The 133878-nt window shown below is 38.5% G+C and overlaps 7 protein-coding genes, 1 long non-coding RNA gene and 1 other non-coding gene across 13 annotated transcripts; 4 read left to right on the top strand and 5 right to left on the bottom strand.

Moving 5' to 3' along the window:
- Positions 1-917: 917 nt before the first annotated feature.
- ddx39b (DEAD (Asp-Glu-Ala-Asp) box polypeptide 39B) lies at positions 918-12330 on the top strand. The gene is given in 8 exon segments (XM_040122020.1): positions 918-1246; positions 1330-1384; positions 1387-1497; positions 5526-5644; positions 9196-9327; positions 10436-10545; positions 11727-11842; positions 11927-12330. Coding segments are annotated over 8 exon segments (738 nt in total). The 5' UTR covers positions 918-1168; the 3' UTR covers positions 11944-12330.
- Positions 12331-18993: 6663 nt separating this feature from the next.
- On the bottom strand, positions 18994-35346 carry mgat1b (alpha-1,3-mannosyl-glycoprotein 2-beta-N-acetylglucosaminyltransferase b). 2 transcript variants are annotated; one of them, XM_040120859.1, is made up of 4 exons: positions 34489-35346; positions 33784-33865; positions 26229-27513; positions 18994-20220 (listed from the first exon to the last, which is right to left on the bottom strand). In XM_040120859.1, the coding sequence occupies exons 3-4, from the start codon at positions 27096-27098 to the stop codon at positions 19519-19521; spliced, it is 1572 nt and encodes a 523-aa protein (XP_039976793.1). In that variant the 5' UTR covers positions 27099-27513; positions 33784-33865; positions 34489-35346; the 3' UTR covers positions 18994-19518. The 2 variants fall into 2 exon arrangements, with proteins under 2 accessions (XP_039976793.1, XP_039976794.1); XM_040120860.1 differs by lacking the exon at positions 33784-33865.
- Positions 35347-35703: 357 nt separating this feature from the next.
- Positions 35704-72155, bottom strand: vars2 (valyl-tRNA synthetase 2, mitochondrial). The gene is made up of 30 exons (XM_040120858.1): positions 71894-72155; positions 71546-71747; positions 67422-67503; positions 67229-67329; positions 65577-65698; positions 65381-65447; positions 64308-64405; positions 64129-64210; positions 63791-63910; positions 62185-62293; positions 61999-62087; positions 59962-60052; positions 59638-59765; positions 59316-59419; positions 58315-58396; positions 58028-58104; positions 57708-57795; positions 57142-57235; positions 55334-55404; positions 55124-55249; positions 54900-55004; positions 51089-51157; positions 50914-50992; positions 49090-49220; positions 42464-42616; positions 41900-42151; positions 39991-40102; positions 39606-39799; positions 38061-38210; positions 35704-36217 (listed from the first exon to the last, which is right to left on the bottom strand). The coding sequence occupies exons 2-30, from the start codon at positions 71732-71734 to the stop codon at positions 36140-36142; spliced, it is 3243 nt and encodes a 1080-aa protein (XP_039976792.1). The 5' UTR covers positions 71735-71747; positions 71894-72155; the 3' UTR covers positions 35704-36139.
- On the top strand, positions 72156-79132 carry ppp1r11 (protein phosphatase 1, regulatory (inhibitor) subunit 11). Its single transcript, XM_040120861.1, has 4 exons — positions 72156-72400; positions 72591-72704; positions 74235-74343; positions 77849-79132. The coding sequence occupies exons 2-4, from the start codon at positions 72627-72629 to the stop codon at positions 78031-78033; spliced, it is 372 nt and encodes a 123-aa protein (XP_039976795.1). The 5' UTR covers positions 72156-72400; positions 72591-72626; the 3' UTR covers positions 78034-79132.
- Positions 79133-89577: 10445 nt separating this feature from the next.
- On the bottom strand, positions 89578-93335 carry c24h6orf47 (chromosome 24 C6orf47 homolog). Its single transcript, XM_040122215.1, has 3 exons — positions 92973-93335; positions 91271-92723; positions 89578-90155 (listed from the first exon to the last, which is right to left on the bottom strand). The coding sequence occupies exons 2-3, from the start codon at positions 92287-92289 to the stop codon at positions 90149-90151; spliced, it is 1026 nt and encodes a 341-aa protein (XP_039978149.1). The 5' UTR covers positions 92290-92723; positions 92973-93335; the 3' UTR covers positions 89578-90148.
- Positions 93336-94152: 817 nt separating this feature from the next.
- LOC120785984 lies at positions 94153-97762 on the bottom strand. The gene is made up of 7 exons (XR_005706652.1): positions 97641-97762; positions 97380-97456; positions 96304-96427; positions 96069-96109; positions 94948-94989; positions 94573-94624; positions 94153-94436 (listed from the first exon to the last, which is right to left on the bottom strand). It is a non-coding gene; the product is annotated as an uncharacterized LOC120785984 (long non-coding RNA).
- Positions 95956-96024, bottom strand: LOC120786988. Its single transcript, XR_005706821.1, has one exon. It is a non-coding gene; the product is annotated as a small nucleolar RNA SNORD52 (small nucleolar RNA).
- A 724-nt stretch (positions 97763-98486) lies between the features above and the next one.
- On the top strand, positions 98487-120625 carry sacm1la (SAC1 like phosphatidylinositide phosphatase a). The gene is made up of 20 exons (XM_040121772.1): positions 98487-98636; positions 104264-104361; positions 106168-106242; positions 106333-106460; positions 110885-111034; positions 113065-113124; positions 113233-113266; positions 113422-113523; positions 113799-113884; positions 114061-114147; positions 114230-114298; positions 114399-114478; positions 115311-115409; positions 115488-115626; positions 116348-116417; positions 116519-116591; positions 116711-116804; positions 118137-118229; positions 118317-118374; positions 120419-120625. The coding sequence occupies exons 1-20, from the start codon at positions 98608-98610 to the stop codon at positions 120553-120555; spliced, it is 1761 nt and encodes a 586-aa protein (XP_039977706.1). The 5' UTR covers positions 98487-98607; the 3' UTR covers positions 120556-120625.
- A 5495-nt stretch (positions 120626-126120) lies between these two features.
- Positions 126121-129711, top strand: LOC120785974 (tRNA selenocysteine 1-associated protein 1-like). Of its 4 annotated transcripts, none has more exons than XM_040121013.1 (9): positions 126121-126318; positions 127298-127395; positions 127458-127572; positions 127673-127722; positions 127976-128107; positions 128446-128562; positions 128684-128873; positions 128965-128998; positions 129340-129711. In XM_040121013.1, exons 1-9 carry the CDS (start codon positions 126295-126297, stop codon positions 129498-129500), a joined length of 921 nt encoding a protein of 306 aa, XP_039976947.1. In that variant the 5' UTR covers positions 126121-126294; the 3' UTR covers positions 129501-129711. The 4 variants fall into 4 exon arrangements, with proteins under 4 accessions (XP_039976947.1, XP_039976946.1, XP_039976948.1 ...); XM_040121012.1 differs by having other exon boundaries at positions 126122-126318; positions 128678-128873; XM_040121014.1 differs by having other exon boundaries at positions 126123-126318; positions 127473-127572; positions 128678-128873.
- Positions 129712-133878: the final 4167 nt, after the last annotated feature.

A 133878-nucleotide genomic window follows, 5' to 3' on the forward strand; every position in this document is an offset into this window, starting at 1 on the left:
ATCTGGTGTCTTACTTGTAAATCCATTGTGATGGTGTACAGAGGCAAAATTACAAAAATTGTGTTACTGTCCAAAAACTTATGGACCTGACTGCACATACAGTGCATGAAATGGGTGTCCAGTTTACATGTCTGGCGCAGTGCGGACAGTCCATGCTGACTCAAATTTTGGGCTGCACCAGGAGGTCTGCACTGGGTCTGCGCAGACCCTTGCAGGCCTCCAGACTAACTTTTTCCGGTAGTAGCACTATTGCTCCGTACTGAAAATTTTAGGAGCAGCAGCACAAAATTTAGGAGCACCACTTAAATCGACATGCAATACAACACATTCAGATTTTTTCCATCTTAACTGTATTACTGATAAATGCTTCATGCTGTTGTGCTTTAGGAGTGTTTCATGTTTAAAGTTTGTGGTCTAGTTGGCAAACTTAATTTTCCTTGCAAATGTTGGGCCACACTGAACACAGTAGATACAATACATGGTGTTTCTTTCTCACCTGCTGATTCCTCGTCTGAATTGTCCTCATCAGAAATTTGGGACTGTAGTAGCCAGAGAGGGTCTAAATTATCTCTTCTTTTGAAAAATAATCGATAGTTCATTCTCAGCAAAGGGCAAAGTGAGTGACACAGGTAGATGACATCCGAGGCAGAATTGTCCCCATCCTGTGTTGTTGTGATTACGAGAGCCACTCTAACCACTGTCTCACTTTCCAGCACGCAGATGCACACACACACACACACACACACACACACACACACACACACACACACACACACACACACACACACACCTATTCACACTCCCTTCTGGTTTTTCACACGATACTCACTGATGATTTTAAAGAACAAAACAAACCAACTAAAAAAAAAATGGGGGACATATTTGCAAGTAGCACTGCTGCATGTGGACACGCAGACTTGTAGAGAGTAAATGATGGAGAAGACAGAGTGAGTAGGCCACCTCACCTATTTTGACCACAAACAATGCCAAACCCTGTAATTTTTATACATTCTGACTTGCTTCTACAAGGAGCTCAGTAGTTGTGTAGAAATTATCATTAAAATCCATTAATTTGTTGTGCTGTCGAAGTAACCCATTTTGAATTGAAAGTCATGAGAAGAACTTGATCGTAACTGTTGTTGTTTTGCTCCAGGTGTCTGTCTTGGCGATGTGCCATACCAGAGAGCTGGCCTTTCAAATCAGCAAGGAATATGAGAGATTTTCAAAGTACATGCCCACTGTCACGGTAAAACACTTTCCTGATTCTTCCCTAAAGCCCAAATCTTGACTGTCTCACAGCATGGAGGATATGTGTGTGTCCCACTGCAGGTGGCAGTGTTCTTTGGAGGGCTTTCTATGAAGAAAGATGAAGAAGTGCTGAAGAAGGACTGGGAACACCGGGCAGGATCCTGGCATTGACACGCAACAAGACACTCAACCTGCGTCACATCAAACATTTCATCCTGGATGAGTGTGACAAGATGCTCGAGCAGCTTGGTAGGTAACTATGCCCTCCCATAGCCCTTGATACATTTAAAGGGAAAATCCATCTAAAATACTTGACAGCATTATTACAAAACCAAGGAACTGATGATGTTCCCTGCATTTCTCTGTCCATTTTTTTCTTTTTCTAATTGACAGTTACCCGGAATTACTATACATTTGATATTACACCAGGTCAAGATATTTTTAGTGCTGATGCAAATTTTGATTTGGCAGCAGAATACATTTTTTTAGCCATCCAACAAACAAGTGATAAACATAAAATGTCGTCATCAGAATAACATTAAACAGAGAGAAGTCCACTGTAGAGCAGGCACTTTGAGAGACAGTTTGACCACTTTCCTGCTAGGTAGCGGGGCCGACCACGGCCAATCTGTGATGGTCTCCTCCCTGTCTGTACAGCTGTGCCAGTGAATAAACACAACATTTTGTCTTTATGTCCAACCCCCATGGTACATGGTATGCAGGAAACATACCAACAACAAGAACTCAAGGACGATACATGGTAGAAACTTTATACTTACACAACTGGTACTCGATATGGTATAGATGATCTGTGTAGATGTTGCAAAACCTTTCTGCCTAAATTAATACATTAATAAGGGAACACTGATTTCCCATAAATTGTTGTAACTACAGATTGGTCAATTTCTGGTTTTGCCGGTCAAGTCTGGTGTAGGAGCTTAAACCAGTTTGATTTTTATGCTAACTGGCTGAACTGACATTTGTCATAATTACAGGCTATGGCAAATAAAACAGTAACCTGTGTCAATGGGATCACAGTACTAAATCCAACTTGTATTGCATTAATAATAAGCAATATAACAATGTGATTAACATAATATTATATTTGTTTATAAACAGACTAACAGAGACACTAGTGTCGGATGAGCTGTGCGCAATATACTGCCAAGCCAAGGCTGGCAACATGAAAGAGATCAAATTACAGTAGAGGGAGGGGGGAAGATACACACAGCGCACGTTGTGTCTGTTTACTAGAAAGTTCATGTGTTTTTCGGGGTGATGACAAGGAGACATCGCAGCCTTAGTCTCAAAGAAAACTAAAACTTAACAACTTGAAGGTGACGAAAGAAGTGAGCCAACAATCGTAGACGAGGCAACATGAAAACACCGCAGGAAGAAAATCATGGCAAAAACTGGAAATTCATCTAATTTGCATGGTCATCTGCAAAAATAGCATGCATCCGTTGCTGCACAGATGGGCCACACAGCGAAAGGGGGACAAGCTGTAAGCCTAAAGCATTCCTTGAGTTGAGCTTTGCTGTAGCCGGACATTCAGTTTTGACCGATACTTGATGTTTACAGTTTCGAGTCTGATTGCACCCTTTGAGTAGCCTACCCATTCATGCCATTTGCTCTTTATAAACAGTTTCTCAAGTTGCACTAGGACAAAGTCTTATTTTATTTATTATTTTGGTTTTTAGAAGAAGAAAAGTTAAGTTGATGTTGAGGATTAAAACACAATATGTCACTCAGTTGTCCTGCTGCTTGTGGTGCCGCTTCACTCACCTCTTCAGCGTTTAATTTAGTGTTTATTGGTGGCTGCCAAACCAGCTTAGCTTACCACCAAGAGGACTAGAGTTGCTACTCTCTCATTCATTGGCGCGCTCAGTCTAATTACGTTCCACTCAAGATCGTCTGCTGAGTCAAGTGTGAACCTAGTGGTAAAATTCATTAGACCGGCCCCGTCTGGTTTGAAAATTTTTACATTTAAACTAAGAAGTTCAAATTAATACCGGGTACTTCGCATGCACGGAAACATGTTGGTATAAAATTATCTTTGCTTATTAACTAACTAAATAGCACAATTAGAAGGAAACTGATTTTTCGTATGAACATGAAAAAAAATTTCATAGTAGAAATTTCAAACTTACACTACAGGTACCCCATATGAAGTAAATGATCTGATTAAATTTTTGGAACACTTTTCTGCAAACATTTGCATATTAATGAGGCAAAACAGTTTTTTTTTTTTTTTTTTTTTAAACTTCTGTTAGCATTCTTGATGGCAAACTACTAACACTGTGAGCATATATGTTCTTTTGTCATGAAGATCATGGCAGGATATAAGGCAATCTCAGATCTCATTACTTTAGCTGTGCTCTTTAGCTAACTGGAGCTTCTGCCTTAATCTCTGTGGTTTGGAGTTTAGTTTCAATCCTGTCTGTACTTTCAGATATCACCCTTATTTTACTGTTTACTGATCGCTTTCAGCCGTATTGGAGCTGTGTTAAGGGACTGCTGATGCTCCTTCACATTACACTCTCACACATTAAGCTTCACATTAAGGGGTTTGGCTGTCATACTGCATGCAGGCCTGGGTATGGGTTCCAATAGCCAATTCCATTTTGGATGTGGTTCCAATTTGGTAAGATACCTGGATTCATTATGCTCCACTGCCAGATCAGAAATCTTTCATTTCCAATCTGTCTTTGATCATCTCTTTTCTGAAATTACAATCATCTGCAAAGAAAAGTACACTGTTGACATACAAACACATGCTAACTCAATGACACAGTTGTTAACAAGAGTGACTGACTGAACATGGTGGGTCACTAAAATGTTTCAAAGTTTGGATACACTTGAATAAAGTCAACAAAACAACTGAAAAATGAAATATTTGCTGGAAGGTATTCACAACAAAAAGGAGAACAAGTCCTCTGCTTAAATATTAATCTGCTGTCCAACATGCTTAAGTAAGAACGTGTTTTTGATAACTTGAGAAGGACGAGTGATCCGTCTCAGTCTGTCTGCAGTGTTGCACCGTATTCTTTGACCTGCAGCAGTGCAACAACAATTTCGCATTCAGGTAACGGTAAGTGCATCATTCATGCAGAAAAATTATTTATTTAGCTGATACAGTAAAATAATATTATCACCTCCACCAAGGAGGTTACTTTTTCACCCGTGTCTGTTAGTTGGTTTGTTTATATGTCAGCAGGATTACGTAAATTTCTGAACTGATTTGCACCAAACTTGGTGGAAGGATAGGGCATGAGCCTGGGAAGAACCTATTAATTTCCAGTTAAAGGGGCAGATCCAGGAATTTTTTTTATCCCTTTCCTTAATATTGCAAGATGAGGTCAATCTAGTTTTCCACTGTGTTGTTTTTACTTAAGCTTCTACAGCTTTTACAGCTGTAGTACAGCCCCTAATTGACGAGCAAACGCTGTTTTCCCTTGCAGCAAAAGGAAAAAGTAGCTAGGAAAGGGTTAATGAGTGTCAGAGCAGTGAAAAATATGTTGTGGAATCCCTAGACCCAGACAGTAGAATCTCTGTGGTTTAGGTATGATACTGAGTGAAATAAAAACAGTATTTTATATAAATAAGGTGAGTTCAATCCCAACCGAACAAACTACCCGAAAAGATATGATTTAGAATTGATAAATTGCTATTGATCCCCATCCTTGTACAGGCTGCCCCTCAGTTTGATTGATGAAGGCTGTAGTGGCTGTGTGAAGCCTAAAATCTAACTCTGCAGACACTACTCAGGGTAGAGTTGGACAATATGACAATATATAATGAGATTTAGCAAATTATTATAATTATTATTAATATAATTGCTTTGGAAATAAAGCAATCAAGCATATTTTCCAAAATACTTAACCATTTTCATTAAAGCCAGAAGTCCGCGCCTTTTTTGTTTGTTTATTTTTTAGAGGCATTCTGGGAAATGTAGTAAGTCATAAACCAAATTAGAAGAAGCAAGACAGGTTAAAGGAGAGACGATACACCATCAAATTAGCTACTGTTGTAGTATATTTTATATATTATATTTTTTATATATTATAACATAAAATATGGGTCTCAGACTTTTGGACTCCACAGTAGTTATTTTGTTATAGCTATGTAAATAGCTATAACTAACTGATGTCTGAAAACGTAAAGTTAACCAAGGATGGAGCTTTCCTTTAATTCATAATCTTTTATTCCTTATTCACTGCCAGATCAGTTTGTATGACTGTGTTAAGACTGATCTGAGTCACCGCTCTCTTTTTTAGACATGCGCAGAGACGTCCAGGAGATTTTCCGTATGACTCCCCATGAGAAGCAGGTCATGATGTTCAGCGCCACGCTGAGTAAAGAGATCCGTCCAGTCTGCAGAAAGTTCATGCAAGATGTAAATAGGACTTCCCACTTGCATCTACCATGCCTGCTCTTGCTCCTCTACTACTCCTCCCCCTGTTGTGCCATGCCTGCTGTAACAACAGAGTACATGTTGCCCTGACATCCATGAATCCAAGTTATGAGAAAGAAATAAGTTTTATTCCAAGCAGCCCCTTCAGTGCGTGTGGAATGAGTGGAAACTGTCATGTCATAGTCCTTTACTGATATGACTGGCCAGTCCCTTTCCTCTGACACAGCCTGCAACATGCAACTTGACTTTAGTTCACCCTGACTTAAAGCTATATTATGCAACATCTGGTCTTATTGTGAAGTTCCCAACCCAGCAAACATTTAGTCAGAATCAGTGATATCAAAGAAGCAATAGAGAAAACATGTAACCTGCAGTTGAAAATCCTTACCTTTTTCAACATGTATCTACACTCTTGTTCTTACTGCCTCCATTGCTGAGGCAGTGAGTTCACTGCTTTGTAACCACCTGCCTGGTCTTGAGCTAGCCACACAGCCATACATCTATAGCAAATAGTTTACAAACCATAAAAGCTCCAAATTATTGAAAAGGTAGTGTCAGGCCTTCTGCTAATCAATCACAGACACAGTCTGTTAGTGTGGTATGAATGCCATGTATTTGTTGGAGTTGTGTTTTAGTGTTGACAGTTTACATACTGCAGCTTTGAGACCAGATTTCAGAAATTGGCATCACTGCACTTCCTTGGCTTCAAGATCAGGAACTATTGTGGGCTGTAGGTTTACCTCTTTGGTACTTACATGGCAAGATTCAACTATGAGCCTATATCTAAGACCAGGGCCCTTACGTATCAGACTTTTACTCAATTAGGAATGCACTAAAGAGCCAACTTAGAGTTGATAAAATTTCTTCTCCAAAAGTACTTCTAGAAAAACACATTTATCAAGTGACTCTCCTACTTAAAATGGAGTTTAGGAGGAACCTTTGAGAGTAGCTCTCAAGTCATCACATGATAACTCAGATTTAAGGATTTAATTTACATCCCATTGTTCAATCAAATTAATCCTTACATTCCTTACATTTTCTCAGTGATGCATTACTCAGCAATAGCCAATATAATTTTATTTTTAAAAGAAACTTCCAGTTTCTTTTATTCTTGTTTTGAAATGATAGAAATATGTAGTGTAGTGAAGTGTAGCAGAGATACAGAGGATTCTACAATTACAATTATGAACACACATAAAAATTTATAAATAAAGAATTTATTTTTGTTTTTTATACCTCATAGAAATGCAAATCAAAAGTATGTTTACATCTTACTTTTAAGCTAAAACTTCACTATTTAGAAATGTTTTATACATGCATTGGGCAACTGGATGTTCAAAATGACACTTATTCCAAACATTCCTCAGATTGCTTGTGCTCGCCTCTATACTGCAGCAATCTAGGACTAGGGCTGGATAAACCCACGAGGCAAAAATGAGCTCTCAACCCCTGCTGTCCGCCCTTCTACTTTCTCAAGTCTCTGTTCACGGTGTATGTATTTGATAAATATGTAGACAATACACAGGGTGCTCTCTGAGCTTTAATTTGAAACACACTAATCCCTCAGTGGAGGAAAAATCAAATTAAGAAAATATAAAGACAAATAGCCCCAAACGAACAGAGTTAAGCTTGTAGGATGACAGACAGAAGCTGGAAGCTGCCCCTGGGGCTTCTAAAGTATATTATTCATCACATAGTATCCAGGTAATGGAAAAATGCGAGGCTTGTGTTGGAAGTTAATACATGTGTTAAAATGTGAAGAAACAAGAAATTACCATTTCAAACTACAGTGTTATGCATTAATACTGTAGGTCGGAAAAGGAAAAGTTGGAAAAGCAGTGTTTTGATTCACTGGCAACTGTGTCACATAGATAAAAACACATTGTACTTCTACTTCATGGTTTTAACGAGCCTTTTTAGCACTGCTTGCTTGGGTAGACAGAAATCAGCCAATTGAATGGAGTGCATAAATTATGCTCTGAGAGTTATCATACAGGCTTTGCTTACTGGTAGACTCTAGAGCCAGTGTGTGAAAATGTACTGTTGTGGTTCAGTCATCCTCATTTCCAGCAATTTCAGGTAGCTCAGAAAAAGCTTTGATAAACCCACTGTACTGCCTGCCGAGCTCCAAACAGCAGAAAGACAAAATTAGAGACTAGCTGGTGAACCTAGTGGAGCATTTAGCAGTTAAAGAGCCAGATATTCTTCTCAGGAGTTGGTGAAGACAAAACCAAGAGAATCGATATTGGACTTACATTCACTGGGTGGACACAAACACCACTCCAAATGAATGATCATATTGCTCTGTGTCTGCTGGATTTGTCAGTAGGCAACTGTTTGCTAACATATTAGCCAGGTAATAATATGTAGCTTTGTGTTGAGTGGCATTGAGTGCTTGCACCCCTGTCTATGTGCTTGTTGGTTTAATCAGACATATTACTAGTCATACCATGTGGGGTACACAAAGGTGTAAAGTGTTTGAAATCTAATTCAAAGCTGCTGCGATTAATTCAGCTAATGAAACTTGATTAAATGCCAAAAATTCTCTGGTTCCAGATTCTCCAGTATGCGAATTTGTTTCTTTTCTTTGTCACATCTGACAGGACATATATATATTTGGGTTTTGGACTATTGGCTAAATAAAACAAGCAACTTTTTATATTTCACCTTGGGCTTTAGTAAGCTGTAATTGGCATTTTTCACTACTTTCTGACATTTAATAGACCCGACAGTTATTTGATTAATCGAGATAGTAATCAGAAGATTAATCGATAATGAAAATAATATTCTGTAATCATTGTAATATTGGTGTCATTTAATGCCATTTGACAATTGTACATTCTTAGAAGATAGCAGCTTTAGATTTATTTGTTGTATTTATTTGATGACTTATTTTGTTCCTAAATTAGAAATACCTCTTGAAAAGAGGCAGATAGCGATTAGCGCATTGGCTCATGAATCTGCATTGGTACCTGTGTAGAACCTGAACTGATGGAATCTTAGAGCAGCCAAAGTGATAACAGTGATCAGGATATCTGATTTTGTCTGGAAGAGAAAAAGCTTTGGAATCAATTTTTTGGTGTAGTGATTTTAATCTTCTCAGTAGCACTTGAACAGATTTAGTCAGTTTGGTGACTTTTGGATGTTAAAGTGTGTGTGCGCAGTTGTTCCATGAGTGTTTTGGGGCCTAACTACCCCACAACCTTCCTTCTCTCTGTCTCCTCTCCGTTACCTGTCCTCCACTCCATCTTCTGAATTTTTTCTTAATGATTTTCTGTCTTACCTCTGATTTTGCCCACTGTCACTTGATGCCATACTTATTGATACATTTTTTTCCCACATCCCCTTCCCGCAAATTTTTATACTGTCATATATATCTTTCAGTCTGTCCTGTAAAACTCTTGCCTCCCACTGCCATATTCTGCCTGACCTGCTTTAATGAACTCCAATTCCACATTCTCTTATTCCCACACCCATGTCCTTCCTTCAATCTCCTCAACCCCCCTAACCCGTTACAACTCCTGCCTGTTCAGCCGATGGAAATCTTTGTGGACGATGAGACCAAGCTGACTCTGCATGGGCTGCAGCAGTACTATGTCAAGCTGAAGGACAATGAGAAAAACAGAAAGCTCTTTGACCTCCTGGACGTACTAGAGTTTAATCAGGTACTGTGTTCTATATCAGCCAGGTGAGAAAGAAACCCACCCAGAAAAGTCTTTATTATGTCGCTATTATGTTCTCTATTGATGGGAATTCAGCATCGGGTTTAGATTGCTGTGTGTGTTCATTCATTACAAGGATGTTAATATGAACCCTTAAAGCTTCAAATGAAGCATACAACGTACAACGTGTCATTTGACCATGAATAAAGGAGAAAGTGTTGTTTTACGCCTATTCCAGTACAGCTGCTCCTCACTGATTCCCCTTCAGCCCCTTCCTTTCAGCCTTGGTGAATAGATTGCAACACTCAATTGGCAGTTTATTAGGTACACCTAGCTACAACTAATGCAGCCACAAACTACATCCTCCAAAAATTACAACCTTCATAAAGGAGGATTTATTGCAGGACTGTTGTTTTCATTAGTTTTAGCTAGGTGTTCCTAATCAACTGTCAGCTGAGTGTAGTTGCAATTTCCTCTTGACTACATCCTCATCTCTTCCCATTACATCACCTTTTGCGTGTATGTGTAGTCTTGATGTAGTGCCTGAGCTTCTCCTGCCACTCATATGCCGATGACACCCAACTGTACTTCTCATTCCCTACATCTGACACCTAAGTAGAGACATGAATTTCGGCTTGCCTGGCAAATATTTTGATGTTAGGGCATTACCTAAAGCTTAACCTGGACAAGACTGAGCTTGTGTTCTCTCAGGAGAAAGGATGCCTGTTCCAATGCCTGTCTATCACCATTGACAGTATTGTGGTGGTATCAGCTCTAACATTGGGAAATCTGGCTGTGACCCTGGACCATGAACTGCCATTGCTCAGCAAACATAGCAGCAGTAGCCTGATCCTGTAAATTTTGTACAACATCAGGACAATTCAGCCCTCCCAATTCAGAATTGTGGGTTGTTGCCTAGGAAAGTTACAAAATCAGATGGAGGCAACCACCAACCCAATTCTGCTATCAGAAAGGAGGTTTCGGACACTGTTAGATGATCTAACAAGAATTTTTTTGAAGCATACTGGGGCCTCAATTCTTAAGAAGGGTGTACAAATTGAGTATAGAGATGCCAACAGTAGCTGAATGGCTGTATTGCTGTGTTGTTCAGGTGGTGATCTTTGTGAAGTCTGTCCAGCGGTGTGTAGCTCTGGCCCAGCTTCTCGTGGAGCAGAACTTCCCAGCGATTGCCATCCATCGAGGGATGCCTCAGGAGGAACGGTAACTGAGCTGTGAAAATTAAACACTAAGAAACATGAAACTCCACACAAATGCATGACTTAAAATTTTAAACTACCTAAAAGTAAGAGGAAGGCTGACAGTGGCTTCTCTCATACACTTTCCGGAGAATTCCAGAAAATCACAACCTACCACAGAAGTGAACGGTCAAATCATGGATAATCCATTAGTTCCAGGTAAAAACCCCATTGCTGATCAAATGACTGGACAAGTTGTACAGGCATTTAGAAGCTGGAATTCACATTTTGGTATGAGTATGTGTGTGTGGGGTTTCTGAAAAGGGGTGAAATAAAGCAGATGTAAGGACAAAATAATACAAACAATTAAACCCAGTAACCATACCAGTTAATGTGAAAAAGGTTGTCTGGATACCAGTAAGCAACACTCATTTATAAATGCAGACATTAACGATAAAAAAAAAAAATTTAACTTGATAATGAGCAAAACTGATAGTGCTACTGATATGTTTATGATCAGAAGTGACTGTGAATACAACTAATATTGATATACAGGCCTGTTTGCGGTTTGTAACAACTAATACACTGACAGAAGTATAATGAATGCAACAATGCAACATGCTGTCAAAGGAAACAATGGAAAAGCGCATCATCATCTATTTGGTATTGATTGACATATCTGTATGTCATTTTTAGTTGATATAGAAGCTCTGGTAGAGATTACAGGGAGCAGTTTACGTTTCCCATGAAAATTGAAGGATTATGTTGATTTAATAGTTGTTACTTCGTTGTCTTGCAGCAGCATATACAGCTGCAAACTTATTCATTCTTGTGGCCATTTTTATATTCAGTAGCTAGCTGGCTATGAAGTGGGATAATGTCCCCATTCTTGATCCTGCCTAATAAGCTCTGATTGGTCAGCGTTTTCTGGTGATAACAGCTGTCAGTAGCTTATTCGGCAGACATGTTTAAATGGACTGCATGGAAAATGGAATGCACTTACATAGTACTTCAATAGTCTTATCAACAACTCAAAGCACTTTACACTACATGCCACATTCACTCATTCCAACACCACTCTTTTTTATTCATACTGCGCTTTCTACACACACACACACACACACACGCACACACACACCGATGATACATCAGGGGGAGGTTGGGGTTCAGTATCTTGCCCGCTGACACTTCACTATGGACATACAGACTGGAGGAGCCGGGGATTGAACCACCGACTGTAAGTGGACGAGCTGCTCTACCTCCTGAGCCACAGCCGCCCCAGGAGGTAGTTCAGTCAGAGGCGATCGACATCTCCTGTTACAGTAGGTTCTCATTCATTCTTCGGATTTATTTAAAATATATCCAAAGTTCCCCCTCACCAACCTTCCCTGTGTGTGTCCCTGCAGTTGAACCAGCACGATAGATGAGCCAGATACTCCCCTGCGGCTCCCAGACACTTTGTATTTGCAACTTCACTCTGATGGTAGATGCAGACTGTCTTTAGCTAAATCCTGACATGTCAGAGAGCAGATATTTTCCTAATACTGTGACATTTGCTTGAATAAAAGCAGTGGTGGTGGTACAGCTCCGTCTGCAGGGAGAAATCAGGACAGACTTTGTTTCATAATATTTGTTTATTTAAGTTTCTAATGTCAGTATTTGTAAAAGAAATATTTAATTTTGATATTGAGTTGTTTTATGAGGGATAGCTGGTTTTCTAGCTGTGATGAGTTCTTACAGGAAGTATTTCAAGGACTAAAATAGAGACATGGACATTACTAAACACTTTCACTGCTGTGTGGATTAATAAATATGGTATTTGCTTGGTAAAGTCTCTCTCATTCTTCATTTATGTGTGTATTCAATACTTTTCTTATATCAACAAATCCCACTAATATACCGAACCAGCTGTGTTGTTTCTCAATATTTTATAACTTCATTAGCCTATCTCTGGCTCCCCACGCCAAATCCAATGGTCCCCACTGAAAGTATAAAGCTTAAAAAAAAAAAAAAAAAAAGATTTAAAGGCTAAAAAAAAAACTGCTGCTGGATTCTGCAGGTATTTTCAAATGCTGCTCAAATGGGGAAATCGTGCCTTTACTGGGGACTATTTTCAGCAGTGGATTAATACACATTTGGTGCTCTTTCAATTCAATTCAGTTCGTTTGAAAATATTTTATTTGTCCCTCAAAGGGCAAGTAACATAGAACACAGACATTCATTTACACACATAAAAACAATTTAAAAATACAAATATTAGGAAGAGTTGAAATACACAAAGACATAACAGTGGTCGGACCATAGATGGTTGATGTCCAACACCACCAAAGGCACATACGTTAAAAAGCACAAGTCAGCAGTTCAAGTGTATTTATCAGTTTATACACAAGGTAAACTGACCATTTCCTGTACTGTGGCTGTTGACGAGTGTAATTGCTTCTGGAATAAAACCAAACTTCCTTCTGTTTGTTTTACATGCGGGTGATCTAAAAAGCATTCCTGATTGCATTAGCTCAAAGTATTTAAAGGTGTGGGATTGGTGATCATTTTATATGCCATAGACATGGCTATCAGTTCTTGTCCTAAAGGGTAGTAAAACAGCAAATAAATGAAAAAGTTAAAATGAGTTTAGGTTACATAGGCAGTACAGACGCTGCTGAGCCTTTTTCATAATCAAATCTGTGTTTTCTCAAGTGTTTGTGGGTCTGGCTGATTTCAACATTCATGCCATGAATGACTGTTGGACGACTGTCTCTGTGTGTTGGTAAGATTATCATTTCTTTAGTTTTGGATACCTTTAAATCTAAAATTAAAAAAAAAAAAACCAACTCATCTCATCAGTCCATAAAGATTTGTATTATGGGTCCATGTGATTGATCTAACTGACTGAAAAGAGACATAACTCTCATTAGCAAATTTTACAATATAATTTTCCTGAATACCATGATGCCCTCTGTATACAAGAAAAACCCCTGCAGTTAGCCAGTGGAAGTACAAATTGATTCAGATAATAACCATATACAACTACTGTCTGAGCTCCGTCAGTGAGAGAACCCATAATCCATCTGATGAGTAGATAAACCTAAAGGGAAGTAGGATATGAGTATTTCCAGCTGTACAACATATTATGTGGATGATTCCCCACCATTTGTGGGGACCAACACAGCTACCTTTAACATGCTTATGAAATAGGAAGTAGAGCAGAAATTCACCAGGATGACCAGAAAGGAAGCAGGGAGAAAACTGCTGATGAATGTTCACTTTGCAGGACACACAATTGTGTTTTTTTTTTTACATCTATTTGACATGTCACTGCTTAGAGGACGCTTGCCCCCTCTTGGCTGACCTACATGCGTGAGAATTTTGCTTTAAGTACTTAGGGCTGGCTGGTGGAAATACTACTTATAGTAGTACCTCAGGGGCTTTAGGGCTTTCATTTCTTCTTTGAAATTCAAACCACCATTTAAATGCGGGGAAAAAATTAATACTTGAACTGTAATGATCAGTTTGAATTCAAGATTCACAGTGTGTAATTGCAACAGGCCATGTCTTCATCTTGTGTTTGCAAAATTTCTAGTTTCCAGAAAGAATCAAGCAAACCATCTGAGAAGGCATTTGAGTAAGCATTTTTTTAAATTTGACACCATGGATGGAAAAATTGTGGATAAAGATGAAGCTGTTTTCTGCCACATAAAAAGCAACTTCCACAGCAGGCTCAACACCAGTGTTTCAGTGATCTCTGGCTGGAACATGCAAGCCTGTTTTAACTCTAGCCAGCATCGCTTATGGATGTGATTGGTTGTGGTCAGAAGTGTGATCTGTTGCACCTGTAACCACACCCAACAGTGATTTCACAGTATCCTGGAGTACATCACTGCAGGAGGGTGAGAAGTTAACAGTCACCTGTTAATCAGACTAGAAATTTCGATTAACGCAGTGATACAGATGTCTGAAATCACACTAACCTGTTAGCTTGGTACTTAGTGAGATGGCAGAGGAAATGTAAATATTGTGAAAAGTCAAATCTACAACATAGTTTTTTAGTAGCTACACAACATATGAATCACCAAGCACTGTATTAGGAACACCTGTACACCTGCTTATTTATGCAATTATCTAATCAGCCAATCATATGGCAGAAGTGCAATGCATAATATGCAGAAACAGGTCAGGAGCTTCAGTTAATGTTCACATCAAACATCAGAATTGGAAAAAATGTGATCTCAGTGACTTCGACCGTGACATGGTTGTTGGTGCCAGACGGGCTGGTTTTAGAATGTTTCTGAAACTGCTGATCTCCTGGGATTTTCACACACACAACAGTCTCTAGAGTAACATCCAGTAACAAGCAGCTCTGTGGACATAAACACCTTGTTGTGGACAGAGGTCAGAGGAGAATGGTCAGACCAGTGGCAGCTGACAGAAAGGCTACGGTAACTCAGATAAATACTTTTTACAACTGTGGTGAGTAGAAAAGCATCTCAGAATGAACAGCACGTCAAACCTTGAGGAGGATGGACTACAACAGCAAAAGACCACATCAGATTCCTCTCCTGTGAGCCAAGAACAGAAATCTGAGGCTGCACCACAACTGGACGGTTGAAGACTGGAAAAACGTAGCCTGGTCTGAGGAATTCTGGCTAACTGCTGAGGCACGCAGATGGTAGAATAAGAATGTTTTTTCCTTGACACACTTTGGCCCTTTTAATACCAATCAATCATGGTTTGAATGCTGCAGCCTATCAGAGTATTGTTGCTGACCATGTGAATCCCTTTATGGCAACAGTTTACCATCTTCTAAAGGCTACTTCCAGCATGATAACGCTCCATGTCACAAAGCAAAAGTTGTCTCAAACTGGTGTCATGAACATGACAATGAGTTCACTGGACTTCAGGGGCCTCCCCAGTCACCTGATCTGAGTCCAGTAGAGCACGTTTGGGCAATGTGGTAGAACAGGAGATTGGCAGCATGAATGTTCAGTTGACAAATCTGCAAAAATGGTGTGATGCAATCATGTCAACATGGACCAGAATCTCAAAGGAATGTGCTAAAATAAGCCTCATTCATCACCTACAAACTCACCATTAACCAAGCAAGATGCCTTGATGATCCATTGCTCACAATGGACAAACATGAACATGACATGAACCACTGCTCAGTATTGAAGATTTAACAGTTGATTTACCGCTGTCGATGAAAGAGTAACTCCTTCAGCATGTGGACAAATATCAAAATAGCTGATTTTATTTATACTGTGTTACAGTTATAAACACATCAGGCAGTGGTTTTACATATCACCATACAGACATTGGAATCGATCAATCTTGTGGGTAACTTCCCAAAGCTAATTACAGTACAGTGATTCATTCTCTAGCCATTTCTCAGCATTTTTGTTGCAGAAACAAATCAAACTATCAAACAATCATTGGTTTTTCAACAAACCTAAGCTGGCCAAACCATGGTTTGGAGGTCATGTAATTACAACTTGCCCTGTATCAGTTCTTCAGGTTGATCAACAGCAAAATGTCTGACTCAGTGATGTCTGAATCTCATTTTCAGCCCAGAAAACTTATTAGAACTTCAAGTTCTAGACAGTTAAATAATTTCAAAATAGCCTTAACATTATAGTTTCATCCTACATATTAATAATTTGCTTCAGCAAGTTTAGACACTGGTTTCATTCACCCAAACAGAGAGGTGTGGTGGAAATGCCGAGTTCCATAACCCTCTGAAAGCAAAAGGGAGCTGGATAATTAATATGATATTTCCTTCAGCAAAGCAATTCTCTTCAGCCATCAGAGTGATGGAATTTAAACTCGGCTACTCAGAAACATTAAAGAAATGACATTTCCAAAAAAATATAGAACTCTAAGGACCTGCTAGAGCAGGAGATAAACAAAAAATAAAAGCCTCAGTATGCTTCATACAAAGTGTTTGTGTCTACAGGTATCTGAAAACCTTTGACAGCCTAATTGAAGGAGCTGTGTCTAACAATTTCTGCAACTTTCTGAAACAGACGAGCCGTCAATCCCATCCATTTTACACAGTGATTGGGCAGGTGTTTGGATGTGGTGAAAGTGGGTGGGCTTGTCCAAAGCTGTCTTTTTTCTTTCTTCACACAACTACTTTCACTTTTCGTACGAACCGAGTGCAACGGAATGAATGCCTTTGAGGAGAGACTGTCTGTCTGTGTGTGCTATCCCCGTTTGTAATTATTGTGTCAAGACATAGCTTTTTTTTTTTTGCCCTTCTTCGAGTGTGGTCCTTTGGAACAGGTAGTAACACTTTTGCCTTCAAATGCAGCCTGACCAGCGGGGTGTACCGCAGGACAAGCGGGGCAAGCAGTGCTTGACCGGTTAAAGCTAAAAATAGACATCAATTAGAGTGATACTGAAGTGGAAGCGACATCTCTCCTTACATCTTGGAACAGAGTTCTGTCCCACAAAGGATCGGATATTGCCTGTTTGCATTCATTTCATAATTTACTGAAGCTAGGTTGACTACCAAACTTTGCATCTATCGTTTCTGTCATTTTAATTATACACATGCGCAAATGTGTGTGGAAAATTTACTTGCGCATTCGAAAATTACTTCAACAATCTTTTCTTCCTAAGCGTTACGAGGTAGCAGTAGCAAGTAAACGAGCATATTACAGTGATTAATTATCTCAAATCGGTATAAATGGACAGCAAATGGTGAACGGACTGCACTTATGTAGGGCTTTTTCTAGTCTTACTGACCACTCAAAGCGCTTTACACTACATGCCACATTCACCCATTCTCAAACACAATCATACAGCGCTTTTCTATACATAAAGCGCTTTGTATGCACACACACTCACACACGATACATCAGGGCAATTTTGGGGTTCAGTATCTTGCCCAAGGACACTTCGACATGTGGACTGGGGGAGCCAGGGATCGAACCACCGACCTTCCGGTTAGTTGACCACCCGCTCTACCTGCTGATACTTACTAATCACCTTGGTCAACCTGTGTGACAACAAGGAGTTAGTGTGCTTTGTGGAGCACTTTTTAATAACTTCCTTTTGCAAGGAAAGCTTTTTACAGACATACTGTATTTGTGTTGGTTGGTTCATCGGCTCTGCTTTCCTATCTGTAAAAGTCACTGCACCCCACTGAGTCTTACCCACTTCATTTGAAGCATACCGAGGCCTTAAATACTGTGAGATCATCTCTGCTTTGATTTAGTGCTGTGCACCATCATCACTGTGCTTTCAAGGCCATGTTCATAACCTGATCTAAGAACAGGAGGGCTGATCGTTCAGGAAAAACTCCACCCTTGATCCTCCCGCACTGTTATACATCTGCTACTTGTCCTGTACAAAACATTCTCAGGACTATTTTATCATGAAGTGTCATTCAGTTTTTGATGTTCTTGCTTTCTGGCATCTTCACCTTCATCTAATTCAACAAAAAGTTTCCCACAAAAGCTTAGTCCCCTGTGAAAATACAACAGCTCTCCCTAAAGTTCCGGTATAGTGAAGCTACTGCAGGTGTAACCCTGATTCAGGACCATATTCACATATCACAGTCCTGCTGTTATCTCCTAGAACTCAGACACCTCAGTCACTGAGCAGCTCATAAAATTTGTTAAATAGTTTTATTAATACAGTACATACTCACCTGGAGGGGTAATCTTCTGAGCAATCTGTAAGGTAGGAAAAAAACGACAACAGACGGGTGTAAAGTAACAAAAAACACCATTTACTTAAACCAAGAAAGATCTTTTCTATTACACTCAATCCCAATCATGTACAGTAAAAGATGGCGCAGAATGTCTTCCTCGCACATCTCTCAGCAGCAGTGCACTCAGTGCTGCCACTGGTAGACAGAAGATATACATATTACAGCAAAAGTACAGAATAAAACTTTCTGTAGTTTTCAGCCCTCTGGTTGGTGAGCAAAAAGAAAAAAAAAGTGGATTGTACTGAAATCAATAAAAGAGCTCATTCTTGGTCAGACCAAAGCATCTTGCTGATTATTTTGCATCCATTCAACATTCTTCCCATACCAGATTTAATGAGCTGCTCAATGACTGAAATATCCCGTTCTATGAGAAGCTTTGCGATCTCCTGGAAATTGGACAGTGATACAGTTTGTTGGTCCTGGATCAGAGCTACCGTAGTTTGGGAATTTAGTGTCTCTGCTTCTACTGCAATTCCTTTTCTCTGTATCATTAATGAAGAAACTTTTCATCTTTAATGAACTTAGGGCTATGATTTTAATATTATGACTTTGTTCAGCACTGGATAGGGCCTTTGTTTACCACCTAAAACCTTGTAGAAGCTTTTCATCTTCCTTTGCACACAACTCTGCTTGTGGTTAGTTTTATAGACTTAAACAGTAACATGATCTGAAGAGTTGGGTCAATTTCAGCACTTTCTTTCAAAAACTTTGCTAAATGTAAATAAAATTGAAAAAAAAAAAAAAAAAAAAGATGTCCCAAGATTTTACACGTGTTTTTTTTCTCCCAAGTTCCAGCTAGGATCACTGCCTGTGTGTGACCTCCACATGCTCTTCCTGTTGACAATTCAAATTATTTTCTGCTACCAACCTCCATTTACAGCTGCTGCAAACAGCGAAAATGTGATGTTAAGTTTACATTTGGCCAATATTCACAGGAATAAAAAAAATACATCACGCGAAATGGGCCCAGAAAGCAAGGCACATTGCCAATAGCTGTTTTTAAACAGTGTTTACGGGTGGAGTTTTCCTTTCTTCAAGTCTGAACTCTATATGAAGTCTGTGTGGCCCTGAACTTGCTGATCCTGAATGAGCACCCTATTTTTGAAGCTTCCCTAACAAACAGGCCAGGGTCAATGCTCCACTGATATGCAGCCCCATCTGTGCTGCTTTAATTCTTTCATGAACCACTGCATCCGCTTATATTCTTTGGTCTGAGAGGATGTTCCTCTGAGTAAGGCTCTCTCCCCTCTTCAACCCCATTCACATTGTACCTTCTGGATCAGTCTCTCAGCTCCAGCTGATGTCATACTGCATCCATCCCTCTGGTGGAGCCAAGAACACCCTTCGGCCTCGGTACAGGAAACTGACTATGCCCCTGTAACCTGTACGAGGAACTCCAGATTTCAAGTCGTCCATCACCCCCAGATTTCGAGCAAAGACTTTAAAACTGTCCCTGCTGGAGTACTGCACCCTGTATGGTCCAGGGCCTCTTAAGTTACCCCCTTGTTGGAGTTCCTCAATTTTCACCAGGGGTACGCTGTAAACCTCTTTAATAAACTTTTCATCATACTTCTCTTTTAGCAAATAAGACAAATTCTGTTTGGTAAAAGGCACAAATTGAGTGTTTAGCTTAATATAACGAAGGTACTGGTCAAAGAATTGACCTAAACTCACGCCCTTTCGGCCAAAGGTGATAGTCCGTGAGATTTCAGGCCGGATGCAGGAGCGATCCTTGCGTTGCTCTGGTTGACGCATCCAGTCATCCCAGAAGGCCAAGGGCCATTTGGGTTCCAGTTCATCCCACATTTCCTTCAGCAGCATCCAGCCAAGACCCGGGAAGAAGTCTGTTCTGTAGAGGAGTTCAGCCTTGGATGGATCCACCAGGGCGTCTCTGCCATTATCGTTCCAGGCAGAAACACACCACAGGGTGGGGTCAGAACGCAAGATTGGGTACAGAGCTCGGAAATACTCAAAGAAGTCTGGTGCCACCTAAATGAGAGGAGAGATGCACAGTGGTGAGATGCTGCTAATTCAGAATTACAGTGTAAAAAAATTGGAGTAAACCATTCTTGACAAGTTCAACTTTTAATTGACAGTTTGGGCTGATTATCATCATTTTAAAATCTTTAACTTATTTATCTCTCGTTACCACAGAGCCTGTAAGGCCTTAAAAGAATACCTTCATGTTATTACAATATTGGTCTTATTTTCATAGTTTTGGTCATCGTTTCTACTAGTAACAACAACAATAATACTGTTCGCACCAGGTTAATAGCTGAGATTGGGAACACAGCAACATGCACAACTACAATCCTGGAGCTTGGTTTCCAACCTGTTAGACTGTATAACTTCTCATGTTTCTTCACCTATCAGACTTCTTTTTCACTGTTTTCATCATCACTTAAAAAAAAATGAGTACCATGTTATTATTAATGATAGAAATGATGGGTAAAAAACAAAACCAGAGTTGTGATACAGATTATCCTTTTAAATTAGTGATTATTTTTGCTCAAAGCACTGAAAAATTACTTTTGGAGAAGTAAACCGCAGCATCCATCTGCTTAATCAGTTTTTATTATGACTTTCTTGAACAAATATTTTTCCAAAGGAAAACTAGAGTTACCACATCGCGGTTGTAGGCCTCCGTCAACCAGTCAAGTTGCAGTTTACATCCATGTCTATCCAGATTCATATACTGTTGTATACGGTATGCAGTGAAGACTTTGAGGCAATTCAATAAAAAGTATTGTGTATTTTGTCATTAAATAAAATAAAGTTGTATATAAATGGCATATAAAAACTTTTTGTGGGGTCAATGTGACATTGTCCTTTGAACACCAAGATCTTGGGGTCGTGACATGATTAATGGCGGGACAGAAGAAAAACACTTTGCTAAAAAAAATTATGCAAGATAAATTTGTATGTATTTTTTTTTTTAGACTGTTCTGTCATTTTTGTGACATATTAGATAATTTTAACTCTCTGGGCTTTGAACAATCATTGAAATGAAACCCAGTGAGAGCTTTAGAGGGGAATTGGACACTTTCCATCTTCAGACCCTCAGTTCAGACAAAGAAAAACTTCCCTAAACAAGTCTTTTCAAAATACATGGGTGTTCTAGTGGAATACAGGTTTGAAAGAAAATGTCTTTGCAACGTCCCTGGTTCAAGTCCGGTCAGGGACATTTGTTGCATGTCCCATCTCCTTCTTGCTTTATTTCTTGTCATTTGTACTGTCAGCGATCAAAAAAGGCAAAAATAAAGAAATTTGTGCATTTAGTTGGCTGCAAATAATAAGTCTGTATGATGGAGGACTGAAGAGGTTAAAGGAATTTTAAATTTCAATTTAAGGAGAGATTAGCCAAACAAACAGAGAGAATTAATTCCAGAGTTGTCAGTGTTAAAAAAGAGGAAACCAGTGGAGAACAGTTATATAAGTACACCCAAATTTTCCCCACTCACTGGCAAAATAATTGCTGATTTAGAGGGCACAGTTTCTCCCTCAAGCTCGTGGTTGAAGTCAAAATTACTTTGAATTTCCTGTAACTTATTTCCTGTTGCTTAAACACTTTTTACCAGACAAATGTTCATTTTGATGTTTTTATCTACTTCTAGCAGCTGGAGTGAGGAGATTCACTGACAAATCTTCTGTTCAGTGCCAGCACATGTAATCCAATCATCAATTAAATGTGCTGGGATTACAGCTGTTCAGATGATCAAAATCTGACATGTGTTCTCTTGCCCAAGTAACAGTTATTGTTTCTGTTGTGATTCAAAACACACACAACCCTCTGAAGGTAAATATGGTATACATGTATAAATATGCTGTACAATGGTTCTGATTGGCAACTAGTCTGGGCTTTGAGAAAAACTAAAATGGGTAGAGGGTACACATAGTCTGGTGAAGCTGCAGCTGCACATTTTGAGGAAACTGTCTTCAGTGAATTCTTGAGACAAATGTGGAACCTGTGGAACCAGTTCCAGTCATTATTAACCCACATTTGTGCGTAAGCCACATGTAATTACACTTGTAATTACAATTATGATAAGGCTATCTAACCTCTTCAAACCTTCCAGACCTACCAGTCAGCATAATCATAAACTCATGCTGTGTCTACAGGCACTGTTTAAACTATCATATTTTTTACTTTATTGTTTCAGTTCTGCTGGAGATCCAAAAGTACCAAATACAGCTAGTAGTGGAAATTTGCACAAATTAATGCATGTGAAATTAGCAGTATTTCCATTTGAATGGTGCAGGCATAAAAACACAGGGTCTTGTTTGACTCTTTCATTCAGTGTAAAACATCATACAGCTGCAATGAACAATGGAAGGGAACAAACAATGAATAAATATTATACAGTAGTGTTAATTTTGTTAACGAAATCTATGACTAAATATGAACAACCTTTTTTTCCACGAATAAGACAAGAAAATGACGAGACATCATTAAACACTAACTGTGACTATATCTACATGCAATATTGTTGGCGACAAAAAGACAAGACTAAAATGTAGTTTAATTTATAACAACTTTGTCAAAATCTCAATATTTTCGTTGACAAAAAAGGAGACATAATTACATAGAGCGTTTTTAAATAGAATGACCTAATCTAAATGTCCTTTGGATGGCTGCTCTGCACATTTCTCTTCCTGTACGCTCAAGTCATCTTTCTGGTGATTCTGCACACCAGCAGCGCACGAGCACACCCATGAACACACTGCCAACAGTGCTAGACTGGACCTAGCTATGATCGGATAACATACAGTGAAGGGAAGGGAAAATGACAACAACAAAACAGGTTGATGTTTCCATGATAGCTAAATGTAGTCTATTTGCAACATCTACTGGTTATTAAAATGCACAGCATATTATGTAAGATTGTTTTGGGCTTGAATAAAGTCTGTTAGGCAGTAGTTAGCTTGCTTTGGGTGCAGAGAGGTTCCAAATATTTTCTTAACAAATGTATTTAAATGGTAGAGTACAACCTATTATATAAACTTACTGTATAACACAATGTCGTACAACACTACCAATAAGGCCTACAAAATTACAGAGTTAAATCAAAACCTTTCTGGCACAGTCCTGCCAAAACTGAACATAATGATTGTGGGATTTATTGCAGTGCTGATGTTGATGTTGATTTGATTGTGAGGGGTTTTCTTTTTTTCTGGTTACTTTCTTATTGACTCATATTGCACGTTTTAGATTGCCTTGGACTTGCTAATGTCAGACTTAATTTGAAAATCAGTTCTATATGACATCAGTTATCTTATATGACAACAGTTTGCTGAAGTTTGACTAAAATGTTCATTCTTGGTATAGACTAAAATGTTTATGTTTTTCTTTGACTAAGATGAGACTAAAATTTCCAGAGATTTAGTTGGGTAAAAGTTGACTAAAAATAAAGAGTGAGGTTGAGTAAATATGACTAAAACTAACATGGACTTTTCATTTCAGGACTTAAGACTAAACCTAAAAATAGCCGACAATATTAACACTATTTTAAAGTCAGTATATGGACACAAACCATTGAGTTTCTCTCTATAATATTGTAAGGTCTTGATCATACTCTGTAAAGTGACTTGAGATAATGTATGTTGTAATTTGGCGCTATATAAATAAATTCAATTGAAATTTTTTTTTACTAGTTTTAAAAAAAAGGTACTTGAGCTGGAATTTAAGTCAAGAGCTAGTTTCATAGAGATCTGTTTAACTAATCTGTAGCATTAGGTCAGTTTTAGTTGTACAGTTAGACCAATCTAAGTAATTTAGTGTGTGACTAGATTAAAGGAATAGTAAACTTTGAGGGATTTACTGTTAGCGGCTTTCTTTCTGAAAGTTAGGGGAGAAGATGGATATCAATCTAATATCTCTGTGTTAAGCTCACTGACTAACTTGTATCTCATTTGTTTAGTCTTTACATAAACAGAAACATAAAAACATCAACTTGTCTTTTACAGAGTTACATGCTGAACTTTTTCTTGATGAACAACAGTATATCCATCAGCCTAGTTCTTCTGTGCAGTGTCTCCAGCTATAGTGGGAATTGCTTGATACAGCCAATGGAAACAGTTTTTGGTTTGGGTCTCTGTACACACACTTGTTACCAAACCTTGCAACAACACTGTGATGACAAGATTTTGGCAGAGCTGCACACAGCCAGTGCACCCAAAAGTTGATCGTCAACAAATATTTCCAGTATGTAACTCTTCCTATAATCACAAAGTTTCATAAAATTCTGCTCGTGTACAGATTAAACATTCTTTATACATGTGGTTAATCAGTGAACCTAGAGGTGATGGTAGGTCTATTTTTGAACTTTGGACTAAGCCATGCTAGCTGTTTCACCCTGCTTCCAGTCTTTATGCTAAGATAGGTTTTCAAAGCATCCTGATTCCAGCTCTGTACTTAACCCACAGACGTGAGATTAATATCCATCCGAACATCTCACTCACTGAAAGAAAGTGAATAAGCTCATTTCCAAGAATGCTGAACTATTCCTTTAAAGACAGGCCAATTTTGAATCTATGCTACCCTGCTGGCTATGGTACATCCAGGCTATCTATTATGCAGAGGACATAATATCTCCATGAAATAGAGAGGTCTAAGAGGAGAATGAAGCCCCAGAAAAACACTGATGAGTGTTGTTGTGGATTGTTAAAACAATTTTGAGGTGCAGTGGTTTAAGATGCTGTTAATAAGTCTAGACTAAGCCTATGTCGGTGCATCAATATTACCACCAGGGAGGCTCTCAAAGTACCATTACAACAATCTCTTTAAGCTAACATGAATGGAAAGTGTGAATGTGGGTGCAACAACACTGCCAACATTGTTAGCAGTGTGCTTTCCCCAAGACTCAAATATAAAAGGCCTGATGCCCAGGATCTGATTGAGTGATCAGCTCCTGTAGCCAGCAGTGTCCATTGCAGTCCTTGCCCCATCTACTTTGAACTCAAGTGCCCTGCTGTCTCACCATTGTAGACAATTTGATATTTTTTCCAGATGTAATCAGCTTCTCATTCCTCTTGGGATAATGGTGTCTGTCAACGCCAAATCAATTTAGTATGCATACTCACATCTTTGATTACATTCAGCAGGATGAAAAATGTGACAGTTCCAAAACTCATCCTGATAGAAACTGATAGTGGCTGCTCCAATCATTTCTTTGCGTTCTGACATGAGCTAAGATTTCAAATGCTTGTTGTCACTGCTTAGTCATCTACTTCCTTCTTAACACTGTCTCTATCTTAACCTGTCTACGTCTTTCAGCTACACTTGAAGATGGCAGGCAGTGACACTCCGCTGAAGACACTGCATGCTTGTAACAACCACTGGACACAGCACACAGTAGTACTAGAAGTAGTAGTAGTCAGGTAGTCAGGATACAGTAGACAAGAGTCTTTAGGTCAAATGCAAGAGTCGTGTGCAGGAGTATGGTGTGGGGCGGCTGGTCCGAAGCGAAGCGGAACTGACATTACATGTCCAGTGGAGTGAATGATATATTTCTTTTATTTAAATATAACGTATCATGAAGAGAAGAGATCAGTAATAATGTTGAGTGTATATAAAAAAAAAAAATGTACACAGGAAAAAGTATGAACCAACAAACTACAAGCACCTAACCACTTAAAATACCAAAGATGACAACAAAATAAAAGTTTGTCAGAGCTATCAATATCAAGGCCAAATACAATAGATTTACTGGTTATTGAAGACTCAACATCCCAACACAGAAACCCAGTCAAACCAGAGTGCCCTATCTGGGTATCCTGGTGGTCTAAGATACTAACATTGCACTGCTGCACTGAGTCTGGTTCAAGTTCATCCAAGGACCCATGTCATATTTAAGTCCTTCTTTCTCTCCTCTCGTATGTGTTTCTACTGGAAAACTATCCAGTAAAAGCAAAATGCGACAAAAAAAAACAAGCTATCAGGGATGATAATGCCCACTGTAGTTATGTTAAGACAATCAGGCTGAAGTCAGAGCACTTACCTCTAGGTCATCCTCCACTATGACTACAGTAGACTGGGAGAAGGTGTTGAACACTTGGTTGAGTGCCCAGCGGTAATGTCGGGCAATTTTGTAGTAGCCCTGGAACTTCCTGTGCTCTGGCCGGACTCTGATGTCCGACAGGTCCGGTTGACTTATGTGCGTGACTTGATCTCCATATGAGCCAATCACACGAGCAGTATCAGCATGGCCACAGTCCTGGCTGACAATGATTGGATATAGTTGTGAAGAAGGGCGGTACTGTATCAGTCTGTCAAGGCTCCGTTTTACCGTCACTCTGTCACAAGCAATAACTAGAATGGGAATGATGACCTCTGGGCTGGCAACAGAAGTTGCCAATTTATTATTCTCAACAACCTCTTCCTTTATTTCAATGAACTTGTGCTGTAACTGAGAGTCTGGAGCTACTGCGGGAATAGGCTTCTTTGTATGTTGTACTTCAGTTTGGGCCCTGTCATCCAAACTGTCTTTGAGAAGAAGCGGAGGCTTCGATGGCCAGTGGACAACCTCTTCTTTGACTTCTTTTGTATCATCTGTATCATCTCTTTTCCCAACGTCTTTCTGCCGAGCCCACACTGCTCTGTGACTTTCAATCTGCTTCAGTAGCTTTTTCTGGGTCTCAAGTTGAATTTCAACCTCCTCTGCCAGCCGGATCACTTCCCCAGCCAAGTTGATCTGGCCTTCTTTCCCTTTGCTCATGCCCCACTCCTCCTTTCCTCCTGGTTCGGCTCCACCACCTTCTCCAAGGCGGCCGATAGGAGGGCGACCCCAAAGATAAAGTAGAAGCAAAGCATTCCAGGCAACAAACAGGAAAGCACCACATAGTATAACAGAACCTTTCTTACGAACCATGGCCCAATGACACTAGAAAAGGGATGGGGTTGTGAAAAAGGCTGCAGGTAGGGAACAAGTGATGGAACCAGAGTTGAAAATCCTACAGACTGAGGTGGCAATCTCAGATGGGCAAGAAGTTGATATCCAGTCACAATGTAATTATTTCCGATTGGAGAGTCATTCTGTCTTTTGGCTAGGAGGTTGTCAGGCAGAGGATTGTCCAATTTAAAATGAATTTACATGATCTTACTGTGCAATTCATGCATTCCATGAAATCCCAAAGAGACAGGGCAATGAGCTGAAACAGGACTTTAAGAAGTTCAGCAAGGGGAAGTTGCAAAAGTGCAGATGAAAGTTAAAAAAGGGGGGGAAAATGGGGTCACTTCGGGTTGAGGGAATGTGACTCCTTGGATGTTATCCTTCAGCCATCGTCCTGAAAACAGAATAGGAAAACAAATAATAAGCAGAATGAATGCAGCTCATTTTTAATTTAAATAATGAAGCAGAAACAAAGGCCTCTTTCAGAAATGCACTGTAAGTTTCTGTAAACTTCTGTATAAGTGTGCTATTCGTAGCATCATGTATCAAAACTGTTCAGTATTAAAGGCTATTTTTATTTTACTATCAATTTGGATCGATTTTCGCAATTTTGCTTCTGTACATCACCAGGATGGATATGAAATGAAGCCATCAAGATGTGACTTGAAGTGTAGACATTCAGCTTTAATTCAAGGGGTTAAACAAACAAATGTTGCATTAACCGTTTAGAAATTAGACATTTTTATGCATAGTCCCTCAATTTTAGATGCTCAAAAGTAATTGGTCAAAACAACATAATTGCATATATATATATATATATATATGGATTATTTTTATTTCTTGGATGAAAATCCTTTGCAGTCAATGACTTTCTGAATTCTGGAACCCATGGACATCACCAAATACATGAGTTTCCTCCTTTGAGATGCTTTGCTTTATTACAGCCGCCCTCAGTTGTTGTTTGTGGGTCTTTCTGCCTTCACTTTTGTCTTCAGTAAGTAAAAAGCATTCCAGGTGGGTTGAGCTCAGGTGACTGACTTGGCCAATGAAAAATATTCCATTTCTTTGCCTTGAGGAGGTCTTGAGTTGCTTGGGCAGTGCGTTTTGGGTCATTATCCATCATCCATCAGTTTTGCAGCATTTGGCTGTATCTGATGCAGATATTATAGCCCTAGACACTTCAAAATTCCTCCTGCTACTTTTATTAGCAGTCACATCATCACTAAACACCAGTGACCCAGTTCCACTGGCAGCCATACATGCCCATGCCATAACACTGCTCCACCATGTTTGACAGATGATGTGGTATGCTTTGGATCAGGAACCGTTCCTTTCCTTCGCCTTACTTTTCTCTTCCCATCATTCTGGTACAAGGTCATCTTGGTTTCGTCTGTTTTTAGATGTTTTCTGGCAAAGTCTAATCTGGCCTTTCTGTTCTTGAGTGTTAACAGTGGTTTGCACCTTGTGGTAAACCCTCTGTTTTTACATTCATGTAGGCGTCTCTTGACTGTAGACTTTGAAAATGATACACCTACCTCCTCGAGAGTGTTTTTGACCTAGCTAAATGTTTTGAAGGTGTTTTTCTTCACCAAATAAAAGAATTCTGTGATCATCCACTTTAAATGTCTTCTGTGGTCTTCCAAGCTTTCTGTTGCAGAGCTCACCAGTGCATTCCTTCTTTTTAAGAATGTACCAAACTGTTGATTTGGCCACTCCTAAAGTTTCTGCCATCTGTCTGATAAGTTTGTTTTGTTTTTTTTTCCAGCATAATGAAGGCCTCCTTCATTTGAATTGACATCTCTTTGGACCGTGTACTGAGAGCTACCAAATACAAATCCAACACTTGGACCCAACTCCAGACCTTTTATGCGCTTAATTTTTCATGACACAGTGAGAGAACAGGCCACACCTGGCCATGAAACTGATCAATTGTCCATTGTCCAATTATTTTTGAGCCTCTGGAAAGGAGGGATTATGTATAAAAATTGCATTAATTCCTAAACGGTTAATGCGATATTTTTGTTAAACCCCTTGAATTAAAGCTGTCTATGGAGGTAAAAATACAATGGGGGACTTACCCTAACCATTTTGAGGATGTTTAATATCAAGTGGTCATTTCAGCTCTTTATGTTAATGATCCTATCAGGTTTGCACAGAATCAATATGGAATTTTTCTATTGCATAGACCAAATCCCAAAAACCCATCACTTTATCAGACAGACAGACCCAGCAGTTTTTAATTTCTCTTCAGAAATGGAGATAAATGTGGAGTGACAAGATATTTCTGGAGGCTCACTTCCCTAAACAGTCACTTTATATTAGACGCCCAGAGGGGCTGACAGGACATCCTGTTCATCTCAATGTGATGTTCACTCTTACTACGCAAATTGTGAAGATGTCAAACTTTCAAGAGAGCCTTCATTCATCCTCACTGATCATGAGGATCCTCATTAGAGGGGAATACCATTTTCATTTTTTTTACTTAGAACATTACAACAGTTCAGACTGCCTTGCAATATGGCGCAAACATGCAGAAAAGGGAAAAGAAACTTGGGAAAAATGAGATGGTGGATAGCGAAATAAAAGCTGGACTATCAACTTTTTAGAGAGCTGGTTAAGTGCGAACATCAGAGTGAGGTGGACTTCAGGTGATCCGTGGTTCTGCACTACAACCAATTTTAAAATGGATTATAAAATATTAGCTACTCTCTCACTCTTAACACATTGCACTATTTTGCCAGTTTCGCACAGTGCTTTGACTAAAAAAATCTAACGAGAACAACTGACAGGACTTGATCAGAGGGCAGACAATGAGTGTCCTTCAACAGTACACACTGTGTGCTAACATCTCCCAACTCACAACACCTACTGTCCCAGACTGGAACAATTCATATTTGTCATTGGCACAACAATTCAAATGTGTGTCCACACTGTAGCTGAAACTTGTGATGGGAGCCTCATAAACAGCCATTCTAAAACATATTAATTCTACAAGACTGTAAACAAGACTACGTCAAAACATAGTATATGGCTGGTCCATGTACGGTCAATGAGTAAAACTGAGGATGTAGTTGAAAACTGTTGTAGAAACTGCTGTAAACAACTACTTTCAATGGAAAGAAGCTAAAGCCTGCTTGAATAGTCAGTAAATATTGGTAGATGACGTAATATGTTAATTGGCATAAGCTTGAGGTCATCACGTCATATTTGCATTCTGCCTAGTGTGAGTCGGTTTCAGCCCTTTATCTGTTTGCTTCTCTCCGACTCTCTGTGCTCACATATACAGTATCTTAATACCACTGAATTCCCTATAAATCAATCAAAAGGCTACTGTGATCTATGTGAATCCCAACTTACTGTAATGATTGAACACCTACAGATTCTATAGTTAACACTAACTCTGGTTTCGTCACAAATCCGTAAGTGAGCATTCTATTACATACTCATGTTTAGATTTAGTATCATCTGTACATCTTAATGACATCCGATTTGTCCCAGCTAGAGATACTAGGACTGTACTAAACCCATAAGAACATTCACAGCTGAATAACTGTATTGGGGAAGATACAGAAATCCCAGAGACAGAGATCTAAAAATATAAGCTACCTTAGATGCTAGATCCCATTAGAAGGAAGTCAGAAACCTTTTTTGGTTTGGCTAAACCAACCCTTTAAATTAACCCTCTATTTAAATGTCTGTCAATACTGAAGATTTTGCTGTGCAGTCAAAGTCCAACCTCCCATGAACAAACAGATTACAGTACAAAAGTTCCAGTCAAATAAAACTACTGAATGTCAACAGTCTATATGTGACAGAAAAGGTTTACTTTGTTGTAAACTGATGGAGGGACGAAAGAAGTGAGTGAGTGGAGAATGAAGAAGGTCACACTGACTCCTCCACTAGAGCTCCTCAGAATTAGAGAAACCTAAACCAATTAGTGCTGATAAATATAGGCCCACAATAATCTTATAAGGATGGATGTTAGTAATGGATTTCTGGCTGTGCTTCACTGCTCTGGGATAGGACAAACTCTGCTCTGCAGGGCATTAACATATCTGACTTGTTTATCTTGGTATTACCACCACCTCAGAAAGTTTATAGAGCAGTCATGTTTGAAGTAGGGGTTGACCGATTTGTTTTTTTTAAGGGCCAATACCGATACAAATTATTAGTTATCAAGGAGACCAATAACCAATATTTGGAACAGATATATATTTGCAGTAAAAATTAAATTCTTCTTGACAAAATTTAGAATAACACAAACTCCAACTCAAAACTTTTTTGAAATGCTATTAAGCATAGGAGAACTTTTCAACATTATCTGAAAAGAAAACTGTAGGGAGCTCCCAGCAGCAGTTCTTATAAATTGAACTCAAAATGAATAAATAAATAAATGAAGAAAATAACCATATGTACTGCAGGTGTCGGTTGACTATAATACTCCCATACTGCACTTTTAGACCTTTTCTTAAGTGCATCCATTTATAATGAGGGTTTAGAAAGAATTTAAAGTGGAGCCGCAGGCTGCCATATGCTTAATGTACAATTATGCCTCATTTATTACTACAAAACAGGTTTGAAAAGCCTTTAGTTGGTTTCAGTTATTAAAATGGTATATATTAACATGTGATATCAGGGAACCTGTATTTCAAAACTAGGCTATATCATTACTAATGATTAATATAGCTGAATATATACGATAGCACTAGAAGTGACTATTCAATTCTGACATCTTTACATCATGTATGCAGTCCATGTATGGATTAACACAGGCCTTAGATGCAGTTTGGTTATGTCTAAAGTCTCTAACAGCAATATCTTGCACTTCCTACAAGAAACAGAGTCAGAGACACTTCAGTAACGTTGCTACTAGTCGTGGGTTAAGACAGAGTATGACTGGCCCTGGTAAGTGATGTGCAAGAAATAATGTTATAGTTGATCCACTTTTTTTGAAAGTCAACTGGCTAAAATATGGCTCACCAAATGAATTTGTTGATGTTCGCCAAAGCATTCAAGCTAGCTCTATCAGACTCGACATTAGGTTACGTTATCATGACCATCGGTTACCTACAACATGTAAAAACACCAACTCATACGGGTGAGTAATGTTACCTTTACAATACAGTAGCAAAAATAAGTTCCAGTTGCACTGGCACCAGGCAGTTAATCGGTTGACCCCTACTTTGAAGAGTGGCAAATGGTTGTGGTTAGGGTCGGGGTTAGGGTTGTGTACAATTACAAATAGAATCTAGGTCTAACACTCTACAGCATACAACAGGACTGACACTTTCAGCAGTTTTATACTTGAACTCCTTTTTATGTCAGTGACACATGTACAGGGTTCTCAGTAATGTCATATTTGTGTCTTGTGGTGTAATTGATTACTCTGCATGACATTTAAAAAATAAAGCCAAATTTACAGGCATTATGAGAGAAATAAACATTATATTCTCAACTGGCCGTAAACTCAAGTCTTCAAACAAATTTTTCAAAGTAAACTTTTGTTTTTAAGGGGCTGCAATTAGTGATTATTTGCATTATCAATTAAGCCATTTTTTTTCCAATCAATTGTTTAATCTATAAAACACAAGAAAATTGTGAATATGTCAATCACTAGTTCTCAGAGCCTAAAGTTACTTATTCAGATTGATTGTTTTGTTCTATCAACAGTCCAAAACCCAAAGATATTCAGGTTACAGTAATTTAAAACTGGGAAAAACAGTAAATCCTCCCATTTAAGCAATTGGAATTAGATCATATTTGGTGTGATAAATGACTAACAATTAATTATCAAAATTGTTGCTAGGGCTGACCCCAATGCCTCAAAGCTTCTCCTGTTGCCATGGTAATTGACATCCAAATCAGTATTTGAATGTTACAGTTTTGATCATCATTATTATTACTATTATTATAATTTTAGATGCATTATCACAAAAATCCGAAATAGCCCATGAAATAAGAAATAATAATTTTTAATAGTAATAGTTTTGTGTCACAGCTCTCATCTAACGTTACCAGTACTGACACCTGCACTGTGACACTTAAGGTTATAATGTTAAGCTTTTGTAATGTTAAAGAAGTTACGCTAAATAACAGGAACACCTCTATGCATAATCCAATTAAGTTCCACAAACAGCACCACAAACTACATCCTCCAATTTGACCATACGGTCGAATTAGCACTTCTCTCAAACAATTTCAACAAAAACTTAACATTCCAACCTTCATGTAGGTAGAATTTACTGCAGGACTGTTGGATTAAACTGCATTAGCTAGGTGTACTTAATAAACTGGCAACTCAGTATATATTTTACCAATCTTTTTGAAGAAGTGAACAGACTCAGAAATGACTCAAATGATCATCTTGACAAAGAAAGGGGTAACATGAACACTTTGTAGCAGACTGGCAATCTAAGGTGTGTTTTACCTTGAAACACAAAAACTCCATGCAGACACACAGTGATGTTGGGCAACAATGGATCAATTGATGTAGAAAAGTTAAAATATGAGGGAAAGGGAAAGAGAGACAGTCTGAATACTTTAAGTCATTTAAGTGAGCAAGGGGGTGTCAGGGACAGAAGAAAATCAGACACTTAAAGAGATTATGGCCCAACAAGAAGTGAACTAAAGAGCTAAGGAATATAAAGGGTAAAACTAACCGTACCTGAACTCGGATCAGCCTACAGGTCTGTCATGTTTCCCCTTCATACTGTAGTAAGTTAAGCTTTGTAGACAAGAGGAGCGGACTGTGAACAGAAAGAGATGGTGGGCAGAGGGAGGGAACTGTTGCTCTTCTCACAAACTGTACCAGCTGAAACTCTGTTCTTTAACCCCCTCCTTCCTCAGTCAGACAACGTGGAGCTGGCTAAAAGGATCATACAGTATGCCGCAGGCATGAATCTACTGAGGCAGTGTACCACCAAGCTAATGGTTCACATGACTACACTGTGGAAATGTAATGACAACTAAGAGGCAACGCCTCTGAGTTTGCTTACACTAAATACTATTTACTTTTAACTGATGCAAGTGTTCACATTAAAAACACCAGGTGTCTAGTTTGTTGAGATGAACCCCAGCTGTGACGCTTCACATACTTTCATTGAAGGTATTAAGCTAGCTGAAATCCAACTATCGGTTTGCTAAGTTAAAACACAAGACCCAGTGGATTTTAAAGGCAGCGTGGTCATAGCCAGTGTTTTGTCATCTCTACAATCATTTCTGAGCATCAGGGACTTGAAGAATGCCGTAATTGCAAGTTAAGTCGTAATGCTAACGTGCTGTTAGCTGGCTAACGCCAAGCCGCAGCAGTGACAGTTTTTTCATTCTGAACGAAGACGTGAATGTAGCAACTGGAGCCAGTCTCACTCACCTTTCACATGCCGTTCTGAACGAGTCGGTGCGACTTGCATCTTTAAAGGACACGAGACTCGCATCAAGCTGCAGCACTGACCGGCTAGCTGGCTAGCTAGCTACCGTTAGCTAGTGGAGCCACCCATACATTTTGTTTCGGTGCCACATTCACAGCACATCTGTGTTGGTACACAGCCGCTCCACTATCGCTTGCACCTCATCCTCTGGGTCACATTATTCCCCCAACTCTGCTCTTTTATCCAACACCAGTGCTGGCTAATGTTAGCAGGCTATAGTGTGTGCTCCGCCACAAACGTTACACTGCCACCGGCATGTGTAACTACAGTGACGTTTTGCAGTGAGAAGTCCCTTCCGATGCCCTGGTTACCCTGCTTCAGTTTCTCATAGTCCAGCTGGGTCCACCACAGTCTACCTCTTCTGATGACGGCATTTTTCATTTGACTACACTGAATTACACTTCCGGATTATTGACTCGTGTAGGACCCAGTTGACCCGACCGGAGCCGGAGTCTTATTCCTTATAACTTCACTATAAAACTGCTAACTGCTATCACTTAATAGTAACAATAGTGTACGGTAACAATACATTCCATTTAAATCTCCCTAATCTACGATCTCTGTAACAGCGATATCCAAAGTATTGCACTTCCATAAAGTTTGGGAATTTGAATGGTCAACATTAAAGCAGTAGAGGTCGTTATCCTTACTTTTATTCCCTATTATGGTCAAGCTCCAAAAACACTGGTTCCTACACTTACTATAATGCAAATTAATAGCATCTTTCATTTGAGTAAAGTTAATTGTATTCTAATATTATTATAAGTCTACAGTATTATATAACAGACCTCTAACTGTTAGTATAAATACATTAAAAGAACAGCTAATTCTATTTTAATATGCAAATACAATCCCGTACCTTCTTCTACAGTTGAATATTATCTTCTTAAAATGTACTAATTTAAAAGTTACAGTAATTAAACACTACTTGCTGCCAGTCCATTGTACATTGTGCCATTTACAATGTCTGACTTTTAGTCTCTTTTCTTAGCTTTATGTATTCATATATTTATTATGTACTTTGATTTTTTTTATTTATTATATTTTGGTTCTTAAACCTATTTCATTTCATTTACAGCAAATTCAACCTGAAATGTTGGAACCTGATTCCTCTTGGTATCAAAATTCTGAGATCTCCAATAAGGAAACACCCCTTGTCAAGTTTAGGGAAAAGACACATTCATTTTAAAAACAATGACAACTATGAGGGATTGTTAACAGAAAAGCCATTTGTGATCACCGTTCTTGAAAGGCCATGACAGGACACAAATACCTGCTGTTAAGGAGCAACCAATGAGCTGATGAAGACTTCCATTATGGCCTCTGTGCATTAACAAAACACATTTATGTTCCTTTCCGTGGATACCTGCAGCCTCCCATAAGTCCTGCTGCAGGCGAATTGTTAATTATACAGTGCAGTACTGCAGTGTCTGTTTGACAGTGAGATTATGATCATTATGTGAACAACATATTAATTATACAATGCAATGTCTCATTCATTCAAGCAGTGTAGAGATGTCAAGTTCAGAAAATATAAATAATTCATCAAGTTCATCAGTTCTGATGTCCAGCAGTACTGCCTTTCGGCTATAGTTATTCTGTTGTTTGAGTCTCTTGCAGCACCTTCAGCTGGTCCTCAATAGTTTTCAGTTCCTGCTGCAAGGCTGACACCTGAACACAAGGAAGGGTTAAAAATATGAATCACATGAAAAATTTTCAGAAACTGAATATGCTTGCTAATATTAGATGACCATGTAGTACTGAACTATTGTAAAATGGATACTATTAAATAAATAATTAAATAATTATATGATAATAATTAGAATTATAATATAAAAATTAAAGCTGCAAGCAGTGTTGAATGGGCCCTTGCACTTTGATCCCATTGGGGGAGTGCTATACCCACTGTTTATGCAGGTAGTATGACATCGTTTTCAATTTGCATGATTGTCGGATACAGAACAAATGAGTTAATTACTTAATTTGTGTACCCACTTGCATATTTGTATCATGCATTAAGGCAGGTACATGCAAAGATAGACCCCAAAAGGAGCTTGAGCCTATGTCTTTTGACCTTAGATTTGATAATCTTCACAATATAGCATAATTAAGGCTTTTCTGATCTAATGTGAAATGGATCTGGTCAATCTGCTAGGAGGAGTACATGAAAGTATAACACGTCATTTAAGGTTGCCAGTAGGTGGCGCTATGACTATGGCTGAATATTGGCATGTAGATTTCTTCAGGCCGGGGACTCTTATCAAACGTGTGAGGTTTCAGGCAGATAGGAAAATGTATATTTGAGTTACAGCAACTTCCTCTTTCAATGCGAAGCATCGAAATCTGCCCTGCCGCCACGGACACACTGTTCAACAAAGACTCAATAGCTTTGCCGTTTTTCCACAGCCACATGTAAAGTTTCATCATGTCTGACACATGTCCATGGTTTTGGGTGTTTTCGAGCACCTTTAGCTCCTCAAAAATGTGATTCATTTGAATGGATAATAATAATAATTATTATTATTATTATAACAACAACAACAACAATAATAATGATAGCAATTCCAATAGGGTCCTCGCACTGGTCGGTTCTCAGGCCCTAATAAATATGTTACTAAATACAGTAAAACAAAGAAATGAATCAATAAGCTGTAATTTAATAACATATTAAAAATAATGTAATAATTTAATAATTTAATAATTAAAAAGCTGTACTGGTCAAATGTTATTTCATCATTCTTAATTTCATAGTATCATATTTTTATTGGATTTCATTTCATGGACTTTTGAAAAAGCTGTGGTTAAGCAGGTATAATGTTTACTATGTTTGCCATCTTGGTTTAGCCTGTTAGCATGCTAACATTTTACCAATACTTTGGCCATAAACCAAAGTAATGAACAAATTAAAAAATGTAACCTGATCAATGTGGTTTGCATACTACTACATTTGTACATTGCATTGGACAAAAGTGACTGCCAAATAAATGTAAATGATTACAATTCACCCTGAGGCAAAAATGTCTGTAACAAATTCTATGGCAATCCATCCAATAGTGGTAGAAACCACAAAAGCAAACATCATGATGGCACGAGAGGAAAAGTAAGGCGATCACTAATGTCATTAGGATTCACCCTCTGTGGAATCTCTGTATTTAATTTCATGGCAATCCATCCAATAGTTGTTGAGGTATTTCAGTCTGGACCAAAGTGGTGGACAGCCAGAACAACACTGCCATCCCAAGAGCCATCCTGCTAGTGTGGCAAAAATGTAGCTAAACTAAAGTAGAATAGTACATACCAGAAATATTTGTTTGGATCAAAGCAGGTTGTGGTAGGTTAGAAAGTTTACAAAAATTTTATTTTGTTTTCTGGTTTTCTTGTAGTGGGGCATTATGGACAAAAAACTAATTCAAAAATATAAACTTTTCCACTGTTCAGACCAATTACCAATTATAAATAACCAATTATAAATAACCCATAGCAGCTTCCCAGCACCTGACTGCCCAGTGCTCACCTTATTGTCCATCTGCTGCCTGACATGAGCAGGAACCTTGGTCCGGTAGTTTGGAGATCGGACTCTGCAGAGGATTTCCTCCAGCTTCGGAACAAGCTTGTCCCTGCGCTGGGAGAGCTGCAGGATCTGTTTGTCAACATTCATTCCACTCTGAGAAAGGAAATCATATGATAACCTTAAAAGCTGGAACACACCAGCACACTGATGTGCACAAATGTGGATGCGGATGATAAGGCTACACCCCTTAGGCCTTCATTCCAGGTCATGTCCTTCCAGTTTTCATTTTGATTTTGAAGTTAGGTAGCACATTACAAAGTCCATTTCACATTAAATTTTTTGTTTAGGGTTATACTTAGGAGCACTTTAATAGTACTTGTGTCATACACACACAAATACGTTTTCAATTTGGTCAAATAAATAGCTGCAAATTTGCTGTCTTTCAGTGAAGTTTGCCGTTTTGAATGAGAAATATGGCACCCTCGTGATTCATGTACAGCAAGAGTTTTAGTTTGTGGTGGTGGTGGTGGTGGGGGCTGGGCGTTCGCGCTCCCCCTGGGAAAATCACAGACACACCTGCACATGATGCAGGATACTGCTTGACCAGGCACTCAGTTGCCAGTTTATTAGGAATTCCTAGCTACAACTAATGCAGTCTAACACAACAGACCGGCAATAAATCTTCCTTCATTAAAGGTTATTATGTTCAGTTTTTATTGAAACCATTTTGGAGACCACAGTTTGTGGTGCTGTTACTGTACTGGGTTATACTAACAGGCATTTTTATTATTTTGTCCACCCTTTTTATATGTAATGTTAAGCTTGTGTGATATCAATGAGGGTAGGCTAAATAACAGAAACACTTCTCTGTGCAATGCAATACAGTTCAACAGCACCACAAACTACATGCTCCAAAATGAGCATAAAGTTGTATCAGAACATCTGTAAAGCAGTTTCAACACAAACTGAACATTATAAGCTTAATTAAGGAGGATTTACACAAAGCAAAGTTTGACCTTACTTACAGGACAGGAGTGATTTTCTTGTCAAGGCATTGTAGCCAACACTGCCATAGATGTCAAAACACCCAAACCTTTGAAAACACCTTATCTTGCAATGTTAAGGAAAGTGATAAAAAAATTCTGGATTTGCACCAAAACCTTAATGGGTTATTCCCCGGCCCATGCAATCGGTTCAGTAGTTTTCTGCATAATTGTGCTGACAAATAAACAAACCATCAAACAAACCAACAAACAGTCACCGTTTAAAACATAACCTCCTTGGCAGAACAAATCTTCACATTTAAGATGCTGGAACCAGAAAAATTCTGACTTTATTTTAAGAAAAGATACATAGATTATCAATTTTTTGATACATTTTTTGTCATCTTCTAATCAGTTAGTTGGAGGGCCTGATATTACAATCTGCCCTGAAAATCCCACTTGAATTTGAAAACTGAATTCGAAACATGCCTGATTATAATAGTGGCAGCTATAGAGTTCCATATAATTGTGCTTATGAAGTAAGTAGAAGGAAGTTGATACATACCTGAACGTGAAGGTGTAGCTGACATGTGTGGTCCACCACACCTATGAGGCTTCCTTTAGGTGGAGGAGTGGAGTGGAGGTTGTCTGCTCTATGAGGACAGTAAATATGGAGGCTGGAGATCCGGCCTAAAGTCCAAACAGCTGACCCAAAGTGAAGGAGGTCCTGGGCCTGGTTGGGTGAACACACTGCCCACACTGAAACACACAACATACAAGCAACATGAAAATAAATTATCTAATCTATGTATCTACTAATTTATCAATAAGGCTCATTATTTTTGTTACTTTTATCAAAACATTACTGGGTTAATATCTAGCAGTCTTTGAGCATTCATCAACAAAGTGTTATTTTTGAAATGGTTGTTTTCAACTGTTATATTACTTACTGGCAGGTTTTTCTTTGGTCATGCCACACTGGGCTCTTAGTGAGCGGGCCATTCGGATCACTTCCTGGACAAGCAGGAAAGCTCTTTCCTCTTCAGGGAAATGCCAGTGTGCCTGGTAGGATGGAGAGGTTAAAAAAATAACACATCAGCTAAAACAGAAGGAAAGTTCAAAATCCAGCCAGAGGACATTTGGGGGTAAAAACCAGGAAGGTAGTGTATACAAGAGCAAACTAGCAGAGTAATAACTTCAAATTCACCGTCTGTTTTACCCATGAAGCAGGCTAGTATATAACTCACACAGAACACTTTTTTATGTTTGTTAGACTGCAGACTCTCCAGAAGCTGTACATCCTACTACAGGCAAAGAAAGTTACAGCTGCTACACGTTTAATAATTGCACCACCTATAGCCAATAAGTGGATAACTTCAATTGCCTTCTTTTTATAGCTATGGTTTTAATAGTATATGTGTAATTTTGAGGTGTTACATTTTGAGGTGTTACATTTTCATTTCCATGACCTGTTTGCTAAATAAAATAATAATAATAAAACAGAACACCACTGTGTCATTATGTCAACTGGCAGTGTTTACTGGTTTGAAGCCAGTGAGGGTGGGAAGCCAATCATGTTCCTGTTGCAGCACCAGTGACCCCTACTAGTTGGTCTGTCTACACTGTTGCTTTTGTTTATATTCTCCCCAGGTCAATAGGAGCAAGAGGGGAATTGGGGGAGCTGGCCATAATTTAAAAAAAAAAAGGAGCACATAGATTTCTCAATATTGCCTCACAGATAATCTCCAACCAGCTTCTCATGTCTCACTGTAACAGTATTGGTTTATAGTGGCACCTTAAGTGGGGGCGCAATTTTGCCCTTAAAACCGCAGCAAAATCAAAATTCTTTCTCCCTAACGGTGGATTCCACATGTGTAAAGAGATACTGTTACCCTGCAGGAAGAACAAAGGACAACAAGGCAAGCAGTTTGTACTGGAACTCTGGCCAGGGTTTAATGTACTTTCCCTTGCGCAGCTAAAACTTTTACTCCAAACTGGTTAATTATACTTGCAGCCCATGCAGTTTCACAGAAAGAGAAGGTGACCGGACCCCATTTGATTTCTTAAACATAGATTAGCTGTAAGCTAGACTCCTTCAACATCGTCAGACCACAGAAGATCTTAAGCTGACGAGCTGTGGAGGAAAAGAACTGTTTTCACTAGACCTACGCTCCACGCTGTTCACCTAACAACAGAAGAGGCACCATTGGTTTCATCCAGCATGAGGTATGCAGCATCCAGGGGAGACGTGGGTGTGAGCACAAACTTCCACCCCCATGAGCAGAAAAATCCCTCTGTGGGATTGAGGAATGGACAGAAACGTGGAAGAAATGTGATACCATCCTGGGATGGGCTGTAAACCACTCCTTGACACCACATCGTCCCATACATAACAAAATGTTCTGAATTTAGTATCACCTGCCCCCTTTCTTCAGCTGGCCTAAGTCTTTCATAGAGGTCATCATGGAATAAAAACAGGCGCTTAGTACTGTATGCCCTAGTTAGGAGTTCATGCAATTTTCAAAAATTTCTCTTTACCTACAGATTTACCAGAATGTAGCAAACCACAATATAATTTACTGTCATTTTTATTATGTTTTAGGTTTTGAATGCAAGTTTACCAGTTTTTGCAGCAGTATGTAAAAATGCTAAATGAAGTCTGTATTGAGAGACATGTTAATACTGTAAGAAACTTTTATAAGTTAAAGATATCAAATAGGAGCAAAATGTAATAGAATATCTGGTTTATGTTTGTTTTTAAACGTGGTTGGACCCCAGGATACATATTTCCAATATGTTAATCTGGTGAGGGCAAACCCTTGTTGTGGTTGTGAGGAGGTTTGATGGTTGTAGTCTTACCATCTGAGAGGAGCAGGGGTATGGCTGTAAACACAGGCTGGTCTGCGCAGCAGCTCCAGGTTGGAATGGCTGGAGTCTCTGCCACAGCTCCTCAGTGATGAAGGGCATGAAAGGTGAGAGCAAGGCCAGAGATGTAGACACACAGTGATAGAGGACACCTCTGGACACCTGCTTTCCTCTGTCACTGTGCCCTTTGTCCGGGTGGACCACTGCCTCCTCATCCTGCTGGACCAGCACTGGCTTCACATACTCCTACAGGAAACACGCACAGCAAAGGGAATGAAAAAACGCTAGATACATTTCCACACTGGGATAACTACTGTCAGTTTAACTCAAACTCCAGCTTTATATCAATAATCTGTTTACATAAATCTTTGATACCCTGAGACTGAGCCTCCCTGTTGCCATGAATAAATCAGGTAAATATATTATTCCTTTTTTTTTTAGACAGTAAGTAGATATCTGCTTATACAAAGGAAACAAGCAAGGATCTAATTTCTAACCTGTCCTGTTTCAATGACATCAAAGTGTACCCATAATCCCATATGAACGTTATGGCCTCACCATGTAGACATCACACAGGCTGTGGACCCAGAAGGAGTACAGGGCAGATGTGATAGTGTGTAGCTCATAAGTTTCAAAAGCCTGCTCACACTGTAATACTGTGCTGTAGAGTCTGGAGCAGATCCACCGGTCCATGCTGCTCAGAGGAGTTGTCTGAAAATTGGAAAAATGAAAAACTTTAAAACACAAGACACATTTATACAGTATATTCAATACAGCTTTGCTAACACGTTTAGCTTAAGGCTACATTGCAGATTCTTGATCTAAAAGCGGGGCTTCAGCTGGGCCTCATTCATTGTTAGCGTAGATTTGTCTGATTCAAATCAGATTAATTTTGATTGAATCAGACTTCTTTTATGAGGCCACAGATTCTCTCTGCTCTATTTTGAGCTCATGTCTGGATACACCATGTCCTCTATCCACCAAACCTGCTTGTTCTAAATTGCCTCACCCATGACAGCTGCATATTGACCTCAGAGCTGCTAAGAGAAATTGCCATAAATGCAGCGACGCCACTGATCTCAATGGTTATCAGTTTGCTCCAATCTTACTTCTCATCCAGCATCAGTGCTGCAAAAACTGTTTATTTACAATGAGATCAGCAGTACCACAAACACTCAGACATTCAAAATATTACTAAATCCTCCACCACCTCCACCAGACACAAACCTCTCAGATGATATTTATGCTTCTTTCTTTACTGAAAAGGTGGTGAGCATCAGAAGCCAATTTTTTTATCCTCTCAGAGACAACTCGTCTCCCCCATTTAAGGGCACATCACTCCCCATGGTCAGCCCTCTCACTGGGGGCAGGGCACATGCAAGCCAGAAATGTAGCAGTCCTAGTACATGCCTTTTTCTGCCTCCTCTGGTCAGTGGTACACCACCTCCCTCACAAAAGCCTGCTCACACTGTAATACTGCACCAAAAACCGTAACATGCAGCAGTCCTACTATATGTCCTTCTCTGTCTCCCCCAGCCAATGGTGCATCACGTACTTTATTCACCAGTACTCACCAGCCACCCACCATCACACCACATGTCCACTGGACCCCATTTCTACCAACCTCCTCCAAGCCACATCTCCCACCATTGTGCCAGCAATCAAATGCGATAAATGCTTAACTGGCTACTGGATCTTTCCAACCGCATTCAAAATCCTTACCCCCCACACACACACACACACACACACACACACACACACAGGGATGCTCCACATCTCAGTGCTAGGCCCGTTCTCTTTGCAAAATACACCATCTCCTTGGGTCTGATTATCCGCTCGAATTGATTCTCATGCCACTGCTCATTGATTCTCATGCCACCGTCATTCCCACCAGATGACCCCAGGGTCTTGGCGCTGATCTCGGCTTGTCTTGTCAGACACATCCATATGGATGAAGGAACGCCACCTCCAACTAAACCTCTCTGAGACTAAATTCTCTGACCTTGTTGCATATGTCTCCTGGTCATGCTGCTTTGCACTATACATTATGTAACCCATATGAAAAAGAAGGCTACTCAAACCATGTCATTTAGAGGTGTAGTTGCATGTTGTCCCCAAGGGGAGTGCAATAAACTATATGCATGCTTAAAGTGCAGAGAGACTATGTGCAGTCTTTATGACACTTTCTGCAATGTAACTAAACAATTCTTGGTATGAACGCAACAGAATAGTCTTAAAAGTTTGATAATTTCCATATATCAACACTAATAAGCTTTTCTTTTATCAGAATCCCAACTATAATTTTGAGGTGAGTCAGCTTCTGTCAAGTTATTAGAGTCTGAAACTCTCTTTTTGCTAATTCTTGCTAGTCTGTTGCTGAGGAGAGAATACATCATATTTGATGTTCAAGTTCAGATACTTTTCATAAAAAAACAATCAGGGTTATGAGAATGTTTTCTAATGTTTCTAAGATACTTTGATGCATATTGTTTCATTGTGTTGATGTTCTAACAAGAACGTAACACTTACTGCTAAACTAGCTGCTAGCTTTGGTTAGCGTTCTATCATTGTATTAATGTAACGGCAATTACTAGTTCGGTTAGCGTGGGGAAGTATTAAAGGTGCATTGCACATTTTTTTCTGTTGACTTTAAAACCATTTAGTTTTGGTAGAGTTGTAGTACAACTACATTGTGATTGAACTGATTTTGGTTGTTAAAATATACACGTTAATGAAATTGGTAGTGATAATTCAATTCAAATTCATGTTTATGGGGAAACATTGAAATTATGTATAAAAAGGGTTAAAAAGGGATAGGTAAAAGGTGGTTTAAAAAAGATTAATAATCCATTTGTTATTGCTAAAATGCCAATTTTTGTTATGATTTATGGTAATTCATCTCATTGCCATCTAAGTATATCCTTAGTTGTTGGTTATACTGTACATCATAACATTTTCTAAATTAAGAAAAGAAGTTAGTGAGGTCTCATGATAGAAAAGGGAAGAAAACAAAATAACTTACTATTCTACACTATTTGTGTAGATTGGTTTTTGGACTACCAGATAGAATCAGGAGGATTCAGTGATGGTGAGCCCATGGACAGCCATGAAAGTGGTGTCGCGTACCGTAGTATCTGTCCATTCATTTGGACACTAGATAAGAACACGTACACAATATTAGCTTTACCCACGTAGTAGCAGTGCATTTAATACTCACACTCATGAGGACCAGGAACTCAACTCTCTAAATCTCAAACTCCTATTCGAATTGAAATTGAGTTGAAGGTTTAATCTCGTAAGGGACATATTCTTTGTTTTGTTTTTTTCTTATTTCCTATTCTTTATATACAAATTGCAGCACTGTGTCTGTTGTGTTATTGTGTAAGACAATACAACTGTCAGCTATTCTACTCCACACCAACTCCTCTCGGAAGTCATTCAAGGCATACCACTCCCGAAACCTAGGTAGATGTTAGTGTCTCTGTTACCTCCATTGGTTAAAACTAGACGTGCTACACAACATACGAAAAATCAGACTTTACACGACTCAGTATGCCACCAAACTCTTGGTACAGGCCATGATTATCTCTCGCTTCAAGTACTGCAATCCATCTAATGGGTCTCCTAGCATGCATAGTGAAACCCTTACACCTGGTCTAGAATGCGGTGGCACATCTGGTTTCCGATCAGCCTAAAAAGGCAAATTTGACTCTGGAATGAGCTACTAAATGCTATCAGAGAGGGAGCGTCCCTCTCTATCTTAAAAAATCTCTTGAAGACTCACCTTTTCCAAAAGCACCTCCTCTCCTTAAACCTCTAACACCCTAACAAGCATAACTCGCACTCACTGTGCACTTCTTAACCTGATCTCCTTATACTTTGTCTTATTGAACAGATTTAGTACTTAGTGCTTATTGCTAGGTCTCCTACTTTACTGAAGCTCTAGTGTTACCCCTCACTTGTAAGTCGCTTTGGATAAAAGCGTCTGCCAAATGAGTAGAGTGTTTCCCCTATATGCACCTAACAGTGGGTTTAAGCTGCTGCTGATATCTGTTAAATTTTTTTTTTTTTTTTTCAAAAGACAAGGTGATAGGGGAGCTGAGGAGAAGAGGAGAGGAGAGGAGAGGGATCTGTCTTATTTCTTTAGAAATTAACATTATATTATTTTATTAGGGACGCTTCATATTCAGGTCATTTCATACACCTGTGAGTAAAGCATATAAAGAGAAAGAGAAACTTTGCGCTAACCTGATAATGACAGCACAGTGATTATAATTAGCACCAGGTATATTCAACAATGAAACAAGTAATGCTGATCGCAGATTCAGGATTATCATTCCCCCCTGTCCTGTAACTTCACGTGAATATTGCACACTAACGTTACAGCAAACGCACTCATTTGATAGGAATACGCAAAGAAACACAGATCTGTGACTTAAACAACATTTGGAAGATCCATCGTGATACAAAGATAGTAGCTATTCCACATTCACTGATTGTTTTCTTCTTCCAGGTGGCAGGCCTTACTATGCATGAGGTCCGCTGTGACGTGCGAAAGCTTTCAGTCTCACGGTCAATTGACATATTCCCTCATGGAGATATTAACATTACATATTATTTTGATAGGATTCCCTTAAATAAACATTGTAAATGTAAATTATTTTATCATAGAAAATATCATTTGTAAATTAACACTGTTTAATAATACAACAGTGTGGTGAAGCAAGTTAATTATGGAAAAAAAGGAGAGCTAAGATTGAATAATTGGAAGAATGAATGAATGACAAGCTAGGTAGATGGATGTATATGGTCACCCAGTGGGTGATATGGGTCACACATAAGCCAGACATTTCCTCTGCTCATTCAATTTATGGTCTTCGACCATAAAATGAAAGGAGCTCACAACTGGAAATTCAAGGAGCTATTCCTACAATTCAAAGCTACCCAAAAAGGGGTAATCTCTATTTCCTCTGCTGCTGGAATTGTTAGAGTACGCACTGTACCTGGCACATTACACTACGTGCTCTATGCTTATGGTTGCAATCTTTCTTAAAGGAATAGTTCAACATTTGGGAAATCCAGTAATTTGGTTGAGTGTGAGATTTGGTTGAGTGATTTGTGTTAAGCATGAAGCAGGAAGTAGTTAGCTTAGCTTAGTATAAAGAGGCAGGGGGAACAGAACTAGCCTGGCTCTGTCCAAAGATCAAAAATACACCTACGAACACCTCTAGCTCACTTAATTAATGCATTCTATCTCGTTTGTTTAATCTGTTCAAAAACATTAACGCAAAAACAAGTTTGTGATTTTAGGGGCAGTTCTGTGCTGAAACTATTTCTTGAGAAACAACAGTTTATCAAATCGCCCAGCACTTTTGTACAGTGTCTCCAGCAGTAGTGCTGGCAACCTCACTGTGATAACAAGACTCCCTGCAACAGACTGTTTTTCATGTTGATAAGGTGAGCTTTAGAGGTGTTGGTAGGTGTATTTTGGACTTTCAACAGAACCAGGCTAGCTGTATCCCCCTGCGCCTTTATGCCAAGCTAGGCTAACCACTTCCTGACTACAGCTCTGGACTTCTGCTACATTCTGGTCATATGGGTTTGTGAGGATTTATGTTGCTTAAGACCTCAAGATAGTTGTATGACTGCAGAGTTGGTTGCCTGAGGGTTAAAAATAATGTATACTGAAAACATATCGATATATGTATTAAATCTGGGATAAATTACCTGAAACCACAAACTTTGTCTGACGTAAGGCTTTCATATTTGTTTGTCTTTTCTGTATTAATTAGCAGCTTAATTGGGAGCTTTTAAAAAAACATTCAGGTTTACCAGCTGTAATTATAACTTGGATGTTGACACTGGCAGTTGCAGACAAATAGGACCATGTACAATACCAATGGTAGCCTTTATGCCATACCACTCTTTTTGGCTGGACCACAACAGCGAGGCCAGCCCTAGCAATGCGAATGTCAGTGACTTACTGACTGACTGAGTGATAGTCCATGACTGTGACTGAGTGACTGGATGATGTTACACCTTTGGTCAGCTGGCCAAGTGTTGGAGTTCCCCTATTGGCTGTTGCTCTTTTAAAATGAATTGGTGCATACAGTTCTAATACGTCATCAGGGGGGTGTTTTTAGAGGCAGTGTTGCCAAATAAGTGCCTTTGTAACTAGACATACAGACTTTTCAGGCACCTTCAGTGACTTTTTTTTGGCTTTTTTTGAAAAAAAGCACCTAGCGACAAATCTAGCGAGTTTCTGGCCCCCTGAGTGCGAGGTTCGGCTTTCCCTCCACAGACACACTACCCTATGCGTCTCATTCAACGGACCGCATAGCAGCTGAAATACTGTAGACGTGAATGAGCTTCTAACTTTCTCTCTCAGTTATCATTTTCAGTAAGTATAGCCAAAATCACAGCACAGCCATTGTCTTTAATTTACGTGTGTGGTGATTTTGTCAGATTATAAAATCAGCATTTTATCAGTGCAGAACAGCAGCTTGGAAATGGCTTGTAAGTGACTGCTGCTTAACTTATAATCTTAATGGGTTGCGTTTCAGTCACTATTTCATACTTCTTCCATTGTCTGACAACAGAAACAGAAAAACATCTAGATGAGAACAGCTTCATTGAGAATTCGACTGCATTAAATTACTTTATATGTGAGTAGTCATAAACTAAGTTTTGGCCTAGTCTTGTTTTTTATGCCAGTGTCAAATTCAACTGTACTGAAAACAATAAGACCTTTCACATTTTTCATGTCTTAATGCCTATGTCAGTGCGTCTTTTAGAAAACTGCTAAGGGAAAAATGTTGTTCATTCCAGTGCCAATTAAAGATCCTTCATTATATACTGTTGTTTGTTGTGTGTCAAATGTGTTGTTACAGGCACAAACTTTTTTGGAAAGTTTTGGACTTTATTGGACTGATTTTTTACATTCAAGCCAATCCTTCCCTGTTGCTGTGATTAACAGCTGTTTTCCTGTTTTGCACCATGTAATGATGTGTTGTGTGGTGAGGCAATTCACCAGATTTTCAGCCAAATCTACCTCAGAAGCACACAAAGACTTACTGTTGAGAGTGGCAGGGTGGTTCTTGTTTTGTGGAAGACAAGCAACTGTGTATACATAAAATTAAGAATAAAAACACAGTCCAACAGGCTCTATGGATTCTTTGCCGTACCTCTACCAGTGTTTGCACTGGTGCTGTGTTATCACCCAACACTCCCAGTGTGAATCTCAGAGTCTGCCACATTTTATTGCAAAAGTGTCTGCATCTCAGGACCTGAGAGATGGACAAACTGATGTCTTCTCCTGACAAAAAGGCAGAAAAAAAACAATCAATCACAAAGTGTAAAGTTAAATGGACTTTTAAGATAAATAGTTTTGTCCTACTAGTGGAAAGGTGTAGGGTACCAGTGTCTGTCACTTCACTGGTTAGTCTTTAAGTTCATTCAGTAATTTGGTTCACAGTACAAATGTGGACCAAATGAAGTTTGAGGACTAATACAAAAACAATATTTATTTTGTTTATACATTACTAAGTGAAATATAAACATCTTTTTAACAAAACCCTTTTTTATTTTAATTGTTAAAGTTTATAGTTAAATGTCAAAATACTAGAAGTTGTACAAGCTAACCTTAACACTTTAACCCTAACCTTGTTGAAATAAAACGTCTATAACTGGAAAAACAGGGACTTTTAAATCAATAAATATCTATCCATAGAATAAGTATGATTACCAATCTGACCAGAGATCCAATGCCAACTTTAAAAGGACACTCCAATGATTTTTTTTACATCAGTTTCAGTGTACTTGCTTAGTTCTGTAAGGGTGTGTTCAGACCAACTTTAGCCCTGCATTAAAAAAAACAAAAAACAAAAAACACAGCCCTCTCATTCCTTTCAATGGAGCCACTCCACTGGTGCAGCAGGGGTGCTAATGAAGGCTCAAAAAAAAAAAAAAAAAAGCAGTACCGTCTGGCAAAAAAGTTTAACCTAGCTCAATTTTAGCCAATCACAAACTTGCAAGTGCACATTCCTGGTGGATTACTCTGTAATGTTAATGCTGAATTTCTACTGCCTACCTTGCAATAGTCGCAATGAAAGATAATGTAGTTGCTGCCGTGATAACTTTACAGAGTTGTAGTCCTTTCTCTGAGTATTATAAACTGTTGTGCAGTGTTTTGGCATTAGATAAGCCTTAAAATGGATAATCTCTTACTCCAACTGGTCTTCCTGGATTCGATTTCATTGTCTCACTGGTACTTGATATAACACAGCCCCGTGTTGTTTTAACGCAGGGTTGTTTATTGTCTGAATGCCTGCTAATACTCAGTCTGTGTAAACAGGTGAATAATGTCTTCACACTCTTGAGAGTTTGCGTCCAAAAATGGAGTGGAGTGCCCCTGTAAGTACTTACGTAACTTAAATACTTAAGTAAAAGTTTTCAATACTTCAGTACTTTCACTTGGTACCAAAAAAATATTGAGGTTTCATACCCAGGCCTAGTCTACAATTACTCTACATCAAACTTGCTGAACACATTCATTATCCCATTGTTATAAGTAATCCTTCCAGACACGAGCATAGGAAAGTAGACTAACCAGAGAGACATTTCACTTCTGAATTCCAAGTATTTAATGGTAAAATTAGAAACTTTAGCATTATTGCTGTGCAGTGACATAGCTGCATGTCTTTGTCTCAGAGTGCAAAATGAAAAAAACTGAAAATAGTTAAACTTTTAAGAAAACGCAGTACAAATCACCTGCAAAACTGGAATGGACAACCAGTAAGTGAGAAAAGATCTGGGAAAACCAATCTGTAGTCATATCAGTTCTTCACTGCAGTCCCTCACAACTTATCTCTTTCTCAGTCTAGTTAAAGTTGCTCCCCATTTTCTTTTCCTGCAACAATGTTTCACATTCACACAGCTCCACACATACATTCACTCTGACAAATGGTCTTTCTCATCAGATAAAGTGAGTAGTAATGAGAGTCACTCACCCTGCATCTTGTGAGAGCAAAGGGCGAATCTCATAGCATCAGTCCCACACTGAGGGATCCCTTTGGGGAAGTCTTTCTTCTGTGAAGAAACAGATGGAGCAGACAGTTAGAGAGGAAGTAATGAGTGTGCTCAGTCAGCCAGAAACAAACTCAAATAGAAGAGAGGGGAACTGACCTGTGCTTCCATGGCAACCAGTCGCTCCCTGGGGTCAAGGTTCCCTTCCATCACTTTCTTCTGAAGTCTCTAGGAGGAAAAGGAAAAATAAAGGAAACAGAGTTTCACAACAAAACGTCTTTTGAGGGAAATAGAAGAGGCGTCTGTCTCGGTGGGCTGTTTCCTACTTACTACTATCAGCTGCATTGTCACTTCGCAAGAGAGAAACCTTATCAGTTCTCTGACAGTACTGCTCTTCTCCCAACCCAGAGAATATACAGTCCTGGTTGAAATTATTGGCACCTCAGAATTTTAAATACAACTTTAGAATATATTCAGACATAAATGCAAATGAACCAATTTTGCATCAAAGTATCTTAATAAAATGTCTAAGGTCATTGAACAAAATAAAAAAAAACTAAAAAAAAAAAAACTTGCATTATAGTGAAATAATATGGTTGCGGAACCTTTGGCAACCTTTAAACGATTCTTTTAGCCATATAGAAGCTTCTTGCACCTGTCTGCTGGTAGTTTCTGCCAATCTTCCATTGCTATGCGTTCAAGCTCTTTGAGGTTTTCAGTTCTTTTTGCAATGGCAGATTTCAGCTCTCTCCAAAGGTTTTCAATGGGAATTAGATCAGGACTCACTGCTGGCCAATTTAAAACAGTTCATCTTTTCCTTTTCAACCACTGTTTTGTGCTGCTGGATGTGTGCTTTGGGTTGTTGTCCTGCTGAGAGACCCAAGACCTTTGCCTCAAACCTAGTTTACTGAACCTGGCTAACCCATTTCTCTCTAAAATGCTTTGGTAATCTTCTGATTTCATCATTCCTTTGATGCATTCAATGTCTCCAGTACCAGAGGCAGCAAAGCAGCCCCACAGCCTGATAGAACCTCCTCTATGTTTTACTGTAGGTAGGCTGTTCTTTTACTTACGGGCTTCATTTCGTCGCCTATAAATAAACTGAAGCACTGCATTCCCAAAGAGCTCTGCTTTGGTTTCATCTGTCCACAGAACATCATCCTAGGAAGACAGTGATTTATATATGAAAGTTTTTGCAAACATTAATCTTGCCCTTCTGTTCCTTTCTTTCAATAGCGGTGTCCTCCTTCGCCTTCGCCCATGGAGTCCTACTTTGTTTAGTGTGCGGCGTATGGTGCAGGCAGAAACCACAACTGCAGATTGCTCCAGGTCAGCCTGAAGCTCTTTAGATGTCTTGTGTGATGTTTTTTCCACATCAGCATCAACCTTCACACACTTCTCTCATTGAATTTCTTCTTAGCACCACGTCGGAGAAGCGTCTTACCATTTTTATTACTTTAACTTCTTGATAACATTAAGAGCTGTTGAAACAGGGATTTCAAGGTCTTTGGCGATTGCCTTGTAGCCTTTAGAATTGTTATGTTTTATAATAATAGCGTTTCTGATGCTCTCAGACAGCTCTCTTGTCTTTGCCATTGTGAAAAAGAAACTGGAAACAATCAGCCCCTTTTTATGCAGTAAAACCATTTGTTCATTCAAGTCATGTGAACACTGAAAATTAAGTGCAGGCGAGTCTTATTTGTTTCTTATTTTGTTAGAGGAACAAATTCTGTAAGTGCTATGCGAAGGCAACTGGACTTAAAGTTTTTGAAGATCTTCCGCCGCTCATCTGAAATGCCTTTTCAGTTCGAACTGACTAGTGGGGAGTTCCAGGTATTTATCCTCTGGTGAGAACAGCAACACTTGTGAGTCATTGAGGTCACATAAGTCGTTGACCCTCCCGGTCATCTTGTGAGTCATTACGATCACATGGTTCAAGGTGTGAATGGGCGCTAACAACTTGAGGGTCTTTATGTTGACAAGTAAGTCGTTGACCCACCCTGCAATCATTTGAGTCGTTGAGTTCACATGCGTCCAGATGTGGATGGGTGTTCAGCTGACTGGGGAGGGAATTTAGAACTGCATTGTAGGTACCTGACAGGTGGTGTCTCAGACCACCCCCTCTGTTTAGTGACAGTTGTTCCAAATTGACAAAAATGATTTCTTTCAGTCCTCTTTCAACCAATCGGTCTTCTCTGGCCAAAATGCGTATATCAATGTCTTGAAAATAGTGTCCTTCGTCCTTAAGATGCAGGTGGACTGCTGAGTCCTGACCTGAGGAACTGACTCTTCTGTGTTGTGCCATGCGCTTATGTAGCGGTTGTTAGTTTCCCCAATGTAGAGGTTTGTGCATTCCTCGCTTCATTGGACTGCGTAAACTATGTTGTTTTGCTTGTGCCTGAGTATTTTGTCCTTAGGGTGGACAAGTTTTTGCCTCAGAGTGTTAATTGGATTGAAATGTACAGGGATGTTATGTTTGTAGACGATCCTCCTGAGTTTTTCAGATAATCTAGCAACGTAGGGAATGACAAGGTTGTTTAGTTTATAGCAGTTTTCTTCTCTATTTGTTCTGCCTCTTTATTTGGTTCTGACGAAGGCCCAGTTGGGGTAACCACAAGTTCTAAGTGCTTCCTTGATGTGTTTATATTGCTTCTCTTTCCCCATGACCTTGTGGGAACATTCTGAGCCCAACGGTGTAGGGTTCTGATGACCCCCAGTTTGTGCTCCAGTGGGTGGTGAGAGTCAAACAGTAGGTATTGATCTGTGTGTCTGGGTTTCTGGTATACTTCAATTTTGAGGCTTCTGTCATTCTCGATGCGCACAATCCAAGAAGGCTAGGCTATTTCCACTGACATCCTCACGAGTGAACTTGATGTTACTGTCCGCTGCATTGATGTGTTCAGTGAAGGATTGAACTTCAAGGGTTTTGATTTTGAACCAGGTGTCATCGACATACCTAAACCAGTGGCTGGGGGCAGAGCAGTGACTTCTCTTCCAGGAGCTCTGCTCTCTATCTCTTCCATGTAGAGATTAGTGGCTAATCACACTCGCTGTGTGCACTCGCTTTTTTGCACTCGCTCACCATGTGATATCTTCCTCTACTCACACCGCTGTGGCTCAGTGAGTTATTTTGCTCTTTTGTTCCTTCTCTGTTTGCGTTCTGGGTTTTTACAGTGCATAGTTACTGTCCCTGGTCTCTCACAGTAGCAGGTAGGAAGCTAATACGGTTGTTGTTCAAAGTTTGTGGCTTTTGCTGTGTCCAGCTGCTGTCTGAATTTTAATATCACTGTCAGAATGGTCATGTTGCAACTTTGTGCACACAGCCTTTATAATTTAAATTGTGTAAGCAATTGAATACCTGATTGTGAAATGTACCCACTAGTGAATAGTTAACATTGAAATTTAAATATACTAAAAACATTTTCGCACTGAGATGTTTTACTTTGTAAACTGTCTGAATTTTTGTGGTCTGAATTCCTCTCTTTAAAATTTCCAGAAATTGTTGAGACAGCTGACAATAAGAAAAATATAGAATATTACGAGACTGATTCTTTAAGTTACATAAAACATTTCGGTTACAGTAGGGAGAGCATGGTGTTTTTCTTGCACTAGTATAGATAAAACTTTCAGTTTCTGTTCATTACTGGTGGTAGAAGAAATTGCAATGTTTTTTCTTTTCTCTTTCAAAAATGCGACTGTTGGAAATAGATATTTTCAAAAACAATACATATAGTATACTTTAGCACCTTTACTGACTTTGATAGCTTAAATGTTTACTTAATTTAGCTGGAGATAACGTATAAGAAACTTCCCTTTTTGCTGCTTAACTAGGTTGGTGGATTATGCTCAGATTATAATATTTATGACATCACATTAAAAACCATCAGTCTTGCCCATTCTTTGAGTGTGATAGATATCAGCAAGTCATTAACACCAATATACCTCCTGGACAAGACCACATGCTACCTACCTCCAGAGAGACTCCATGAATAACATCTAATGGGTCGATGACATTTCCGAGAGATTTACTCATTTTCCTGCCATGTTTATCTCTCACCAGAGAGTGAAACAGAACCTGAGAGGCATGATGGGAACAGAAAAGGGAGAGAGGAAAACAATAGCATTGACTGACACTGTGGTTCATCAGTAGTGAATGTATACTGTTTTGTTTTGGGTTTCTTATTATCTAAGTACCTGCTTAAAGGGAAGCTGTCCAGTCAGCTCTGTGCCCAGCATTACCATCCTCGCTACCCAGAAGAAGATGAGGTCATTGCCCGTCTCCAGAATAGAATTGGGGTAGTAGTGCTGAAAGTCAGTGGTCTGTGGGAAGTGAGGCTGGGGTTATAATACAATGGGATGGGGCTGTTTATTGAGGGGTAGAGGAAGCTGGAAGAATTGAAGTACCTGTTCTGGCCAGCCAAGCATGGCAAAGGGAAATAGCCCTGAGGAGAACCACGTATCCAGGACATCAGGGTCTGACAAAGGGAGTATGCAGGTGTCAGTAACAAGGAAATACATGTGTATATTTACATAAATATCATATATACCAGAGCATCACTTCAATTATAAAACTAGAACTACCACCTTACAGCAACCAGTCAAGTTTTAGTTCGCATCCATGTCTGTCCAGACTCATAAGTAGTGAAGACTCTGAAAGAATTTAATAAAAGGTATGAAGGGTATTTTGTAATAATTAGTGTATGAATTCTTGAGTTATGGCGCAAAAATGTGTAACAGTAACCTTGACCTCTTACCACCAAAATCTAATCAGTTCATCCTCGAGTCCAAATGGACATTTGTGCCAATTTAAAGAAATTCCCTCATGGTGTTCCTGAGACATCACGTTCACGTGAATGGAGTGTTGACTATTTTTATTATTGAATGTAATCTGATGAGAGAAAAATGAATTGAAAAAAATTTAGCATATGTAAAGCGTTCTGACTACTTTCTGAATGCACTGTATGTTATATGATTATATGTGGCATACAACTGCAAGGGGGTAATTCTAGTTTGTACTAATAGTGTAAGTTGAAAAACAATTCTAGTAACAATTTATATGCCGATATTCATTTTTAAGATAAACACGTTACCATAGTGCGATTTCAAGAAGTACAAAAAAGGGATTGTATGTAAAGCACCGAAGAGGGCATAGCCAAACAATGCAATTTTAAAACACATACTTTTTGCCAATATTATATTGAAATCATTAAATCAAATTAAAATAAATTGCACATATGTATTTCATAGTACATTGTGCATCATATCTTATTAGATATCTTAAATACACTATGTACACTTATGTTTACAAATAATTATTCATCATTTTAAATAAACAAATTTCTCACTCATAGTTACATCATTTTAGCTTGTTTCTCATGAAAATGAAAAATTTCATAATGATAGGATTTTGTCAAATATGTCAGTTAACCATTATGACACTGACCATAGTGAGTAAGGCCATGAAAAAAGTCATTTAAATTTCATTTTCATTAGATATAGCTAAAATCCAGACATAATTCAAGACAAATGCAGAAGTCCAATTGGCAATTTCTTTTTCAAGTTTACAGTTTTAGTTTACACATCGTCTGCCTTTAATTTAATTTAACCGTCATTACGGCATGGTGTTATATATGGGAGTAAACTGTAGAGGATTTGTCATTGAAGTTTTTGTTTTAATTTTAATTTTGACAATTGTTTTGGATTTTCAAACATGACATTAAAAATTTGATTGTAAAAGTTTAATCAAAATTTTAATCACACAGCATTTAATTAAATGATTTCATCTTAATATACGCAGCCACAGACTTCCACATCAGTGCTTGCTTTTATGTAAAGGCAACACTGTTTTGAAATGACCTCAAACACATCCTTGACATTTCTTTGATTTTTTTTTAATACTTATCAGCTGATATACATGTTATAATGTTATATCTATTTTCAGCTAAAATGGCCATTTAAATAAGCTGTGCCAAAGCATTGTTCTGCCTCTGGTAGAGGTAGTGAAACAGCAGCAGTAGTGGTGGTCAATGCAGTGGTAAAACCAGTAGTATTAGGAGTAGCAATGTTAACAGCAATAACAAATTTAAAAAAACACTGGTGATCAGAAGATAACTGCCTTTTTTTTTCTTTTTTGAATGTGATGGCTAATGTACAGTAAGGTTCTCATTAGCTGATACAGCAACAGGATAATGGGTAAGATGGAGGTGAATCACCCTGAGTCAAAGTGATGGCTTCCGGCCTCACTCCATATTTGACGGCAGCTCTCTGTCGGGCCTCGTCCTTGTTCTGTCCCCAAACCCACTGCTCCTACAACAAACAACACACATGCTTGTCTTACATTAGTTCTGAAGACACTCACTGACAAAATGCCTTTCCTAGCTCCTTACACCAACAATAACAATCACAACTAAATGCCTAACCCTAACCCTTACCGTAACTCTAACTCAAACCTAATTCTAACCTGAACCCTAAAGCCAAGTCTAAACCCTCAAAAAGACTTTCGAAGCTGTGAGGACCAGCCACTTTCCAAAAATGTCCACGCTCACACAAGGTCTAAAACTCAAACTGCTCCTCACAAAGATATATGTGGGAAGTACATCAGCCAGTTCACCCATTAATCTAACCACTCATTCATTTCTAGACCAATTTTTTCTGTTCAAGGTTGCACTGGATGAAAGGGCCTGAACAAACCCTGTCAGTCCAACGCAGTGATAAAACACAAACCTAACATTTCTCAGCAGTATTATTCTTAAAACATACAAATATGCACATATCCAACCTCTTCTTTGTCAGTACAATTAGGAAGCTCCACTTGATAAGCAGGAATCTGATGACCCCACCAAAGCTGCCTGGAAATGCACCAATCACTGCAAATGCAACATGGGACATTGTTGACAACCGTTTCGTTGAAACAAGAGCTCATTCATAATCAGAGTGATCTCATTTCAAACAAATGTCAAATCGAAAACAATGACACACACACACACACACACACACACACACACACACACACACACACACACACACACACACACACACACACACACACACACACACACACACACACACATTATTGTTCCTCTTCACACCACTGTCTACCTGATGTTGGACAGCCACTTCTTCCATGTCTTGGTGTAGAAGTGAGGAATTATTTCCAGCTGTCCGTCATCAACAGCCTGACAAGGAAAGTAAGAGTCACACTGAAGTTTTTATTAAATGTTGTCAAAGAGTTGAAGGATGAAAGGATATCACTTGACTACTCTATTCTTCTCTACGTTTACATGATGGAGCCTGACACGGTTACTTGAAAATACTGTATGCGATGCAACTACAAACCCCTACATAAAGCTGACCTAAATATCAGCATTTCACAGCTACCAACTTACCTGTATGGCTTTTTTAGCCATTTGATCACAGCGGACGAACCACTGCTTCTTTAGAAGAGGTTCAATGATGTCTCCTGAACGGCTGAGACAGGGAGGAGGGAAGGAATAAAGACATAAGGAAGAGGGCATCCACAAAAATATAATACCAAAACTACCACATTAAAGTGCATAAATGTATTGTTTCAGGAAGCAAGAAGAAAGAAGAAAGCAAGAAGAAGCTTATTATGACACTGTTTGTGTCCAAAGCCACGTTCAAGACAGTTAGCCTGTTAATAAGTTTGGAATATAAACTCAGCAGGCAGACAGTTGTGGTTCTTCATGTTAGTTGTAAGAGAATGCAGCAACTTAGAAAGAGGACTTGTGCCCTAAAAACTTTTCCCCTAAATCATTGATAAGCTGTTTTGGAGGGGGCTACAAAAACCCACAAGTAATCACAAAAACTGGCTCATCAGGTTCTGGATGAAAAAAAACATTGGAACAGCTATGGAAATCTGACAGAGCCACAGTTTAGCTTTAACGCAATGTAGTCGGCCGGTTGTTGGCACGTGCAAACGTGTGCTTCCTCGTGTGCATGCATGTGACAGACAAAATGTGGACCACCTCATTTAAAAAAAAAAAAAAAAAAAAAAAAAAAAAAAACTATTCCATGGTGCTACTAGAGTCAGAAAGTCCAAAGGGAGCCTTTAAAGTCTTGCGTAGATAACTGGGACCTAAACCATCTTTTCAAAAGTTTCAAAATTATAATCTACTAATTTACGTAGGCTGCAAATTTATAGACTGGACAGGCCTTGTTGTGTATGATTAACAGCAAACATATTTTTCTGTGTACTGACATTTATTTTTTAAAAACAACACTATGCTGCCTTTTGTGAAGAAGCTTTTAGCTGTTGAAAAAAAAAAAAAAAAAAAAAAAAAAAAACTTTGTATGAACAGGAGCAGAGACATAAATGCGACACAGAAAGTCAGAATAAGTCTGGTGATGTGTATGTGTGTTCCTCTACCTGCAGATGGGTAAAGTCATGGCATGATTCTTCTTTCCTCTGAACAGCTTCTTCTCAACCAGTGCATCCACAACAAGCTGCCTGGCATCAAAACGCTTCACTCCCTTAAAAGAGACAAAGCGCCAAAAAATCACAACAACAGCTGGGATGAAGACACATCAAACCTGCTCAGGTTGTCAGTACTAGTCACTGACCACAGTTCCAAGTGTTTTACAAGGCCCGTATTTTGTCAATTGCAACCTTAGACAGCTGACATATCCAGATTAATCATATCTCTTCAACACTTCATATGGTAATCATAACTATTATGGTGTTCATGCACCTCTAGCCACTGTCCACTAGGGGGTGTCATGGTCCCGTCTCCTCTAATCACAGTAAGGCGTGGCAGCGAGTGTCTCTGTGACAGCAGGAAATCAGTGTGGTCATGAGCAGGAGTCACCTTTACTGCACCTACAAAACACAAACACAGATCAACACAAGCAGTTCAGATAATATGAGAGCAACAGTATTCACTCAGCATGTTCAGGGTTGGACAAAATAACTGAAACAGCTTAAAAATTCACACATTTTCTCTGCGACAAACAAGCTGTGAGGCTTTTGGTGTTCAGTTTTAATGAGACTGTGTCAGAGAGAGTGTTGTTGTCACCAGTTCCAAGCTCCATGTCCACCATTGAATCAGTGATGATGGGCAGGAGTCTGTTGGTGAAGGGGTGTCTGCACTGCTTCCCATGCACAGCCTGGAACGAAGTGGACAAGGTAGAAAGATGTGAGCACAACTGTCGTAACAAAGGTCATTTTGTATTCAGATATTATTTGTTTCTAGTATTCAGATTTGGTGTGCTTTTTCTTTAGCATCTTTGGCATTGGGGTTGGACGATATATGACCATGATTCAAATATTTATCAATTTCTATACCATTTACATTGTGATAGCTGTCCCTTTAATATCTCTGATTGTACTGGACTATTGTGAGCAAGTCAGTGAGCAGGACAGCTTTATTGTAATATTGGAGTTACAGGACTTTTACGTCAGTGTGTTGAAATACTGAAGCTTGATTTGTCAGGTACTAAATTCACAGAATTAGTTAAAGCAGACATCCTGTCTGGGTGTTTTTCTCCTTGTGTCTTCAACGCATTTTAAAGAAAATGTAAATTGTCCCAATATACTGTTTATCAATGTTTTGACATACTATATATTACATATTGTAGTGATGTAACTAAGTACATTTACTCAGCTACTGTCCTTAAGTACAATGTTGAGATTCTTGTCCTTTACTCAAGCATATCCATTTTATGTAACTTAGTACTCCTACTCCATTGCAACTGAGTATGAAATATTGTACTTTTTACTTCATTAGATTTATCTGACAGCTGTCATAGCTTGTAACTTTTCTAATTAAGATTTTACAGGAGGAAATACATGATGAGCTCTAAAACTCCAATATATTGCTAAAACCAGTGGTTCCCAATGTTTTTTGGCTTGAAACCTCTTACAAAAAAAACTGTGTGTAGTTAGTTGGGGTTCCTTGTTGTGTTTCATATATCTATGAGTTGTTAGCAGTTCCCCCAAGAGAGATTTCCCTTCTATCCTCTCACATGGTGCACTCCTTTTATTGTTTTTCTCTTTGGTTTTGAAATGATTCTATTGTATCAATGTGCTTTTAATAAAGCCTGAACAATAAAGGGTTTTTAGGAGAGAATACTTAAAGGTTAATTCCGTTGGATTTGGGTTTTATTTTTGTATACTGGCCTGGCATGAAATGGAAGGGTGCTGAAGTACACAGCAGCAGCTGGCAAAGAGAGTTGAATATTTAGAAAGGTCATTCTTTGAGGAACTGGTTGATCAGTCCAGGGCTGAAATAAGTAAATAACAATGAATACTTAACAAACATTAATCAGATGGGACTCCCATGTTGCTCTTTGCCTGCTAGATGTGAAAGTATGATGCTAACATGTTACCCATAAGCACTAATCTGATCTCAGATCTGATCTCAGACCTGATCTCAGAAGCTAAGCAGGGTCAGGCGTGGTTAGTACTTGGATGTGACACCTGCCTTGACCTGGCCTGGGAATACCAGGTGTTGTAAGCTTAGGCAGATGTGGCTCGGGAGGTAGAGCCAGGTGGCCGCTAACCGGATGGTCGGTGGATCGATCCCTGTCTCCTCCAGTCCACATGTCCACATGTCCTTGGGCAAGACACTGAAGTGCAAAATTGCCCCCGATGTATCATCGCTCTGTGTGTGTGTGTGTCTGTATAGAAACGTGCTGTGTGAATGGGTGAATGTGGCTTGTGTGTGAATTTGGCATAAGTGCAGTCAATTTCACACTTAGTGGTAAAAACTTTAATTAGCCCTTCGATATATCATTGTTCCTCTATTTTTAAGTCACACCCGTTAAATGTTTCTACAGCAAAGCCAAACAACACATTACGTATGTTGTAGGCACTTCTATGAGCTACAGTTGTTTTTTCAGCCTGCTAATGTAGGGCTGTAAAAGCTTTATGCAATGAATATAACAAATGGAAATATATTTTGCCATATTACTTTGAAGTTCACTTGTAAATTTCCCTAATATTGATTGTCTTATCAATATTCATATTCCCTAACTAGGTGTACATCTGTCTAAATTCAGTGATCAAGACTGCCTCAACTTCATTTAAACTTTCCTAAAAAATTAGTACTAGCCTGATATCGAGGATCGTCAGGGTGAACAGCTATAGCCACATCTCCCAGCATAGTCTCAGGACGAGTGGTAGACACCGCCACCTCTTCATCTAAAATACAGGGTACAGGGAAATCATAATATAACATAAAACAGACCATGTCCAAGCACAACATATATCATATTTCACGACAGTCACAAATACTCACCAACGCCTTCTATGGGGTATGCAAAGGTAAGCATTGTTCCAAACTCCACCTTGTTTTCATAACCAGGAACAGACAACATGGTTTGCCCAGACAGCTCCTTTGAGTCAACCTAACAATAAATCCACAACCTTAAAGTTTACACCCATATACCATTCTCTACAATTTTGTCATTACAGCATAGGAATACAGAACAAAATTAATGATGATACTGTCTAAAAGATGTACAGTAGGTGGACAAAATAAGAGAAATGCTAAAGTCTGTGTGAATCTCCTGCTCTATATATGTATGTATATATGTATATTTTTAGCAAATGGTACTCAATTATACTTATAAATGAGCTCCGATTATACCAATCAGTTAGCTAACTTCAACCATGCCTTAAGGACATAAAGACCTGGATGACCAGCAACTTTCTGAAGTTATTGTACTTGGCCCCTAACACCTCAGCAACATATTATCTAACGATATATTTAAAACCTTCCTTTTTGATAAAGCTTACAGTCAGGTCTGGCTCAGGCTTGTCTTGAACCATCCCCTAGTTATGCTGCTGTAGACCTAGACTGACTCTCCTCTCTCCTCCTGTCGCTTTTTGCAGGTATGTCTTCCTCTAGAGCTGCAGAGTCTGGGTCTGTGACTGCAAACCAGCTACTGCCCCCATGATCCTGCTCAACACGCATTTCTTCTATTATTCTTATTCTTATTCTTATTATTATACATCTCTATGTGGAACTGGCATTATGCTATGTTCTCTTTCCTCCGGTTCTCTTTCTCAAATTCAAATTTGCTTTACTTGCATGAATGTTTCAAAAGCCATGTTGCCAAAGCCTCAAAATACAATTTAACCAAGTCCACAGTAACAGAAAAAAAAAAGAAAAATTAAAACAACATCAAGTTCTATATACATTTATAGATTAATTATATATTTACGGTCTATTATTTGCATTTGTGTGTGTGGGTGTTTTTAGATCATTCTCTGTCCATCAGGTTGTGGCGTGTTGATATATATTGGCAGCAAGATATGCCCTGCCTCCTCTTTTAGGAGTATTTTTAATTCTGAGATGTCATTTCGTTCATGGAAATTTTGATTTACAGAACTGAATTTGTTAAAGTTAATGTTCCTTGTTTCATTGAATGATTAACATTTTAGGAGGAAGTGCATCTCTGTCTCAATTTCACCTGTTGAATAGTGACCACATGCCCCAAAGATGAGTAAGGAGTTTTTCCTTACTCATCTGGGAATTGTTGGGTCTCTGTAAATATAACTATAAAGAGTACAGTCTAGACCTGCTCTGTATGAAAAGTAATTTGTAGAGATTTGTTATGATATTGATGAAAAGTCTATTGATTGAAAGTCTCTTTCTGTTGACCAGTGTCAAAAAACTTTGGAAAATGTAAACATAAAACTGGTCACTTTAAACCCTATATTTAAATGGTCTATCTTATTAAATCGACAGTAATTTTTTAGTTTAGTTAGTAATCAGGAGGCTAAGAGACACCACCGGTACCCATTGAGAAGGGGGCCTTACTTATTTCAAAGTTTTATATGCCCTATACTGTATATGGTTGTATAGTGGGTACTGTTACATCCATGTGAAGCTGCATCACCTCTATGTCAGAGATAGCTGATTCCAGAGCACAGCTCCAATTGACCAAACCCTCTGAGCGATAGATCAGACCAGAGTCACACAGCCGGACAAAGGCCTCAGTCACAGCCCTGCTGAAACCCTGAAATAAAATTAAAAACTCAACACAATACAAACAGTTCAAAGGTGCCACTCTTTACATTTGTCATGTAAAGAGTACATTTGGCCAATGTTACACTTCAATATACTAAGCAGATAATGGTTTATTGATATAAATATATAATATATATAAGTTATGATCTGTTTATAATATATCAATATAAATAATTAATTTCTAATAGAAATAGATCCAGAAATTACTGGATCCATAGTGAAACAGGCTCTGTTCCAATCCAGAGAAGCGCCGAGCCTCCTCAGCTGGTGGTAGATCTCTTCTCCTTTCCTGGGAGACGCAGGGACAAAAGCACAAACTCAATGAAGCAAACACTGCGTAGACCAAACAGTAGATGTGAAGCGATGATGTGAATGTGAAGACTTACTTTTTCTTCCATTTCCACACTTCCTGTAGAAACTCTTCCCTGGTGAAGTCCTGTCTACTCTTTCCTTTTTCCCTCAGCAGTCTTCTCTCCACCACAGTCTAACAAACACATAAAAGACTGAATGAGATGGCAGACCACACTTTAGAGCATTGTACAGAAAATAGAGGCCCATGGGTCAAATGTGGCTAGTACAATTACTTCGCAATAACCTCTTTTTTAAGGATTTTCTCAAAAACTGTTGAAGATATGAAATAAAGACCATGTAAATACCATAAACTTAATTTACCAGTTAATAATCAAACAACTAACTAGCTTCTTTTCACACTTTCCAGGTTGTTGAAAAGGTCTCTTTATGAACAGAGCTTTTGATTTGAATGGATTTGAAACTCTAACCTATTTTATAGGGAGAGAGAGACAGAGAGAGAGAGAGTCAGAGATAAGAAGCTGCGTAATTCCATGTCAAATGAACAGATTTTAGAAAATTTTCCTCACTCACCATCTTGGATTTGCTTCATATTTCACGTATGTAATGTCACTGTACCCATCAACTAGTATGCAAAACTTTCAGCTTGTATCTTCTTTAGTTTCTGATATGGAGGCTTTAAAAAAAGGGATTCTATAATCATTACTTTTGAACTATTCATGCTACATGCTTGAATTTTCCAGGGATTGTTCTACACTATTAGATGTCTTTAACTTCTAAAATGGTTGGCCTACAGTTGCATATTTGCCAAGTTTTATCTCTTTCTGAAAACTGCATAAAAGAATCCTTTCTTGCTTTGGAGCCCACTATAGCTTCACACTGAACCATATCAGATCTTGATTTTTATATATAAAACTCATGTTATAATACTTTCTTAGCAACTAGGTGCATGTCTGAAAGAAATCAGAATTTCTGATGTTGGAGGTATTAAAACTGAAAAAATTAGAGGAACACCTACAGCAACCCACAACTCTGTCAACTTACATATGGGCATGTGAAAACTGTTTTAAGAGAGACTTGAGAAAATATGAGCCAATCCTTTAAATCCCAGACTGTCACGAAAAAGGAAGAAGAGATGAAGCTGTCATACCTGTGTTGCAATACCTGCATGGTCACATCCGGGAACCCACAGTACTCTGTAGCCCTGCATCCTTCTCCTGATGGATTACAAATTGATATATTACTGTTCTATCAACAAATAAGCCTTCTCAAACAATCTGATTCAATCCTTAACTGGTCCACACACATACTTCACACAACATGCTGCATATGTAGTTGGCAATTACCATCGAACCAGAGCGTCTTCTACAGCTACAGTCAGAGCATGACCCAGGTGCAAAGTACCAGTCACGTTTGGTGGAGGGATACACAGAGAGAAGGTCTGATCCACAGTGTGAGATAACCGCTCCTGTATGGACATGACATTATTAAGTTTGAAAGAAGATGAGAAACAGACACAGCAGAGGTGTGTACAGGCATACACTTTTTTTTTCTTTTTTTCCTAAAGTCCAAACTAAATCAAATTAGTCATCCCTTTTTACACAGAAAAATCATGTTATGTGATTTAAAAAAAATTTTTAATTAACACTTAATTATTTAAAGTAATAATAATAATAACTTTAATTATTATTGTTTTGTATTATTGCAAATGCAAAGTCACCCTTGGTTGCAAATACAGACTTAGGAACTGTTCAAAGCGCCTTTTCTGCCAACCTAACTGTGCGCCCTTGTACATATAGTCTTAGTATAATAAATAGATTGGCTCTTAGCCAATCTAAAAAAAGCACTTCTGATAAATAGATTGGCTCTTAGCCGATCTATTTATCACAAGCGCTTTTTGACTGAGTGTAGAATATGGGGAGTTATAGTTATCCGGATGTAATAAAGGCATAAATAAACAGAAAGGGTTTGAGTTTAGAGATGCTTCTCTTCTGATAAAAACATGACTAAAAATCTCTTGTACTGGGTTTTCAAAGTTCAGCTCTGAATCAAAAACGACTCTGTAATCATATCTGTTGGCATGAAGCCAAGTTTTCCATTATTTCAATTGTCAGACTGGGTGGGGCTAATTAAATATATCTCAGAAATACAAGACATCCAACACTTAATATCATCAAATCAGTCTTTTAGGGCAACCAAACAGGATTGAAATGAAGATATAACATGAATGGTTGCTCCACTGCATTGCAAGAATTGGTGGACTGAAGCCATCATTAATGTGATTAGTTCCACCTGTGCTTTTGCTGCTACCACAAGTCAAAATGTCTGTTGTAAATATAGTCGATGAATCTGACTCATCTGGGAACAATGACGAAACAAAGAGTGTAGTTTGGGCAAAGTTTAGCTTGGATTTTAGTTTTCAAAACAGGGACTAGTGATAAAAATGCAGTTCATGTTCCGTGTATTGTTACTTGTTGATTAAAAGCACATTTAATTTGTATGGCGAGTTAGCGCTGTGTTACTTTTTTGGCTTCCAAAGGGGGACATGGCAGAAAAAGTGTGGCAACCACTGAGCTAAAAGCTTATGTGGGGTGTTGTTCAAAGTACGGCTCTTTTTGTGTTGTATCTCAGAATGTTAGTCAGTGTCACTATCAGCAAATAATAGAACATGACGTTACTGCTTTATGCAAATACAGTAATGAACGACTAGATTGGATATAATCAAGGAATTTCTCTGTCTATGCAAAGAACCAACAGCACTCTGACTGTCATTTCATCTCTGGTACATCTCAGTTAGACATTACTGTTACCATTACTCAAAAACAATGCATTGATTTATTTTATATTAAATATTGTTTATTTGCATGGTTATATTAAAGTGAAGTGAGTTATTTTCAAATAACTTTACATATAAAGGCCATTAGTTTTGTTTATAAACAACAGCAGTATCTAAGAAGTTGTTATAGTTTGATGTGTTTTTCCGTTATAAAAACCTCACATGTTGCTCTGGACTGAAGAATCCTTCTTTCTCCCACCACTGATACCAGCTGGACTCCACATACTCTGGACTGTATGAGGGTGGGAATGGCAGGCTGGTGTCTGCGAAAAAGGTTTTTTTTCTAAGTCTCCAGAGAAACAACATGTAGACAAGTCGATGGTGCAAAAATCCAACACAAGTTAGAAGAAGTCACCTTTCTTTGTCCCAGGAGGTGTTTGAGCAGTGTACACTATCTTCTGCTTCTCACTCCATTTCACCGATTTATCCTCAGCAGTCTGGAAACAAAAATATCAATTTGGAAATAAGAGTTGTGTCAAAAAGAGTTTTTACTATACCATTTATTTAATATCTCTGCGTGTAACAGGACAGTGTGAGCAATGCTACAGCTCAATGAGCTTACTGTAAGTGTTTTATGCCAGTATTAATTTTTTATATGATTTCTGCATTGATGTGATGAAGTATTGATTTGTCAGGTCATTTTGCTGAATCGGATATCCCTATCTGGTTACTTCGCCCATTAACAGTTTCTCAATTCATTTTCCATAAAATGTATTATATCACAATATATACAGTACACAACAAAACTGAGTCCACCCCTGGTCAATATCACTAAAATGTTAAGTAATTACAAAGACAAAGACCAAGAACAATGAAGCCATTCATTTGAAAAACAGAAATGCATGACTAATTAAACTATAATGAAAATTTAAGAACCAACTGCACCAAAAGTCAGTACACCCTTCATTATTGAGATTCCATTGTTTTATTTTTTTTAATCTTATGTATGTGCGCCTTTATTTTTGATGACAGATTTGATCCTTCTGGGCAGGGATGACACCAGTCTCACACAAATCTGTGGAGAGATGTCCTGCCATTCTTCACAGATGATTCTTTTCAGCTGCTCTTAGCTGGAGGGGTTTTATATAATAATATATATATAATATAAATGAAGGCAAAAATGCAATAAAAATATTTTTTGTAAGGAATGTGCAAGGAATCTAAAAAAGAGACAGTATGTCAAATATCAAATATTTGGTAATCATAGTTGATTCACACCTTTTCCTCAAAAGAAGCAGCAAATATGTTAAAAATGGCCCACTCTGGATTAATCAGAATTAAGTTGTCTATGCAGCAGCAAAATTATTCAAGAATGCAATGGTTCTCCCTCAAATAAAATTTTATATGAGTAGTTGCTCTTAGAAATATAAAACTACCCTTAACTGCCTGTCAATGGCTGAGAGGTCGCTTGCCCTTCACATGCGTAGCTACAACTCAAATTGTCTTTTTAGGCTGATTTCTTTCATTTTGTGCATGAAACTCCAGTGAGTGAGCAGGTGGGCTACACAGCAGTACCGTGGCTGAATATGTCTTCCTCAGACACTGACAGACGACTGAAGCTGCTGCTGCTTCTCCTGAAAAGCTGCTCTTCACAGCCTGTGAGGAAGGAAACCCCTACAAACCCTAAGGCAGGTTGGCTGGACCCGCTGTAAAACACAGCTAAGCATCCGACTAGCCTAGTATGGGCCCAGGGTTTTAAAACGCAGCTCTGTGCTAAACTGGGCTAAATTGCTCTGCCAAAACAAGCACAGGTTAGCTGAACCACAGATAAACTGCAGCTGACCCTGGCTGTCCAAGGAGCCCAATGAAGGTTTGTCAGAGAACTTCAACATCATTCAGCGCACTGGGAGTAGGTGTGTCTGACGACTTACCAGCATGCACTGGAGAAATGGAACTATAGTTGTTAGCATAATTTTAACTGTGTTTCTGCACTATTATTGGTGTTATTGACATCTGCATTGTGTTCTGCAATGTTTCCACTACTGTTTCCATTTTCACATTGTTTTAAATTACTCAATACACATGAATGCGATTACAGTGCAAGTGATGCTGTGTGCACAATTATTTAGATTCTCACCCTTGACAGTGATGTAATGACTTGATGCAACATTGATAGTGAATTTGATTCCATGAATGAATCACATCAATTGATAAACTGACTCCCTTCTAATTTTTAATGTATCTAAAAACCTTATTTTAACAGAACAAGTCTACTTACACTTGCAACAGCTGACTATCACTACCATTAAGTAAAGTCATTACCTCCACCGGGGAGAATGTATGTTCACCCATGTCTGTTTGTTGGTTTGTTTGTTTATTTGTCAGCCGGAATACACAAGAAGTACTGAACTAATTTGCATCCAAACTGGGTGGAGGGATGGGGCATGGACCAGGGAAGCACCCATTACATTTTGGGGCAGATCCAGATCATTTACAATGAATTTGATTGTTTTATCTCTGAAGTCTGGTGTATTTTGTTTTACATTTGCCTTGGTGGAAGTCTGCGCTCTCTGAGTGTCTTTCTTGTTCTAAATACTTCAATCAAATGTAGGCTATATTATATTGTTACACATTTGGCCCTCCATTTCCATTCTATCTACTACAATATCATTAATCTGTCAAATATACAGAATTAGTTTACAGTAAAACTGAGGCAGGACTTGGTCTGACAAAACATGATTATTTTTTTCTGGAAGTTATTACAAACTTTCCACGTCCTCCCCGCAGGTACTGGACTTGTGGAAGTGACTTCATAATAACTGGTTGTTATGTTTGTCAAATAATCAGTAATCCTGTTTCTGACATCAAAAGTGAACTGAGGAAAAAGTTAATTCAACTGCACAATTACATAAGACATTTGATGAAAGTATTGTCTTCAAAAGAATATGCATGGTAAAAGATTTGAAATTTTAGAAATTAATAAAATAATCTGAGTTTTATAAATCTGTCCTCACACTGACCTTTATGACCTTAAACCACAGTTACCCCATGTCCACAGAAGGTTTAATTTACACCTCAGACACATTGACCTCTACAGGAGTTCAGGACATTTCAACAGGACAAATCAGCAGGGTTCTGACTGAAACACAATTGCTTCTGAGGGCATAGCTATGGGGTTTGAGGGATCCTGTGACTTTGACCCAGATAACACTGTTCCAGAACCTGAACATGTCTTTAGTCCCAGGTCTGCTGCATGGCAAACAGCACAACAACACAACCTTGGGACCAAAGGGAGAATCTCTTCAAACAAAAGGACCAGCATAATTTATCATTTTTTTTGGAGACAAAGCCGAAGACCATGATTGGCCACTTGCCTAAAAACAACTGGATACTGACCAAGTGAAAAGGCCAATAACTTATCCATAAGCTAATGCGAGCCAGGTATAGACAGAAGGTCATATTACAATTCTAAGAGAGGGCCTCCTCAGAACATCTGGAATTCATTTAGCATAGCACCTAACTCCGTTAAATGGATGGTGAATGGACTGCACTTGTATAGTCTTTTCTAGTCTTATCGGCCACTCAAAGCTCTTTACACTACAGCCCCATTCACCCATTCACTGATTTCAGCGCTTTTTCTAAACATACAGCATTTTTCAACATTGATTAACTGTGTTTGAAAATGCAGAAGTAATTATTCTTGAGTGGTTCATCACCATGTTTAGTGTAACATTATACCACCAGACTACAAAATGCAGCTACTATACTCTGTGATCGCTCTACTCAATATTTATTTATTACCCACATGAGACCTGTGACATCACATCCATTTTCAGCGCTAAATGTGGTGTGGTGAATGGAAGGCTAATATGACCATGCCCTGGGAAAGTAACCTTAATGTTGGAATAGAGATATCTTTCAGATAATCTCAGTTTGGCCTTGGAGACTACAAATCAGAGAGGCTGCATTACAAACTGAAGGTTTAAGCCACGACAGACAAGAGGCGCTTATCAAGCAGGATGGATCTAATGAAAGACGCTATGATGTTGCATTATTGGATGTGCAGGATCCTGTGTTTTTGATGATTCACCCATACCAGCGACTAAACGTCAGGCTCTCTCACCTCTGTTACAAACATTTTGACCATTCTGAGTTTCTTCATCTGTATCTAGTAAGACCCCAAACTTTATGAAAGTGCAATACTAATTTGCTGCAGGGCCCCTTTATGGTGCCTACATTTAGGATTAAATACCTAACTCAACATTACTATTGGACTGATCATGAGCTCCAGGTTTTTCTCCTTAGTGATACACCAGCTTTGACAGGTCATTAACGAATGCAGCGTTATTAGACCTAAAATATCTGTACAAACTCATAGGGTGAAAAATATCTTCACACAGTGTTATTATCACTATAATATTCTTTCCCGTTGAACCCGTTGGATGTAGATGTCATTTAGAATTTTAGACTCCATATGTTTGGCTTTGGATGGAACGGTTTACAGCATTTAATTTTCCTTGATGCTTCTTTCCAACTTACACTGTGTTGACTTGACAGTATGGCCTCCTCCCGCTCTCGTCTACGCCTCTGTTTCTCAGTTCGGGGCCGTGGAGAGGAATTTGACTGAGATGAAGAGGATGATGAAGATTTTGATGGGTTGCTGGAAAAGAGTCTGAGCTCTCCTCTCCCTGCCAGCCTCAAACTGGGGAAGCAACCTGCCCTCCACATCCTCAATGACACGCTACACAAGGGAACAAACACACAGAACCACAGCCGTTACGTAAAAGTCGGCTGTTGATATAGAGAGCTAGCTAATAACTTAGCTACACATGAAATAAGTTTTATCTGCGATGACAGTTAATAGTCCAACGAGCTAAGTTTACTTACTGTGTTTTCAATATAATGAGTGTTCAGACAGGTCAGTCACGACCTTTTAACTTAGCTACTTCGTCATTGTAAACCCGAGAAAATCCACTTCTGCAAGGTTGCTAATTATATGTAAACATTACGTCGTAGAATAATGGCGTCAATTCATGTTATTCTGCTATAATATATATTTTTCCTTTACTCTCGGCATTAGCATGCTGTTTTCTGGCGGACTGTTATGACTTGTGGACAACAGGAAATAACCGCTGTCCGCCTGGAAATATCTTCCCCACAACACTATATCTGTCAAGCTAAACCGAAAAAGGACACCTGCCTAGATTTAAAAATAAAATAACTTGTACAAATAATGTTAATAAAAAAATGCAATATCAATGTCTAAATTGCTATTTCCTACATTATGATATACCACAATATTTTGGCGTGATTTTTTTGTGGATACGACACCGTGATTCGCATAGCTGATAATCGTTTTGACGTGGAAACGTTGCACTTCCGTTTTGAGTCTAGGTAACTAAGTAGCTCATTTTGCAGCTTGACTTTGTGTTAGCCACATCTCCCTAATGTGTGCAACACATCATAATCGTCAGTTCAGCAACCTTCAATTTTAATACAGTTTGTCATTTAAAGAACCCAGGTGAGCAATTGGACCTGTCATAACGCTATATTACAGATAGTCTGGTTCTTTTACATCTTAAAGCTAGCTAACGGTAGCGTTAGCACCGCAGCTCCAGGGATGGCGGAGGTTCCCGGGACATCAAGTGAGACGATAACGGAGACTGTTCAGACTAGCACACCGCCGCCGCCCCAGCAGGTAAATAATGACGAGCTTGTCATGAAAATGTGTTGATTGTTTTGCTAACCAGTGGTACTATATGGTTACAAACCGTTTCCAGGATTAACGAGGCAGCGCTACTTTTAGACAGCGTTCATGCTAACATCCTGAAGAATTATTAATAAACATGGCTTTCAGCTTTGCCGTATGAAGCTTGACGAGGCCTAACGGGTTAGTAACGTTAAGCTTCTTGAAAATTGCAGTGCTCGTTAGTATGTAAGCCAATTATTGTCAATACAGCAATCGCATATCTGAGTATGTGCAAAATGTTCCCATGCAATATTATGCATGAATAGTTATTCCAGGTTGCGGTTCTCTGGAGCAGGTAATTGAAAGGGTTCAGGTATGGCTCTGGACCTAGACGTACAGTAGGTATTAAACTCAAGTCTTCCTGATGGTACTGATATGTAAAACAGACTATCCTACCATATGAATTAGTAATAAGAAAATCAATAACAGAGAACATATTCAGACCTGAGTAGTATGTGGACCACCTTCTCCATGTGCTTCTGGTCTGAGTCTGTTTTTGCTGGTTCGGTCTGTACCCCTTCGTTGAAAAAAATGAAGGGGAATGAAAATGAAGGGACAATAGTGATTTTCCAATTGTGTGCCAACATTTGTGTTTTGGCCCTTGATTCAACAAGACGGTGCCCCCGTGCACAAAGCCAGGTCCATAAAGAAATGGTTTTCCCTGTTTGTTGTGGAGGGACTTGATTGGGCTAAGCAGATCCCTAACCTCGACCCCATCTAACACCTTCGGGATGAGCTTGAAGGCTGACCGCCAGCCAGACCTTATTGCCCGACATCAGTGTTGGACCTCACTAATGTTGAAAGTCTGAATCTAGAGGAGTGGAGGCTTTTATAGCAATACATTAATGCCCACGGTTTTGGAATCACATGCCCATCTATCCCATGTGGCTGGAGTGTTTGGGTACTCTTAAACTTTGTTCAAGTGTTCAACACACTTTGGGCTATACAGTATATTATATGCCACAAATCTTTCCAGTCCTACTGATATCTATGAAGTAGTGAGAACTTAATGGAGACGTTTTTGACAAGATGACAACAGAATTGCTGCAAATGCTCAAGATCATAAATGATCTTGTACAGTAGGTCACCAAACTATTTTCTCAAAGGGAACCATGGTCCTGAACATTCCCTGTTGTTGATCTCTTACTATAGATGTTTCTTCCCAATAATTTAGCATTTACAACCTAATAAAGCAGTTTACAATTAGGGTTTTACCTTTGAATCACCATTTGCAATTTCCTTTGCCCATGACCTATGTTCATGAACTACAAGCCAGAGGCTTGACAGGGGAATATGTAGTGCTTGATATGCATTACTTTTAGGAGCTCAGGTAATTGGAGTACTCGCATACCCATGTGGAGTGGAGAGAACTTGAAAACTCATGATAGAAAGTCCCAGAGATGGCTCTGGACTTGGGGCCTGAGGTGTAGTTTACATTTGATACCCAGTATCTCACAGCAGACCTTTCACATGGTACAGGAGGGACGAAGCCTGACAATCAAGCTGAGGAAGAGGAAGACTGAGAAGAAGGTGGAGTGGTCTAGTGACACTGTTGACAATGAGCATCTGGGAAGAAGGTCTTCAAAGTGTGAGTTTATCTTCCTTATCAGCACAAACTGAAATATAATTAATGCAGTGGATATTTTGCTTTCACCAAAAGTCGGATTATCAAATTGAATAGCTAGAGCTAGAGCTGTTTAAAATTTTGTTGTTTATAGGCTGTCGCACATTTTTATGCACAGTTCTAATGGCCCCTATACATTATGTGATTTTGGGCTGTGTCAGACAAAAGTTGACAATCTTAAGTCGTCGGTCCTAAACAGTTGCTCTATATCCCGCCATTAGACACATCCACCAACAGCTTTAGAGCTTTGGAGACCAAAGACAGCCTATAGTCAAATTTGGTGTCAAATTTAGGGGTAAATTCTCACAATTTGACTGCCACTACAACCCACATCTGCAAATCACCAAATTAGAATATAACTTAAAATGGTGTAAAATACATTGACTGTAATTTTTTTTCTTACTTTTTTTTTCTCTCAACACTGTAGAGCTACACATTCTGGAATAAACACAAGTTACTTTTCCTGTAATAGTTGATGTTCATCCCAGATAGATGTTCATAAAGCTAGTTTACAAAACATAAAAATAAACAATATGCCTTGTAACTTAAGATCATGCTCCACATTCATTATGTTTAAATGTTTTCTTTGGTATCAGATCAATCCAGTGATGGCTGTCTGTACATGCATGGTTACATGCAAATGCTAGGGCTTAGGTCTAACCCAGAGTTAACTGACTGACTCCATGGCAACATTATACTCCCAGTTTACATCACCCAGAGCATGGTTCCCAGTATGCTTTAAAGTTCTGTGTTAAATGTGTTAAATCATAAAACTGTCCTAGAGAATGTATAGTAATGTTGACATGTCAATGATGGCATTTCTGAATATCCTAACTAATCCTGAAAATGATAATATATGACAAGGATAAATTAGTTAAGACATGTAGTGGCAATTACACAAGACGTTCCATTTGTGCAAACACAAATGATGGGTTTATCGCAAGATATACTAACTCTCTTAGGAGTACCTGGTCATATTCAGATTTTAATTTGCCTTTCTTGTGTCTGTGTTACAAATTGGTTAATAATTTTAACTTCTGAGTGACATAAATTATGGATGACATTGCCCCTATAAAAACTAAGTTAATTTCTGGTAAAACAAAAGCACCTGGGAAGAATGTGGAAAGAGTGAAGGCATTAAAAGGAATCTGTTGCAAATGTTAGCACATGTGGCCTAAGACTAAACTAAAGGTTGATTATAATATTTATATTACAATATTAAAGGAACTGCTCATTAAATATAACAAAGAAATTAAAAAATCTAGACAGAATTACTTTTCTCAAATTCTTACTGAAAATTTGAATAACTCTAAGTTTCTATTTAACTGGTTAATCCTCCTGAGACCATTACTGGCTGAGCTCCACTCCTCAGAAAAATGGAAAGAATTTGCCCCATTTTTTTAAATATATAATTTCCAATATTAGGAATTATATTGTTGCTTCCTGTGCTGATGGGTTTGACCTCTCTTCTTCCACAATCTTAACTCATTGCCATGTTGCCACTCTCCAACTTTGCTCCTATTCAAGGTAGTGAACCACAAGAAGTGGTGCAGCAGTTCCATTTTGATACATGCACTCTTGACCCAATGCCTACTAAGTTGTCCAATGTTTCAGCTGTTTAGTAGATGATGTTCTTTAGATTGGCAATGCCTCCTTACCCTCTGGGATATTTCCCACAGGTCTTAAACATGCTATCATAGCACCATTGTTGAAAAAGAGTAATTTCAATCCATTTGTTTTGGAGAACCATAGACCAATCTCAAACCTTCCATTCCTGGGAAAAATTCCAGAAAATGTTGTATATCAGCAATTATATATGTATCTGTCATATCACACTTTGTTTGATGCTCACCAGTCTGGTTTTAGAGGTAACCAAAGAACAGAAACTGCCCTGGTCAGAGTCGTTATTTAAAGTTTCTATCCTGGTACTTCTTGACCTTAGTGCAGCCTTTGATACAGTTGACCATGTAATTCTTCTTCAGTGCCTTGAACAATGTTTAGGCCTTGGAGGCACAGTTCTCAGTTGGCTATCTTTCTATCTTACTGGAAGATTGTTCTGTGTTTCTGTTGGTAACGTTGAATCAGATGAAGTCGGCATTCCATATGGAGTCCCTCAAAGGTCAATTCTTGGTCTGCTGCTTTTTAATTTGTATATATTTTCACTTGGGTCCAATTCAGCAATACGATATTTCATATCACTCCTATGCTGATGACACACAGGTATACATACTGTATCTGTTTCTGCCAACAACCTTAGCCCAGTGAGCGACCTCATCCTTTGCATTGCTAATATCAAATATTGGATAGTCAAAAAATTTTTACAGCTAATCAAGGACAAAACAGAAATTCTTTTAGTTGTACCCAAGGCTCTTGCACCAGATTCACTCTTTCGGTAAAACCCTGTGAGCATGCCAAAAACTTCAGTATGATTTTGGATGCTGATCTTAACCTCTAGAAGCACGTCTTTTATCTCCAAGACTGCCTTTTATCATCTCAGAAATATAACTCAAGTTAGATGCTTCCTGACTCAGTCAGATTCTGAAAAGCTAGATCATGCAATTATTTCTAGTAGACTAGATTAGTCTAATGCACTTTTTGCTGAACCGACAAAGCAGGTGTTAATTACACTCTAGCTCATTCAGAATGCCTCAGCCATAGTATTAACTAAAACCAACAGGTTTGAACACATCACTTCTGTTTTAAATTCTCTTCACTGGTTCCCAATAAAACAAAGAATTGATTTTAAAATACTTCTTATTGTTTATAAATCTATGAATGGCTTAGCTCCTCCAAATGATTTTGACATGACCACTGAGTACACACCAGATCTCCTCACAACCTAGAATATATTCTGAATCAGTTTACGGTACCCTCAGTCATTATGGTCACACTCTCTGGAATTCTCTACCACATGACCTAAGGTCTGCTAAAACAGTGTCTTCTTTTAAGAGCCGAATAAAAATATATCATAAACATAGAGGTAAAACTTTTATCCATATTATTATTATTAGTATTATTATTATTATTATTATTATTATTATTATTATTATTATTATTATTATTGTTATTATTAGTAGCAGTATGATTGTTAGTATTATTCTATTTTAATAAAAAAATGTCCAGGGTTTAAAGGTATTGTATGGTGGATTAGGACCACATGAGAACGTTACAATAATCTCTCTTCTTTTTTTTTTTTTTTTTCCCCACAGAATTTAATTAATATTACAACTCAAATAATTCATTATGCCTCATCCTCCTGCTGCACTAATCAAATCAAACAGTGGCTAAAAGCTATTTATACCTCAAACTACCTTTAGTTATGTTTTCTGACCAGACATATTTGAACAGGGTGTCATGTTATATTTTCGATTTCAAACTGAGAGCTAGAAACTTACATTGATACAGCGAAGGCATTAGCTGTAGCTGTAGATAACCTGGATCAATCCTTATCATGTGTGTTGTGTTCCAGGCTGCTGTGTTTATGAGAAGCCTCGACAGTTTGGAGAGTCGTCGTCTGAAAGCGAGGGAGACGATGATGAAGAGGGGTGTGGCAGTGCTCATTGTATTCTGGGCCATGGCAGGAGAGGCGATGGACAGAGAAGGGCTGGGGGGACCACAGTGCCCCCAAACTCTGGAGGGTCACACACCCAATAATGAGCATTGCAGGCTGATTGTGGGGTCTGAGTGGTTTCTCACCACAACAATGACACATTACAAAACTGCACTCTTATTTCGTTTAGTTCCATCACTGAGGTACAGGCAGGCCTGGTGCTGCGTTCTAGTCGTGAGTCAGAAATTCCCAGCTGCTGGAGCAGGATTACAGCCTCTGTACTGCTGCGCAGAAAAACATTGAGCAACACAGATTATTTAATTAGCCTCACTGAAAATCCTGCTCTCCTTTCAAGAGCTCAAAGTATGCTTCTTATTGTGCCAACTACCATACATAACATGGAATGATAACTACAAGTTCACATTTTAAATTTCTTTTTAACTCTATCACAAAGGACATGTTCTGTGATGACAATAGAATTTTAAAGGGCCATACCAGTGTTTTTTGTATGTTTTAGCCCTTTTACTACAAATCACACACACTATGCATTAGATGTCAGCTGAGCATTTTCCAAAGCATAACATAGGATGGTAATGTATGAAATGCTTCCTTATTTTCCAGACAGCCGTTGGTTTCCATTCATTTCACAATGCTATGAAAATAAACTTTGAGGTTTGTAATCCATTACAGTGAACATCCTCGTTGCTTTTATTTTTCCTCAGAGTTGTTGGAAATGCAATTAGGGTTGCAACTGATGATTATTCTCATCATTGATTAGTCTGCTGAATATTTTCTTAATCAATGGAGTAGTCATTTTTGTTTAGAAAATGTCGGAAGATAGAAAAGAATGTCCGTCACACCATCCCAGGGCCCAAGCGATGTACAGCATTTGACCTGCAGTCTAGTTGCCAAAAATACTCTCATATATTAAGTTCACTATCATACTGTACATGACAGAGAATAACATCAAGTCTTCACATTGCAGAAGCTAGAACCAGCGAGTGTTTGGTATTTTTGATTATAAATTACTGAAATGATTACCAGTAATCAATTATCAATATAGCTATAGATTATTTTCTGTCAGTCAAAAAACTAACACACTGACAAATCAGTTTAGCTCTATTATTGATTTTTTTTTTTTCTTCATTTCTTTCAATTTATTAATATTTTGGTCCTAAGAATTTAAAAAAAAAAAAAAAAAAAGAAGAACATTATCAACCATCACACGTTTTCACAGCCTGAACTTGAGGTCTTAAAACAGTTCGTTTTGTCCAAAACCCAAACATATTCTCTCTCTCAAACATGCAAGTGTATGAATATATTTGAAAGATTTGCTTATTTAACGACCCAAACAATAACCAATTACTTTTATTTATTTATTTTGGACACAATGTATCATCACCCTACACTTACACCTGCATTACTACCCATTGGTTAAAAAAAACCTCTACGACAATGAAAAAACACAAATGATGGATTATATAAACTAAGAAAGTTTCTAGTCCCTGCAAGCAGGATTGTATACTGCATGGAAGTTCAGACAAAAAAATCATTAAAAAACCTACAAGAGCATAGTATGCTTTGGAAAATGGTCAGCACCAGTTACATAAACGATATGTGATTTGTCATACAAGAGCTAAAACAAATAGAAACATTAATTATGTACTTCTATGGTATATGGTCTGTCATGATGTCACCATGTCAAAAAAAGAAAAAGAAAAAATCTACATGGATTTATTGAATTGAAATACAAATTGTGTCCCCCTTCCAACAGCTAAAACACGTTTGATGTTTGATATTTGCTCCAGCTAATGACTAAGTGTTTAACCCTTTAAGGTACAAATTTAAGGACATAAAGTTCTGATAGTAGAACTGGACTATACCAATGAACTAACACAAATATACTGACCCTTCTACTGCAAATCACATTTACGTAAATTACATAATTGCAGACCATTTTCAAGCATGTGATAGTGCTGAAGAGCTTCAGGTATCTAACAGTATGATTTTCATACTGTGGTAAAATGAGTGGAAACCAATGGCTTTAAACTCAAAAAACCGAAAACAGTTTGGTGGGCTTTGGAAAATGGTCTTCAGCAGTAATGAAAAGTGTATGTGATTTGTCATGAATTAGCTGAAACTAATTTTAAATTCCTTCACTTATAATGTCACCATAATCAGGAAATTGCAGAGTTGAGAAACCTTTGCTCAGACTCCCTGATTGCAATTCCAGCTGGAAATGCCATCATGTTTCACTTTCCCCAGCAGCATATTGGACTTTGTGACAATGAAGTGTCTCTGGAACGCAGCATACAGTATGTTGGGAGGGCCATAAAAGGCTGTCTGGCTGTGTATTTTCCTTTTGACAAAGTGGCAGAGTTAATTGTATATAATACAGCACATTGCTTTTTATTTTTTTATTTATTTGCTGGTCTTAATTCTAAACTTGCTAATACTTGACATGCAGTCGACCACAGTTTGTGTAGTAACATTGCAATTACAAACCATTATGTGAGCATTAGAAGAGAGTGGATTAAAGACTGGACACCAACAAAGATCTCACTTTTACATTTAAGTATTTGTTGTCTCTGATTTGTAGACCAGATGTAAAATGAATTCCGACCTTTGGTACAGAACAAATTAGACAAGACATAATTACATTATTACAACACATGCTTTTAGCGGCATCAGTATAATCTGTTAGACCTAAGTTATAAGTAATAGAGAATTCAGCCCTGGGCCCTATTTTTCATATCTGGCTAACTTAATGAATTTGGTTTGATTAGAGATCATTTAAAACAAGCCTGGATTTTTTTTTATTAGTTCTTCAAACCTGTTTTAAAGTGTATCTGACACTGTTGTCATAGCAACAAGACATTAACCACAGACCTACAAAAGTGCAACTTCCTCACAATTACCTGGATCTTGGCTAGAACCTTTTAGGGTTAACCCAAAACATGAAGTAGTTCTCAGATACATGTGACTCATTTTCTTACAAACTCTAAGAGAGAAATATTGATGTATTTATCATTTGAGCTGAGCGCAGAAAACATCAAATTGTGTGATTCCCAATTTTAACTTTCACAGTGTAGAGTAAAATACTTATATAAATGATGAAGTTCGCTATATCATAAAAGAAAATCCGTTCACATAGCAAATCAATCCTCTAACTGCATCTGAAGGACCAAGTTACCCTGATGAGAATTAAGAGAATCGTTTTAGCTGGTTAACATGATTAACCTGGATTATGTTTATCCAGGTTTGGGGAACATGGCCCTGATCTTCATTTATGTGTAACTACATTGATGAAGATCTAATTATTGAATATATGATATAAATAAGGATTTTTTCAGTTCTTCCAAGCTAACCTAAATTTTTCTCTGGATCCTTCAGTTCGAACTTAAAAAAAAGTTTAAACACGTTCATGGTTAAATGGAATCAGAAAGTTTCCTGGAATCGTTTGCTAATAATTATAGGGAAAAAAAAACAAGTGTTCACTTACCACACTTCCAAGGAATTAATTGCTTGTGCAACCCTGACAGTCTCAGTTGAACATGCAAAACACGTGCAACATATGCATTACTGTAGGCATATATGAAGAGAAAAAATATTATTAATAAAAGAATTAATTAATACTTACAACTGGGCTTAAATGGAGCATTCCTGTAAAGGAAAATATTCTTTTGTTTCCGATTATTAGTACCAATGCGCGAAGTTCTGATGCACCTGTGAAATAAACCATTACCAAATGCTGATATAACTGTAGTGCTTAAAAGAGAAGATTAACAGATTAGTGAAATAACGAGATCTTTTAGTGTAATAATGAGTGTAATACAATGTAACAGCGTGTGAATTGCAAGAAACATGTACAAATGCATACTAAAAATACTATAAGATGAAATCATTACATTTAAGAACTGCTTCAAATTTGGTTTCTACTATGAGCAAATGCATTAATTTCAACTTAAAGTTTCAATTATTACAACAATATGTATACATATAGTTTAATTCAAGTTTAATTCCATAGTTTGAACTCAAGACTGATTAAAAACCAGGCTGATATATATTTTTTTTAAATTCTGAAATATCAATATATATATCATATATATCAATATAGATATCAATATCAGTATTGCCCTCAACAACCCTCTAGATAGAATACAGTTTGGTGCGTAATTATTTGGACAGTGACACAATGATCGTAATTTTGCCTTTGTACACCCCCACAATAGATTTGAAACAAAAGGAATTAAGATGTGATTGAAGTGTAGACTTTCAGCTTTAAATCAAGAGGTTAAACAGAAATATCGCATTAACCGTTTAGGAATTATTTAGCTGGGTCACTGGTGTTTACTGATGATGTGACTGCTGATAGAAGGAGCAGGATGAATTCTGAAGTGTATAGGCTATAATATCTGCATCAGATTCAGCCAAATGCTGCAAAACCGATAGGATGATGGATAATGACCCAAAACATACTGCAAAAGCAACACAAGAGCTTCTCAAAGCAAAGAAATGGAATATTCTTCAATGGCCAAGTCAGTCACCTGAGCAGAACTCAACTGAGAATGCTTTTTACTTACTGAAGACAAAACTGAGGGCAGACAGACCCACAAACAAGCAGCAACTGAAGGGGGATAGGCCAAGCACCTCAAAGGACGAAACTCAGCATTTGGTGATGTCCATGGGTTCCAGACTCCAGGCTGTCATTGACTGCAAAGGATTTTCATCCAAGTATTTAAAATAATCTTCATATTTATAATTATGTTGGTTTGACCAATTACTTTTTTGCCCTTGAAAATGATTATATATAGAAATGGCTGTAATTCCTGAACAGTTAATGTAATATTTTGTTAAACCCCTTGAATTAAAGCTGAAAGTCTACACTTCAATCACATCTTGATGGCTTCCTTTCAAATCCATAGTCGTGACGTACAGAGGCAAAAATGTGAACATTGATGTCACTGTCCAAATACTTATGCACCTAACTGTACGTTTGATGGTGAGGAGCATTGCTCACTTAAAATTATACAAAGCCATTAAACCTTGCCAGCCAGTCATACCTGTATTGATTCTGCTTTGACTCAAGTTGCTTTTATTTCAAAACTATAGTTTTCTGTTATGAGATCTATGACTGAAAAATCCATCCTCCGCCTATGTTGGAAGAACTTTATTAGCTGAATAAAAATTTGCTAGATGACTTTATCTGGCTAACATGATTTTTGCCTGGATTAGTTAAACTATATATGAAGAATGGGGGTGTGAGTTATTTCTGAAGCAAAACATTAAATAAGACAGACAGACTTCAAGTTATGTTAAAATTAGTGCTCTAAGCTCAAAGGCTGCCTGTTTAGTCCTCGCCTCCCCACCCAAAGCTTCTGACATTAAACCTTTGATTATTTTTGCAAAGCTGTAATTGACAGTTTTCCGTAATGACTGATTACAGATCACTCTGTTATTTATTTTCTAACAGCATAAGATTTTATGACACCTCATTAACAGAATGAGTGTTGGTATTCTCAGCTTCTAAATCCTATGCTAGTTTCATTTGCTTGACTGATTTTTAGATAAATCCATTGTATTCACTGGAAAATACTAGAAACTCTGACATTTTTGCATCAGAAGGATGTTTTTAGAGTTGTTTCTTTGCGTAAGATATTAATGAGTGAAGTCAGAATGGAGGATGGTTGAGTTGTCAAGAGCACTGTAGACAAATAAGAAAAGTTTATTTCTGTCAACGCACTCATTCACTTAACTCCTTGGATTAAGCACCCATAGATTACCATTAAATGCAGCTGCATGTCGGTCATAAAAGAAAAATCTACAGTTCTAATCTTCTGAATGATTGAGGTCTATTCCTGACCGGGCTGTACATTTGTAACTGGATCACAGCTAATGTGGCGTACAGGACGGGAGAGGTGAAGATGCATGACTGCTGGCCCAGGCTTTGTACTAATGTCTCAGCTATGAACAAAACTCACCTGCCACAGGTTGCATTAACTTCATCATCACCATCATCATCCTCCTCCACCTCTACAGTTTAAGACAATTTTCGATATGTGACAGTACTGTGGATTACTCTCATTCAGTTCATTTATTCCATCACTTTATGTACTGTCTACACACATAGACAATGTTACATATGTACATTGTTCTTGTACTGGTAATGCACTGTTCTGTATATACTGTTAAGCATAATGAGAGCAGATTTAATGTGAAATAAAGTTTTGAACTGTGATTACACTGGCTTACAAATATATGTTAGGATATAATAGAGTTAGAGAAAAAATTTAAGAAAACATCTTTCCTCTAAATTAAGGAAATTTGAGCAAGAGAGAGTGATAGACTTAAGAAGGTGAATTAATGTCATATCTGCAGTACAGCATAAAAACTACAAATTATATGGTGATCTCCCCTTTTGGTCTGATCAAAGGCTGGATTATCAGACAGGCAATACAAACAATTGCCGTGGCTCCAGATTCCCAGGGGCCTCCAAAAGCCTAAGGCTCGTCGTGTGGCGATTGCTTTGTGGCACACTGATTGATTATGACTTTGATTGGAAATGCAAGGATTTGTTTTGCTATAGCACAATATCAACTGGCACTATAAGGAACTTAAAGCTGGCCTACTGTAATTATTTTGATTAAAAATTGATCTAATTTGTAATGTGAAAGGTTACACTCATAGTGACAAACGCACAGTGAATTATCAGAGTTTCCCCTCAGTTCTATGGAAATTTTTAGCCTCCTTTAGCTTGTTTTGGTTTCACTGCCACAATTTTACTATTTTGGTTCAGTCACAGTGCTCCCATCAACCTTGTTCCAAGCAGAGGCAGTTAGCTTTTTTCAATGAAAAATCTCTAAAAACCCAAAAAGCACTACTTGCCCAGAACCAAACAGCAGACAGGCACAGTTTAAGACTGGCTGGTGAACAGAGTGGAGTATTTAGCAGCTAGAGAGCCAGATGTTTTTCTCAGGTGTTGGTAGAGAAAAAAAAACAGCACTAAAAAGGAATATATATTCTATAACATCACTCCAAATCAATGCAAATGTTGGTCTGTGTCTGCTGAATGTGAAAATGGGAAAATGTTTGCTAACAAAATCTCCATATCAGCGTCGTACGGTGATAATAAATGTTGTATTTAGCTTTTTCTGCGGTCGCCACGTGGCAAAAAAAAACATTGCTCCTTTTAATGTGTGTCCTGCTTTACTACCTTGAGGCCCTTTTCTGAAAGAGGCCCATAGATACTGTGCGTACACAGTGTCTAATCCTATATTAACTTGTGTTTAATTCAGTGACCACACGGTGAACCTAGGGCCAGGTAATTTTTCGGCACAGAAATACTGTATAAAATGCAGAAATGGGGTTAAAAGAGGCCCAGCAACTCAAATACATCCAGGGGCCCCCCAGAAAGCGACTATGGTTTCATTCTAAGTTGGCGTAAAAACATTTTACCAATTGAATGTGTGTAAGAATACTTCATGTAAGTTTTGCTATATAATTATTTTTGATACTGCCCAAGGTTATTTTTTTCATTTTCTGGATGTCCTTTTCATAGCTCTGTGAAATGAGCAAAACTAACTGGAAAACAAAAGAGGTACTCCTGCTATTGTGGAAGACATTTCAACATTGTTTTAGCAGAGGTTGATTTTTAATCAGGTAATCCTGTACCCATTATTGACCTGTTGCAGTAAGTGTTACATTAAGGAGACAAGCCTGGTCAGTCATTCGATGACGTCCGGTCACTACTTGCTTAGAACTTGCTTGAGTTAGGTATTCTATCGCTTCAGCATCATGTCTGCTTTTGTCAGTTACATCAGTTACATGGTAACATATCTGACAAGAGACAGATTTGAAAACTCTGCTCTCGAGTATGACAACACAATGTAAATTTGGCTGTTAAAGCAGGCATGACATTCATTGATTGTTTATCAATCTCAAGCAAATCTTTTAACCTTTTAAAATACACTGTGGGACGCTTTGGCCTTGGTAGCACTAGTTTAGGTGTGTTGTGGTCTATACTGGACAGATGCTACATTGCTTGAAAGCTTAGTCTCTTGATTCTATCTGTGCAAAGTATTTTATGATCCCAATACCACTGCAACAACTGTTGACACAACTTGATTCAGATTTGTGGCTATGGCTCCTAAGTGTTTTCCACACAAAAGGTCCTACTACAGGCCTTATGTATTCCCCCTTTATGGGAAAAAAGACAAGAAAAAAGCCAAAGCAAAAAAACCTCACATTTCCACCGTGTTTGTGCCTCTGAAACTTTGGTTCAGTATCTCTTCTGCTCATTCTGACTTCTTGGTTGTAAAATTTAAAGAGTTTCCTTTCAAAAGAGAACAGGGTTTTGACTGTGATCAAAAGGGTTGAAGAACTGTTACCGTTTTATTCTGGGTACATTACTTTTGGGTTTGTGGACAAAAATCGGGATGTCTATCTTTGAAATCTAGCTTGGTACAACGTAAAAACACCAGTATGGTCCTACTTTTTTGGCAGGTAACATTTTTTGCTCTGCCTCTTTATTCTCTGTACTGGTTCTACTGGAAAGGTCATCCCAGCAAAAACAATATGCTGTAATTGCATGTTTCCTTTCATGTACAACTTCAAAATGTGTAGGAATTCAAAAGAAAGACAACCAGACAATCTAATAAACGAACATCATTTTTATTTTAGCCAGTGGGAGCATTTAACCTCAGTTTAGTGTTAGGTTCAAAGTGGCCATAAATTAGATGTACATTAATAGGTCACAGCAGATTCTTCCTTCCTTTACTTCCTCCAAGTTAAAATTACACCCCGTGTATTGGCGAGGTCCTTGCTCCTTTTTTAAGGAAGCAGGACATAATATATTTAGCAACAGTGACCAAGCTTTTGTTAGATGGGCTGGCTACTCTTATAAAAATAGTTTTCCTTACAAGGAATTATCAGTGTTAATATCACTACAATAAAAGCTCCATACAAGCAAACAATGAATAAAAGGCAACAAAGAATTGTAGGCATTGTGTCACCTTCTTGGGACTCAAATTGTTAGAAAATTGGTGCAATACTAAAAAGCCCAAGATAGTTAGACATTCTCTCTATGTAAGTCTGTAGCTGCTAATATTAAAACAAAACCTTCTAATCCAATTAAAATTGAATTTTCAATTTGTGTGTACGTGTGAAATAAAAAGAAATCTACAATTTCAAAATCCTATTTCAGTGTTTGAAAATGCTTCAGTCCTGACAAAATGAAAATGACAGAGAAATAATTTTAAGGATACTTCCTAGCATATCACCCCCATAATAACAATGAAGACACTGAGCAATCTAAACTTTCATATAACATTCATATACGATCATTTACTCAGTTATTTTCTCAATTAATTGTTTGGTCTATAAAATGTAAAAAAAAAAAAAAATGCCCATCACAATTTTCTAAAGCTCCGTCTTCATCTTATTTGTTTTACCATACTAACAATTGAAAAACCCAGATATTCAGTTTACTATCACATAGTATAAAGATACACAGAAGACTCATCTGAGAAGCTGGAACGAGGAAATGTTTGGTATTTTCTGCTGGAAAAAAAACCAACTATATTTTCAAAATAGTTGCAGATTGATTTACTGTCGAACTGTAAATTGTTTCATCTCAAAATTCAAAAGTTTGCAATTTCATTTTCACATTTAGGTTGCACATTGTCAGCCAATTTGAAAATGAAAATCACAAGACCCTTTCTGATTCATTTTCATGTCATTATGGCAGTGTTATGTTTAGCAGTATACTGAAAATTACTTCTCATACAAGTTTTGATTTTCATTTTCATTCTGGTTGTAGTTGCACATTTTTAATTCTAATTATGTCATATATCATGTGCACACAAATGGACAATTACATTTCAATTCGATTCAATTATTTCTTTTCAATATTGTCGGCCACATACTTCCACCATCTTACAGGCTGTACAGGTAGACAAACCTAGAATCCACATACAACAAGAGTGTTGAGTGCAAAACATGCCACTGTTTACTAAAACCCAATTAGATGTTCTGTCTCTTCAATTTTGTGCCCTTAAATTGAAAGAGGGACAGGGAAGTAAAAATCCATTAAAACACATACTTGTGCAGAAAGAGTTTGGTTTACAGTATATTCCCAGTAAATTTTCAAACAAGCAATATCATTGCACGGAAAATGACATAAGGCAACATACAAGTGTGTACAGAGAACACATTAAAATGTGCTGCTGGTATTATGTGTCAATAGTTAAAATCTCTAAATAGATAACTCCTACGAAAAGCAACAATGATGGTGCCATGTTCTTCAGCAATCTCAAATGTAGCATGATCCATGTACTGTATGTGGTAAGGTTTTCAGTAAATGTTTTCCACAGGTCAGAGCGGGCTGTCGTTTTAGTCTTTATCAGTAAAATGTGTGAAAATATATATAGTAAAAAACAATTTCACCAGTGGAAATGCTGAACATTTGATGATTTATGGTTGAGCACAAAAAGCAACCATCACAGCTGAGTGCTGAAGCCACTTCCTCGATGGCTATTAGATGCTTGTTCCATAAAAAAACCCAGTGAGCCAACCATTGAATTTTACTCAATTAGCCGTCAATCTCAAGATACAGATTTTAATTTTAAGAATTAAACTTTGAGGAACTTTGTTGGGTTAAGGAGATCTTATGGCTTGAAAACTCATTTATACAGTATAAATGAGTTTGTGTGTGAGAGTTTGATTGACATATCTAAACCTGCGGGTCAGTAGGGGTGGTTGCTATTTTCTCATCCATCCTCCTAGGTTTCCTCCCTTGACCAAATTTGGATTTTTTCTCCAGTACAGGTACATTCACATTGGACTTCTGTTCAACAAAGTAACGCCGCAACCAGCCTGGAAACGAATGTGATGTCACAGGTCTGATGTGGGTAATAAATAAATATTAAGCCACGTGATCAGTGATTTTACAGTTTGCAGTCCACAAGTGTACTACTGTACAAAAATAGGAGATAACACAATGCTAGAATAACTGCCTCTTCATTTCTTAACAGTGTGTCAGAGTTTCTAGCAGTTGACTGTGTGAATTCACAGGTCAAGGGTGAACAAAAGACAATGGACAAATTCAAACAAGTCTACAGGGTATACATGAATTTGTCTGTTGTACAAGCCTCAGTTTAATTAAAATTAAAGATGGGTTGAATGTCTGCAGGGGAGATGGGTAGTGTGAATGTACCTAAGTGACAAAGATGGTTGAGACAAATCCAAATTCAAGCTTCAGAACAGATGCCCACTAGAATCTATGGTTAAAATGGAACTCCAATTGGATAGAAACTTATGATTCCAAAAATCAATTTCTTTAAAACTTCACTCCACAGGGAGCGAACACAAGAATTTTAACAGAACACACCAGGTGCTGCTGTAAAACTGCCCCAGTCTATATGGGAGCAGTTTCCTTGTTTGCTGTGCTATTAGTCAGTCAGAATTGTATTCATTCAGTGAACATTTCTTACTATTTTGACCTGACTCTCAGGGGCACTGTGATATTCTGGTAGCAGTAAGGGTTGTCTGAACATCTGTGCCTTTGCTGAACACTCACAACAAGCCTAAGGGCTCCTCTGTCCTCAAACACTGCTTCTTCAATCCACTACAATGTTTTCATTTAACCATACTTTTTTTTTTTTTTAGTTTTTATTAATGTAGTGGTTTATATGGGTTTGCATTTCTTTCCTCCTTGTAGTGATGCCTAAAATTTCTACTGAATCAGGTTGTGTATTTGGTTGTCTTGAGTTCAAATTAGATTATCTTCTCACTCTGAAAGCCCCCACAGCACAATAAGATGTAAATGGCATAAAATGCAGTATTCCCCAAATACTGGGAATCTCTCCCTTGTTTCGATTTAAACACACGTTTCCTGAACATTCACCGACCATATAATGTCTGACCCAAATGATAGTGGTAAATACTTTTTGATATTAAACTTTGTATGGCTATCAATGTCAACATTCTGGTGAGGACATTAAGATCAAATGAGGACAGATACCTACAGTATAAAATGCAGATCAATATTGTTGAACCTAAAGTCATATGAGTACAACTTCTATGAGTTTGTAATCAATGTGCAATACAATCAAGTCACACTGCAGAACACAGTGGTGAAGTGAAAGTCTCTCTGTGTAATCCCAACATTGTGATATCTAACATCTGGATGAGGTCTGATACAGCTGAACAGACAGAAACTTCTCAGCATCTGTGGAAAAGACACAACTCTCTTAATAAACAGCTGATCAAGGTTGACAGGTCAAGGAACAGGAGCAGTCGAGACGATCAGACAGGTTGGAAAAAACCTTCAGGTTAGTCCAATTTATTTGGAAGACAAAACAAAGGTAAATTGTAGAATTATTACCCAATCTGTTGTTAACACCCATCAGTTTACTTGCTTCAACTTTGACCTACTGTACTGTAGTTATATTCAGTCTTCCTGTAGTAACTGTTGGTTTGTTTCCAAAATGTCTTTCCCTCTGACAACTCATGTTTACTCACCTGTCAGACATTGTTGTAGCAATTCATTTGATGAGTATAATGTATGTAATCATAACCAATATAAATGATGACATAGCTACAAAAATAAGACCCAGAATAAAAACATTCAAAATGTGATCCGAAATAGTTGGCTCACATTAGGTAAATTTGATGCCACATGGAAAAAGAGATTAACTACCACAGCACAGTTTTGTTTACTTCAGGTTAGCTTTTTTTTTTTGTTCATAACACTACTTGGTGTGCACATTTTCAGACAACCGATCATTGCTCCTCCATACATTCAAATATAAGGTTGGAACTGTTAATGCGTACAATATATGTTCGTAATAGTAGTATTTATTTCAACAAAATGTATTCACTTGTCTCTGGTCTGGCTAATGGTTGTTTCAACATAATGGACACTGGGGGATTTTTTTGTACAAGGTATTTTAACAGATAATTAAGAAAACTAAAGCAGTGGGAGGTCAGAGACCTCAGGCAAATAAAACGATTTATCTGTGTCTTGCAGAGGAATCCTTCTACTCTCTGTCTGTGGTTCCAGCTGGTTTAATAATACGCAGAGAATGTCACATTTATTTTTCTATGGTAACAGGATAAAAAAGATTCAAGATGGCCTTAGTGTGTGTGTCAGTTGAGAGAGCAGTTCATATCTCTCCTCTTACAAGCATTTGAATTTAAAAAGAAAAAAATAAATAACTTAAATGGCCATACATTAAGCCACTGTGTAATATGAGTTAAATCCAAAGCTCAAAAGGCTTTAATAAATAATAAAGCTATTACAGTCTAATCGAACAATCACACCAGCAGAATGAAAGTGCTTACCTGAAGTTTAACTTGTCTTCACCTTGTCCTTTACAGACAAGTTTTTCTTTATGTTCCCTAATGTTTGTCATTTTATCAGTCTCATTTCCCTCCTCATCCTTTTCTTCTTTGTCTTCCTCCACGCCGATTATCATATGCTGTCGAACACTAACAGAGATCACTAATGCCTGTATGATGCCATAGATCAAAGCGAACTGCAGGAGGTACTCCTGGATCAACCAGAGTAATCCTGCCATTCCAACTGTGGAAACAAAAAACATAGCCATACCATGAAACCACAGCCTCAGTGCTCCCTGGACCCCCAACACCTCCAGGATCAGCTTGGCAGGAGGGGACACAGTCCACAGGAAGCCAACGACAAACAGATCAAACAAGTGGCGGAGGAAGTTGAAACAGATCTCGTAGTGCTCTGGTAAGATTTCCACTTTCCAGCTGTGCGCAAAGAATCGGAAAGGAGATGTCAGCTGAGAGGAAGGAGGTATAGGTGACGGAGGTGGTGTTCTGTAGTCAGAAAAGTCCCCATCAATTTCATGGTCCCACACATCTCCACTCTGACCATCATGTTTCTTTTGTGTTAGTCTGCTTGGCTCGGTTTTTCCTGGCCACAAAATGTAGGAAGTTGGGAGATATTTATTCCACCATCTAGTAACCTGTTCGGAATCTACCACAGTCTCCTGTTTCCCTATGCAGAGATTTTCAACCTCCATGGGCTTCTCCTGCGCCTCCCAGTACTCGTCTACTGGAATACTTTGTTCACTTTGACGTCTCCACCCTCCCCAGATCCAAGAGGTCCACCCACTGAGACTCTGGCTGCCACAGCCATGCTTCTGGTCTTTGGCTACAACCACTGTGGTATTCTCTGACATGGCACTGCTGCCCCATGTGCGCACCCACCCCAATGCTCTGCCTACCACAGCTGTCATTCTTTCTCGCTGAGCTTGTTGGAGTTGTATTATTGTTGGCAGACTGTTGGTTCTCAGCTCTTTTTGCCTCGGTTGGCTGGGCAGCTCTGTGAGCATATGGGGGAAAGCATGTATGTACTGCCAGTGCAGTTGTGAAGTTGTAATACTCTTTCACAAAGATTTCAGGACAGGGCACAATCACGTCCTCCAGCGACAGACACACCAGTTGGTGTGTTTGAGAAGTTCAGAGAAAAGGGGTGACCCCCTTGCATTACTTACAATACCCTTAATGGCAGTAAAGCATTTCTAAGCCAAACTTCTTGTCTACATGTCTTTGGTTAAACCTGGCAACCTCTGAAACTGCCAGTGCTGCTTTCGATAACATTACATTTAGGAATGCTCAATAAACAAGTTAGCACCGGCTAGCTACAAGTCAATCAGTTCGGTTGACCAAGCCTTGAACTCAACGTCAGCTAACTAACATTAACGTTATTGCTTCACAAAGTTGTCAAACTTTTGTCTCCCGAAACAAACTTCTTCAGCCATCATACCTGCAAATAACAAAAACAAAAAGACATTTAAAGTTGGTTTAAGAATGAAATCTTACTTCCAGTTCCACGTCAACAACAATGCGAGTTAGCTGATGTTACATAGGTCTTGATAGTTGTCTTAGCTAACCTGAAATTGATAGCAACTAACGTGAGCTGGTTAAACGTTTGACAAATTATGGAAAAACATTTTTTCAAGTTTTCGGTCTCTCTAAAATACGGTATCTAATCTGATAATGGATAAATGCTCACCTTCGGCGATGCTAGCTAGAGTTCGTAGCTAGTTCAGCCGTAGCTAGCCCTCCGTGTTAACGTCAAATAGCTCGACACAGAGACCGACTTCCTCAACTTCTGGGTGTTATGTCTCGTAAACACTAAGGTGTTTATCTTTTGCGTTTGGAGTGTTAAAATCAGCCTCCAGCTAAAGGTAACGTACGACAGGTACCCTTAACGATACTGCAACCCCGGAAAAACACAAGGGAAGGGTTTGCCTGCGAGGTCGACTGAAACGTTTACCTAATTAGACAGACTACCGGTTCGGTTTCAACCTTCAAAATAAAACAATGGTTGACCAGCTTCAGTTCACGTTGTACCGGGATTTGTCCCTTTTCACACCAAACTTGTCACAATGTTTACCAGTACTTAACTTATTCCGGGCGTAGACACGAGGCTTTAATATTCTCTACTTCAAATCACCTCCACAGTACCATCACCCGCTCAGAGAACATATCCATCCATATACCTATGACATGGGTGCAATCTCAAACTTTACAAATATGGTTATATAGCTTTTAGAAACATGTAATCAAGTGGTTGAATGGCCACCTCTAAAAGACAGCTAATTTTAAGATTTTAACCATTGAACGAAATCTAAGCCATGTTACTGTACTGGTTTAGGTTCAGTCAAAAGTCGTCCCTGCAGATCATCCCATATACGGTAAACCACATCATGACCGTGTGCGCATGCACTCATCTTACATAAGTATTAGCTCCGTGAAATGCACTTGGGATATTTTGCCATTCAGTATTTCTGAATTACATTACGGACAATAGTCCTTTTCAAATGTATATTGATGACTGAGGCCGCATGAGCAAGTTGAATTACACAACTGGGCGTGGTGGTGATGAATCAAATACTTTAAGTCAATTACATCTTTTAGTAATTAATCATTTTAGCATATTTTGTATACAAGATCACAATCTGCCATGTGAATTCAGCTTTCACGTAAGTGCAGTGGAATACTAAAAAAAAAAAAAAACCCACTCAACTACCCCAAAAGTTAATAGTACGAGTCAATGTGCTTTCCACCTAAAGCATAGCATAGCATATTACATGTCACAAAGCACTATTTCGTTTCGTGTGATTCATTTTATCGTAATCAACATGCCATCACTGGCAGAGGGAAGGGAAAAAAAAAAAAAAAGCCTTGAGTCTTTGTTGTCAACCATTTTATTTAATATTTCCCCACATATGTTTTCTCAAGGGTTCAAGACATAACCGCTGTGGAAAAGCTTTGCACAAACAAGACAGGAAACAACTCTAACGCTCAAGCTACCTCAAAATGTTGAAGAGCCAGTTTTCAGAGACTGATTTGTTTAAATGTATAGCTATGATGGGAGCCCATCTTCTGACTGTTAGTCATCCTTTCCCTGGATGACTTGATATCGACCACCTTTGAAGCTTGTAGCAGTCCCAACTCACAAGTTGCAGCACACCTGTGAAGGGACATTAAAATCTTTAAGTTAACATCTCAGCACTTTTGGACATTTCTCATTACCCACTCTAGAGAACAGATCTTATAGTCTAATGACACCATGCAAAGCCCCTTAACACTGTCCCATCAGTACCAACCTGCTCCATTCATTGTGTCTGAATGTCATCCAGTTTGGGCTGTCAGTCATACCTAACAAGAAAGAAATTTGTTTTCACCACTGTTTGGCTTCCAAAAATTCAACAGACGCTCCAAAATTCTGAGTGTCTCAGTGCGCTGCGAGTAGACTTCAGTTAAGATCAGTAGAACCAAATTAATGAATCATCATTGACCAAACTCAGATACAAGCACTACCGGTAAAAGTGCTTATAAGCCCCAGTTGGATGGTCTTCATCAGGGTGGTTGGGTGATGTGATAACATGCACTTATTTTAGCCTAGCACAAGATTACCACCTCACCCTGAAAAATGTATCCCATCCTAATGGGGCTTTACTTCCACAGAAGTTAGTACTTACAGTTGCTGAACTGTCACGCCAACTCCTGTCTGTGTGGACGACCTACAAAATAAAAAACAGTCATTAATGCCACAACATGTAAAAAACAAGGAAAAGTTCAGGGACCACACCAGTGTGTTCAGCTGTTTTAGCCCAATTACTGCAATCATAAGCCCTTTTTATACAGCCTATTCAAGATGCCTCGCCGGTCTGTATTAAAAAAAAAAGGGAGGTACAAACACGGAATGGCTGATATTGTTGTTCCACCTTTAAACTTGCAACGAAGTATTCACAGAGCTGGACTGAGATCTCTTAATAAAAAAAAAAAAAAAAAAAAGCCAGCATTGCTGGACAAACGCAACACTTGTGTTACATGTCACGCTTCTGACTCTGGAGCACCGACATGCTATCTAAAAGCACACACGGGCAGAATCATGCCAGCTTTGTTTGGTTCAGTGTAAACAAGCAAAGCTGATATGAGGGGTCATCTTAACAGCAATATAGTGGGATCTCTGTTTAAAACGAGATATGAGTTTTGAAAATGGCAGGTAAAACTACTTTGTAACAATGAAGTAGTCTGAAAACTGCCCTGTAAGGTCCCGGATAACTGGGGCATTAGTGTTTTTTAGAGTAGTTTAATATTTTAATACTTTAAACCATTCACCTTTACTGTACTGACGTGGCAGTTGGAATCAGATGTACTTAATGTAACCTTATAAAAGCTAACTTGTCTGCATATGGAAATTATACTAAGGGTAAGTTAATAAGTTTTTTAAATTTTGGTAAACCAAACCTTTGAGTTACGCAATCCTGTCAATATGTCTTCCCTAACTGTCATTACACTGAAATAATGCTGCTTTAAAAAAAAAAAAAAAAAAACACATTGTAATGAAATAAAAAATGTTTCATTCTGATGTGCCATAAAAACAATTGAGATATGAAACATTTTGAAAAATATCCAGCAGTAATATGAGGTCGACATGATTTGCAGTAAATCGGTTTAAAACACACCGAACCTCTGGTGTTATGTGGTCAGTGCACTGTGAAAACAACTTCATGCTTTACTCAGAGACTCTAGTCTATGAAATCATCATTCCACATAACAAAAGAGCACAGAAAAGGCGTTTAGATCCAAGACTTACCTGGAAGAGTAGTCTCCATCTAGTCACCCTAGTGTTAAAACCTGGTGAGCACAAAAATAACAGTACTAGAATCAGCTCAGATCTTTGTACTTTGAATTGAGAGTTATATACACCAGTTATATACATATACTCAGTGCACTGTGAAAGAGCTTCATGGTGTAATCAGAGACTCTAGTCTTGTGAATCATCATAGCAGCATATATGGCATTCAGTGGGATCCCATCCTGACACTCACCGCGAGCTCATGGCCACAGACTTTTCTCAAGGTAGGAATACAGGACTCAGCCAGGGGCATTAAACCATTCCTTCTGTGCTCTGAGAAGCCCAAGGTGGCCACTGCATCCATCTTTAGTGTGATCCTGAAATAGCAGAGCAACTCATTTCCATTATCCAATCAAGTTTTTGTATGTTAGTGTTTGATATTTGTGTTAAGTGTCATGAACACATTTTAAAAACTTGTGAAAACATTTGCTCCTAATACATGTTCCAAAAAGCAGGAAAATTTAAACTCAAAACATCTGATCATTGAGAAGATCCATGTCACCATAATCAATACTTTGATTGTATACAGATGTTAACAACTGTAGCTATGAATGAGGACACTGAGGTCCTGGCTAATGTTTGTGGTTATGAAGAGGAGATTAATGATCCAAGGAGGATTAGAATTCTACAATCTCTCTCTCACACACACACACACACACACACACACACTTTACAACCTATTGCCTGTTCAAATATGTAGTCTCATAGTACACAGAATTAGAGACTTAAAAAAACAAATTGATAAAATTTTTAAAAATTAAGTGGTATTGCCTCAACATTTATTTTTGGGCTGGGGTTGCACTGGGGGAATCTGTATTTATAACATGTGTATTTCTAAAATCTTGGCTTGAGCCCTGCAGATGGTGCAACAACCTTGCAAACACCAGTGTCCTTACAGTCACGGTGAGTTCAAGTAGTTCTGTAAAATGACAGTGTCTTCACTGGTTTTAAGATTAACTAACACTTATCCAAAAACCTATATTTGAAAATTATGTTGCTTGTATTTATTTCAATGTTATGACAAATTGGTTATGCTTCCCACCCAGTCCTGTTATGTTTTTTTTAAAATTATTTATATATATATAAACCACATTTTCTATCAAAGTGTTTTATTGTTTGAAAATTGTAATTTGCCCAACCCAAACAGGAATTTATATTAAAATCTGCATCCAATGAAAAACATTGTGCACTTTTCTAAAACTGCGCTGCTGAAGTTGCATCTGTTGCCCCAATATTTCTATAAAACCCTATGATACAATTACCACTCACTTCATCCATTTGCAAACTTTGTGCTCCAGACGTCGTCGGCTTAGCAGGTTCAACAAGCAGACTCATTCTACGATCTACTGGGGGAACAAAGATTACAGATTAAACCAGGTTCTTATTCCTCCATTACAGTTTAGCCTTTCCGCCATACCACGTGTTGTGCACAGAGGAACCACTGCAGACGCTGTTATTCGTTACATTTCGCATAGTAGCTATTATATAAGCCTAAAAAGCAATTTATGGAGAGATTCGAAATATATTTACCTTCCGTCCTTTCCTAGCTGGTATTTTTAATTCGTGACAAATTCTGAGGACATCGAAACTGCGACGCTCTGCGTCGTGGCCGAAGAGCCGTCATCCAGAGGCTGAAGCAGAGTCTGCCCATGCTTTATATACCAGGGTCCTACAGCACCGCGTACTTTTGGTGTCATTAATACTGCCTGTTTCTGACGTTCAAAAAAAATTCATTGTACAAACTATACAACAAATACTACGAATTAAAAGTATAGTTTAAGAAAGGGAAAGTAAAAGAACACCTTTATCACATACTTATACATTAACGATCATAATAATGGACTTTAATGGACCGTATATTTTCCTTTTAGGGCCCTTAGGTTTGATTTGATGTCGATTTCATATTAATAGAACTAAATGGTCAAAAGGGGTTGTAAATAACACTTACAGGCATTGGCCTGTAACGGTATGTGTAGACCAAAACTTAACATAGCTATATACGGTTATTTTAAATTTAACATACAGTAGTTAAAAATGATCTTAACTGTACCTGTTTATGACATACCCGATAGAGCAAGAGCACAGTATACTGTATATAAAGATATCCAGTCTCTATATAGAGGTATAGACTGTGAGCAGTAAGTAATAAGTAGGACATCAAAACAGTGGTTAGTGGATTTTTGTCTACCATACAGCGGACACAGGATACTCAACCTCAAGTCTGAATCAGAATAAAGTTTACAGTTGACATTTAGAAGAAATAAGAGCTTATTTCCAATATTTACTACATGCAAACGCAAGGCACCTTAGTTGCAGTGATTGAACTACAAGTACCACCCATTGTCAGTCCTCTCATGGGTGCCAGGTTCACTTGGGCTGGAAGCGAAAAATGCATTTTAAGCACTACGCCCTCTACGGGTTCCACAACTTGTATCTGGCAACACACACAGAACCCACTCACGGCTGTCGTCACTGAGGTCAGGTAGACGGAGCAAAGATGGCGACCGCCTACGAGAGATACAATTTGTAAGTACATATATTATGGTTAATGTTTAAAAAAAAAATCCGTTCTCTTATTTCCAAGTCTGTTAAAAGGTAAATAAAAGGCAATGCATATGACTGGGATGAAACAGGAGCTGGAATTCAGAAATATCGTCAGGTTAGATGACACAGCAGCTGAAGTTCCCTGACAGCCTCGGCTGGCAGAGCAAGAACCAGTCAAGTTTCACTCCACACTCATCATTATGAAGGATATTTCTTGGCATCATTATGCAGACGTGGTGGGAGGTGTGCACGGCTGTCAAATGCTTCGTGACATTGACCGCCAAACGTCCCGATGAGGGGTTTTGCCATTTACTGCGAACAGGGAGGCAGAAAGTTAGTTAACGTAGCTAGCAGCAGAGGGTTGTTTATGGGTTTTGTCGTCAATTTTATTCATTTTAGATTCCATTCAGGGGTGGCAATGTGACAGTTGTTTAATGACACACATTTCGCTCTCACTAACCAGCCTGTTGCCTATTGTTCTCTAAAACTTTCATGAAAGTTGACAGAGCTCTCTGTACTTTTCCAGACACACCCTTGTTGATGCCTCATTCAAACTGTGGGCTATCCAGTCCTACGAGTCTTTCATACTACCTGTACTTTGTCAGTGTTATCTATACAGTTTTAGTTAGTGAGGATGGCGAGTGTTCCTAATCCACTGTGGATTTGGAATTTAAATGATAGTACAACTGTTTTGCATGCTATATCCCTGGTTGAATTAATAAATATAAAATGTGAAGAAAAATACTGACTCATGACCTCACTATTTATCTTAACTATAGCTTTAGCTATAGCTTTGCTTGAGACCCTTTAAAGTGAGGTAAGAAAGGAAAGTGCAAGAATGTGTAGTTGAGGCACCTTTGGCAGTGATTACAGCCTGGAGTCTTCTTGGATATGACGTGACAAGTTCTGCACACCTGGATTTGGGAATTTTCTGCCATCCTTCTCTGCAGATCCTGTCAAGCTCTGTCAGATTGGATGAGGAACGTCGGTGGACAGCCATTTCCGGTCTCTCCACATAGGTGTTCGATTGGGTTCAAGTCAGGGCTCTGGCTGGGCTATTCAAGGACATTCATAGAGTTGTCCTGAAGCCACTCCTCTGTTGTCTTGGCTGTGTACTTAGGGTCATTGTCTTGTTGGAAGGTGAACTGAGGCCAAACAGTTCAATCCTGGTTTAATGAGACCAGAGAATCTTGTTTCTCACAGTCTGAGAGTCCTTTAGGTACTTCTTTGCAAAGTCCAAGTGGCTTTAATGTGTCTTTCATTGAGGAGAGGCCTCTGTCTGGCCACTCTGCCATAAAACCCAGATCAGTGGAGTTCTGCCGTGATGGTAGTCATTCTGGAGGTTTCTCCCATCTCCACACAGAATCCCAGGAGCACAGCCAGAGGGACCATCGGCTTACTGGTCACCTCTCTTACCAAGGCCATTCTCCCTCGATTGCTCAGTTTGGCTGGACAGCCAGCTCTTGGAAGAGTCCTGGTTGTTCCAAATGTCTCCCACTGAAGAATTATGGAGGCCACTGTGCTATTGGTAACCTTCACTGCAGCAGAATGTTTTTTGTAGTCTTCTCCAGATCTGTGCCTCGACACGATCCTGTCTCTAAGCTCTGCAGGAAGGTCCTTCAACCTCATGGCTAGGTTTTTGCTCTGATATGCATTGTCAGCTGTGAGACCTTTTATATAGACAGGTGTGTACCTTTCCAAATCATGTTCAATCAATTGAATTTACCACAGTTGGACTCCAATCAAGGTGTAGAAACATCTCAAAAATGGTCAAGAGAAATAGGAGGCATCTGAGCTAAATTTGTAGTGTCATAGAAAAGGGTCTGAATACTTATGTGAATGTCATATTTCAGTTTTTGCTTTTTAATAAATCTGCAAAAATGTCTAGAAATCTCCTTTGGCTTTGTCGTTATGGGGTACTGAGTATAGATTGATGAGGGGAAAAATGAATTTAAATTATTCTAGCGTGAGGCTGCAACATAACACAATTTGAAAAAAGTGAAGGGGTCATTAACACTTACTAAATGCATTCTAACTTGTTTAGCAGAAATGTGTTTACTATCATATTATTCATCTCGTGACCCCTCAGATATAACTTGCTATTCCTTAGGGGTTCTGAGCCTCAGGATTTGAACCATTGATATTACTACCATAATAATATTTCTGACTTTCAAATTGATTTCCAACCTTTCAGACAGCCATTGATTTTATTATGGTAAATTCATAATTTTCAGAAGTCCTAAAACTTGATTCATCCAAGTGAAAGTCATGTGTAATTGTGTTATTTTCAAACTTCTGTTATTACCACACAATGATGCATTTAACAGTTTTTAAATCAGTCACCACTGCATCCACAATAAAATCATGATGTCCACTCTGATGGATTCCCTAACTCAACCAAGTTTCAGGTGTGTGCAAGTTGGTTTTTATGCTTAAACTGAAATGAATGAAAACTAGGGGTTTCTTTTAATATAGGAAGAAACAATCCAAAATTATCAGCAAAGCAGTAATGTGAAGTACACATGGTTTGAAGTAAATGGGCTAAACCATGCAAAAAGCTTGGTGTGGTCCTGAACAGTTATTGTCTCAGTCATACTGCTTTCTGTTGGTGTAACACAACCATGTTTAGTGTGGTCTAGATTACTTAAGGCCAACAATAGAATGCTTGTGCGGCTGTGTCACTACTATAGCAGCTGAGTGTTTCACTGAATCACCCTGAGCTCCAAATGTCACTGCGGCTGAGCTTGGGGCTGAAATTGGGGTTATTGTGATTACTTCACATGGTATGCAACTCACACCATTTGGCATCAGGGTTGCCCCAGATGATCATGGGTTTAGTGTAACATTTAATTGTTCTCCACAAGTGAACCAAACCTCCACAAGGAAGTCAGAGGTCACAATCAACTACAGAGCTGCACATCTAGAGCTATCTGGGATTCAGGCTGCATCCAGATTTTCGAGAAAACCTACACTTGCCAAACACTTCATTTGGATTCAGTCCTGGTGACTGTGGAGGCACACTGAACTCATTGTCATGTTCATGAAACAAGTTTGAGACAACTTTTGCTTTGTGAAATGGAGCATTATCATGTTGGAAGTAGCCATTAGAAGATGGTTAACTGTGGCCATAAAGGGATTCCCACGGTCATTACTCAGATAGACTGTGGTACGGAAACCATGATTGATTGGTTTTAAGGGGCCCAAAGTGTGTCAAGAAAGCATTCCCCACACCATTATATCACCACCACCATCCTGGGTCCATGGATTCGTGCTTTTGATGCCAAATTCTAACCCCATCATCTCTGTACATCAGCAGAAATCCAGATTCAGACCAGGCTACATTTTTCCAGTCTTCAACTGTTCAGTTTTGGTGAGCATGTTTCTACTGAAGCTCAGATATCTATTATTGACTGAAAGGAGTTGAACCTGACGTGGTCTTCTGCTGTTGTAATCCATCCTCCTCAAGGTTTGACATGCTGTGCATTCTGAGCTACTGTTCTACTCACCACAGTTGTAAAGAGTGGTTATCTGAGTTACTGTAGGCTTTCTGTCAGCTCCAACCAGTCTGACCATTCTCATTTGACTTCTATCACCAACAAAGCGTTTCCGTCCACAGAGCTGCTTCTTTCTGGATGTTTTTTGTTTTTAACATCATTCTGAGTAAAAAAATCTAGAGACTGTTGTGTATGAAAATCCCAGGAGATCAGCAGTTTCAGAAACACTCAAACCAGCCACATTATTGGCTGAGTGGGTAATTGCATTAATAAGCAGGTGTGCAGGTGCTCCTATTAATATAGTGCTTGGTGAGTGTACAGCCCTTTTCATTTCATAACCACCACTTGAACTTGATGAAAAACATCATGCCTCCAGTTCACTTCACTCAATTAGGAACCGTTCTTGTCAAAAAGGCCTTTTTAAATCACCTTTAGTGTCTTTTCCCATGCCATCTCAGCAGGGTGGATAAGATGTAGGGTTGGAACCTACATCCTGCGGTCCAGCAGTCTCTGCTCACACTGCCCCCTCACTACCTCTGAAACATTAAATGGTTAGGTTGTATTTTGAATCCTCTTAAGCTTGTGATAATGGCAGGGTTTTGTCATATCTTTTTCATAGTGGTTAACAATGTTCACCGCTCCCACAGCTTTGAGCCTCAGGTTGTGACCTAATCACAAAGAATGTCTTTGGAAGTGTCATTGCACCTTACTTTTTGGCCATAGTGTGAGTGTGGCATGTTTAGATTAATCATGTCTGTACGTGAGCACCCCAGTGGCCTAGTGGTAAAGGCACATACCACATAACTGCGATGATTAATGACATGATTAATTTAAAATGTAAATTTCCACATCATTAACTCCATCAGTACATGTCATACTCACCACTCTACTGCTCTCACTTTTCTCTTTTTAATACAAGTACTGTTTTCATTCACCAGTTGTTTAAATTCTATGGTGAAGTTTTTCTATCGGCGTTGCTGTCAATGAAACACAACCCTTCTGATGTTTCCCATTAAAAGGCCACCAGGAAAGAAAGAGATTATGATATTATGCCAATTGAAGGCTTTTTGTTGTGGAACATCAGTGCAGAAAATGTTGAGATCATCAAAAAATGGCAAATTGAAGGTGACAGTAAATAATTTGTGAATGAGAACAGTATTTCTTTTTAAGGAGAGATTATTTTTTCTCAGCCGATTGATGAGGATGGCTTATGGAATTAGTGCAGTTGAAATGGTAAAAGGACTGCACTTATACAGCGCTTTGCTAGTCTTATGACCACTCAAAGCGCTTTACACTTGTGCCACATTCACCCATTCACACACATTCATAGAGCGCTCTTTTGTATACATACTGCGCTTTCTACACGTACACTCACACACCCTCACACACTGATGATACATCAGGGGCAATTTGGGGTTCAGTATCTTGCCCAAGGAAACTTCGACATGTGGATTGAACTGCCGACCTTCCAGTTAGTGGACGACCCGCTCTACCTCCTGACCCAAAGCCGCATTATACTGATTTTATCAAGCTTACAGGTAAACCTGAAAGAGGTGATGATTTTGCATAAACAGCAAACCTGCATCGACAGCAAAATACATTGGGAACTGATAAGAAAATAGGGAAACGGCTAACTATGACGAAACATACTTATATAACATACAAAATTAGAAATAAAGGCTAGGTTCCTTCTGCATTTGAGGTAAATAAAGGCTACAGTTTGTGAATTTATGGAACCCATATTCTCCATTGACAAAGTTATCCTCTTATGTAAGATAATCGTAGTGCATTCTTGTCTTTATTTGTTTTTATATATTGTTATCTGTGCTGTTATTTCAGTTTATCTGTCTAGAACTAATTAATCAGCTTGTAATTGGTCAAACATTGGATTGATAAGCAGTCAGAGTGATGTAATGCTCTTTGCATTGTTTGACTTCTTACTGTCCTTGCTGCTGTCGCAGTAGCATTTGACATGTTTTGGAGCAGGAGAACATTGGCATTCCAAGCCCTATCTGTAGCACATTGAAATGTTTGGTGAACCTTATTAAACATTTGCAAATTGCAATTTTAGCCCTGGATGAAAAACTCAACTTTATTATCTTTGTTTTTTCCCAGGCACACAACCCCAGAGAAGTTCTTCATTGAGGCCTGCGATGAGGGGGCTGATGCTGTCCTAGCAATCGACAGGGTCTCAAATGAGATGACCCTTACAGGTAGGAAGAAAGATTAATGACTGTTTTTCACTGACATCGCAAAGATACAATTATTTAAGCTGTGGTTGAGACATACTGTCTCACTTGTCACCACCTTTGAACCCTTTGCTGTTGATCTTTTTTACTTTCCACATGTATTAGCTAGGCATGCCATATATTTTTACTCTCAGACTACATCAGAAAGAAAAAAAAAATTGTACATTGCAACTAGCCATCAATTGCCATCTGAGTAGTACTGTTCTGGGACTATTTTATGAAAAACAGGACTAGGTCAAAACCTGGTAAATGGCTAGACTGCCATTTATCTGTTTGTTTCTTTCCTACTATCTGTGCAAACATATATAGTCATTTAATACAGCTGAATTTCCCAATATAGCTGTGATCATTTACATGTTCTTCTGTTGTCAGACAATGGAACAAGTATGAAATAGTGACTGAAATGCGGCCCATTAAGACTACATGTTAACCAGCAGTCACTTCCAAGCCATTTCCAAGCTGCTTTTCTGCTCTGCTAACATCCTGATATTATAACCGCGACGTAGTCTTACAACATCACCAGACACATAAGTTAAAGACAACGGCTGTGCTGTGTTTTAAGCTATATTTAATTGTAAAATTATCACTCAGAGAGAAAGTTAGAAGTTATTCACATCTATGTCAGCTGCTGTGCATTCAATTAAATGAGATGCTTAGAGAGTTGTGCCTGTGGAAGGAGTGCCCGACCTCATGCCTCATGGGCAACACTCGCGACTCTCTTCTACGGAGAGTTGCTAAGGTTTGTCCAAAAGTTTACTAGATTTGTCATTAGGTGCTTTTTGAAGATAAGTTGCTAAAGGGGTCTGAGAAGTCGGTAATTCTAGCCACAAAGGCGCTAATTTGGCAACACTGCCTGTAAACGCCCCCTTGATGACACAATAGAAACTTTTTGCGCCAATTAATTTTGAAAGAGCAACATCCAATGGGGAAACTCCAACACTCGTTCAGCCAACCAATGGTGTAACATCACTACTCAGTCACACTGCATTTGGCTGACCAATGGTGTAACTTTATCTCTCAGTCAATCAGTCAGTCACTGACGTTTGTGTTTCAAGGCTGGCCCCACTTTTTCAGTCTGGTCAAAAAAGGTTAACAAATTTTGAAGGTTTGAGTTTGAGTTTTTTGCCTGTATATCTACAGGTTTTCATCTTAAGGTAAATATCTGTTTAAATGGGAAGACGATGTCAGTGCTCCAAGGGATATAAGAAACATACTGATGGGACATTCTGAGCCTTAGCTATGTCAAGAGGTGTGTTGATAGTACCAAACTAATCAAAGCTAATTGGTGTAGATTGATCATCAAAAGAAGTGGACTGCGCAAAGAATATGTGCAAAACGTCAATATCTGGCCATTCCTACATTAAGACTGCTGCCCAACTTAAGCTTTCCCCAGGTGTCCACATTAAACTCTACAATACCCAGTCATACACTCATATGCTTCCTCCTTATCCTGTCTTTGTGCATTATGACGAGTGCTGATGTTAATTCTTCATTAGGTATTTGTTTAAGATCTTTCTGCAGATCCTATTATTCGGTTTGGCTGTCATGAAAGTTGATGGTAGACTGATTCTCAAACCTCTTTTTAAACATACAATCAATGAATTATTATCAAGGTAACATCATAGTTGCATTTTTGTCTTATCAGCTTGCCTTATATTTAATCATTGAAACACATAACAGGCAGTTGAGAATCGAGATTAAATAAAAAGTTAAACTATTACTAATTTTTATAAAGCATCTAACTTTTTAACCATTTTGGTGCTTTCACAGGTAAAAAGGATGTTCCTCCCTCAGCATTCACCAGGCCTATATGTGGCATTATGGGAACTATTCGCCTGGTAGCAGGTAGATACAACATTGTGCTGTCAGTGCTCTGTTGATCGTGTCTTTGAAACCTGAACAGTAAAACAGCTGTGACTCACTTACACCACACAGGGATGTACCTGATTGTCATCACCAGGAAGAAGAATGTTGGCAGCCTCCTGGGCCATGCTGTGTGGAAAGCTGTGGATTTTGACGTGATCTCTTATAAGAAGACAGTGCTGCATCTCTCAGAGATACAGGTTAGCAACACTATTCACTCAAAATCTGCAGTAGACAATGATTCTGTTGAAAAATACACGTCTGTTAGGTTCACCCTGTTATCCCACACTGAAGTCTTGGTAGTGGTGTGTGTTTTTTTTTTTTTTTTTGTTTTTTTTTTATGTTTTAGCCCTGTCAGAAGTGTAAAAAGACATTTTGAACAATTCTGAAGCGCTATTAGTTACTTCTTGCTTGGCTAGCATTTTTCCTGTGCTTCTAGTCTAAACTCTTCCAGGACTAATCTCTGTACTGGACACAGTCAAATGAAACTGATGTTGATTTTCTTCTGACTCTGAGTGAGACGAGAGTATTTCCTAAAATGATGTCATGTTCTTTTACCATAAAGCCCCTGAAAACCTTGAAATCTTATATCTTTTTGCGACGTAAAATATTTATGACTAGATAAGCAGCACTCAAACTTTCAAGTCTGGAAATAAATACTCTTAGCTGAGAGTTTAACAATGAGAAACTCATCAGGACTGTGTGGGTGGGGTTTGATCAGATTTGATTGACCGTGTCCTGGCAACAGAGGCAAACAACCCCACAACTTCATTACATTTTGATTCAGATGTTGATAAATCGTGATTGGTGCACAGAAGTACATGAGATCATGTTTTTCCAGTTGTGCCCTGCTCACTTCAAAACACAACTTGCAGATGATTGTGCGATATCTTGTCTACTATATGTTTATTTGATTTATTCTACCTTATTCCCATTTGCTTAATACTTTTGTTTTAGAAATATTAGTTTCCTTTCCATTTTTTCCATCATTAATTCATCCATTTCTTTCTTAAGCTGTGTCAGGGATGTTAAAGCTGTCTCTCCTGCATATTTATGTAGTATTTCAGTGTTTTTTTTACCTTAATCTCAAGCTCTGCTATTTTTTTCTTTCTCTCCCTTTTTTTTAATATGATGCAAAAGATATTGTTTCCGCCCTCCAAAATGCCTGTCCTTCCCATAATATTAAAGGATCAATATCACCATTGTCATTGTTTAAAATATAATTCTTAATGATGGATCTTAATTTAGTTTTGAAATGTTTGTCCTGTAAAATGAATTATTACCTCTCGATCTTGTTAATCTTCCAAGTTAAAATTTACTGTTGTAGAGATCATAGAGTTATCTAATAGAGTAATTTGATGAATTTGACTGGCTTGAATTTTTAGAAGATCCTTACTTAAGACAAAGAAATAAGCCAGTCTTGAGTAATTATGTCAAGATTTTGAGTAATCCTTTCACCAGAGTGCAAAGTTCTCCAACCCTTTAGTTGATACCAACAAAGTTATAATCAATAGTGTACATGATAAATTCCACGCACTGAATTTATTAAACAGTGCGTGGGATCCATAATAAAAGCGTACGGACGCACAACAGCAGAAAATGGCGCAGGCCAAAAAGTAATCAGACTTACAAAACTGCACATGCCCATCTCCATGCAATCTCCCTTTAGAAATCATAATCAACTTGAAAATGTTCACTCCTTGCTAAGCCTCATGCTCCTTCCAAAACATTCCCACAACTAACCATAAATGGTCATGGAAATCCCTCATGAATATTGGTATACACCAATATGCCACACTTTCAGGCCCCATTTTGTGCAAACACGACGGTTTTAAATGAGGCCCCTGGTCCCTCCTGGGTTCATATACATTAGTAAAAAGTTACTGGTTTATTTTCTAACATTTCAGCCAACACCACTTCTACCGGATTTGTCTACATGCATCTTTTAAGCTGAAACATTAACATAACGTTTTATCAAATTGCTACTCTTCTTTTTGAAGATTTATGAGGTTGAATAAACATGCATAGTTTATAAATATATATCAAACAGAATTAAAACAAAGTCATTAAGTCGTAGTCATCTAATGAACATGTGACAGCAAGAGTGTCTAAAGAATGCAATCATTCTACTAAGCCTAAATTTTAATCAGGCTGCATGAAGAAAATAGCAGATTAAGATTCCCATGGTCGCGTATGCACTACTCAATAGACAGTAGTATTTTGTTTTATTCACATTAGTTAGCCAGATGTGAGACGTGGTAGTTTTTGCTCAAGGAGACGAGCAAAAACATTTTTTGTTCATAATTGACACAATAGTTAATTAACTTAAAATAAATTAAGAATGGGCAATTTAAAAAAAATGTATAATGTGCAATTTTTGGTACATGGGGGTTGAGAAAGGACATAAGAGAAATAGCATCAAGGAATTTATTTATTACAAGGAATCAAATTATAAGATTGTATGGATTTCTGACCCTAACTCTGTCTCACCATCTGGATTTTTTTCTTCTTCTTTTGCTATTGTTTGATACAAAAGTTCATAGAGTAGGCTGGATGACTGCAAATAGTATACACTTATATACTTACCTCAGTTTGTCACTTTATTTTCGAATGACATTTTTGACCAACAGCAGTTAAAATGGACCCTGAAATTATGTCCATGATCAATTTTTATCACCCTTTCTGATTTTGTGATAGTAGGCTGTGTATAATGTTAGTGGTACTGCTTGATAGTACAGTAGACTATGAAACATTTTTGGTGAGTGGTTTGGACATGCAGACAACTTGTATGGATGTCTCACAGACATCCATTCTCTCTGATGGAGATCTCATGTTTCAGGATCGGTCATTCTTTACAGTCTGGAATCACACTGTGCTATCTAATTTCAATGAAGCAGGCAGTGCATTATTAATCTGCTTCTGTTCTTGGTATACTAATTGAAAGATCAGCCTTGGCTCGAAACAGTGTGATTCAAGCTAAAACACTGTGTATTCAGTGTAGAAATAATAATGGAAACAGTGGACTATTGATTGTAGTGGATGAGAGTTTTCGGCTTTTACCAAGCAGATAATACTTAATAATATTTTTTTTACTTTTTACTTTTTACTTTTTTTGTATGGTAGTGGCAAACGCAAACTAGTCTTTAAGTATAGTCACAGGACAGCAAAGAGCTGATCAAGAGAGAGGAATGTAAGAAACAAGATGGAGTAAGTGAACAGTGAAACGGACGTGTAATGTCAGGCTTCACCCTCTGTTCTAACTGGCTTAACAGCCAAATCCTCTTAGCCTGACAGAGTTATACAAAGCTCAAAAAGTGCAAAATTCACTCTTATACGATTGTCACTGCTGCCACTCTATTGGCTTCCACTTCATAGGACCGAATGGAAAAGTGGAAGGGAAAGCTAAGCCTCAACAGCAGCACAACAACAGTTTAAAAATCAAAATGAGACCTAAACTGAACCTTCACTAAACCCCATTTCCATGGGCTCAGACCCGGGTCTATTCTGCTGATTGGGCTAAACAAAGATGTAGTGTCCCTCTAAGTATAAAAGAACATTATAGTCCTATGTCAAAGACACTGCTGGTCACTCAACTGAACAACTTCTCATTGCCGTGCCAAGATTGCCTGGAGTGTTGCGAGTCTATTGCTGACCAAATGCATCAAAAGTAAATTAAATAGATAAGTGAATATAAATAAGTGTATAATTTTCTTCTTTACTTAGTGTGCATTGTTCCTGTTTGCAATTTCTGCACACAAATTTTAGCAGTTTTGCATCAGAATTTGGATTCAGACCTGGGCTCATATTTATCAAACTACTAAGAATGACATTACAGAAGTCTCTGAAGTACCAACTTAAGAGTAAAAAGTGTGAGTAGTAAGGCATATTTATCAAGTGACTGACACCTACCAACAGCCAAGTATATTGTAAATTTAACTTTTAGTTTGACCCAATAATGGCCTTATTTTACATTTGTTTAAAAAATCCTTACTGATTATTCAGTGTTATGTTGCTCTACAAGAACGGAATAATTTTATTTGTGTGAAATTTTTAAATCTTAAGGAATAATTAACATGGGAAATAAACAACAATCTAATGTATTTATAATGTATAAATCTATAAATAGGAATCTGGGATCTGTTTCTGTATTGGAGTCATTGAGGATCTGTTCTTAACCAACTTAACAGGCATCTGCAGCTCTCTGACATAAAAGGCTTTTTAAGGCAAAAGACATTTGATAAATAGATTTTATTCTGAAGTTTGGGAGTGGGAGAAAAGTGAAAGATTTTTAAGATAATCTTTCACTTTACTCCAAAATTTTACATTTAGCAGTTTGATAAATACAAACCCTAGGGCCACATTTACTTTAGAACATTCCTAAGTGCAATTCTTGGAAGTTTGATAAATATACGCCCTGGTGTGCAACGGCTTTTATGCCTGGCAGTCACCAAACATAGATAGACTGGATAGAGTTGAGGTATCTGGAGAGGAATAGTTGGATCAGTGCATTCCCAACACATACAGTACAAGTACAACATATGAATGTGCAGTTCCCTGCACTCTGCAAAGTGCATCATCATGGATTTTCCTGAAAACTAATAATCTGTTTTCTTTCCTCCTCTAGTCTCAGGAGAATAAGACCTTCCTGTCAATGATTAACAATGTGCTGACTACAGACGGCTTCTACTTCTGTACTGACTACGACCTGACACACACTCTGCAGCGGCTGGCTAACACCAGCCCCGACTTTCAGGAGATGAGTCTACTGGAGAGGGTGAGACATCCAATAAACTGCCCTACAGAAATTCAACCTATATTCATGTGTTTGTCATAAGTAACTCATGAATGCTTGTGCATTCAAGTGTTTTTGGTCAGAATTTCCAAAATACTCCCTAAAACAGAAGAGGTTTTATGGTTGTGTTCAGTCATGCTGGCCATTTGCGTCACATCACTCCGTGTTTGTGGTATGTATGTATGTTCTTGTGCAATTAGAGCACGACATAGCAATGAAGGGATCCACATGTTAAAGCATTGCTGTACAGGGCCAGTAGCAGTCAAAAACTATACAAGTTATTAGAGATAAGTCAGAGATAAGGTGATCTGTGAATTTTTCTTATCATGTGCCAATCACATATGCAGACCCAAACAAATAATTGGTCCTAAAGTATTGTGTGTATCCAAACCCCGATAACACTCACCAAGCACTTTTTTAGGAACACCATACTAATAGTGGTGAGTCCAGTGAGATTCTGGTCCATTTTGACATGATTGCATCACACCATTTTTGCAGATTTGTCAGCTGCACGTTCATGCTCCCAATCTCCTGTTATACCACATCCCAAAGCTGTTCTTGGATTCAGATCAGGTGACAGGGGAAGCCCCTGAAGATCAGTGAACTCATTGTCATGTTCATGACACCAGTTAGAGACAACTTTTGCTTTGTGACATGGAGCATTATAATGCTGGAAGTAGCCATTAGAAGTAAACTGTTGCCATAAAGGGATTCACATGGTCAGCAACAATACTCTGATAGGCCGCAGCATTCAAACCAAAAATGTGCCAAAAAAACATTCCCCACATCATTACACCACCACCACCAGCCTGGACTATTGACCAATCCAGATTCATTGGACCAGGCTACATTTTTCCAGTCTTTAACTGTCCAGATGTGGTGCAGCCTCAGATTTCTGTTTTTGGCTGACAGGAGAGGAACCCGACATGGTCTTCTGCTGTTGTAGTCCATCCTCCTCAAGGTTTGACGTGCTGTTCATTCTGAGATGCTTTTCTACTCACCACAGTTGTAAAAAGTATTTATCTGAGTTACCGTAGCCTTTCTGTCAGCTGCAACTGGTCTGACCATTCTCCTCTGACCTCTGTCCACAACAAGGTGTTTCTGTCCACAGAGCTGCTTGTTACTGGATGTTTTTTGTTTTTGACACCATTCTGAGTACAAACTCTAGAGACTGTTGTGTGTGAAAATCCCAGGAGATCAGCAGTTTCAGAAACATTCAAAAACCAGCCCGTCTGACACCAACAATCATGTCACGGTCGAAGTCACTGAGATCACATTTTTCCAATTCTGATGTTTGATGTGAACATTAACTGAAGCTCCTGACCTGTATCTGCGTGATGTTATGCATTGCACTTCTGCCATACGATTGGCTGATTTGATAATTGCATAAATAAGCAGGTGTACAGGTGTTCCTAATAAAGTGCTTGGTGAGTGTAAGTGTTCCTCTGTACCATAGAGCTCCAATGTTGTTTAAAAACTATTAAAAACACATCGCTGTCCAGCTGTTTTAGGAAATTACTGAGTTTTATTTAAAAATGTAACTATTACTATTACTTTTCTATATTTGTCTTGTTGACAGAAAGAAAAATAGAGAAAACTGCCGTCCTTCAAGTACTTTGTAGTCCTCTTAAATTTATAATAACCATGATCATAATATAGTGTTGTTTCTATGTATTATTTTTTTTAAATTACAAACATGAGACATTGCATTATTTTCCCTAACTTACTGCTCAGATTATTCACACACTAATTTTATGTATAAACTATTAGTACATAACATACACTCAGTTGGCACTTTATTAGGTACACCTAGCTAAAACTAATGTAGTCTAATACAACAATAAATTCTACCTTTATGAAGGTTGTAATGTTTTGTTTAAGCATTGTAATCATTAGCTAATGACTTAAAATTAATCATTATTATAAAGTGTTGCCATATGCTTTTGCCTGTGTGACTGATGAATAATGTGTTGGTGTCTTACTCAGTGAGTCATATTGCTTTTGGTTTTCAGGCAGATCAGAGGTTTGTGTGGAATGGGAACCTCCTGAGAGAACTGGCTGCGCAGCCAGAGGTAACAAATGTCACTGTTGACCTGTGGTCCATTTGTTTTTCAATCATGCTAATTAATGTTTTTGTACTTATTTTATTTCATTAAATAAGTGTGCTTATTTCCCCAAAGCTTCATAAATTTGCACTTCCTGTTGTCCATGGATGTATCCTTTCTCTTGAATGTCTAGTATTTTCTGATTTTCTGATTTTTCTCATGGAGCATTGGGCATTGTATTTTATCTACAACACAATGGAGATGCAATGACATGAGATAAAATAAGATCCTGAGCTAAACTTTTCCTTGAAAAACCTGGTCCAGTCATCGTCATGAAGCCATGTCGTATAAATGGGAAGATCTTTGAGTGGATCCTCATATCCAGGAGAAGCTGCTTCCGGGCTGGTGTCAGATACTATGTTAGAGGTAAGAAAACCCTAAAGCGTGACGGTGAAGCATTGTCTATGCTGAACTGTGCCAAGTAGTTACATCATCATGAGTGAAGACCAAAGGAGCTGATAGCCAACACATTTTCATACAGTTATAGTTGAATCTTCAGTGTCTTGCAGTGTCTGAGTCAAGATCAGCTTCTTTTGCTCTATTTAACTGTAGCAGAAGGTAATGTTGTCTGTATCACCACTGACATGACCACTGACACTACTGACTGCAAATTAATGTTTTCTGTCCTGCTATCTTCACAGGCATTGACTCTGAAGGCCATGCTGCTAACTTTGTGGAGACTGAACAGATAGTTTTGTATGAGGGAGCAAAGGCTTCATTTGTACAGGCAAGTATGAGGGCTGGTCATACTTTAAGACTATTTGAATTATGTTTATTGAATTATTTGTTCCTAGCCTTTTCTTTCTTTATTTCTGTGCCACTTTTAGTCCAGATGTTAAAGCATTTAAGTTTCAGAAGTGCAAGATGTCAGAAAAGACTTTTATCTCCGTCTTACGTCCCCAGACACGAGGCTCCATGCCCTTTTACTGGAGTCAGAGGCCCAACCTTAAATACAAACCTAAACCTATAATCAGCAAAACCACCAATCACGTAAGAGGAGGTGTTGTGTGCTTTTTTAAAAGATAGTAATAGGTGTGAAAATTCAACGCTAACCACTTGAAAACTTTTTTAGATGGATGGTTTCCAGAGGCATTTTGACTCTCAGCTCCTTATCTATGGAAAGCAAACTATTCTCAACCTTGTGAGGACCCCTTTTTTAAGCTCTTTTCATTATTCATTTAAAAGCAAATATAAGAAAGACTCTTAAAACTTACAGGGCCAATTATTCTTTTTTTTTCCAGGTGAATCAGAAGGGCTCAGAGAAGCCGCTAGAACAGGCGTTTGCCAAAATGGTGTCAGGCATGAACAATGGTATGCTCAAGTAAGTGTCACTCAATGCCTTGTCCAGTTTTTATGTTCACAGTCACTTGTAGTGTCATTCAGTCTGCTTCAGTCTGCATGTAGTAACCAGGGTACTGTAAATCTGTGCATACATGCAGCAGGTCCGTAATCAGATTTCTCCCCTGTCCCTGACCTTATTTTTGGTCTTATTCTTATATTAACTGTATTAGTAGTATAAGGTCTTGTGTCGGTCCAGACCTTTTTTTATGCTGTGTGTGTCTGTGTTGGAGCAGTACAAATGTGTTTACATTTAACAAATTTTCAGATGTTCAGCAGTAGAAACTTTATGTTAGTTTCATTTTCAATTGGACTTTGGATGGAATTATTTTGAATATGCAAATGCATCGCTCCGTGTTATGATGTGTTCTTTCATTCACCTCTTCCACTGTTCCTTTCCCTGTCTGCAGTCGTCCGTTATGCAAGTGCATCAAAGCCAATTAGAAACCTGGTTACCTGTATGCATGGCAGAGAAATTGGTGTTCTCTAGGAGAAATGTATCTGGGGAAATCAGGTTTCTATAATCCCCTACCCCAATTACAAAAACCAGATTTAAGAGATCAGCTTACTGGAGAAAGCTGGCTGTAACCCACCTACTGAAGTGCATGTAAATACACTGATTGTATTATAGTTCAGTGTTTGGTAGACATTTTAATTTTCCATTTTGCTCTTATTACAAACTGAAATGACTAAATCTATTTCTGCCACCTCTGTAACAAAGAATTTCTGTCTGATGAACAACTTGATAAGGACATCTCTGCTTAGCTTGACTATAAGACTTTAACACTGTGACATTGTCTCTTTCCTGCCCTCAGTTACTTAGCCTTCGACTTCCACAAAGAGTGCAGCCACATGCGTTGGGACCGTCTCCAGATCTTAGTGGATTCTGTCACTGAGACACAAGATGAATACGGGTAACTTAACTTGCAACTGTTCTGGGCTAATATCTAGTTGTATACTGTGAAGGATTATTCACATTTTTCTGTGTGTAGCTTCTTTATGGTAAACTCAGAGGAGAAGACAGTGGCCCAGCAGAGAGGAGTCTTCCGCAGTAACTGCATGGACTGCCTGGACAGGACCAATGTCATCCAGAGCCTTCTGGCCCGACGCTCTCTTCAGTCTCAGCTTCAGGTATATTTAACCCCACTGCTGGTAAACCTCTTAGAATAGCAAAAGTTTGGGTTTGATGGTAATTACTGTCCTTAGGTCCAGCTAGTGTGCTTCAGCCTTCTAGTCTTGGTATCATTTTTGCCGACATGCAGGGTTCCTGCTGGTTATTGAATTTCTGTGTGGAATTTTAGACTGCTGTTGAGACATTTGAGGAATTCAACAACAATGAGAAAACTACATGTAATTATCTTCATGGCAGAATATATTGCACAATATATGTACAGTATAATTGTCATCATGCAGATGGCCCTATTTATATGTGAGTTCATTAGCTTTTATGATTTTTTTTAAACATTAATCCTCAAAGATAATCCTTGACCTTGGAAATAGAAGTTTTGACCAAACAATATCAATTCAAGGTCCACTTGTTAGTTTTTTTAAGAGAGTTTTATTCATCAGCCAATGCAGTGACACTTTAACCTTGATGCTTAACATTTTGGCAAAAATGTTAATATTTCAAACATACTGAGCAAATTAATGTGAGCAGATGGTTGGATTGTGCAGTTTTATGGTGGTATATCCCTTTAAATGCATGTTTTCAGCCGCTGAGGAATAATTCACATTTTTGTCATGGATTGGTCTGTTATTTTAGAAAGATGCAAAAAGGTTTTTCACATCCTGCTCACATCAAGAACCCTGAATCGTATTCACCAGTATATGTATCCTGGCTGTGTGTCAACAGAGAATGGGGGTTCTGAATGTGGGCCAGCGGATTGAAGAGCAGGCTGAGTTTGAAAAGATCTACAAGAATGGTAACTCTTGACTGACTATTAGCATGTGTGTTGTGTGTTTAGTAGAAACTCTAGCCACTGAGTGTGCCACTCACTGTTTTCTATGTGTGCTCTCTAACCAGCATGGGCTGACAATGCCAATGCATGCGCTGTACAGTACGCAGGAACTGGAGCCTTGAAAACAGACTTTACAAGGTACAGTACTGTAACATGCTATACCACATATCAGCTGACTAACGTGTGTGTAATTCTGGAGTCCCCCTGCAGTATTATTATCGTGGCTGCTGTTAAATCAATGTTCATTTCTCCATTAGGACTGGGAAGAGGACCAGATGGGGGCTGCTGATGGATGGCTGGAACTCAATGATACGCTACTACAAAAACAACTTCTCTGATGGATTCAGACAGGTATATCTATGACTTGATTTGTTGTAGATACATCAACACTGAAGAAATTCATACAGTGCGAGAAAAATCCACTCTTTTAATCTTATTTCCCAATCATAGAGTGCTTAAGAGAACTCTGTTGTAGAGTGAACTGAACACAGAACTTCCTTTTAATTTGATAATAAAGAGAATATATCAACTTATTTAATAACTACACTAGGGTTGTAGTCAACCAAAGGAAATCTTGGTCAAATGAAATCGTACCTACTCTTCAACCAATTGATTGGCCACAGCGAAAAAAAAATCTGCACGTTATCTCTAGATTAAATAAATTGGCTACTGAGTTCACTCTAGCTGGTAGCCTGAGTAGCCTAAATGAATTATAAATAAACATAAAAAGCTAGTATTTACAGCATAGTAAATAATTTTAACCAAATTATGTTAAACCTAAATGATCACAACAGACTCAGAGCTGACCAGCGTGCACCTGCCCATGTACAAATTATTTCTGAAAATAGAACTATATCAACTGATGATCCCAGCACAAGAACTATTGAGGAATATAAACTCAAAGCCTCAAGCGTTAAACACGAAGTTGATGCAGACAAGTTAGCCTACTGTTTTTAGATGATATGTTATGATAAATTTACACTCTGTTTTAACAAAACGCAGCCACACCAACGACTTTTTTGACATGGTGTCAATTAGTTTGGAGCTGGCTCCGAGTAAATGTTCATAAAAGTTAAATAAGTTAGACCTTGCAGTCTCCAATAGGTTGGGCGAGCGCAAACTTGTGAAAACAAGGGGTGTTTTCACAGGTCTCTGTCCCTCCTGACGCCGCAATAGATAATGGATTATACCTGGAAGACTATTGACGTAGCGCTTTTCTCCTTATGAAGATAACACCAGCAATTGTCCAACCAATGAGAATTTGGTCGCACGAGAGCACATCAACCAGTTGACTGGGAGACTACAGCCCTAAAATACACACACAGTAACGGCACATAATGATTTACTAACTACCATCCTCCTGGAGAATATTTCTTACAAGATTGTGGTAAAATGTTCAAGTTGCATTGCAGTGTCTTGGAAATTATGATGAACATAAAATTCTACATTATTCTTCTTATTCTTATTCTAACGATTCCAATTCTTCAGTGCCTCTGTCTCCTGCTCATGCCACATTTTAAACTCCAAGCCACATATAACAAGCTTTAACCCGTTTAACCTTTCGGGTTTTACATTTCTCTCAAACTTTTGGTGAAATGAGCCCTAATAAGAAAATAAATATGATTTGGAATAGTTTGTATGATCAATCCAGTCAAGGTGTCAGTGTGGTTTTGCTGGTTTCAGGATTCCATCGACCTGTTTCTGGGTAACTTTGCCGTTGATGACTCAGATGGACCCACTCCTCTTCGTGTGCAGAAGGACTGGAAGTTCCTCACGGTCAGCACATCAGTACTTTCTCTGTTATCAGCAGCAGTATTGAATGTGACTGTCAGTCTAATCTGCTGAATACTGTTGTTTTTGCAGCTGCCCATCATTATGCTGGTGGCATTTTCCATGTGCATCGTGTGTCTTCTCATGGCTGGTAAGCTCTTCTCTGCTGATAAGTCCTCACTCATATCATCTGTTTTGGTTAAAGCCAGCACTGCTGAAATCTTATTCTGTGAATAATCCATTTAAAGCTACAGGAAATTCATGTGTGTGAATTTTTGAATAAACAGGTCTCAACTGTGCGGGTGGCTTTGGTATTACCTCTTAGAAATGTTAGCAGTAACTGTTCATTTCTTCCCCATTTATTTTGTTACCTTACTGTATCTCCTCATAAAAATGTTCCAAACATCTGCAAATACAGGTTCAAGAATAGCGAGTTGGCCACTTATGTGCAGTGCTTAATAGTGCAAGGACTATTACGGGAGAAACCTTTAAATTAGACTGGATTTTTCACCCTAAAGACTCCAGCAGTGTAATGGTTCATTATGCTTGAAATGGACTAGTGCATATGACGTGTTGTCCAACCACATCTAAAGGCAAAACTGTTTCTACCCATTCTTAGTGGCCACACATGAAAGCGGGTGAAAAACCTGAAGACCAAAATTGAACTCGTGGTGAAGGTTATAAAACCTAAATAGCAGCTGTAAATTGTAATGTATTTTATCAAGCGTTTTACTGTCATTAACCCTTGTTGCAGTGCTTGTCCTGCAGACAAGAAGCATCCTTTCTTCTTTGTTACTGGTATTATTTTGCTGTGCGTTTAGATCAGCATTTATTGATTGAGAATTCAGTCCCAATCCCCTCTGTCAAACTGGCTTGACATAGGAGAGCCTCACAATTTTACATGTCAAAGTTTCATCAGATTGAACTCTGAATGAAGAGAAGGAGGCAGGTCAATTTGTGACTGAACAAACGTGTCTCGCACCTAGACACATAGAAATGAATGGGAAGCGAAATCCAGTCTGACTGTGCCAAAAGAGAGGGTATGGTACAAATGGTAGTAAAGGTGCACAGCAGCTCTTTCCGCGAAGGAATTCGTGATGTTGCACTCGTTTTTACACTTGAAAAGTTACATAAGTAGTTGTGTGAAGAGTGAAAAAAGAGAGCTTGAGAGAGAAGGTCCGACCCAGCATACTTTTACACCTCCACACATCAGGCCAATCAGATTGTTTTTTCCTAAAGTTACAGAAAGTTTTATGTCAAAAAGGGGGAGAAGAAGTGTTCAACAATCTGACAAGTACTTCATCTGCAACGTAATTACGTATTTATTCCAAATGAGGAAATGTGAGAGTCCGTTCTTGTGTGCCTAATGAAGTTACAGTATAGTCCACTTTTATTATTTCCACTGCAGCCTCACAGCAAAATGACCCATGCTGACCCACCCCAGTGTGGTCTTGCTTGGTAGCAGGGCTAAGCATAGCCAATCCATGACGGTCTTCTCCCTCATGTGGTGTCTTGTGCTATGCTGACTGGCACAATACCTGTGTTGGTGCACCACTGACTAGAGAGAACGCTGTTTTGAAACATCTCTCTGTGTTCGGCTCCCAGTACTCTTTTTGCCTCTAACTGAATCTCTGTGGTGTGGAGTTTAGTTTCACATCTGTGTTCCTATCTGTACTTTCACATATCAGCCTCACTTTACTTATTGTCTATAAAACATTTTACAAAATATCGAGATATTCAGCAAAATTTGGTCAGCAGATTAATTTCAAATTATTGCAGGGAGGAATAGCACAAGAATGGCCACAGTTAGCTGTTCCACTGAGTCTGCACAGGCTGCATAATGAGAGCAATATATCAGCAGTAGCTTCAGTCCTCCAGCCATGTCTATACAGAAGCACAGTAGCAGCACACTACTACTGTGTAGGTCAGCTGCATTTTGGCAGTAGTCAAAGCCCAACGCACATACATTGTGGTTATGAGTGTGAAAGAAAAAGAAAATAGACATGAAGCTTAAAAAAGTGCTTCGGCTCGCACCTACATGTGTGTAGCAGGAGTGAAATGCAAGCCGTTACACGGTCTCGGTTCTGTCAGACATGTAAGATGAAAGACTGAAAACTGCGGCTGAAACATCTCCCGTCCTGACAGGACCTTGCCTTTCTGAAAACCCGCATAAAAGACTGCTTTTTCTCCTTCAGGTGACACATGGACAGAGACCCTGGCATACGTGATGTTCTGGGGGGCTGCCAGCGCGATTACAGCCACTATCATCCTGTTTAACGGCCAAGACTTTGTGGATGCCCCCAAACTGGTTCACAAGGAGAAGATGGACTGAGTTTTGTGTGTGTGTGTGTGTGTGTGTGTGTGTGTGTGTGTGTGTGTGTGTGTGTGTGTGTGTGTGTGTGTGTGTGTGTGTGTGTGTGTGTGTGTGTGTGTGTGTGTGTGTGTGTGTGTGTGTGTGTGTGTGTGTGTGTGTGTGTGTGTGTGTGTGTAGCAGCTTGGCCCAGCAGGCTCATATACCTCTTGACCGTCTTCTTCCACAGTTCTGGACTCTAGACTGATGTGTTGCCTCCACGCTGCCCTCCAGACCTTCTCTTGTCTGTGACATATTTAACCATCTTCAGTGGTACTACACACACTCCTCCACATGGTTTACATTTCTCATACTGTAACTTTAAGTTGGTTTCGCTGGTTTTTTGGTTTTGTTGGTGTTAGCTTGTCAGTTATACGAAGGTTCTTTTATGGGACTTTAGTCAGCTGTTTCACTACTGCTCATTTTCTTATTTGTTTACCATTATAAAATTTTAAATCTGTAAAAATGTCATATCAAGCAATTTTCTATTGTGCTTCATTACACACTTTTTAGTTAAAGGCCCTACATAACCATGCAGGTGTTTTCAGTTACTCTGGCTGATTACACCTCCAGTCAGTTTGAAGTTGCGTGGAGCTATTGTGGACATTTTGTATATTGTGTGACATTACTAAAAATGATAAACAATTTAAGATGTCCCACTCTAGCAAGTCCAAGAAAACCAGCAGAAGAGTGAGGGAGATATTAAGTGCAGAGGTGTAACTAAGTGGCGAGGAGGTCCGACTAAGCAACAAAAGTTAAAACACCTGTGTGGGTGAATTATTGGTGTGTACGGCCTTTAAAGCTGCATTAATTGTTTATTTGACCACTTGTGGGAAAAAAAAACACGACAGTCACCAACATTGTTCATTTGGTTTTTGGCAGGTAGTGTGCAGAGCGTTATCAGAGTTTTTTCACTGCAAACATCTTTCTGCTGCATGAAATGAGGCTGATACAAGGTGTAGAACGTTAAACCAAAACAATGAGCTGAAAGAAGTTAAAAAGTGCTGTAGTACTTCAGAGTTTGGTGATAATTGTTCATTTTAAAAATATTGATGAGTGCAACTTTAAAGATACTTAATGTAATCATATTCATTTCAAATTGATGATCCCTTAATGCCAATTAACTGTAGTCACAGTCACATGCAAAGATGTGGCCCTTAAACATGCATATGTTGAAATGAATATGTTGTATCTAAATGATGAATAGAGCACTCTATACAGTATGTACATGTTGAGTTTTCAATGTAACGAGCCTTACAAACTTGCACATGAAATATAAATATTTGGCTAATCTGTATGTAACTGGAGTGAACAATGTGTCTTCCTATTAAGCTAATTTAGCAGAGTATCTATGATGACTCTATTTTATTAATGGCTTAGTACTTTCCTTTCCATCTTATTTTTGAACTTTGTAGAACCACGAAATGTGCTCCCTGCATATAGATGGCTGTTAATGATTTATCCATTTGTATAAATTGTAGAAGCAATTGACCAATTTAGAGCTTTGTAGGCAGGATTAAGAATGAGGACGCTGTCTTCCTAAATTTGTAGTTAGCTACTTAGCTATATCTATAAAAAATGGCAATATAAAAACAACCAGAACAATGTCGACAAGCGTGGATGAGATCAACACAGCTGTACAGGTTGTCATAAGTCCTCTTTCAGACATAACAACTCTATAATTGTCATTTTTCTTCCATCGGCTTGAAAAAGGTTAATTGCTCCTGGAAACCACAACTACAATTTTGGTGTTGACTGAAGATCCCGTTGCCTGAAAATTTTTTTTTTTCTTTTTTCTTTTTCAAGTGATGTATCCATCTCATCTACATTGTTTTCAGTGAACAAAAAAGTTGCTGTAGCAGTTTCTAGGGGCATTCAGCTTATTTTTTTTCAGGACAATCAGAGAAATATGTCAATTTAAGAGTTGTCATTTCTGTAACTCAACTTATATTAGCCTGTACAGCTACAGCTGTATCTCAACCCTGTGTGTTGCAATTTTTGTGGTCATTTTTCTACCACTATTTTTCATGGATAAAGCTAGGCAAGCTGCTGGCTATATAGGAAGATAACATCCCCACTCAGTGAGAACACCAGACCTATTTGAATCTCTGCACCAATCGGAGATGTGAGCGGTTATTCAGAGGTCTAGAACCAGTTCAGTTTGTTTGTAGAAAACAATTAGACTGCACCAGTTTTTAACATAATTATATATATGTGTAGATTTTAGCCTGTTCTTCTCAGTTTCACTGGGTTGATCCATGGCAGCATGAATTGTCGTCTGCCACTGTGTCTTTTTTTGATACCATCACTGGGGGGAGCCAGAGTTATATAAAAGCTATAATAAAGCTATAATTCAGATTTTTATCTCAAGATATCAGGTGTATCTTTGTGGTCATCAGTACTTCAGTGTCATGTTAGTTCAAGTTTACAGGCTTCTGTACTTCATTATCATTCCTCTGATATTTGAAAGAAAGTGGTGTCCTAGAGGAAAACAGTCTGAGGTAAAAGGAAGAAGGCCTGCCCGTAATGTTGCTATTATGACCACCACCATTTCATATCTTTATATTACAAGATAATTCATTCAATTTATTGTCAAAGCAATCTTAAAATGTCATAGCACCACAAAAACCTAATATTTTACTGTATCTTCGGAATACTACATTGTGGTCAAGTCAAAACAGTTTATCTAGAGATAATGATTTACAGTATTTAAACTGGGATCTCAGACCTAAAGAATTACTGCTAATCACAAAGGGTCAGGGCTCCACGATCTACCTTGCAGCTTTTCGTCAACGTTTTCTGTCTGGTTCAGTTTCCTGTTTCCTCAGAGGTTTCGGGTTTGTGGTGCTCCAGTCCAGAATAAAATGAGTCCAACTCCTCTGTTCGATCACTGCCATACATGGAGAGGGCCTTTGAACCTTGCATATAGTCATTAAAGATCTGATTGGGCTTTGAAACCGTCCTCTGCTGTTGATTTAAGATGTACAATAGTTTTAGGAGAATTGGTCACCATCCCTTCTTGATCTGAGTACAAGCCATGCGGTGTTAGCTTTCTATAATGTGTTTTAGATCATTCCTGCAAACATATTTTCATGTATCAGTTCATACCAATAAGTAATACATGCCATTTGGTGGTTGGTGGATTTATTGATTGAGTTTTAAACTATTGTTTAGTCTAACCTTAATCTAAATGTACTCTTTTCATGCTAGCATTTTGAGGGGGTTGTTGAATCTTGACCTGAACCATGTCACTCTGTGTGACAGTATATTTAAAGGTTCATTTATTTGCAAAATCCCAAAGTGATGAAAACAAAATGTTTTGATCTTTTCAGCGAGTTGATAACTTGTCCACACAAGATAACCCATTATGCAAACAAAATAACTTGAAATTTGTGTAAACAAGATAAAATGATGCATGCACAATATCAATATCTTGTTTTCACAAGATAATAACTTGCGGATATTAAATTGTTGACACAAAAAAAAAATCTTTCAAGACTTCAGGTACTCTGTACTTACTACTTTCAACGGCATCTTGTGGTTTTCATAATAGTGGAGCTGTGAGTTAAATTTTTTTTTTTTTTTCTGCCCAACTACTTCTCACAAGCTCCTGAATGAATGTCCACCCTCATGTAATTTGTGCAGTGCAGATGAAATCTGTCTCATGGACATGTCCTTGAAATGCCTGTACATTTTAAAATGAGATTTGTATCAACAGATGTTATACATACAATTTATGGGTGGAAGGGATGGTTTTATCTGGACAAGCAGTAACAGTCCTTCAGCAGCACTTTATTGTTAGTATGTTTGGACGTTATACCCTAATCTCATTATGTTGAGAAAACAGTAAAAGATAAAGTATTTTCTTTCCATCATGTACAACTACAGTTTTAAAGTAGCCTGAAGGTTTCACGGTTATACAGTACACGATAATTTGTTTTTGGATGTGATCATTTTATGTCTACTTTGCAAATGTTTTACATTTAAACCTAAATCAATAATGGGACAATGCATTGTATTCATTTGGAACCAGGGCCTTAGGTTCCTTTTGAGGCACTGAGGTCATGTTCTTTTTTACTTTTCCTGGCAATTCAGGAGTTTTAGAAATGTTGTGGGAGCTCTATAAAATTAAACACTTTCAACATCTGTTTGCAAGTTGTACTTAGGATCATTAAGAAGTGTTGCAAATGTTTCAACCCTGTGCAGGACAGCTGATGTTTATATTTTTATGTCTGGAGGTTGCTCATTAAGTGTCACATAGTAGGAACATTTGGGTTGTGTAGCTATAAATGTATCATTTTAAAGATATAAACAATATTCTGGAATCAGTCATTTAGTTTGTGGTGGAACATGTAAATGATCTTTTGTTTCTCCTCAGCAGTCTTCAGCGCTCTCCTCCCAGAACCAGACTTCATCAAGTTGTTTCTGTAATTGTCAATAAACTGAAGTGAACACACAGATTTTGTTTTTTGTTTTTTTAGTTTTTAGACATATGCAGTCTAGTATAGCAGTCCTGCAATATATCATACCCTCATGAAGGTTCTAATGTTTCAGTTTTTGTCGAAACTTATAGAGACGTGTTGAGACAACTGTATGGTTTAGTTTGGAGGCTGCAGTTTATGGTGCTGTTAAATTTTGTCAAAAATGCTCATAAGTTTGAATCAACACCTCTAAAACACTTTCAACACAAACTGAACATTTATTGCAGGGCTGTTTTAGTATTAGTTTTAGTTAGATGTCCTTACTAAACTTGTGACAAATAATGGAAGCACTTTTAGGGGAATAAGTAAATAAAGGACTTACTGTTTCCCCATCAGAATTATATAAGTAGTGTAGAGGTGTTGTGAGACAGCAGTTAGGCCCTCATGAAGAGAGAAAATGTGCAGAATTAGGATTGAATATTTCACTGAATAAATAAAATATGACAAATCCAAATAAGTTATACAATTTACAGATGTTCTCTCTTCCTATTCTTTTCCTTGCCCTCCATCCTCTCCTCCCATCATGTGTTCTTTGTTGCAATGCTATTCATCCACCTATGTAGTCAACTTTGTGTTCCTCAGGTTGCGGCCATTTTCTGTATGTATCTCTTTTTTCCTCTGTTTCCTCAATGTCCTCTGCTGTTGATTTGAACTCTTCACTGCTTTTTAAATAGAGGGTGTTCTGCTGGCAATCCCTGTCCCTTTCATCCACCTGAAGTGTTTTTTGTTGGTTTCTCCTTGTGTTTTAGAAGTAACTTTTTCAGCTACTACTATTAACAGTTACTCTCTCTACCTTTTCGTCCATAACTGTAATGCTTGTGATGCTGCTGAATCCTCATTCATCATCAACTTCATCAAAGGTTTAAAAAGGTATACCAATCACTTTTGCAGAAGTTAATTCTTTGAGAAGATTATCATCAAGACCAAGCGCATTTGTTTATTTTAAATAAAATGCACAAATATCAAATTAGTTTGTAAATTTTTTATTAAAGTGAATTTCAGGAAAAGGAAGATTCTTCATGTCGTAAAATGTGGAACTGCTCAAACTGATCGAACGAAGTATGCGGCTGCTGACGCAATACCGTACGGTCTCTGTTGAGTGACGTAAGGACGCAATGTTGGTGTACTTTTCTCCTTTAGTACTCTGCTAGTTAGCATGTGGAAGTTTGAAGCTTCAGTGTAATTTACGGTTTATATTCTCATAAAATTCACCTTGGAATATTCACAGCTCGGCAAAAACATGAGCACCTTATGGATGGGGAACGTGAGTTGTTTTGTTTTTTTTACAACTTTTAACTGCGATAAATATTTTGTTACCACCGCGTTAGCTCTTATCATAAGCCTGGTACGTTGTATGAATAGGATATCATTCAAAACTCCCTTTAGAAAATCAGCTCTTTAATAGTCCCTTGTTTGTCGGTATCGAGTAGCTGAAAGACTACTGTTTAATTCTGATTATTTGGCACATCAGTAAAGCAACATGTAGCACTTCATTCAAGTAAAGCGTAACGTTTTCAGGAGGTTAGCACTCCTGTCCACTGCAGTGGATGAGAAAGTCCCAAACTGGGACTAATGAAATGGAGTCTGCTATTAACTACACGAGGATGAAACTGGTTTAAATGGGAACGTTGAGGGACACTTAACCTTTATTCTAGCTGTGGAAACAAAAAAACAAAAAAAATACACGTTTTTGTTTGTTTTTTTTCCATGTAAACCACATCAGTATAGGTCTAAGTTAAACCCCACTGTACTTACACTTGTCAAACATGGACAGGATTGACATGGAGACTGTAAAGGCTATTTATATTCCCCATTCAAATTTGTGAAATATTAATTCTATATGTGAAAACTGGAAAAAGGGTGATTTCACATTTTTTCTCCATCTTGGTCTCTTCAGACCAGGTGCAGATCAAACACCACTATACTTAGATTCTTCAAACCTTTGTCAATAGCACGGAGACGCTCAAGACTGTTTCAGACCCCTTTTTAGATTTGTTAAACCTTCATTCTTTTAGATAAAAGTGTCTTATGTAGATCAGCATTATATTTGTAGATTTTTATTATATTCATATTTTCAAAATAAAGCAATTTTTTTTCTGTTTTTACACATAGAAACAACACTGTTAAAACCCATATTCTGATTTGTGAAACCGTTATTCTATCAGCCTTCTGTTAAACACTATCACTACTGAATGATTTTTGAGCTCTTTTTTTCAATATATATATTTTTTGTTCCTTTTTAGCTGGAGTCCTACATGGATGAGAAGTTTATCACCAGAGCCTTTGCCACCATGGGTGAGCAGGTGATTAACGTGCGGATCATACGCAACAAGATGACAGGGTGAGAACGAAATCCACAAGCAGCTGTCCATTTTGCAGTTATTTTATTCTGATTTTAAACAGTTTGTCGTCACCCAGGGGTGCTCTGGGATACTGTTTTGTGGAGATGACAGATGAGGCCACAGCTGAGAGGTGTCTCCGCAAAATCAACGGAAAAGCTTTACCAGGAGCAACTCCAGTATGAAGAGCATTTATTATTCACAGTAGCCACATTTATCTTTCTTATCACAGCTGATGGAGACTCTGGCATTGTGAAATTTAATGTCTCTTTCTCACAGCCCACAAGATTCAAGTTAAACCGAGCCACCTTTGGGAAACAAGACAGTGGGTGAGTCCAAATAGAGAAACAAGATATCAAAAGATGACTTTGACATTACGATCTCCACTTAATGACAAAATTGTCATTAATTCCTCCTTTCATTGACACATCATATGTCTTCTTGTCTATCTTGTTTTAGATTTATGTTTTTGATGTGATTTCTTTTATTCTTTATTTTTACTGTAAAGCACTTTGTATCATTATTTTTATTATTGGCTGTAGTGGCTAACAAAATAGCCTCTGTTTTGTCCTCTGTTTGTAGCCAGATGTATTCTCTGTTTGTGGGAGATTTAACTGCAGAGGTGGATGATGGGATGCTTTATGAGTTCTTTTACAACCGGTACCCTTCTTGTCGTGGTGGAAAAGTGGTTCTGGACAACGTGGGCAACTCCAAGTGAGTATTAACATGTCATCACACAATATGGAGAACATACGTAAAAAATGTAGGTATATATGGTTGGCTTCCATTGGTGTAGATACGGTCCAGAGTGTAAGTATTTGGACAGTTACACATCTTGTCAACTGTACTGACTAGTGCTAGGCTACAAACATTAAAGACTACAGATGACAGTTCATGGGAATTTATTTTGATTTGAAGTATTTCTTAAAGGCAATTATTCATTGCAGCATTAGAAATGCTACAAGAGAATCGTTTTTTGAGAGTTCCCCAAACTTAAACTTTGTTTGCAGGGGAGTTCCATAATAAGCCCCTCGTTGTGTGTCTCACTATAGGGGCTGTGGCTTTGTTCAGTTCCCAGATGAGCGGCTCCAGAAGCGCGCGTTAGAGGAGTGTCAGGGTGCTGTGGGACTGGGTGGTAAACCTCTGAGACTGAGCCTGGCTGCTAACAAGTGAGTTCTTCTCAAAGTCTTTGCTCCGTTTGTCATCAAGCTGATTAAATTGTTCATGGAGCACAAGCCAAATGATTGTTGGAGTTCATCAGTGTGTCTCTTTCTCCTCTGTGAGTTTAAGGAACAGGCAGCAACACTCAGACAGATCGTGGCAATCAAGCTCAGGACACAGACACAGCTATGACCAGTACAACCAGTACCAGCAGCAGGCGTATCCTGGGTATTACTCCTCCTGGGGCTATGACCAGACTGGAGGAGGGTATGGCTACAACTACCAGCAGTATGATTACACACAGTATCCCCCACCACAGGTGAACTCTCTCTGTTAAACAGCCAGTGTTGACACCCATTAATTAGTCATTGTTAACAGACATGAATCATCAAGATTTTTTTTCTTTTTAGGAAAGTGAAGACATTCAAGATGATGGACTTGAAGGTTGGTATTGGGATTGGGGGCTACAAATTATTGCTGTTTTCCTTATTGACTTAAAATTAAGTACATTAGTATTTGGATATCCATTGTGGTAGGATACAGAGGCAAAATTACACAAGGTATGTCACTGTCCAAGTACTTCTATACCTAAGTGTGTGTGTGCGTGTGTATGTATGTGTGTGTGTGTGTGTGTGTGTGTGTGTGTGTGTGTGTGTGTGTGTGTGTGTGTGTGTGTGTGTGTGTGTGTGTGTGTGTGTTTATACATATTTATATAGGTTTTATATATATTTTATATACATATATTATATATATGCACCTCATAACCATCCATCCCTTCATTGCAGATCCCAGTCCAGAGCTGGATGTGGTGGAGGCCAACAGGAAGTTCATGGACCTCAGTGAGGAGCTGTATGATGCTCTTATTGAGTGTCACTGGCAGCCAGCGGAATTCTCTACAGAACAGGACTATATGACATCCAGCCTACCAGAGCCCATTTACTCCTGAAACTCAACACATTCTCTTCACTAGACTTAACCCTCCCCAGGTCAATTTTTTTTCCAGTTGTCTGCTGAAATTTTGACAGTATCGATTATTTTCTTAAGGTCACAAAGGAAATATTTCATGGTAGTAGATCTTATTCAAGTGTATAAACCAATGGAAATGCACTGTGTGTATACTAATTTCTGAGTTACAACAAATAAATGTTTTTGATTTATTTGTGGATCTACAAAACACAGTGAATCCTAAGGATAATATGTTAAAGTGAGAAATTTTATTCCCAACATGGTCCCAAATTTAAGTTAAAAGACAGACAAAAATATAACATAAAATTAATCAATCAATCTTACAAACTAAAATTACATCAATATGAACTAAACCAAAAAATAACCAAATAAATCTCAGACAACGGACATTAATTGACATCACTGTGATCCCACTGCACAACCTGTTGACCTCCTACAGGTTTTTGTCAGTCTTAAACAGTATTTGGATACGATATGTAGATATTTTATGTGATTATAATATCTTTCAGATTAACTACATATGTTTTTGTTTGCTGTCACATTCTATGTCCCCTGGACAGATCCATGTCTTGTTTGATACTGAGCCACCAAAAACATGAGTTGGTCCAAGTATTAATTTGTTTCCAGGGTCTTCATATGTAACAATACTTACGATTTCACACAAGCCTGGTTTAAAGTACAGTTAGGTACATAAGTATTTGGACAATGATAATTGATTCCAAGTGTTGAATTTGTATTTGGTAGCTGTTCATGGGAACTCTCAATATGCAGTTCAAAGAGGTGTTGATGCAAAAATGAAGGAGGCCATCATTAGGCTGAATAAACAAACAAACCTATCAGATAGATGGCAGAAACATTAGGAGTGGCCCTATCAACAATTTGGTACATTCTTAAAAAAAAGGAATGCACTGGTGAGCTCAGCAACACCAGAAGGCATGGAAGACCACGGAAGACAACTAAAGGTGGATGATCACAGAATTCTTTCCTTTTTGAAGAAAAACCCCTTCACAACATCTAGCCAGGTCAAGAACACTCTCAAGGAGGTAGCTTTTTCATTGTCATAGTCTACAATCAAGAGACACCTACCTGAATGTAAAAACCCAGGGTTTACCACAAGGTGCAAACCATTTGTATGACTCAAGAACAGAAAGGCTGGATTAGACTTTCCCAGTCAACATCTAAAAAAGTTCTGGAACAAGATTCTTTGAACAGATCAAACCAAGATTAACTTGTACCAGAATGATGGGAAGAGAAGAGTATGGAAAAGGAAAGGAACGGCTCCTGATCCAAAGCCACCACATCACCTGTCAAACATGGTGGACGCAGTGTTATGGTATGGGCATGTATGGCTGCTGATGAAACTGGGTCACCGGTGTTTGTTGATGAAGAGACTGCTACTAGAAGTAGCAGGATGAATTCTGAAGTGTAAAGGGCTATAATATCTGCATCAGATTCAGCCAAATGCTGCAAAACCGATAGGATGGAGCTTTATAGTGCAGATGGACAATGACCCAAAACATACTGCAAAAGCAACACAAGAGCTTCTCGAAGCAATGAAATTGAATGTTCTTGGCCAAGTCTGACCTCAACCCAACTGAGAATGCTTTTCACTTACTGAAGACAAAACTGAGGGCAGAGAGACCCACAAAAAAGCAGCAACTGAAGGCGGCTGCAGTAAAAGCCTGACAAAGCAACTTAGCATTTGCTGATGTTTAATGGGTTCCAGACTTCAGTCAAGTCATTGACCACAAAGGATTTACATCCAAGTATAAAAAAAAAAAAAAATCTTATTTATAATTATGTTGGTTTGTCCAATTACTTTTGAGCTTCTGAAAATGAGGGACTATGTATAAAAATGGATGGTTAATGTGATATTTTTGTTAAACCCCTTGAATTAAAGCTGAAAGTCTACACTTCAATCACATCTTGATGGCTTCCTTTCAAATCCATCGTGGTAGTGTACAGATACAAAAATACAAAAATTGTGTCACTGTCCAAATACTCTCATTTGGAGCTGTTGTCATAGCAACATGTCCTTAAACCCAAATTGGCAAAAGTGCAGTTTATTAAGGGTAAACTCAAAAGCCTTGGACATGATCCAAAGTTCCATTAACTCATTTTTATATGAAGACACATTATGGAAAAATAATCAAAATCTGTTATTAATTTATATTTACTGTACCGTAATAGACTAATGGAACCAGAAAACATCACAAGTAAACAATATATATATGATTGTATTGAATATTTCATACTGTCAGTGCTCTAATGTTTAATCTGCTCATTTGGTGTCAAAGGTTTGTCAAAATGCGTAAGGAGAATCCTCAACTTTAAATGATCAATTTATCTGATGGTGGCTCACTCAAATTATTTTGTTAAGAATGATCTAGATAAAAGTGGCCTTTGAACACATGTAGAGAAATGTTTCATTTTGGATCAATTTATCTTGAATAAATGCACACTCATTTTGTTTGTGCAGGGAATATGAGTGCAGAGTGGACCTTATGAGAGTCAAATCTCTTCTGTGTACTAACAGCAGAAACTATATGTGCAACTCAGTCATTCTCTGGTTTTTAAATTAAAGTCAGTTTCAGAATTAAAACTTAAATATGGATTTACCAAAAACTTCAATCACCATATTTCTCCATGGCTTTTTTGTTTTCAGATTGATTCCTAGGTATGTTTTACAAGAATCCATTATTCATATCACTTCCTTTAGGCCGTTCAGTCGTACATTTCCATTGATTATAGCATTGTAGGACAACAGTGTTTATCAGCACTACTTGCAAATACAGAGTGAATATAGTCTACGTACAATTATTCAAAAAATGTGAAACACTAAGTCAAATTTATGACTTGTGAAAATTGTAAGGTGGTGCTGCAGCAGCAGTCACAGCTACTTTCAGCTCGGACACTGTCTATAGACCCGTTGGTGTATGAAGAGATATGAATATTCAGCATGATGGAAGAACTATCTGCAGCAGGTTTATGTCTCTGAGGGCTAATTTACATAATGCTACCGGGATAATTTCAAGCAAAGGCTGCCCGGGAGGTGGGAAATCAAAAAGTAATGTAACTTGTGTAACAATTCACAGAGAGCAGAGAGACTGAGAAAAACCCAATGCTGTGCCCAGCAGTGCTAATTGTGCGCCCTTCCTTTTATATGAACAGTACACAGGCTACAGTATGCCAAACCATTAAAAGTTGCAATACAGCTGTTAAGGCCGAATGACAGCCGATCCAGCTGTGCTGCATTCATCAGGGACAGATGTTGCTTCAGATGAAGGTTCAGAGGAAAGGCCATCTCATTTCTCTAAAATCGTGTGGCCTTGATATCTGTCTCTCCTCAGATCTTTTCCTTGCATCCCTCCTTGTGTTAGTTGGAGGGACTAAGATGCAAGGAAAAGACAAAAATAACGGAAAACGTGGATGCAGTTTAGGAAACTGGGATGTAGGCTAGCCCAAGTGTGTGGAGGTGTGAAAGAGGGCGAAGTTTGAACTTCTCTCCCTCTTCTTCTCTCACTCTAGTCTCTCATTCCTCACACAACTACTTTCGAGTGCACCATGAATGTCTTCCCGAAGAGACAGTCTGAAAGTGTGTGTCCTTTGTACGATTAATCGCTTCAAGACTGCAAAGACACATCAGACCCTTTAAGTCCTGCAGGTTGTGAGGTGGGGCCCCCTGGATCAGCCTTGTTTTTCCTGCACATCCACAGATACTCGATCAAACTGAGATCTGGGGAGTTTAGAGGCCAAGTCAACACCTTGAATTCTTTGTCATGTTCCTCAAACCATTCCTGAACAATTTTAGCAGCGTTGCCGGGAAAGGGTGTACCTGGTCCGCAACAATATTCAGTTAGGTGGTACCTGTCAAAGTAACATCCACATAAATGCCAGGACCCGAGGTTTCCCAGCAGAGCATTGGCCAGAGCATCACACTGCCTCCGCCGGCTTTCCTTCTTCCCATATTGTGCCCATTGTAGGTGCTTTTGGTACTCTGACCAGTCTGCGGCTATGCAGCCCCATAAGCAGCAAGCTGTGAAGAACTATGTGTTCTGACAGCTTCCTATCATAGCCAGCATTAAGATTTTAGCAACTTGTGCTACAATAGCTCTCCCGTTGGACTGGAACACATGGGGCAGCCTTCGCTCCCCACGCGCATGAATGAGCTTTGGGCACCCATGCCCCCGCTGCCCGTTCACAGCTTTTCCTTCCTTGGACCAGCTTTGGTAGTTACTAACCATCTGAAGACCTAAAGACCTGCCGTTTTGGAGATGAGAGACGCTTGTCAGCTTTTTTCTGCTTCAATCAACCTAAAGAACTGACTGCTCACCTGCCGCCTAACATATCCCACCTCT

The sequence above is a fragment of the Xiphias gladius genome, chromosome 24, assembly GCF_016859285.1.
Source record: "Xiphias gladius isolate SHS-SW01 ecotype Sanya breed wild chromosome 24, ASM1685928v1, whole genome shotgun sequence".
Lineage (NCBI taxonomy): Eukaryota > Metazoa > Chordata > Actinopteri > Istiophoriformes > Xiphiidae > Xiphias > Xiphias gladius.

Coding starts and splice junctions, on each gene's coding strand:
- ppp1r11 (XM_040120861.1), top strand. CDS start 72,627: ATGGCGGAGGTTCCCGGGACATCAAGTGAGACGATAACGGAGACTGTT. Junction 72,705..74,234: donor CACCGCCGCCGCCCCAGCAG/GTAAATAATGAC, acceptor CACATGGTACAG/GAGGGACGAAGCCTGACAAT. Junction 74,344..77,848: donor GGGAAGAAGGTCTTCAAAGT/GTGAGTTTATCT, acceptor GTTGTGTTCCAG/GCTGCTGTGTTTATGAGAAG.
- LOC120785974 (XM_040121012.1), top strand. CDS start 126,295: ATGAGCACCTTATGGATGGGGAAC. Junction 127,396..127,457: donor ATACGCAACAAGATGACAGG/GTGAGAACGAAA, acceptor GATTTTAAACAG/TTTGTCGTCACCCAGGGGTG. Junction 127,723..127,975: donor TTTGGGAAACAAGACAGTGG/GTGAGTCCAAAT, acceptor CTCTGTTTGTAG/CCAGATGTATTCTCTGTTTG.
- vars2 (XM_040120858.1), bottom strand. CDS start 71,734: ATGTGGAGGGCAGGTTGCTTCCCCAGTTTGAGGCTGGCAGGGAGAGGA. Junction 58,397..59,315: donor ATGACTTTACCCATCTGCAG/GTAGAGGAACAC, acceptor TCCCTGTCTCAG/CCGTTCAGGAGACATCATTG. Junction 36,218..38,060: donor GGCAGCAGATGGACAATAAG/GTGAGCACTGGG, acceptor CCTTGTGTTCAG/GTGTCAGCCTTGCAGCAGGA.
- mgat1b (XM_040120860.1), bottom strand. CDS start 27,098: ATGGTTCGTAAGAAAGGTTCTGTTATACTATGTGGTGCTTTCCTGTTT. Junction 20,221..26,228: donor TAGTGGAGGATGACCTAGAG/GTAAGTGCTCTG, acceptor CCTCTCATTTAG/GTGGCACCAGACTTCTTTGA.
- c24h6orf47 (XM_040122215.1), bottom strand. CDS start 92,289: ATGCTCACAGAGCTGCCCAGCCAACCGAGGCAAAAAGAGCTGAGAACC.
- sacm1la (XM_040121772.1), top strand. CDS start 98,608: ATGGCGACCGCCTACGAGAGATACAATTT. Junction 104,362..106,167: donor AAATGAGATGACCCTTACAG/GTAGGAAGAAAG, acceptor GTGCTTTCACAG/GTAAAAAGGATGTTCCTCCC. Junction 106,243..106,332: donor AACTATTCGCCTGGTAGCAG/GTAGATACAACA, acceptor TACACCACACAG/GGATGTACCTGATTGTCATC.